This window comes from Cornus florida, unplaced genomic scaffold (genome assembly GCF_030987335.1).
Source record: "Cornus florida cultivar Cherokee Brave unplaced genomic scaffold, ASM3098733v1 CherokeeBrave_3.0.0_Hap2_Chr10, whole genome shotgun sequence".
Lineage (NCBI taxonomy): Eukaryota > Viridiplantae > Streptophyta > Magnoliopsida > Cornales > Cornaceae > Cornus > Cornus florida.
In genome coordinates, this window is record NW_026775580.1 from 109378804 (window position 1) to 109499991 (window position 121188).

A 121188-nucleotide genomic window follows, 5' to 3' on the forward strand; every position below is an offset into this window, starting at 1 on the left:
TATATTTTTATTTTATACCTTATTTTTTTAAAAATTTATGAAAATGCCCCTACTAAAATTACAATTTACCTTTTTTTTTTTTTTTTTTTTTTTTTTTTTGGCATTTTATACTTTAATTTTTTAAGAATTTATGAAAATCCCCCCCCCCCCCCCCCAAATTACAATTTGGCCCCACTATTTTTATTTTTATTTATTATTCTAATTTTTTTTTTGCATTTTATACTTTACATTTTTTAAAATTTATGAAAAGACCTAATTGAAATTATAAAAATGGACCAACTATATAAGTTTGTCCCCACAAATTAAAAGTCCATCCCCCCTCAAAAAAATTTCTAGGTCCATCACTGTATATATATGCGTGTGTGTGTGCGCGCGCGCCTCCCTAAGAAGTCAAACAACTATCTCATTATTATCATTATTTGCTACAATAAAGGGCATATCATTATTTGCTTCAATAAATGGCAATATAAACTTGGGATAATTACGTATTAGTCCTACTTTTGCATCATAAAGACAAATAAGTCCTAAAATATTTTCATAGGACAATGAATTCCTACTTTTCATAAAAATCTCCACCAAAGTCGTATAATAAATACAATCCCACTATTACCCTTTTCATTTCCCCTTTCTCTCTCACCCTTTCCCTTTAAGAGTGATTGAATGGGATGATTTGGAGGGATGGAGTTTAAGTGTGTTTGGGTGGTTTAAAATGAGAGAAAAGAAAGGATATGGAGGGATAAATATCCTTCCTTATCCCTCATTTCTTATATCTCAAAAAATGAGAAGATAGGGAGAGAAATGATAACGTTTAAGTAGTATTTTCATAATCGCGAAAGCGTCCTCAACAATTAAAAAGAGAAAATTATCATTCCACTCATATCCCTTCTATTTAAAGGGATATGATTGTAATTTGGTTGTTACCATTTCTCTTCTTTTCTCCCATCTATCATATCCAAACAAGAATATATATTATTTTTTCTTTTATTTTCTCTTATATCTATCCAAACATAAATAGAAAGTATTGCTATCATAAATTTTACTTTCTTTTATCTCATAACTAATACTATAATTTCTTTTATCTTCTATCTTGTATATCTAAACAAAGCCTAAACAATTGTTGGCGACGTCATTGCTCCGACAGTGGTCACCGATATCGCTGTTGTGGCAACGGTCGCCGGTGCCACTGCCAATCATGGTTAATTAGGTCCCTGGGATTTTGTTGCGGAGGCTTAGGTATGCCCATCGCCTGACACGAAGAAAAGGACATGGTGGATGATGATGAAATTGAAGGTTTTCTGCAAAACCCGGAAGGTTATGTTTCCGGCAATGCGACAAGGATATCTGCCCTAAAATTTGGCTGTGGTTGTTAGGATTAATGGTGGCAGAGAGAAAGTTGACCGAACGGTTCGGTTAAGTTGCTGGTCCAGAAGACTTCGTCCTTGCTAATCTTGTCATCGGCGATGGTTACAGTTGTGTTGCCGGCGCTAGATTTCGGTGGGAACACCATAAAAACTTGTATATGATAAACAATATTGTAAATAATTGGAAAAAAACATGAAAACTATTGTTGAAAATTTTAACAAAGAAACGTTTATGGTGCCAAGTTAGGAGTTATGATACTTATCTATTTAGCAAAAGGCTTGTTCAATTTATAGTGAGAGCACATCTCATTTATTGGAGCAGGTAATGCATGTTTAACTATTGTAAAATTGCCCAAATTTTTTAACATAAGAGCCAAGGGGCAGAGCCAGGATTGCAAAGTGGACTGGGTTAAGAGGAAGAATAGTATTGCATGTGGACCCGGCTGTGAACTGATGTACAATAGTACTTTTATTTATTTATTTATTTTTCCTAGGTTTTAGCACAGGTTAGCCTTTTTAGTAGCTCCGCCCCTAAGCGATGCTGGCGACTGCCAGCCGATGATTGCGCGAGGGGAAAAGGTGAAAGAGGGGAAATGAAAAGGGTAAAAGTGGGATTCTATTTATTATAGATTTTTGGTGGAAATATTTATAAAAAGCAGGACTTCATTGTCCTATAAAATTTTTTTAGAACTTATTTGTCTTTATGTTATAAAAGTAGGACTAATATGTAATTATTCTTATAAACTTTGTAAGATATCGACTTTTAAGAGCACAAACTTTGTAAGATATTCTTATTTCCAGATAAGTTATGTATAAAAAAAAAATTAGAGGGTAAAGTGCAAAAAAAAAAAAAAAAAAAAAAAAAAAACACATTCAATATACAAAATGTGCAAATACTCCTTGGTGTTGAAAAAACCCTTACATTTTTTAAATTGAGCAAATAATTAAGAACAATTCTTCAATTTTAAAACTGAAATACCTAAATGCCCTTATGACAAAATAGAAACAGAAAACACTTATTTCAATTTTTTTGCCATTTTTATATTTTTTGAGGTTTTTATAAAAAAAAATTGGTGTATTGGAGGTATTTTTGAGTTTTTATAATTTTTTGGGGATTTTTTAAAAAAAATTGGTCAAAATTGTTGACCACTATATACTAACGTGTAAGAAACAATATTGAGAACTCAATTCACCGGGTGTGCTTATTCGAGATTCTCCTCCTCTTACTTTGACTGGAAAAAAAAATTAAAAATTTCTCAATTATTAGTCAGTTAGAAAAAAAACCTTTATGAACATTTTTTTGCAAAAAATTTTCCTCGATTATTTTAAGAGGGTGTTTTTAACTAATATCTTTTAAATAACTTTCTAAAATGTTTTTTTGAACTAAGCCACCCCTTAATAAAATATTCTTTAAACAATTTATTTTTTATTTTTTGTATCTTCTCTCTCTCTTCTTCAAACACTATTTGGCGGGATATTAATTGGTTACCAAATGAAGTATTATTCAATCAACTTGACTCTTCTGCTCAAGAAAGATTTCAAACTTTACAATTGGATTTTAATGCTAAGGTGGATCAACTTATTGCAGACGATCAAATGGAATATTTTCCAGGTTCCTCAAATTTGGTTCTTGCATGGTCTAGATTTCTCTTCTCAAAATTAGGCAGCTTGCATTATTACATCAATGTTTTCACTTTCATTTTCCTTCATAAAATTCCAGATGATTAAATGGAATATTTTCCAGGTTCCTCAAACTTGGTTCTTACATAGTCCAGATTTCTCTTCTCAAAATTTGGCCGCTTGCATTATTACATCAATGTTTTCACTTTTATTTTCCATCATTAAATTCCAACTTTTGTTCATTATATATATATATATATATATATGGGTGTAGCTCAAAAAAATTCCTCAACTATGTTTGAATTTACAAATAACTCTCCTGAATTATATTTTGTGCATAAAACCCTCTAAAGTATCACATTTAATTTGTTGCAACATACTCCAATACCTATACTATATTTTATTAAATGACCATAATACCCCTTCTTATTTAATTACATTTAATATATTTCTCTTATCTAAATAAATTATATAAAAAAATTCATACTAATTTGATGATATATTCTCCATTCAATTTGGATAAATTTACCTTTAATTTTTAAAAATAATTTTTAAATTTTTAATGAATATATTACATGAAAAGAAGGTATTTATTTTTTTTAAAAAGTATTTTATTAATTTTTCATCGATATATTGTACGAAAAAGAAGATAATTTTTTACGATAAAAATGTTTAAATTGGTTATAATAAGTTTTATTATAAATAATAAAATTTTAATAATAAGTTAATCAATTTAGAAAATGACAGTTACAAATCTATTTATCTTTTTTTTTTTTCTTTCATTTTTATGATAAATTTATACTAATAATAAAATTTAGGTAAATAATATAATTAATATTTACATAAGACAAAAGATAATAAAAATAATTTAATAAGAAATGAAAATTTTAATGAGAAAGGGTAAAATAGTCTTTTGTGATGAATTTGTCCTTAATTACAACAAATCAATAGTTCATGAGACAATTTTTAGTTCAACGAAGTTATTTGAAAAAAATTGTGTTTTTGCACTTTACCATATATATATATATATTTATATTTGGCATGAAACTAAATACTTACCGCAACACTTGATGAACCATTGGTCTCTATCATCTTCAAATTGTCTTGCCTTCACCCTAAGTCCTAATCCTCATCAAGTGATTCTCTCTCTTATCAGCTACTTGGTAGAGAGACATATTATCGGAGAGCTTTGTAGGAAGAAGGGAGGAGTCAATCAATTAGAACCATGTCTAGCCAAATAGTGTTTGAAGAAGAGATAGAAAAAGTAAAAAATAAATTGTCTAAAGAATATTATGTTAAGGAGTAATTTAGTTCAAAAAAATACTTTAGACATATATTTAAATGGACATCAATTAAAAATACCCCCTTAGAATAATTGAGGGAGGTTTTATGCCAAAAATATTTATAAGAGAAATTTTTTACAATTGACTAATAATCAAGAGGTTTTTTTATATATAAATGTTGTTGGGGAATTTTTTACACTTTGCCCAAAATTAATAATAAATTATTTTTAAAAACTTTTCAAACACACCCTCCTAAAAGGAGTTTTAAAATGTTCAAAATTCGCAACGGTACCTTCCTTTTATTGTGTTCACCTGTTATACCATATTGGTCAACCAACTTGCCTATAACAAACACCTAAAAAGCTATTTAGTTTACCTACTACTTGGACCAGCGATTTTAATCCCTATAATTGTATCAAACTATAAAACTCCATTTGGATTGTCAAAAAGAATGGCAAAAGGAAAATGTTTAAAAGTGGATTTTTTCCGATATATATTTTCAATAAGATATCTGTAATGTATTAACTCAATAAAAAAAACATGTACAAGATACAACCAAAATATCTAATATAAAACACCCTTTATTCGGGGCCGAGGCCACTGTAGATCCAAATAAAGAGCCTGGGAATAACCAAAGAATTGCTTTAAAGAGGCCCGAGGATCCAATTACTGTCACTAATAATCCAAAACGCATGCATCACATACCTAAAACAATTAACCCTTCATCAAGAATAGAAGCACATAAGAATTATTATTATTATTATTTTTTTAATAAGTAAATACTCACACACTTTACTAGAACTCTAACTCCTTTACTCGTCTTTAAAGATGGAGAAGTTATACCATTAAATTAAGTCCTTTGGTAATGCTCATGCATATATCTATGTATGACTGTCTTTTTAAATTTTGAATATTATAACATACCTCGTAGAAAAGATTGACATAGCTTTCCATGTCTTCATCTATGTGCCAGGCTTTCCATGGAAGCAACATTTGACTTGAATGCTAGACTAATGTTTGAGACTTATAAATATAGCATTTGTATAATAAAAGACTTCGTGTATGATATTAATTTCCAAGCTAGATGTTTGAGACTTAACAAATCAACAACAATATTATATATACACATTTTAATATTAAAGTAGATGTTCTCAAACTTCTTTGTATTCAGTTTTATGTATACTACGTACATTGATTCTCTAGCAAGCTTTTTGAGTCTATGGCTGCTTGAATATATAATCAATTACACATAATTCTCTAGCAATCGTTTTCGAGTCTATGGCTACCTGAATATATAATTAATTACGTAATAATTTAAATGACAATATTAATCTTGGAATTCTGCCAACATAGGCATATGATGCCATGTTGGTGCCAGATATACAACGGAATGATATGATGAAACAAGAACCACGTGTCCAATCCCAAATAGTTATGAAAATTTTATGGTAATAATAGACTCATATGTATTTTTCTACGTTGTAGTATCATATATAAACTGATACAATGGGATGGCTCACACTGATTGGGAGATCGGACAGTAGTTTATCACATATAAATCACAACTGTAAATACACAAATATTTGTAAGATGTATCATATAGGTGGCAACTTGAAATTAGTATTAAATTCTTGAGGAAAAAAAAAAAATTGAAATTTGTATCAGGAATGAATGGTTCATATGGTACTGAATTGAATGGGTCGTATCCATGGATATGCGAAGAACGTTCGATATATAATTTGATTTTGACTTGAGGACGTTTGTGCGTGTCTTCTTCACAAACATTAATTGGACGTTTAACATCGATTGAAGTTTCTTTGAACAGCTGTGTATTGAAGGGAGGCCACTTAAACATCATCACAACCGCGTAGAAAAAATAAAACGATCCATCCCATGAAATTCAATAACTCCCTCACGTCATTGGCATTAGCTGTCTGGTCCGGCCACTTACCAAAGCCAAGTCAACACAAATATCTCACGCATGCCCTTCCTCCCCAACCACTCCACTCCAACCCGCCCATTCATTGGGTTATTTCTAAATATCTATATATATATATATATACTACTATATAAACACTCGATCTCACCATCTTCATGCACTTTCACAACACACATATATTACCTTTTAGCTAGATGAGTTCTCAAATTGTAGTTTCAACTAAAATGATTGCCAATTTGCTTGTGCCGCTCACCTTATTGGTGGCGGTGGTGGCATCAGCGAGCAACTTCTACCAGGATTTCGATATCACATGGGGCGATGGCCGAGCACAGATACACAACAACGGGCAGCTTCTGACGCTTTCCCTAGATAAGGCCTCTGGTTCCGGATTCAAATCCAAGAACCAGTACTTATTTGGGAAGATTGACATGCAATTAAAACTCGTGCCCGGTAACTCTGCTGGTACTGTCACAGCATATTATGTAAGTTTGACGTGTTTATTGGTCATGCACTTAATATATACGTAGTTGATTTCTATGTTGCTCTAATTAGTACTAATTAATAAGCTTTAAAATTAATTAATATTGTGGATGTTTTTGCAGCTGTCATCCCAGGGTAACACTCATGATGAAATCGATTTTGAGTTTCTTGGTAACCTAAGTGGAGACCCTTACATACTACATACCAATGTGTTTACACAAGGAAAGGGTAACAGAGAGCAGCAGTTTTATCTTTGGTTCGACCCAACTAAGGACTTCCACACCTACTCCATTCTATGGAATCCTCAAACCATCGTGTAAACCCCTCTCTCTCTCTCTCTCTTATGTCACGTTAATTGGATTGACCTAACAGTAATGCTTTAGGTCACCAAAATTTTCAACCTCTATGTCCATAGCTATTTGCGTGGCAAAATATGACTCTAGCTATGTATATGGTATATCTATATATAAAATTAATTTTTGGTACAAATATTTAAAACCACCTGAACCCACCCTATTTAATCACTGGATAAAACTTGAATCACAAAGTTGCCACTGGGTGGTGAAAATGGAAGTTTAGACTGATAAATAGATAATAAAAAGAAAAAAAAATGTTATTTATTTATGTATTTATTTGAACGTGTGTTTAATTATTTATTATTATTATTATTATTTTTCATTTGTATCAGCTTCTCTGTGGATGGGACTCCCATTAGGCAGTTCAAGAACTTGGAATCATATGGCATCTCTTTTCCGAAGGACCAACCTATGTGGATATACTCGAGTCTGTGGAACGCAGACGACTGGGCTACGCGAGGAGGACTTGTCAAGACGGATTGGAGCCAAGCACCATTCACAGCTTCATATCAGAACTTCAATGCCCAAGCTTGCATATGGTCCTCAGCTTCGTCTTCCTCCTCTTGTTCCAACGCATCTAGCAACAATTCTTGGCTAACCGAGTCGCTAGACAACACCGGCCAAGAAAGAATTAAGACGGTGCAAAAGAACTACATGATTTACAACTACTGCACCGATGCCAAACGCTTCCCTCAAGGACTTCCTCAAGAATGCTCACTAACATGAAGGAAACATATACACATAAAGTAGGTACTACTCCGAGATCACGTCACAACCACCTCATTTGTTGTTTGTTCTTTGATTTGTAATGCAATAAGTTTCATGTGTACAAATTAAGATTTTTTGGCACTAATAAATATCATATATATCAAAGTACTGCTTTAATGTTGAATAAAAATTAACCGGTAATATTGGCTTTGTCTACCGTAGTATGTTGTTTGAATTCTCAAGTGTATTACATTAATGTGTATATGATCACTTGGACCTTTTCCTTTCTTTGAAAATTGATTTCAGCACGAATAGCAACGTAGCTACATTCCCACCCGATAAAATTATAACATTGACTAAAACAATGCATCAAAAAATTAAATAAATTGAACTTCTTTTTAATATATATAATAACCTAAGTGGCGCGAAGCTGTCATAAGTCCCAACTTTCCTAACTCGATCGGTTTGGATTGAGACAATACTATAAGCATAGTCATCTATTAGGCATGAATATTCTATTAGGCATGAATATTCTATTTGTATATATACTAATACAACCACAGAGTCTAATCTAAGACTTGACCAAAAAAAAAAAGGGGTTGTAATCTAAGACCTCCTCAATACTATAAAGCATCCGAGTCATCTATTAGGCATGAATATTGAATTTGTATATACAACCACAGAGTCTAATTTAAGACTTGACCACTAAAATAAATACATAAATAAATAAGGGTTATAATTTAAGACCTCCTCCTAACCAGTATTGCTGTCCAGGTTAAAAGAACATTTATTTCGCTATGTTTATAAATTAAAAGACATTTGACCACCAAAGAGGTACAAGCCGCTCAAACACAACAATTTTTTAACCCCCACATAATGCATCTGGCCTCTTATTATCAAATTGCACCACACCTAGCTAATTAAGTCGTTATTTGTGTTCTACATATTTCGACTTAAAATATTTATCATCAAACATTGAACTTAAACTATATTTTTTCAATATTAAAGTAATGGGGTGAGCTCAACGGCTCAGTAGGAGGTGTCTAAGACGCACCTCTTAATGACCCTATGAATCTACACAAAACATAGGTAAAAACAAATGAGATAATGCCATAGGGAAAAACGCAGCAACAACAACTACGACAAGTATGTATATTAATGTCATCCAACTATAGATACATAATGTACGTCAATGGAGTGTAATGTCATACCAATGTCGCTCCCCGTTTTCTAAAACAATTCCATTTCGCCGTTCCCAACCGTTAATACAACCTGACCCATAGCACCTCTACGGCACCACAAGGGAAGGATTGGCTAGCTATCCCCAACCACATGGTACCTCCATGGCGTCGTTTCATGCCTAGGTAGCTCAACCACGCTAGAGTCTCTCCATAGTTCCTTTTAGATCACATTAACGCTACGGATCACTAGGCAACTCCTAGGCGCCCGGGTTTTCACAACCCATTTTCAAAACATTTCCTAAAATGATTTTCTTGTTTTTCAAAACATTTTTTCCTTTTTTTTTTGCCCAATGATATGCTTGAATGTACATGCCTTTCAAGCCATATCAAATATACAATTTTTATACATCTCATATATACATCATGCTTGCATTCTTAGGGAATAAATTACACACTAAATTTCACGTCATTAATCTCATAGTCATGGCACATAAGCAACACAAGCATACGACACTTAGAATTTAACAAGCTCTTTCATACAATTCGATTAAGCATGTATATGAACTCAATTTTACAGATAACATATAAATATCACATCTAGTACATGAACTCACATAACCATAAACAATTTTATACAATTTAAAGCATGCTAGAACCAAATTAGAGGAGGGTAATTCACAAAAATCAAAGATTGTGTGTATTAGAAACCCCAACCTCAACCAATTGAAGAAAACCTCAAATTTCGAAATTTCAAAAGTGCTCCAAATTAGAAATTGCTCCGATAAAAAAAAAGGTCTCTACGTGCTCGTCGACTTTACCTTAAGTGGCAAGATCAAATTCCCAAAGGTTTAGAAGAGATCAAAGTTTGAAGTTGTAAAAGAAAAAAAAAAAATGAAAATTCAGAAGGAAAGAAAGGAAAGGAACTAAGGGTCTGCTAATGACCCTCGGGTCATTTCAATAATAAAAGAATGACAGTCCCGCGGCATAATATAATAACTTTTAACATTAATATATACTCCCTCTGTCGCACAATACATGTCCTATATGTCGAGTTTTAATAGTTTTTATTGTATTGATAAGAGTGAAGTTTCAAATATGCCCTTATTAAAAGACAAAATAGTTTTTCGTAATTACTGCGGTTGTTTAGTTAAAAGGATGGTTTAGGAATATTATAAAAAATAGTACATTCAATTTTGGAATAGGACATGTTTTTTAGGACATTCCAAAATAGAAAGATGGACAACTATTTTGGGACGGAGGGAACATAAATATATATATGTACATATACTAAACGCCATACACCCATATAATTAAACATGTACTCGCATAATTGTATATTAAGTAATATTGCATGAAATGTAATGAATCCGAAACACAACCCCAGCACACAACGACCCTGGTAGCGGGTCCCATCTGGGATCTCCTAGTCTGAAAAATGAAAAAATGTCGAAATGACAACCAATGCATTTCTAAAAGTCCTGAACTCAAGGGAATACCCCAAATAACTCTCAAACACTCCCGACACACCCCACGGTGTTCGGTACACAAAACAAGACAAGATGGAAATAACCCCGAAAAATCCCAGAAAATGAAAAAATGATGAAAATCAGAAACATTACATTTTTTTTGGCCAAAACTACCATTTATTATTTCAGGTGCCACTTTTATGCACGCAAGTATCATTCTTATGCGTAAGTACCATTCTTTGTGCAAACCAAAAGTGGTACCTCTGTGCATAAGAGTGTTGCTCGTGTGCATAAGTGGTATTTGGAAATAATAATAGTAATTTGAGCAAATGGACAATGTTTTCCATATTCGCATTGGCATTTTGGTTAACTGTACATTTTCAAAATATCATTGCTTTGACCTCATAAAATGATAAATAAAGGTTCAAAACTCCAAGCATGCACAATTATTCATAAAAAGAAATTCGTATAGAAAGGGTTATTGCTATTTATTTATTTTCCCCTCGAAGATAAGTGCGTTCAAAATTGAAATACAGATTATTATTTTTTTTCTTTTCCGCTGCCTAAACTTTGAAAGGTTATAAATTTATAATCAAGATATGTGATATAATAACATCTCCTCTCCATAAAATTTTATTATTATTATTTAGTTGAATGTTTAACCTCCTTTGGAAAGTAGGGGTATGGTATTACTAGGTCATTGGGCTGTTGATAATTTCATTATTTTAAAAAATATAGTAAGTTTTATTTTGCAAATAAATGTGGCCATCACGCTTTGTTTTAACCCGAAACAAAACAAGTTGAAGAGTAAAGTGTTTTAAATAATAATCAGAAACATGTTTGATAACGTTCATTTATTGCAAGTTTTTTGTTAGCAAAAACAATAAAACATTTTCGGTGAAAGAGTGTTGCAAGTTTGAGAAATATAATTAATTTAAAAATGACATTTAAGAGTTTTTTAAAAAATAAAAATTACTATTTAACGCTACAGTCTCCATTTTTACGGTGCTAAAAAAATGTAATTTCCTTTTTTGAAGACTATTTTTTTTGTTTTTTTGACTCCATTATTTTTGATACTGTATAAAATAAAATATTTTTTTATCAAATATATATATTTTTACTGTTAACTCCTAACAAAAACAAGAATAATAACTCCTAAAAAAAAAAACAAAATGAATGCCAAATCGGCCCCGTTCATTTTTGTGTATCGATAATTTGCTAGTCAATAATGGAATACAGGGGAAAAGAGAAGGTCAAATAAAGACACGGAGGGAAAGGAAAATTCGAGAAGTTCGTGAAGAAAGATGGACACGTGCAGCCATTACTCATAACTGCAAGGGCAAAGAAAAGAGAAAGGAGAGAAGAAAAACGAAATGGGAGTGTCTTTGGCATTTTCACAGTCATTTACGCTGCACCCCCAATCTCAATTCCATGGGTCAACTCGAGCACGCCACTCTTTCCTTCGCTATCACACCTCTTCGTCTTCCGTTGACCGCTCATCTCTATGTTTCTTGAATATCAAATCAGAACCAAGCGTGTTGTTACCATCTATTAGCTCTCAACGACTCCAGAACAGCATTCACAACATCATCGGATCAGTTTCTGCTAGGGTTGTCTCCGACTCTACAACGCCCACATTTACCGGTGAGTTTGTGGCTAAAGAGATCGAGATCCAACCGAATACCAGCGGTGGTGACGGTTTTGGCGGTGCTAGCGGAGGCGGCGGCGGCGGCGGAGGCGGTGGCGGCGGCGATAATAACGAGGGAGAAGGGGGATCGGACGATCAGAACAGCGACGGCAAGAAGAAGATGGCTATGTCGATGTCTCAGAAGTTGACACTGGGTTATGCTGCTTTGGTTGGAGGTGAGTGAGTCAACGCTGTTGGAGTAAATGTTGATTATTATAGCTCATTTGTTTTTGTAATTCGTATGTTTGTTTGAAAGCATGAAACAAGGCCTTGGAATAGGGAGGAAAATTATGCTCCAAATGAGTTCCAACTCACCGATTCCATGTTACCAAACACGACTTTTAGTTTCTCCTTGGTTGGTTGTGTGAGGTTTGGGTGTTTGCTGATAGGAGTTGATGATCAAGAAGGGATTTCTATATTATGATTGTATAGTATTTTCTTCTTTAACGTCTGTTCAATTTCTGACATTTTGTTAGGAGTTTTGATTTTTAATTTGTCTTATTGAGTCAATAATACATTTGCCAATAGAGCAATTTTATTATTTATGTATTTGTATATGTTTACCAAAAGCATTTCAATTGTTAGACTGGTTCTGTTTCTATTTATTTCATTCCGAATCTAAAAGGCTGTTGCAGCCAAACTAATCTCATAACATCAAGCATAAACAATTACCCCTTCGGTTTTGAGCAGTCCACTTCATTTTGTTTTCTGCCGATGTGGATCTCTATGAATATTGCAAACCTGCAGGATCTCTTTCCATATAGCAATAGAATATGATGCCTTCTTGGTGCACCTCACGAAGAAGTGAGAACACAATTTGCATTCTAAATTAAACTACAACCTCTGAGTTTGTCTGCTGTAATCATTTTGGCCTTAAAATAGCAGCCACAGGGAAAGTTTATGAATGTCCCCTTTGCACTAACAATCTGGCGTGATTCTGCCTATGAATCGCCTCACAAGCAGTATGCATTATAGTCATCACTAGAATTCAGCACCCATGTGTTGGTATCCTAGCTTTGCCGTGTTGGAAGGAAATAGTCTGGATATTGATTTTTTATTACAATTGTTTCCCAGGTTGTATTTGCAGGCACCTTATGTTCTTAATTACCATTATTCCTTAGGTTATATTTCAGGCAACTTCACTGTTTTTTATTTTTTAAATTTAAATTTTATTTTTATGCATAATTGACAACCTTCTCATTGGTAACATAATCAACAAATAAGTTTGGAGCGATATTTGCTAACCAAGGAACCAACAGGATATCAGTTGGTTATACCACAAGAAAGGTGATGAATCCATCTCCAATATTCATTCTAGTGAAATTCCTTTCTATGTCCTTGAGCTTTAGAATCTTTCTCCAGGTCTACTTACAATTTGCAGGAATTAGTATATTCTAGAAACACCTATATTTAATCAGGTGAATATGATGCCACATGATACATAATGCATATTTTTTCTTGCAGATAGTCCACCAGTGTCCTAACATTCCCTCCTTACTTGTCACAAAAAAAAAAACATGGTAGCCTTCTTCAATTCCTCAACTCGTTTAACACTTAAACCACTTCACTCATAGGGTTGCATGCAACCTTGCACTTATATTCTGCTTAAGCGCTGAAGTGGACTATAGAAAAGTTGTTTAAATCTTTTCCACAACTTTCAGAACTTACTTCCGAAGGACAAAGTGCCAAACCAGTAGATCTTAAGACATTGCATACTGAGATGGTGTGTTAGAATTTTCCAACATAAGATAGGTATATAGCTCTCCAGCTTCTCATTCTAGCCACTACCAGTTCAACTAACTCATTACATTCTGCTGCTCTGAGCCTGGTGTGTATGAGGCCACTGCTAAATACTTGACAGAAAGAATCCTTTCAGGCATCGTCTCTCTTAGACCGATCATCTACACTAGAAATATATATATTGCAGTTTTATATCACCATTGATTAAATTATCTAGGTAGATGACTTCTATCTGAAGGAATTTCCACAATTCAGATAATTATCAATTTGCAAATACGGGCAATGAGCATAATCAAGCTCCTAAGATATCTTCAAAACTGTGGAAGCTATGAGTTAAAATTTCTCTCAAGGCTCCCTCAGTGACATAGATTGAGTTAATTTGAACACAAGGAGCAGAAATAGATCAGCAGCAAAAGAGTTATGGAAGTTATTCCATTAGCACTCCTTTTTATTTTTTTATTTTATATATGCATTGGAAAATTTAGAGGTTCCAGAACTTTTATGAGGAGTTGCCAATTGTCTGTCATAAACTTTTGTTTTTTTTTTTTTGTTAAATCTCTATGGTAGTTCTTAACCAATTCCAAACAAAAATTGTCATCCACAATAGATTTACCTTGCATGAAAGGTGACTGTTTATTGTTGATAACAACTGGCATGATGGTGTATTGGCAACTACATAATATTTTTAATTTGTGTTGCGACAAGATTATGGGTCTGAAATACTTCATAGTACTTGAAGTTTGCACTTTAGGAATTAAAGTAATTGCTATAGCATTTGATTTCTTTAAGTAGTCATGAAGAGTGAAAATAAGGCATCAAATGATATCAGAGCCTATTACTTACCAAAAAACAGAAAAGACATCAGGGGCAATAATAGACCAGTTCTTTTGGGAAATATACAGCACTATATCTATTTATTCTTGAGCTTTTTTCCTTCCTTGTCAAAGTGGCTGTCTTATCTCACCCGTGTTACCGGTTGAGCAAGTTCTTCCTGAAGGAAACTGGAGAGTTAAATTTCAATATTTTATGTCTTCCCTTGGTATTAAAACAAAACTGGTATTTCCCAAGAAAGTTTTTGAAGTACCTCATGCATCTGCTTTGATAGGACCTTGTTCCTTCAGCCATATAATCCTTGATTGTTGGTGCAGCTTTTTTGGTTTCCTTTGCTCTTTCTGACTAAATTTCATTCATTTTCTTCAGTGGGTGGACTTATGGGGTATTTGAAGAGTGGCAGCCAGAAGTCACTGATGTCAGGTGGACTATCAGCCCTGCTTCTGTATTATGTTTACACCGAGCTTCCCACTAAACCGGTGTTTGCATCATCTCTTGGACTTGGTAAGATTTCACGGTCTTTATATTAATGTTGAATTTACTACGTCAATGCTACTGTGGAAATCACTAGTTTAAGCTCCCATACCAGATTATGCCCTGTACTAAAGGGAAAAATCAACCATTTATGTTCTATTTGTATCTCGGAAAGAAGCAAAGAAAAGAAAAAGAAAGGAGATTGCTTAAAAAGGCTTCCTTTATGACATTTTTCCTGGTTCCCTTCCCGTAGCATAGGAGATTCAAATTAGACCTCGGTGTGTTCATGCATGAGCTCCTTAAAAGTGATTTAAGCATGCAGTTCATACTATTAAATTATTAATGGAGATTAAGGTGCTGGATGTTCTAAAACACTCTTCTAAAGGTGAAAATCAAAGTTCTTGCATTCGGTCGAAAGAGACTTGCTCTTTATAACAAAGAGAATCTTTCAACAAATTGCCTAGATCTGATAGGTGAGGAAGGAAATTTCATTTTGCACCAGTATGGTTAATCTCATAGTAAATCTTATCTCATCTTTGCTTTCTTTCAATTTCAGGGCTGTCTGCTGCTCTTCTGGCAGTTATGGGTTCTCGCTTTAAGAATTCAGGGAAGATATTTCCAGCTGGTGTTGTGTCCGTTGTGTCCCTTGTTATGAGTGGCGGGTACCTACATGGTATTTTTCGCAGTATGCACTGATGATGGTTAGAATGTATTTGAGATGTTAATGACTTTGAGGTCTCTGTCTTTGTTTTCTTTTGTAGAGTGTGATTTTAGTTTAATGCTTTGCTAGTTGCACTCTGATCTACACATACTCTGTGCTGTATGGTATGTACTATGTACTACGAGTAATTTGGTATGACTGACTGTGAGTGAATAAACCTGCCACCTACATACTCGAGTATTTTGGAAGCTTGAGGTTTGAACATTTCACGTACAACTGTGTTTAGATCCAATTGAGGTTTGAACTTTTCATGTACAACTATGTTTAGATTCGCATACTAATTGCAGTTCCCGCCCCAACTGGCCTCACTGCCCAATCTTGCTGACATCGTTATATTTTGTTTGAAATCTTAAAATCTGGTGGTGTGGCACGAATTGACATCTAGTTTCATAACCCTCTAATTTTTATAGTTCCAGGAAGATTATGCTTCTAAGTTTCTCACACTCGGGCAGTGGCTATCGCGACTAATGGAAATAAAATATCGAGCGTTTTTTAAATGAGCCTACTCTGAAATAGGAATTTAGGTAGGCCTTTAAGGCTCTTTTGTTTTGAGGTAAAAAAATATTTTTAGATTTTAATATTTTTTTTTTCTATGATAATCAAACACCAACAAAGAAAAAAATATTTTACATCTAAACAAAAAGAGCTTACACTCTTGAAGTTGCATGCTTCACTGTGTCTTGGAGGCACCTTCACTACAATTTAATTACCTTAGCAGCCAACGCACCTTTGGTCGTTGCTCTGCATCTTGACGAGGGTATGCGGTTTCATCCTAGTCTCGGCTTTGATGGTAAGTATTTGTCAGAAATCCTTCCTGTTTAATCTTCATATAATGTTTTTTTTTTTTTTTAAGTATCTTGAATAATGTTATTAACTTATTTTACACACTTTTTTTATATTCTATAATATCTCTGTCATCACACTGGAGGAGGTTATAATTATCATTATCGTGGTTTCAATCTATATATTTTTAAAATACAATAATACTTTGAATTATTTGATTGATTACACTAGAGACGATGGCGTGAACTTACCGAAGATACCCACATCGCTAACATTACACCATTTTTTTTTTTTTGAAATGGAAAAAAATAATTGGTGGGCAGTACAAATCAAAAGGATATTAATATCACTGAAATAAAAGCATATATGTCATAATCATTGTTGGAATTTCCGAACATTTAATTGTATTTAAATAGTTGAAATGTCAGCAATAAAGGTTTATAAACATTTTTTTTAGTAAGGAAAAGTGAAAGAAGTTTTATAATCTTGAAATGTGTAAAGCAATCATCTTATTTAATCAATCTTAAAAAAAATTATTGCATACTTCTGAACCATTTAATATGCCCTAATTGATTTATTCTCAATAAAAATAAAAATAAAGAATAAATAATAAGAAAAATGTAATTAGTTCACATGCGACGTAAGAATACACACGGTCCAGTTTGATAAGATTCTTGATGGTATTGGAATCGAATCGTTTCCAATAGTTCTTAAAAAATTAGAACTGAAACCGTTATACATGGAATAGAACCGAATCGTGAAAACTGGTTCAGTTTGATTCGGTTCCATTATAAAAATTATAAAAATATATTATCTACTTTCAAAATAAGTATATATATTTTTGATATATTATTTAAATTAATGCATAACTGCTTACTGAAAAACACATTCATTCCTTCAATGAGTATGTCTAACTCACTTTAATAAATATTCTTCTAAACTATGGTTACAATAACCAAACATTCTGAGCTAGTGAAGCAATGATCACTAGTAAATTTTTTATTTATTTATGTAAACATTGAAATAATAATGCATTAGAAAGAGTTGAGATTCATAATGCATCAAACCACACTATATTTGATCCAAGCAATTATAATATATATTATCAATGGTATAATTTAAAAATAATATAATATATAAACAATATATCTATTCAGTCTTAAATGATCTAAAATTAGAACCGAATCGAATCTCAACAGTTCCAAAACTTTGAAATCGGAATCGAACTGGATTCGATTTGGTTATCCGATCTACCCATTTTTTTTATGCAATCGGACGTGAGAAAAGAAAACCCAAACCAGTTTGATCCTACTTTTTGAAGCCCAACAATATTCAGCCCTTAATATAAAATTATATGGGCCGAGGGAAAGAATTACAACTTTGTAGTCGGAGACGAACTCCAGAATGAAATTTCAAAAGCACCATCCCCTTGTATTGGAATTGGACTTGGAAAAAAAACACCACAATATCAACTTATATGTATGGTATACACACACAAACACACAGTGACACAAATATATTGTCTAATTAATATATTAATTGTTTGTAGGGGATAATAAATCCGACTGGAAAAGTCGATCAAAACGCCAGCTAGAGAGAGAAAGAGAGTGGCACAGATATGTCAGTTGAGCCCCCTCCGTTCCAGGAATCCTCGCGCTGCGACGTCTGCAAATGCAGCTTCAACACCTTCCGGCGACGGGTACTCTCTTAACCACCCCTCCAAACACAGCGACGATTGTCGTCGTTGTTGTTGTATTCATCGATCCTTTATCTTTTTGCTGTAGGATGTAATTAACTCTGATCTGCAAATAAGCTAAGGTTTTATTCATTTTCAATTATTATATTGTTTATCCATTAAATTCAATTGGCAGTTGGATATCCAATACTTGAATCCTATATAGATAATCTGCATCTGAATTGTTGTGAATCCATGCTCATTTTGCCTTTTGTTTTATGGAATTCTTTCTTGTATATTGGCAGATAAAATATCATTGGCATTTGGTTCAGGAGCTAGATTTTGAAGTATTTGGTAATAGTGAATTAATACTTAGTTGCTTAATTTCTATTAAAGCTTTAAACAGACTAGTTACAACTTACAACTTCTTCCAGTTCTAGAGGCTCAGGAAGCATTTGAAATGTTTTAATAAGGCTGTAATCTGATTTGTTTTCTAATCTGATATGAACGCCATTAACAGTCGTATTAGGGTCCTTTTTTAATCTTATGCACCACTCTTAGTGAGCATTTTCACTTCCTTAACTATTTGACTGATTTTTTATTGCACATGTGACTATTGAGTGAGTCATTCCCATCCAACAGCGTTTTTGATCAGCCAGCCAATTCCTTATCTAAAATTTTATGCACACTTCAAACCAAATCGATTGGTTTGACAGCTCATTTATTGATTGCACTTCAAGCCAAACCACTCTCCAATTCTGGTAACTTTATATTTGCTTTAGATGGGCTCTAATAGTGGTTAGCGTCTTATATGATAAATCAAACTGTGGTGCTTCTTCATGTGTAAACTTTGTTAGGCTTATACGACTTTTCCTAGTAAATTTCTAAGTTGCCAGGTATAGCCACAGAGTATATTATATTAGTGTTACGGTGTAAGAGAAGTTTTTCAGCAGTTATGGTATTTGCATTGTCGCAATTTGAACTCGAAGTATGATGCCTTAGGAATCTAGCTGTGATGCGAAACTTATTCGTTTACCATTCTTCTTTATAGAGTTTCTTGCACTTCATTTAGTCCTTTAACCTCATGAGAAGACCCCGTCAACACCTTTTCTCTCCTAAAACTATTTGCTGAGCCCTAATTGTTCCTTTTTAAACTAATTAACCCTTGCCGCGTAGTGCACAAACTAGTCTACTATTCATCGATATTGCTTACAGCAGCAGAACAACAAATGATTTCATTTAATTTTCATTCTAAAAACTAGGAAAAAGAAAAAAAGCATACCTTTATAATCCTAAATAATGCCTTCTCCTTAACATTACTCTTTTCAGAAAGGTGGTTGTCAAGCATTTCCAGCAGAAGTTTTCCTGAACTCATCGAGATCGAACACTTTTAATTCAAGCAATTCCATCTATAAACCCTACTACCATTCTTCCTCTTATTTAGACCTTAAACTGCAAGTTTTCCATAGCCTAAGCCCAACAAATAAACAATTATACAGAGGTCACAATATTAGAACTTTCCAAGCACTGCCCTACATTAAGTTTCCATAACAGTAGGATAACATTTTTTCTCACTTGTCCTATACCTTCCCCTCCCTCCTTACAGTTTCCTTAAATTTAGGTTAGACACTTTGAACCTTTTTGGTTGCAGGCAACCAGAGAAAGTATGAAACAATTTGTCTAGTTGAATCTGATTCTTTATGCCTGGATGATTTTAAAAAGCTGATATAAGGTATAAACTGGACTCTAGATTTAGAACCAGCAAAAGATGAAATAAGTGGGATTTAAGCCATCAGTTGCATTCCACACGACAATAACAAAAGGAGAAATAGTGGGATCGGAACTTGTTGCTAATGTGTTTTAAGCAATCTGTTGCATCCACACAACAACTTGTGCTTTTCCTGTCTTTACATGTTGATTTTTCCAGTCTGTACGCGTTGATTTTGGTGTTGATATGCGGCATGTGCCCACTCATTGTTTTTTTATGTTTACTTAAACCATCATTCAATCAGTAATGAGCATTTGCCTTATTGTCTCCTATAATATCTTTTGATTCATTTGTCAGCTGATACACAAAGCAATATCCTAATGTTAAGGAACTCAATCAAAGAATGGCTTGGATGGAGATGCTAACCTGCCAGTTAGCGCATAATATGGCAGAGCCTCATAGTATAACTAATAACTGGTCATTGCCCATTTTGGATTCCTCCAGCCAATTGTGTTATTTGTGTATATTCATACATACATACAGATATATGTATATATCTTTGGAAATGTAAATCTAATGTATAGGTCAAGTGAAATCTAGAATACCTGTTTTTTCAATGGAAAATGAGGCTTAACCAATATGTACAACATCGCAAGAGGAATGATGATGGAATATTTTAAAACTTTTCAGATCTCATTATGCAATGAGTAGACAATTTTGGAGATTATAGTGAGCAACTAGTAATATTCATGGATCTTTAACCACTTTGGAAGGAGTAGGAATATTCTTTATTTGAGTTTTTTTATCAGAAAAAAGGAACGTCGTTCATTCATTGTCATACAGATGCCTAAGGAAATGCTTATGATGCTATTTTACTAACTAGGAAGAAAGAAGAATCTTTTGATGCGCTTAATATGGCTCTTCCTCTCTGATGATATGAACCAACCCTAACTGTGTCTATAAAAATTGATTTATCATGTGCAAATCTGCTATTCAGCAGAACCACTTGTGTCTTAATAAAATCAGTTCAAGATTTAGGTCTCACCTAACTCACACTCTCCTCTTATATTCACAGCATCATTGCCGATGTTGTGGCAAGACTCTATGTGCTGAACACTCGTCAAATCAAATGGTATGAGCTATATATACATACACTCAATTATTTCTTGTAACAATCATGGATGGATTTAATTAACCATTTCTCTTTTCTCATTCTATGTGCAACTTCAGGCCTTACCGCAATTTGGCATTTACTCAGGTGTTAGAGTTTGCTCTGATTGCTTCAACAATACTTCTCGGTAATTAACTCCTGATTTTGATTTTGTTGGATACATTGTAGATATATCTTACCTTCTTATTAAATGATTTATTTGTTTTTCCCTTGCGCGTTGGGGGGGTTGTGTTGGTGGTGGTGTTCTAATGTGGTATCTTTGCAGGACTGTTGAAAAATCTGGTCCTTTTAAATTAATGAGCTAGCATTTATCTTTAAGTGTTGTACTTTTGTATGCTTTTTCTTTGAGATGTCTTAAGATGATACATGAAATCTCATATGGTGTTTGTTATGACAAACGCAACGAATCCAAGTTGAATCAAGAATCACGATAGAAAAGTAAACACGCCACACAAAGAACACAAAGATTTATACGTGGTTCAGTAACAGCCTACGTCCACGGTTGGGATCCGGCGAAAGTTTTTACTATGTGTAAAATCAGAGATTACAAGTTTTCAGCCCCTTACTCTGTTTCTGTACGAATTTCAGAGTCTCTCTGATGAAGAACCGGGCTTGGCCCGAGAGCTTGAAGTCCATACGGCCCATGCCTATTATTAGAGACGTGGGAAAGAAAGATAGAATTAGGGATTTTTGTTTATTTATTATTATTATGGGATATTTCAGCAATTTAGGGTTTTATTTATGGTAATAGGTTGATTAGGGTTTTCTTTGATGTCTATTTATATGTTGGTTCAGACATTAGGAAAGTCAAGTCAGCTTTTTATGATTATTATTGATATTGAATTTGAGATTATCTGTTATTTCTTCTCCCTCTTAATTCTTCTTCTATTCTGATTTCTTTCCCTCTATTCTTATTCCCTTTCTCTCTCAATCTCTTTCTTATTTTACTTGAATTCTGATTTCGAATCGCCCCTACCCGCTGCTGCATCAATTGGTATCAGAGCAAAAGATTCGAAGTGTTCACAGCAATCAAACCAATCTACTATTCATCCATCTGAATCAATTAGCAATCCAATCCATTTATCACTTTTCGGCCATCTGAAGATCCTAAGCCCCAGCCGACACCAATACAAACCAACTGACACCCTAGCAAAATTTACAGCCACTGCCTCTGTTGCAAAATTTAGAACCAAAGCACCGCTGCTTCACCATCACCAAAACCACACAAACCCTAGTTGTCATCTTCCTCGATCTTCGTTCACACTAATTTGTGAACGTGTGCCTAGATCTTTGCAATTGTTCACCAAAATTTCAGCATCCTCTTCTCGATTCTGGAAAATCAACTTTGGATTATTGCAATCTGCGCGACTGATTTTGGAAAGTCAACTTTGGGTTATTGCAATCTTTGCATTCCTTATTGTCACCAAAATTTTAGCGCTACTGATTTTGGAGAGTCAACTTTGGATTATCCCGTCTGGTTTGGAAAGGATATATTTTGTTTCCTTATAAACCAGATTTAACCAAACTCAAATTTAAAATAGTCAGATCCATCCCATTTAAGGAAGTTGCAGATTGAGTTTTCAGGCCTAAGCTTAGCCCCGTTCAGAAGAGACCAAATTTCAGAGCCACAACAGAATAGTTTAGCCTGTTCAGTAGTAGACTGACAAAAAAAAAAAAAAAAAAAAAAAACAGAATTCCTACACCAGTTCCAGCAGCTATTTTGGGATAATCTTCAACACTTGGAGCATTCAATTGGGATCTACATTGGACTTCGGAAAAGGTACATATACTTCAATTAAAAATTGTTATTAGTACTTTTATCCATTTGATTAGTATAGAAATTTGCAAAAAGGTCCTAACTGAACCCATCTAAATTTTGAACCCCTTTGAATTGCCTCAGTCGCACATTTGAAAAAAAAAAAAAATTCTTTTCATTGTTTCCACCTTATTTTTGCACCCAAACACTTACAATCAGTGCATGAATTTTGGCATAATCGATTTTATTGCATTATGATATTCTTAGTTGTGCATTGTTCTAGTTTATAATTTAGTTTACTTAATTCAATTTGAGTTCTATGTTGGCATTATCCTCAATCATTCTTATATCATACCTTTCCACCATGACCATCAACAACCTTCTTTAAACTTTGTTCATTGACCTAGCTCATACATCTTCTTAACGATGTCAGAGGTGAACATCGTTTCATGTCCCCAATGGCTTTGTTCTAAGCCAAGCAAGGTTAAGATTGTTGAGTCCAAACCAAGCTTCCCGTCACACGGAAATAGAATTAACTAGTGTGAAAATGAAAGGGAAACAAAAACAACACTGAAAATAAATTTGGAACAACAACTTCTGAAAATTGGAAATAGGCTTTTTCAACCTACATCCTTAGTCAGTCAGCTCCTTTGGTTGCTTACCAAAATTGATCACTTTCTTTGCAAAGTAAACCAGGACCCATGTGCTTCAATGCAAGCTGCACTCTCTCCAATAATGAAGGCTTTAATTGTGAAAGAGTTTTTACAGCATTCAAATTGTGATGTTAAAGTTGCAGTAGCCTCATGCCTTAGTGAGTTAACAAGGATTACAGCACCAGATTTTCCCTACAATGATGATCAAATGGTAGAAGTATTTCATATGATTGTATCATCTTTTGAAAATTTATCTGATATATCTAGTCCATTTGATGGGGCACAGCGGAAGCAAAAGAAAGAATGAAAACAACAAATTAAACCACAACACAAGATATATACGTGGTTCATCCAAAATCAGGATTACATCTACGGATGAGAATAGATTCACTATATATGTAGAGATATTATAATAGTAGAGAATTTCAATAACGGACCATGCACACAAACTCTTGACTGAGTTCTCCGTGTACTCCACGAGACTCCCTCTCGCCATCAGTGTTCACTCTACCAAACTCGTAACTCCCCCCTTATCATCAACGTACTCCCTTACGAGGCTACATCTCTCTCAACTCATAACTCTCAACAATAGCCTAAGTGTCTATTTATAGAGTCACATACCCAATTCCTTTGTGGACAAGGATTACAATTTCTTAGAGCCCAATTCACGTCTCTATAAGAAATTACCATAAAAATACACTCTAAAATAAAAACTAATAATAATGGGAATTTGAGACATAGTTCCTAACAATCTCCACCTTGGCTCAAATTCCATTACGTCAATCATCGCTTCTTATGGCAATTGAATCTGGATAATTCTCTGGCACTTCAATCTTTTCGATCTTATTACAGAACTCGGATTATCCCCACTATACGTTGCTCAATCAGTCAAAACCCCAATGCTCCACCTTGACTACTCAAGCTCAATGCCATGTAACCAAGCCGATTGACTCCACCTACAACTGAAGCCCGTTGTAGCACATATTGAGACTTCTTGTGTTTTTTGGATCTCTTTCACCTTTGGCTTTGATACCAATTGATGGGGCAAAAGGTCATTTTGGAAGAGATAAAACCATTGCCATGGTGGAAGATCGTTTTTTTTGTCCAAGTTTAACGAGATGTGGCCAGAATTGTTGCTCGTTGCAGAACTTGTCAAATATCCAAGGGAAGAAAGAAAAATACAGGTTTATATACGCCACTCCAAGTCCCTCATGAGCCGTGGCAAGATTTAAGCATGGATTTTGTTCTTGGGTTGCCTAAAACAGTCAAAGTCATGATGCTATATTTGTTGTTGTGGATCGTTTTTAAAGAATGGCACACTTTATTCCTTGTTCCAAGACATCCGATGCTATCCACATTGCCAAGCTTTTCTTTCAAGAAGTTGTTTGGCTTCATGGATTGCCAAACACCATTGTTTCTGATTAAGATACCAAATTTATGAGTTATTTTTGGCGCACATTATGGAAGATGCTTCATACAAGGCTGAAGTTTTCCTCTTCTTTTCACCCCCAAACTGACGGCCAAACTGAGGTTATTAATCGCAACTTGGGTGATTTGCTTCATTGTCTTGTTGGTGACCATATTAGTAGCTGGGCCTAGATTCTTCCTATGGCTGAATTTGCCTACAACAGTTTTGTAAACAGATCCACAGGGGGCAGACCCTTTGAGATTGTGACAGGTTTATGTCCTCGGAAACCAATTGACTTAGTGCCTTTACCAATTGTGGCAAACCCTAGTGCTGAAGCTGATGCTTTTAGTAAGCATATCAGAGACATCCATGCGGAGGTTCGAAGGAAGATTGCAATGAGCAATGAAACTTACAAAACACAAGCTGATTTGCGGAGGAATTTTGCCGAATTTGAGGAAGGAGATATGGTTATGGTGCGAATAAAACCGGAACGATATCCTAAAGGTGCTTATAAGAAGCTTCACGCAAAGAGTGCTGGCCCATACAAAGTTCTCAAGAAAATTAGCTCCAATGCTTATGTTCTTGACCTACCAGAAGAGATGGGTATCTGTAAAGTCTTCAACATCGAAGATCTCACCTTGCATTCAGGCCATTTTGCTGATCCATTTCTTGTTGATCTTATCACTCGCCTTCCCCCAGCCCCACGTGTAAAGGAGGAAATAGAAGATGTTGTTGATCACCAACTTGTTTCAACAAGAGCTGGCGGTTATCAAAAATTCCCCGTTAAGTGGAAAGGACGGCCACTTTCTGATTGTACATGGATTAGTGACAGTGAGTTCCAACACCTAGCTCCAGACCTCTATGAAAAATTTCATGCATTTACCTCGCCGGGGTCAAGTTTTTCCAAGCCGGGGAGAATTGGTAGAGAACAGTGGCAGCAACCTTTTAAAGTATATAAAAGGCGTGGCAAGGAGGGTTCTAAGGCTCAAACCTTAATTTGGCACATGCTAGACGATGGGGGGTCCACTTAGAGTCTTGCATAATTAGGGCGTTTGGTCAAATTTCATTATTTTGGTAATTGCATCAATTAAGTTATTTGTTACTTTATTAAGTTAGAGTCAACTTTTGATTACCTTGTTTTAGTAAATTGCATAATTAGATTAAATTGCATCAATTAAGTTATTTGTTACTTCATTAAGTTAGAGTCAACTTTTGATTACCTCCATTGGAGGATAATCCAAGGGTCGTCTTTTATTATAAAAATGATACTATGTAACTCTGAATACTCAGCGAATGATTGAATAAGATTATCCTTTGAAATTTCTTTGTGAGTGATTCACAAATTCTGAGGGTGTGAGGCCTTCTCTAGTTGTGATACCTAGGTCCTATTGGAGTGATTCCAATAGGCTTTTCTTTGTCATTTTCCATCCTTCTTTTCTACTAACAATCCTGAATCTTAGCTTTGTTTTTGAATTTTCAGCCCATAACTCTTATTTACTTCCTTCTATTTGAGCCTGTCCTTTGTCTTATATCACCATCTTATGGTAAAAGGGTCAAAATTATCCACACATTAATTGTTGAGATGTTTGAACACTTTTTAAGGGAAATAGGTTATTATCACTCCGATAGTGTCTTTTCATCCATGGAGAAAATTTTGACTCTTGTCCTGGAAGAAAGCGACCATATATCAGTAGAGCTACTTCATCTTCTAACTAGTGTTAAGAGGGGAAATCAAACTATTTCACCTCAATCTTACAAGTTAGGAGAAAAAGTTTTGAACAATTGTGCCACAATTCTTAAGTCTTGTCTTTCAAAAGCTCTACCATCCATGGTCCTTTTGTCCATTGATTTTGCTGAAGTAGTCACTTCTATTGGTGAAGATGTGTCTGAAAAAGAGTCTATTGTGTCAAACAAGGATGTCAAGTACAATAGTAATTTCTGGAAGACACTTTGGACATTCTTAGAAACAAATTTGAAGTTTCATTTTGCATCTTGTCCTTTGAATGACAGAAAAATTGAGGTTGTGAAACAAGGTCTAGGAAAGTTGGTTAGTTTTCTTACTAATGTGCACCTAGACACTTGGAATTTGTTATTGCCCATAATGGAATATACCTATACAAGTTTAACAAATCAATTTACTGGCAATTATTTTTTTGAAATTGTCTATAATTCATTTCCATGCCAGTCCATTGATCATGTTCCTTCACCTCCATGTATGTATTCACTTGAGTTTGTTGATTCCTTTGTTCAGCTTGTGCATGATTTTTATGCCAATAAGCGACAAGAAATTGTCTTAAGTAAAAAGAATTATGAACTTATTGCACATGCTCATCATCAGAATCATGAATTTAATGAAGGAGATTATGTTATAATTTGTGCACTACCTCAACCTTGTCATAAAAACTCTTTCCAGATGAAACATGCCAAAATTGATAGACTTTGCCACATCATTCAAAAATCAGGACCTAATGCGTATTTCTTTGACTGGTCTTTTGATATGAGTACTATTTCAATTTTTGATGTGGGGTATTTGTTACCTAACCGAGGCACCTTTGAGCCTCCTATTTTATTGGCATGTGTTCCTATAAGTGGGTTTACATTTTCCTCAGCATCGGCATTAGTTCATCTATCTTTTCAGTCGCATTATATAGCTTGGACAAAGGATATTGTTGATTATCAGAGTGATGGCCCTCATCTTGGAGATATTGACTATTACCTTGTTCGATGGAAGGGTTTTCCAGTTTTAACTACCAGACGGAGTATTGACCCGTACTTTTTGGAGATATACTTATGCATTTACTCTCCGGAGGAGAGTTCTTCTCAACCGGGAGGGAATGATGAAAAACCGGGCCTGGCCCGAAAGCTTGAAGTCCGTACGACCCATGCCTATTGTTGGAGACGTGGGAAAGAAAGATAGAATTAGGGATTATTGTTTATTTATTATTATTATGGGATATTTCAGCAATTTAGGGTTTTATTTATGGTAATAGGTTGATTAGGGTTTTCTTTGATGTCTATTTATATGTTGGTTTAGACATTAGGAAAGTCAGCTTTTTATGATTATTATTGATATTGAATTTGAGATTATCTGTTATTTCTTCTCCCTCTGAATTCTTCTTCTATTCTGATTTCTTTCCCTCTATTCTTATTCCCTTTCTCTCTCAATCTCTTTCTTATTTTACTTGAATTTTGATTTTGAATTGCCCCTACCCCCTGCTGCATTACTCTCTCTTCCTCCACTCCAAACCCTAAGCGCCCTTATATATCGGGCTACAAGAGAATAATTAGGGCCCAGACAAAGCTCATCCAACTAGTCGTCGGTTTATAAGTGGGTCGCAACGCGACCCGGCACCAAAGTCGGGCCACAATATCACAGTGTTGACAGAGTTGTCCTTGTTCTCCTATAAAGGCCTAAGAAGCACAAACACTTCTAAGTAGTAGTCGTATCCATGTCAGACATTCCCGGAACAAGTTGCTTCCTCCCAGCATTATGCCAAATCAACTATGACATAGAGATAGCCTTGGGTCCAGATGGTTTCTCTAGGGAATTTAAATCGCGATGACGACTAAATTTTGGATGGTGCGGACACAGCGGAATCAACTAAAACAACAGTCTGACTCGGACTGCTAAAGAATGCTGGATTTCGAGGAAGATTTTTGATTTGGCAAAGAAAGTATCAGCAGGAACCATTTTTTTTTGGTTGGGGATTTTACTGACGTGTCCATAGTTCAAAAACAAAATTTTTAATTTCTGACGCATGGACGACATTTGTTGAACTTGCTAACTTTTGATTATTGAACCTTAAACATTGTTTAAAATATTCTTATATTCTTTTAACAAGGGAGCAAAGTATAATTGAAGAAAAATAAAGTAATTTGACCATATATATAAAATGAGTGTTTCATTGATGAGCGAGCATGAGAGTAGGAGAGCAGTCATCAACTTATTTGTGTGTGTGCATGTATAAATGCATACACAGACGAAAACATGCAGAAAATTATATAGTGTTATGTAATTATCTATGCAACATGGGTATTTATAAATGTATGATTAACAAGTTACATATTTCATGTTATAGTCATAGAACAATTCATGTCTAATATGTTTTTAATTAATCTGATTGTCTTGAGGGTGGGCCAATAGCCTCTCCATACGGAGGTAAGGTTGTGTACAGCTGACCCTCCCCAAACCCCAAAATGGCGGGAGTCTCGTGCATTGAGCGAGCCCTTATATATATATATATATATATATATATATATATATATTATTGTTTTGTGTATATATATATATACAAATATTATTGTTTTGTTTTTCCCGTGTTCATGTTTTAAAATTTTAAAGTTTGTTGTATCACCATGTCCATATCGTGTTGTATCCATGTTCCATTTCTGTATTCATGCTTTTTAGATAAGGGCAGATACAGAGTTAGTCGTTTTAGTGAAGTCAGGGATAGAGTCTTTACAGTTTTAGGTTTGCACCTTCATCTTCAGTTTATCTTTGGCTTCCGATGCTGTTTTATCTCCTTGGGGGTTGTGTTGATTTCATTCTTCTTCTTCTTCTTCATTATTTTTTTTTTTGTTCGCCTTGTGATATTTGCTTGTGTGCTTCACTTCCTTTTAATAAATTTGGATTCCCCTTCCGACAAATACAAGAAAGAAAAAGAAGCAGAATTGGAGGAGGGATTACTGGTGCGATCTGCTGACTTTGATTTCTACTAATAGTTGTTCTTGGAAAATACCTACTCTGTTTTGCTCTACTTGGAATGACTTTCTCAATTTAAGGTAGCCTCCATTGCACATGTGGTAGTTCACCTTCTAACATGCCTGATACTAATGTCTAATAACATGCTATTAGGAAGCTAAATGCTGGTGCAATCAATCTTCATCTATCTAATTTTGTGCCCTGTAACCTTCTATCACTTTTTATTTATTTTTTATTTTTTTATAGCTGGCCACTCCTGCAACTATCACCTATTTATTTTTTTTTTTGGGTTTTTGCTCCTTGCCACTAGATGATTGTAAGCGGAAGGATATGCACAGGTCAGAATGGTAGAGAGAGAGAGATTGAAGCAGATGGATGCCATTTTGAGAAAATGGAAATAAATCGATAATTACTCTAATTTATAAGTGGTAGACATAAAAAATTACTACTTGGAACTTTGAAGAACTTAAGTAATTGCTTGCCAATCTTTTGAGGTCCTTGGAGGTGCGACCATCATCTGGAAGAGCCTGCTAATCTCTATTACTCTTGGTACTTATTTTTCTTGGGTTCTATGCTTTGCTAATTCCTATGAGAAATTTCATGTATGAAAGAGGGTCTATGTTTTATGGAAGATTTAGGCCATATTCTTGAATGTTTTTGTTTCTTGATGGTCTTCCATTTTCTCACTTCTTGTTTGGATGTTTGCTCCCTTTTCTTGTGCGGGTTCATTTCTGACATTGAAGGGAACTCGTATAAAAAATAATGTTACTCTTTATTTGTGGCTTGCATTTTTGGTGTAGATCTTGGAAAGATGATGCACCAGCTTCTTTGGACGGAGTCAATCATGTAACAGATAAAGTTTCAAGATTAGACATTGGTGCAGTTGCAGAATCCAATCCCAAACCAGCTATTGAGCAATTCCCTGTTGTAGGCATGCCAGAGTGCAAATGTGGAATGCCTTTATGCATTTGTGAGGCTCCAGCTCCAGCTCCAGCTCCAGCTCGGGATGGAATAACTTTGCATGTAAGAATCCTTTAATAGCTTCCAATGTATTTTTTGGTGAACTACATGGATCTTGTAGACTTTATTTATGTTTTGTGGCAGAGCAAAACTACTTCTACTTTTCCAGCCCAGTCAAACCCAAAACCAAAGAAGATAGATACGACACCAAAGAGTAGAGGTTCTACATCAAATAGCAAGCATAGGTATGTTGCATTTAAGTTCTCTTGATTTTCGTTCTTCATTCCTCATATCATAAGACGGTGTATAATTTGAATTCTAGATACAATTTCTCTATAAGTACTTTAAGGTTAAGGTACCAGATGTTTCTTTGGGTTAAGTAGGTTTATTTTATTATTCTGTTATGTATTTTGGCATATTTTTTCTTTTAAATGCTATACTTCCATGCAGTAGGCATATTTGTCAGTTGGTTTAGATTTTGCTCTCCTGTTTTGTGGGTTCAGCATCAAATGCTGCTCCATTATACTGTTTGGAATTTTCAATTGGTGATTAACTTGCACAAAACTTGCAGCACTGTTTTCAGTCTTGGTCAATCGAGCAATGGGAGTTTGCAGAAATCTCAGATGGATTATGAAGTTAACGGAGAGGTATGCAACTCTGCATTATGCATGTAGAATAGCGTGGACGGGTTTTTTTTTTTCGTCAGTAAGATGCAAAACCTAGGAAACAAACGAACAATCACCTTTAATGGCTACAACAGCCAAGAAGGCCAAACACTCCACTCAAGATCAGTGGCCTTAACCTTCAAAGCCCATTTACTAAGAAGATGTGCCACATTGTTTCACTGTCTTCAACCTATGCTATTGAAGTTCCTTCAAAGGTTGAGAGTAAGCATCTGATATCATCCACAATCATATCAGCATTCTCCTCTACTGCCTTGAGCTTCATAACTGACCTGCAATCTCCCTCTACCTCAACATTCTGATAACCCCACAAATGAATAATATTCAATCATTTTCTCTGCACTGGAATAGCATGGAAGGTTTAAAAATATGAAAAAGGGGGAAAAGGAAATAAAAGAGAGCATATGTTATGGTGTTAATACTTAAAATAGTTGCTTTATTTGAACTGTTGCATAGGGTTTAAGAGAAGCAATAAAGAATGGTGATACTGCCGGTGTCAAGAAGCTTCTGAGTGAGGTACTTTTTATTTTCTTTATAAGGCTGTACAGTATCACTGTTTGGTGCTTTACTATTGTTGATATAAAAACTGAAGCATTATCAAAATTGTAGGGTGTGGATGCAAATTACTGTGACAAGCAAGGATTATCTCTGCTACATCTGGTAGACTCCCTCTCTCTCTCATGCATGTAAAAGTTGGAGGAATTTGCAATATTGGTTGCAAGGCTTTCTAGAAGTTACTGATCTTTTGACTGGACTGATTGAATGCAGGCAGCAGTTTTCAATCAGACTGATATAGCCTTTGCCCTTATGGAATATGGAGCAAAGGTGGACTTCAAGAATTCACAGGGTAATTATTTCCATGTTCGACTAAATTGTCCACCTTGATTAATTTGTTGGATAGTATATAATACAGACTGCTGGTGGTGTCTTCTAGAACAGTAGAATTATCTATTTTCCTCTTCAAGGTATGGGTAGGTATATCTAGAATGTTGACAACATGCCAGATCAAATACTGCAGGAGATTAAATTCAACCCGGTTGATCGTCAAACCCCTTTGGATTTGTTGAGGCAACTTAGGCATGCACCATGTCATCTTGGGCATGTGGCATGTTGGTTGAGGAACATTTTCATCACTTGAGAAAATAGTTGAAATACTAAAAATTGAGAGAAACTTTCGAATTGGATTTTACATTGGAGTGTCAATGTCATGTTGGCTGACTGATTATGTCTTGTTCAGGAGAAACACCACTGGATTGCGCTCCTGTTACGTTGCAATACAAGATGCGAAAGAAGATAGAAGAAGGTGAGCAATCTGGCCCACACATCATCTGCTGAGAGCAACATTTTGTTTCTATGTTAGCTCTATAAACTTGCTTGCTTCCTTTGAAAATAAAAAGAAATGGAAGTGATAGTGATCCAATTTTATGTAGAGGTGTGTAATAAACTAATTTCCAAGGTGTTAAAAATCTCTCGAGTCCAGTGCTCTAATTGAAGTTTGTAGTGAAATAATATTTCATCCATATAATATTGTTAAGGGTTGCCCATTGATGCATATTTAGAAGAATGTATAAGCAGAATTTAATATGGGTTGTCCTGTAATTTGCTTTGCTGTAAGCAGGAACAGGAACTTATATAGGCATGTGGTGATCCTCATTACATGCCTTTACTTTTTGTCATTATCCACTGTTAGATTCCTATATGGAGTATGTTGGGAGGGAAAGAATAGAAACAAGCAAAACATATGTTATTGTTTTACCTTGCCCAAAAATAAAAAAAATAAAAAAATTAAGGGTCATTGTTACTTATCTAAGTGTCTCATACAGTCATACTTGTCCTTCTAATTTTCTTACTACCGTACTATGTGATTTGTCTAAATGTCTTTTTCAAGTGTGGTCTATATTGGTGTCTTACTGTGGGGATTCTGGTCCAAGTGGCCGAGAAGTCATCAAAAGTTAAGTGGAATGCACATGTGTTAGTAGTATTGTGTGACGGATAAGATAAGATGGATGGTGGGTTGGTGGTGGCCCAACCTTGGTACGTACGCAGGATGGGGTAGTGGTCGGCTGGGTATGGCTATCTGGACCATCACTTTTTCAACATTGCGTTGTTTGTTAATATGCTAATGCTAAGCTTTTTATCGGTGGTGGTGGGGTTTGGTTCATACTCCGTATTCGATTCTGATATCCTCTTTTTTGGACTCAGTCAACTGGTCAGGGAATGGTCTCAATCTCAACTGACCACGCCTGACCAAAGATTTGGGAAAGTTAAGGGTCCAACAGCTAGGCCTCAACAAATTGTTACAATCTGGCTGGAATTGAAACCTATTGTCCAAGTTCATGTAGGATAAGCTTCCTTGCCCCTTTTTTTAACCTATTACCAACCCTTTTTTTTTAAACCTAAATCTTTGTCAGATGGTAGATAGTCTCACCTGATGATGTGGTACCATGTGTATCAACAGGAGAAGATCCAAATTTGTTCTTGTGAACGTGAGATGAAAAAATTATTAAAAGTATAAAAAGGTTTGTAATTAATAGCCGATTTGTTCTTTCTTTTTTCTCTCTTCCAGTCTTGAAACCTTGACCTAGCTAGAGCTTGGGATTTAAGATTCAAAGCCACAATGACAAATGTAGACTAATTTTAATCGTAGATCCTAGTAAGGGAGGAGTCATTTCAAAACAAAAATATACGCCACACTGTGTTTCTTTACAACCACTTGGTAATCTCTTTATGTTTACTTGCAACAACTGAATATAGGAATTAAGGAGACATTTATTTATAACATATGATAAAACTTGTTATTCTGAGACATCACGTGGTTGGTGAGGGCATTGTGTTGGATGGAAATGCTGACCAGCCATGACGGTATGGGTAGGTTGTGTGAAAGTATAGATATACACCCTGTGAAACGTGAATACATAAACACACCCATGTGTGTGTGTATATAAAAGTAGTATCCAGTGATGTATCTATCATTGATCCTCAGGCTGAGGTGTTAGAAAAAGAAGTTGAAGAGAGTGTAAACTACTCAGGCGCTTGAACCTTTGCTTACGTTTCGTAGTTGGAGGTACTATCATTGTAGTATAAAGCAGAAATTCATGTGTATTTTGCTCTGCTCCCAAGTTACTTATATACTAATTCCCTCCCTTTTAACTACTTTTAAAAGGTAGATGACATTAAACAATTACTCCAACAAAATAATTAAAGTTTGGTAAAAGTAGTTGATTCGGTCACAGCTGATGTGGAAATCGCTGTCTTTTTATCGGATGCCCACGCGGATGCCACTACCCTTTTTGCACCACCACCACCGCCACCATCACCACCCTCCTTTTCCCAACTTTAAATACACCTCTCAGCCTCTCTTCCAACCTCCCCCTCCCTCTCTCCTCATTCTCTCTCTAAACTTCTCACCTGATCAGGTCTTTGCTTATAGATTTGTATTACTGTTATCTGCTTTCATGGGTTTCTCTATGGAATACTCGGGTTTGGCAGTGGCAACAACCCATGTTCTATACAAGGCAGCTTTTGTTTTCGCCGTGACAAGATGGTTCTTGTCTTGGGTTCTCAGACTCATCAGAGACACAGATGTTGGTATCTTCCCTTTTTTCTCATCATCATCTTCCCCTGATTTTCTGCAACAAGCGCAGTTGGATTCATCTTCTTCTCCTTCTTCATGCTCAATTTCTTCCAAGCTGGTCCGAGATAGTCTGGCCTTGACCACATTCGGAGACATTGCAGCTCATAGAGTGCACCAGAGCTGCGACACTTGTGCAGTGTGCTTGGACCGGTTGAGAGAACGAGATGAGGTGAGAGAACTGGGCAATTGTTGTCACATATTCCACAGTGGATGTCTCGATAGATGGCTCGACCATGATACCCATAAAACTTGCCCACTCTGTAGATCCCCATTGCTCACAACCACCATTTTATCTTCTTCTTCGCAAGGCTTGTCCCAGCAACAACCCAGCTGGGTCGTCGAGCGATTACTCTATCTATTCGGCGATGATCTGCTTCATTGATTTTGTATACATATATAAACATGTTTATATATACTTGATGATGAAGTAGAAGGGACAGGATTAAAGTGAGTGAATTGAAAGTAAAGGGTTAATTTTGCAATTTAATGGGGAATAATAATATGAAACTCTGTTGGAGTTGTATGTATATATATATAGCTATGGCTATCTACAAGACTGAACCAAGATTGTTTTGAGGTTATTGTATGTTGAGTTGAGATGTGTCACAATATGTTTGTTGTAATTCCCATTTTGACTATAATTTAAACTGAATTCATTTGCAACAATATTTTGTGTGAATGTTGTCAACATTCAAGTCAGTGATGGAATTTATAAGCAAATGGCAACAATCTAACAAATTATCATGGAAAAAACCTATATCTCTATAGAAAAATGGATTAACTAATTGGAGATCTTCTAATCAAATAACATTAACTGCTTACTCAACTTAGATGCTCACTTTTTATTTTTCTTATTTTTTCTTGAAATTACTATAAAACACTAATTTTATTTTAAATAATTTCTTAGTAAAAACTTTTTATGTTGTAACATAGGATTTCAATCTTGAAAATTTCAGGGTTGTAACTTTCTTCTTGCAACTAGGGTTGTACAAGAAGCCGATGGAACCGGAGAACCGAACCGAATTGAATCGACGGTTCGATTACGATTCCACATTGATTTGGTACCGGTTCCGGTTCCAAAATTTTGGAATCGGTGAGTTTTGGTTCGGTTTTGGTTTCAGAGTCTTTGGGACTGAGCCGAACCGGTTAAATATTATTGTGTATATAATATATATTATTTTTAATTTATACAATATAATTATAACATATATTATAATTATTTGGATTAAATATAGAGTGGTTTGATGCATTGTGAATCTTCAACTATTTCTAATAACCAACATGCCAGTGACGTAGCGGTATCATACCCCTACTTCCTAAAGGGAAGTCAGGGATTCAAACCTCAGTGGAGGCATGCATGTATGAGTACCAACTAAGGATAAAAAATAAATAAAAAATAAAAAAAATATATTTTTAATATATTATTATTTTAATGTTTACATAAAAAATAAAAAATACTAGTGATCATTACTTTATTAGCGCAAAGAGTTTGGTTCTTGCAACAACAGTTTATATAATAAGCATTTATGCATTAATTTAAATAACATATCAAAAGTATAATTTTTTTTTGAAACAATGTATTTTTTCTAATTTTTATAATGGGAATCGTAGAACCGAATCGAATCGAACCAGTCTTCACGGTTCGGTCTCATTCGGTTCCATGTCCTAACAATTCTGGTTCCAATTTTTTTAGAACTATTGGGAACGGTTTCGTTCAGTTCCGATTCCACTAAGAACCGTATCAAATCGGACCGTGTGCATCCTACTTGCAACCACTGTTATATTTCCTTGTAATAAAATTACAAAAACTCTTGTGCCATGTTTGGCGGCATGGAATTAGAATTAATGAAATTGGACAAATTTTTTGTTCAATTTTCTAGTTACTTTTTCTCTAATTTCAACAATTTCAGTTTCAAAACTTTAATTTCGTGTCGCCAAACATAGCCTAGATCTCAAATCAAATTTGTGTTGAACTAATTTTTTAAATTGTTAATTGTAAAGCCAACATAGAGTAGCAGTGATAAAAAATAAAAAATTGACTATTGAAATTGATTAAAAACATAACTATTTCCCGAAAAATGGTTTATCTTTGTTGCTGTAACTTTGGATTTTAACCCTCGGTCAAGATTTCAAAATTGATAAAAGTCAAAAAAAAATGAAGAAAAAAAAAAAAAAAACAAGTTGATGAATATATATGTGTATGATGTCAAATTTTTTCCCCTCCATCATAACTTTGGCCCTCTAAAGTTTTGAAATTAATTATCATAGAAAAATGGATTAACTAATTGGAGATCTTCTAATCAAATAAACATTAATTGATTACTCAACGTAGATACTCTTTATTTTTCTTATTTCTTCTTGAAATTACTATAAAACACGAATTTTATTTTAAATAATTTCTTAGTAAACACTTTTTATGTAGAAACACCATATTTCAATACTCAGAGTTAAAACTTTGTTCATGCAACTAGGGCTGCAAAAAAAATAGGTGGAACCGGAGAATCGAACTGAACTGAATAGGCTGTTCGATTCCGGTTCGACATCGGATCGGTACCGGTACCGGTTCCAAAATTTTGGAATTGTTGAGTTTTGGTTCGATTCAAATTTCAAACCCTTTGGGACGGGATCGAACCGAACCGGTTTGGTTATATATTGTGTATATAATATATATTATTTTTAAATTATACAATATAATTATAATATATTATAATTGTTTGAATCAAATATAGATTGGTTTGATGCATAGTGAATCTTAACTCCGTCTAATATATTATTATCTCAATGTTTGCATTAAAAAAAAAATACTAATGATCATCATTACCGCGAGATGTTTGGTACTTGCAACAACGGTGTAGACATACTAATTAACGATCTTCAGTAAGCATTTATGCATTAATTAAAATAACATATCAAAAGTTTTTTTTTTTTTTTTTTTTGAAAAGGTAAATAATCTATTTTTTCTAATATTTATAATGGAACCGTGGAACCAAACTAGACCGATTTTCACAGTTTGGTTCCACGTCCCAATGGTTTCGGTTCCAATATTTTTTAGAAACGTTGGGAACGGTTTGGTTCAGTTCTGGTTCCAACAAGAATTGTACCAAACCGGACTGTGTGCACCCTTACTTACAATGCAGTTATATTTCCTTACAAACCGGACTGTGTGCACTCTTGTACTATGTTTGGCTGTATGTAATTTGAATTGGTGAAATTTGATAACATTTTGGTTCAATTTTATGAGTTATTTTTTTTCTAATTTCACCAATTTTAATTCCAAAACTTCAATTCCATACTGCCAAACATAGCCTAGATCTCAAATTAAATTTGTGTTGACTAATCTTTTTAAATTGTTAATTGTCAAGCCAACATAGAGGAGTGATAAAAAAATAAAATATAAAAAAAACCAACAACAAACTGACTACGAAATTGATTAAAAACATAACTATTTCACGAAAAATAGTCTATCTTTGTTGGTGTAATTTTGAATCTTAACTCTCAAGTCTCTCGGTCCAGACTTCAAAATTGATAAAAGTAAAGTTAAAAAAAAAGAAAAAAAAATTGAATAGAAAAAAACAATTTGACGAATATATGTGTTGTCGAATGATGTCAATTTTTTTCCTCTTCATCATAACTTTGGCCCTCTAAAGTTTCGAAATATATTTTTCTAAGAATATATCTTCACGCCTCAATTAGTGTATTTGCCAACTTGTGTGTATTCCCTAAGTTGACCTTAAAGTAAGAAAATGCTTTAAGACAAAGCAAAGACACGTCGCTAGCTAAGAAGATATACCGTCTAAATCAGCTTTGAGTAGGGAGGGTAGGTGGTTGCCCAACGTCTTTTAATAACTGCCGTATAGGGGTTGGATTAAATATAAATTATAAAATTGTTAGCATGAGACCAAAAGTTGGTTCCACTTCGAAAGTCTCAAATTTATATTCTCAGTATTTTGAAGCTCAAACAAAAAAGATATACAGGTCATTTTTGCTTTGGATTTTTCGAAAATATTTTTACTATTTAATAAAATTTATTATCGTATACTTGATTAAGATTTACATGATTTGATAAGGAAATAATTTTGGGTCATCACAAATCAGAAACAATTTATTTTAAATCTCGTATTCTGACATTTTGCTGTTTAATGTTTAATTTGGATTTAACTGATTATAAAAAAAAGAAAAAAGAAAAATGGAAAATGTTATCACAGGGTCTCAAACATGAGCTAGCACATCAATCCAATGCTACTGTATGACTAAAAAATAATAATACAAAATTGTAAAATAAATATAAGTCTTTAATATACATTCTCAAGTCGTGAGGAATCTCTCACTGGGTTGCATCTAGTGCATATAATTGTGCATTCTCATCCTAACCTTAATCTATAGAAACTAAATAATTGAAAAGAAAAAGAAAAAGAAAAAGGAATAGACATATGCTAAGGAAATAATTTTATTTTTGATGTATATAATAGAAAATATAAGTTCAAATATTGTTATTTAAAAAATTCAAGAAAAAATTATTATTCAAAAAAGAAAAGAAAAAAAAACAGACAGAATTTTTTAACTAAATTTATAGAATTGGTCAAATTGCAGTAAACCCCATAACATGACTTAGTGGAGATACTTTAGTAAAAGCCCAACGTTAAAAGAAAATTTACTGCACTACAAGGTAAGGGATTTAACATTTATATATTTGAATTTATCATATAAAATATAGAAATGATTACTATGATAATGGAATTATTTTTATTATTTTTTCTTCAGTAGATTTGAAAATTCGAAACATAAGCAATAACGAAAAGGTGTTGAATGAGAAGAAGTCTCAATTAGCAAGAAATTTTTACTCGGGCCGGATTCATTAGGGCCGTGGCCTATATAAGGTTCCCAGTCCATACTTACTTGAAACCCAAATTTGATTGGAAAATAAAAATCAATCCATAGGGAAGTCTTTGGCCCAAACAAAGATTGACGGTCCATCATCGACAGTCCCTCAAAGGGTCTCACGGAGTCACAGGCAGGGGTCAATCGCAATCAGGACAAATCGGCGTTTTCAACCCTCAAATTCCTGCAAAACAAACAACACTCTGTATAGTCGGATCTTGTAATGTAATGGCACCTTCACGAACCACTCAAATCATCAGTCTATGCGGGTCTTTTCCATAGTTCAACACAGGCATTACCCTTGTTGATTCCTCCTACTCTCTCTAGTCAACTGGTAAGCCCATTTCACCATTTACATTCTCTCTCTTTCTCTCTCTCTTTATATAATCATTTTTTTCAATGTGAGTGCGACCCCAGTTGAAAATTTCTCAAGAATTTGAGTTTTAGAGCCATCCCAGTCTTGATCTGTTTCTTCTTCTTCTTTTTGTTATTTTCTCTCTCTTGTACTGCTCACCTGCTTCATTAAAGTGGTAGATGGGTTTTTTGATTGTTCTCTGGAAGATCTAGAGAGAGAGAGGGGCTTTGCAGATCCATGTTTACGAGCTTTTGGTGGGGGAAGTAACCCCTTACACTACATTATTACTGTTTTGGTGATTATTGCCCTTTTGGGTTGTTTTATTTTTTTATTTTTTATTTTTGCATAGTAGATAGTGATAATTTTTTTTCTTTTTCTTGTCATGCTATTATTAATTCTTGAAGTGCATGCTACCTTTTATGAAGCATTTGTGTGTTTTTCTTCTCATGCGTCAGTTGGATTTGTACTGATCTGGGTTTGTTTCTCTCTCTCTTTCTGATTCTTTCCTTTCCTTTCCTTTTCCTTTTTAAAGAAACATACTTATTTCCGCACTCTGAGGGGACATTGTTTTTGTTGGACATTGATTGTTTTTGTTAATTCAATTCTAGTGGGCTTAAGAGGATTTTTAGTTACTATTTGTGAGTCCCTCAATATATATTGATCCCTTTTTCTCAACGTGTTCTTTTAAATTTCCTGCCCCTTTAGTGACTTGCCCTTCTCAAATGTATTTAACATAACTCGGAAAAAGTAAAAAATAAAAAAAGAAGAACAAGAATCGGGAAAAAAAGGTTACATAATCCCACAATTTTTTTTAATGAATTTGGCGTTGTGTATTTTATGGGATGAATATGTAAATATGTCGTCTGTGATTAAGAAATTACTTGTGATTTTTGATGCTAACGGGGCAATTTTATAGCTCATATTGATTTTCATATCATGTTTACTTCTTTTCTTTTCCCCCCTCAAACCTTGGCTTCAGGCTATGGAAAATTTGTCATCTAATGGGCATCGTTTTCGGAGAATACCACGGCATTCCTTGGCTGCTAATCTGAAGTTAGATCCATTGGTAAGTTTTTTTTTTTTTTTTTTTTTTTTTTTTTTTTCATATCGTGCCAATGTATTGAGTCTATTAAGATTGTAAGCACAATAATTGGTCTGGTTACATAAATCTCATTTTCTTTTTGATTTGTGGGTTTAGTTTCGAATGTTAAAATTTCAAATGATCTAATTTTGTCATTTATTATGTGGTTGGCCATTTTTTATTTATTTATTTATTTTTTTGAGGTCTTAACAAAATATGAGAACCTTATAAGCTGCTACTTTTGTTAGTTTTGGTTTTGTCAGACAATCCAATTAGTTAAGTATATATATCTATGGTTATTAATCTCAGTGATAAGAATTGGCTGCACATAATTTCTATCTTTTATCATCTGGTTTGCTTTACTTACATTTGTTAGGGCATGAAACAAACAATGAAACCCATGATTGCTCGACCTTATTAGATTATTTTTAAGTTTTAAATGATTGCAGACATTTGAAGGAAAATGGATATTTTGTAGATCACGTGCTGCTCTGCCTTGAATAATGGAAAATTTTCTTTCAAGCTAGCAAGGTTAGTAATACCTGAAAGGTTGGGGTGGGGGTTGTTAAATAAAGTGACTTACTAAGTTCAGCGGAAAGGAAGATGGGTTGAGTGACTGATATGCTAGTAGCCATTTTAAGGTTGACTTTGGTTTGGGCAAGGAGGTGAGGCAAGAGAGGCCAGCAAGGCAAATAGAAGGTAGCAGGGATTGAGATAAAAAGTATGCTCCCATGGGACCAAAGGGAAGCTCATGGTGCAGGTAGGTTGACAAAGCTGTATCTTGACAAGGGAAGGGGTTGAGATGTTGGTAAATTTGTTTTGTCCACTCCATCAGTACTTTGGGAATGATCAGTTCTCTAAGTATGGGGGGAGAGGGGGACAGGTGGTGTCACATTCTCATAACTTTAGTTGGGCTCCAACAAAGTGAGAATCTTGTAGGCCAGGGCGGTAGGAGGGAAACCATGGAAAGCAGGAAGTTTTGGAGGAGGGAAAGGAAAATGTTGATTGTAAGTCAATCCAGCACGTATGGTATTCAAAGGCAACGATCCGGATGCTTGGGTAACAGATAGACAGAATTGTCAATGTATGTTTCAAAGTTTTCTCTCAGGGCTTTTGTTTTCTGTGATATCGGCCTTTTGTGGGGATGTAAAGAGAATTCATTGTCAGGAGTATATTTGGTTGGGGGATTACCTTTTTGATCGTCTTTTCACGGCTTTTTATCTCTTTTCAAGCCCAAATAAAGGCCATTTCTTGTTTTATGGTAATAGTTACTTGAATGCCCACTGAGGGCTGGGTTCTCTGACTAATTACAGTTCTCTTTACAAATTTGTAATCATCAGATCGCATTTGGACTTTTGCCTAGATCTTGCCACCTACTTTTTGGGCGGGATAAGTAGCAGTTGCACCTTGCATTCGATGCCCTTTGAGAATCCGTGCAATTAATTACCTGTGTACATTGATATTCTCGTGTAGCAAATAGTTATAGACATAGCTACAATCATGGCATTATCCTCAACGTGAAATGTAAAAGTGCTCAAACAAAAAAGTGCAGGTCTTTAACAATTAAATCTTACTTATGGGTATCACAATCTTTATAATCAAAATTTTGCATTATAATAGCTACAATCATGGCATTATCCTCAATGTGAAATGTAAAAGTGCTCAAACAAAAAAGTGCAGGTCTTTAACAATTAAATCTTACTTATGGGTATCACAATCATTATAATAAAAATTTTGCACTATAATAGTGTGATAAGTATTTTTAAGTGTTAAGTTGTTGCCCGAATTTTTTTTCGGCCCGTTTTTTTGACCTGTTTCTCTTGTGGGTTGTGGACTCAATTCTAGAATTCTCTTGTAGCACGTATATAAGGGTTTGGGGTGTGTAATGAGACAACATTGAAAACCGTAGGGAAGAGAGAGAGAGAGAGAGAGAGAGAGAGAGCGCTAGGGTTTTGCGGGTTGAAAATGTCTTTATTTTCGCATAGTGAAATCTTTCGCCAGATCTTCACCGTGTACATAGGCTTACACCGAACCATGTAAATCTTTGTGTTCTTTGTGTGGTGTGTTTACTTTTCTAGTTGATTCTTGATTTGTTTTTGGTTCGCGTTTGTCGTAACATAAAGTAGTTGAACCACAAATGTATTAGGAGTAAATGTAATTTTTATTTGTTGCAGCTTGATGAAAATTTGGAGCAGTGGCCGCATCTGAATGAACTTGTTCAGTGCTACAGAACTGACTGGGTAAAAGATGAAAACAAGTATGGGCATTATGATAGCATTGGCCCCGTTTCGTACCAGAATCAGATATTTGAGGGGCCTGACACTGACATTGAAACAGGTAAGTTTGGCACAAATGCTAATTGGCCCCTTAAAGAAAATAATCATCTACCAGATATGCATAGGAATATCTTAAATGTGGTATCTGCCATATTCAGTTGAACAATTTCTTTATGTTTTTGGCAGGATTTATATTGTTGTTATATAGACTATAGTAGTAAGGGCACAAATGTCCTTGATATTGTACATAATCCCTATCATATACTCTCTTTGATCTGTCTGCAGAAATGCATCTTGCCAGTGCCAGGCAAACTAAGATTGGCGATAGCATTGAAGATGACGTCCCCAGTACTTCTGGGAGGCAATTTATAGAGGCTACTTTCTCTGACTCATCACGCTCTAAAAACTTAAAGGTAGCAATTCAATACGATGTTTATGAGAAATATGTGCAGCACAACGTCATTGCTTATTTATTATTTCTTTCCAAATTCCCCATGTTTCTGCAATTTTGGTCAACTCCAAAGGGGTGTGATACCACTTTGCTTCAGTGTCGACTATAATTTATTTATTTTCCAAAATCTAAGTAGTTTGTTTTCAGCATCTTGGTGAATCTCCCCTGCCTGCTTATGAACCTGTTTTTGACTGGGAGAATGAGAGGTCAATGATATTTGGGCAAAGGACTCCGGAAACTCATACAGCACAGTACGGCAGGTTTAGCAACTTTCTGTATTTCTCAAGCGTCTTTTTGTGTATATTATATATATATACTCATTTCTCTTCCCCACAGTGGATTGAAGATCTCTGTGAAAGTTCTCTCCCTATCTTTTCAAGCAGGACTAGTTGGTAAGATTTTACTGCTGGGTACTGGTGCTGTATCATCGTCGGAGTTTCTTCTTCACCAGATCCTGTCCTAATTTATTTTATTATTAGCTGCTTCAAAATCTGACACTTGGTCATTTTTTCTTGTAGAGCCATTTTATGGTACAATTTGTTTATACAACAGGGAAAGAAGAGATAAATTGTCCGAGGATTTCATCTTTCGTGTTTTACCAGCTGAGATGCAAGATGTAAGCTATAACAACTTTTCATTTTCTTTTGTTGAGGTGTGTTAATTGCTTGTGCTATCTACGCATCTCTGGCTTCTCTACCCCTCTCTCTATCTTTCTAAATGTTTTTTTGTTATGTGTGGGGTTCCCATCATCTTATGGGGACAACAATTTATTCTAAGCAATAAGGAATTTACTATTTTTTTTGGTCACCATTTCCAGGCTAGTAGTTCTTATGAACCTCGTGGTATTTTCTATTTAGATGCTCCATCAGCATCAGTTTGTCTGCTGATCCAGTTAGAGAAGCCTGCCACAGAAGAAGGCGGTGTTACTCCCTCCGCCTATTCACGGAAAGAACCAGTAAGTCCAAGTTTATAATTTCAGCATGTCATTTGTCTTGCTCAAAAAATGGTGTTAGTTATCTGTGAGATAAAAAATGCATGTTCTTACAATGCCATTAAAAAGTATATATGTATTTTTGTTATTGATGCATTTTAAGTACTTGAGACTTTTGATCGGCAAAAGACAAAGTCAATAAGGCATCCGCTTTTCAAGCATTGCTTTTTTGACAGAAGAACGGAGACCTATCGGATAAGTTGCTAAAATGCTTCTCTTGGACTGTACTCTTTTGAAAGTGACTATGTTGTCTATATCAGAATCACCTAGTTCCTTCGAATTAGGACTTCTGTTTTCCTCCGGTATGCTGCTCCATCATCGCAAGGACGACTCTCCTGTGTGCGGGTAATTCATCTGAATCCAATTAACTGAGTCATCTCAAACGAAAGAATCAGATTAGAAGTCGCGACGACCCGGCAGCATTCATGAGTCGCTCGTTCAGCTGTCCCTCGGAGACAAGGTCGAGCATTTGACAAAGGTTGAAGCCCCCATTTCTTAGATTTGACAGCTATACGCGGGAGAAAAAAATCCATAAAGCTTGGCAATTTTGGGAATGAATCCTATCTTTGTGAATTTGGGCAGACACGGGAGGCATAGCTAGCTTCTAGCTTTTGAACTTCCAATTGACCTCTTAAATATGATTCATTTTATAGAATATGTTGGTTCGAGTTTTTTTCATCATAATTACACATGCTGGTGTCTGCTGTGGATGTAAGGTGTCTAACATGGTTCTAACAGAATTTTTTACCATCAGTAAAAAGAAAAAAAAAAAAAAAATTTCCATCATAAGAAGAGGATGAATATTGATTACCTTTTTCAGGTTGTTGGCTGTACATGGATGAAAATGAAAAATAAATCAGTATACATGCAGAAACACCTACCTCTACCCTCATTCCCCAGTCTGTTCAATTTTTTTTTTTTAAAAAGGAGAACTAAGTTCTAAATAATCAATAACCCACATTGGTGTATTGCCACAGATTAGATATATTTGTTTCGGAAATGGTCCACCAATGATGTTTTCTCAAAAGAAGAACAAGCTTGCAATAATTCCAATGTTAAAGTTAATTGAAGATATGTAAAGACCCACTCCACCGCATGGTATGATTTTGTCCTGTTTGGGCCCGAGCCTACACGGTTTTGCTCGTGTTTTACCCCAAAAGGTCTCATACCAATTGGAGATAACACCACCACATATAAGCACTTTACGTTTTCCACATCCACCCCCCCCCCCCCCCCCCCCCCCCGGGGCCCAACGTCCTCGTTGGCCACACTTCTGGCTATGATACCATTTGTAACGACCCACTCCACCACATAGTATGATATTGTCCGCTTTGGGCCCGAGCCAGCACAATTTTGCTCTTGGGTTTTATCCCAAAAGGTCTCATACCAATTGGAGATAACATCACCATATATAAGCACTTTACCTTTTCCACACCCAGGCATTATGGGACTGTACACCTGTAGCTTGCCCAGCCAGTGCCACACGCCCGCCCACAAGGTTGCCACACGATAACATCCCACAAGTCATGTGGGCTATATATATATATGGGTGTGTATGTGTATTCCTTTTTCCTCTCTCATGGACGGGCTTCTTGGCGGGGGTGGATGGGAGGAGATGGGTGTTCGAATATTTTCGTTTTTCGTTCTATTGCCATTTAATAACAAATTACTGGATTATATTTCTGCTATTTGTTTATTGTATTCTTTTCGACTTAACAGGTTCACCTAACTGAGAGAGAAAAGCAGAAACTGCAAGTGTGGTCTCGTATCATGCCTTACAGAGAGTCCTTTGCTTGGGCCATGGTTCCACTATTTGATAACAGCATTAGTGCTGCTACTGGTGGGTCAGCTTCCCCTAGTAGCCCTCTTGCTCCTAGCATTTCTGGGTCAAGCTCCCAAGAAGGTGTTTCTGAGCCAATTGCAAAGATCACTTTAGACGGAAAGCTGAGTTATTCAAGTGGAAGTTCTGTTGTGGTTGAAATATCAAACTTAAATAAAGTAAAAGAAGGCTATACGGAGGACGCTCTCCAGGTGTGGCAGAAATCCAGTAATATATATGAAGTTCATTCTGTTGCTTTATTCTTTCTGTTTCCTATAGCTCATAAATAATGTGTAGGTATTCTAGATTGCTTCAGGTGCAACTTTATGATATTTATTTTTCTTTATTTACTCCTTTGGTTAAGTCTTGGTAGTGCTATAGTAGGTCATTGATTCAGTACAAATTAGTTGTCATTTGCCTGATTCTATAGTAAGGTATTTCTTTGGACGCATGGACATTTCTTTACTTCTTTTTTTTTTTTGGTTAGACACGGTTGGGGAATGATGGGGATTATGTTTAGGAGAATTTCAGGACACAACGGATAATTTGCAGTTATTTTTCCAAAAGGGCATTCCAATGCAATTTTAAAGCATATTATGGGTCAAAAGAAAAATAATATAAAGTTTTATAAAACAAAAATAACACTTTAAATCTAAACTAAAATTAGTGAATACATTCATGAAAAGATGAAAAAAATGAAAAAAATAATTTTTTTGTATATATAATAATATATTGTGTTCTTGTTTTATTGATGTATCCCTGCCGTGTCCTGTTTTTTCGAGATTTACCGTATTTTATTGTACCCATGTATGTATCTGTGCTTCACAGGGTCTGTCTATTTGAGGCTCAGTACTTGACTAAACAAAGCTGAGTATTTAACTCAAAAAAGCTTTGTATTGTTTTTGTGTTTCTTACTGATTTTGGATTATGATCCCTGTGGCAAACAAGTGATCAGGGTTAAGTATATGAGTAAAGGGCATGGGGTAATGTTGAAGCTAGACTTTTAGGAAGCTTATGGCCATGCTTATTGGGGATTTCTGGAGCATATAATGGAGAGGATAGATTCTGGCAGAATTGGAGGAAGTGGATAGAGTTCTGCATTGCCAGTCAAAATTTCTGTTCTCATAAATTTTACACACACGAGTTCCTTTGGGAGCTCAAGGGGACTAAAGCTCAGGCTCTTCCCTTTATTAATATTATTAAGGTTGTTGATTGCATGATTGGGAGGGAACAGGATGGTGGCTTGCTAAAGGGTTCTTAGATTGGGATTGCTAAGGAAAACCCCTTCACTGTATCTCATTTGTGAATGATACATTAATTTTTTAAGGTGCTGACTGAAACATTTTGAAGTAGCGAGCTGATATTAATTGGGAGGGTTAAGGGTTAGACAAGTTGCCAGCTATTATGGGGTGCTGGGTTGAGGCCCTTCGCGCTTCATCCTTTGTTCTTTTATTTAGGACTATCCTTAAGGCTTCCTTGGTTTAAGGTAAAGCGACTTGAGAGGAAATTGGCAGAACGGAAGGGGCAATGAAGGTTGAAACTAATAAAAAACACTTTGCCGAGCTTGTTTGCTTATTTGATCTCTGTTTACGATCCCAACCTTGTGGACAAGTGGTTGGGAAAGCTCTGAAGATACTCAAAGCTAGATGCAAGTAAATTTTTTTTTGCAATGCCTCTTATCTTCTTCAGATGGTGACCTAGTGTACTTGGTTTCCCATGGGTGAAGAGATTCAGAGATGAGACAGGCAACACAATAATATTCTCACACCTATACCCTAAAAATCTCCGTTTCAGCTTTGCATGGTCAAAGGTTGCCCCACTGAACCAAAAGATCTAACACCACTATTGAGTTTGATCAAGCTTTCCAGTGCTCTATCTCTGTTCTTAAGCTTGAACATCGTTCTCCGTGGACCCAATTGGGAGTTTGATGGTTTGGTTTGGATGAAGTGGGCGGTGTTTGTGAACATTCAGATTGTGCACCATACATTTAGAAATGATAGTGAGATCATGTTGTTACTGTTGTTAGGCATAGAAGAAGCCAAGTAATTGAACTTGGAAGAGAATATTTGTCTCTATTTATTTATTTTTTATTCTGGGCCTACATTTGTCCTGCCCAAAGCCAGGCCCAAAGTAAAGTCCATGTCTTTTCCGGCGGTGAACCACCTTTTTCAGTTTTTAAAAGATTCTGTTTGCATCAAATGTGATATCAACATTTATTTATTCATCTGTATATGTGTTCTAAGAGTGTTTATTCATCTGCATTGGAATTCAAAACCTTGATCATTATAAAGGGGGTTATTGATATAGACCCCTGGTAAGAACTAAGAAGAAACCAAAGCTAATTATTTTTGGCAACACTGCAATTATGATATACTCCACATTTATTGCAGAATGAGATGTCATATTTTGCTGCTCAGTTTTAATAAAACAAGCTTTTTGGAAAATACATTAGAGCCAGTCATAGAATGTCAATCAGTCAGTTACTTGCCAAATAGCAATAGCATAAGATTCAGGTTAAAGCAAAGAAGAGGAAATTAAGAGCAATATGCGAGTTGGAGCACATGGCTTTGTACAGTTGTACATATGATTCCTCATTTGGCTTATTATTATTTCGGTTAGTTATGTTCCATTACTTTACGAATGAACATCCCCTGTTTTCTTTGGCATGTACATTTTTCTGTTGGGGGGTGGGGTGGGCGTTGTAAACAGCTAATGAAGGTACCCTTTTGTCCTTTGGTAGAAGGTGTATGAATTCCCTTTTATTTATAACTTAATTTTTAGTGATGTTCCATGATTCTTATCCAAACTAACACAACATTACATTTTTTTCCCTTCAACTTGCGGACAAATTTTCAGGATCCTAAACGTAAGGTTCATAAACCGGTGAAAGGTGTGTTAAGATTGGAAATTGAAAAGCTTCAAGCTGGCCTTGTTGACTTTGAAAATATTTCTGAAAGTGGCAGTGTGACAAATGATTCTGTTGATCCTGGGGACCGATTTACTGATTCCACATTCACAAGATGCCCCAGTAATGGATCTGATGGGCCTCATAATGGCGATTCCAAGTGGAATTTCATTGATGGGAAAGAAATTAACCGAAATGGATCAGTTGCTCATGCAAATCCTGATTTCAGTGCTGATGATGTAAGTATTACACATTTCGTATGTTATTGGTACGAGAACAAGGATATATTGTTGGATTATTAGTTGTTGATTTGTTTTCTTTTATGATATATATATATTTTTAATTTTATTTATTTTCATTTAGGAATACGGGCTTTAATTGGTTGATTTTGTAATTTTAGCTGTCCTATGATCTGCTGGTGGAATTTATGTTTTAATAATGCAAATACCTATGACAATGAATAGTAAAAGAGATAGGTTCTGGTTTTGAATATCAAATAGTAAGATAGTTTTAGGAAGAAGTTTTATTAATTGATTTTTGATGATTTATTCTATCTACACAACTTATAATTATAGTTGGTCAGTTTTGTGATTTTGACATGTTGTCCAGTAAATGTTCACTCATTTATCACTCACCTATTCAGAAATTTGGTTGATAAACTTGCAGTTCCATGCTTTCGACTTCCGCACCATGATTAGAAATGAGCCTTTCTTGGAGCTTTTTCATTGTCTCTATGTCTATCCCTTGACTGTCAGTTTGAGTAGGAAAAGGAATTTGTTCATACGTGTTGAACTCAGAAAGGATGATTCAGATGTTCGTAGACAGCCTTTGGAGGTAAATTGATATTACACAATATTTCAGAAGCAGTTTGTTTTTTAGACCTTGTCTTAATTATATATACACCCACGCAAACATATGGTACTCTTTGATTAGGCAATGCATTCAAGGGAACCGGGTGTGTCAATTCAGAAATGGGCACACACACAAGTTGCTGTTGGCGCTAGGGTCGCTTGCTATCATGATGAAGTTAAAGTTTCACTCCCTGCTATTTGGACACCATTGCATCACCTTTTATTCACTATCTTTCACATCGACCTTCAAACAAAACTGGAAGCTCCAAAGCCAGTAAGTTCTCTTCTGTTATTAGTGTTAAAAAGATCCCAGTATGCCATACTGTTATCTTTCTTTTGTGTTCAAGTTAGCAAAACACTTCTGTTAGTATTGTGGGACTGCTTTGTTTATCTTAACTTTTTAATCTATTGAAGTGGCTGTTCTATCCATTCCCTTTTGCAGGTGGTAATTGGTTATGCAGTGCTTCCATTATCTACACACTCTCAGTATGTTTTAGTCAGAATTTCCCCCTAATATGTTTGAATAAGTTTTGGAAACTCAATTATTATTAGTTTATTATGTACACTAAATTGGCTGCTATTTCTTTTGTATATTTTTAATTGTGTATTGCCTTGGATAAATGTGTTGCCGCCTGACTAGCTGATTTATTAACTGATAGTACTCATGTTTGCATTGAGTTGGTGGCTCAGCCTTGCCAAGCAACAGTCTTGCCTTAGTAGTGGCTAAATTGTTTGCTTTGGACTTTATTACTTTACCAACCCTGTTTTAGTTAAGAATAGATGGAAAGCAGTAGTACTCTTGCAAGCCTGTTGTAGTTAGTTTATAGTTGCCGGAGAAGACTAATGATTTGGAAATTTATATTCAATCGCAATATCTGAAACATGATGCACTTTCATCCAAAAATGCAAATTGTACAACACGAATCTACTCAACTAATCTTTTTCCCAACTATTCAAGGTCAGCTACAGGGACTTTATTTTCTCATTCCAGTCTTTCCAAGGCGATAGCCTCAGTTAAATCAGATATTGTTACATCTCTCCTAACTATCTCTACCCATGTTAGTTTTTCATCTTCCCCTTCCCCTATGTACCCTACCCTCTATAAGGACCACACCATTTTCCTAAGTTCCTAACCGGTGCTGTTATTGACCATTGTTGGACATTGCCAAACCATCTTAATTAAATTTTCCTCATTTGATCTCTAATAGTGCTAAAATCGCAAAATTAAAAATTTTAAAAATTTCTTACTGTTCTTGCATTTGTTTGCCCTCAGAGACTTAATGTATCATGATTTGGTGGTTTTTGTATGGCACCAGTAGTTTTCATCTACGCCTTTCTTGGAAGGAAGACAGTGGTTGCAGTTCTGCAAATGGGATGAGGGGTTCTTTCAAAAGAAGGCCAAAATTGCCAAGCAAGGTAGATAGTTCACCTAGATGTCTACAGGGGAGGGAACCGTGATGGTTTTCTTATGCACCGCCGTAATCGTTTCTTGGTGTCAATCAAGCCTACTTTTAAATGACCTGAAATGTATGAAGTGCTCATAGAGAGTTTATGTAGTTTGCAAAGAATTATAAACCCCATGGACATTCTTAGAAAGATGATATGAAAATTCGTTTTTAATAGGCCTTAGCTCATAGCTGAGGGGCTGAGGTCCAATGAGCTGTTGCCTTGGGGGGTTTGGGCTTGAGACTTAATTTGATTAAAAGTGAGTTGATTCATGTTGGAGGTTAATAATGTGATGAATGTTTCAATCAGCACAAGTTGCATGGTTGGGAATCTTCCAGTTACCTTCTCAGCTCTTTCCTTTGGGTTTGGCATTTGAAACAAGAGCAGTTTGGGATTTGGTTATACTGATATTTCAAAGATAGGATTGGGCATATTGGAAGAAGGTGGGGATAACAATTTGTGTTAATGGGTCGTGTTCGTCTTCTCGAAAAAAGGATATTCTGTTACACAGGTCATCCCGAACACGGATCATTTACTAAAAAAGTTAAAACATCCTTGATACGAACACACCCGTTTATTAAATAGATAACACAATACTATCCGTGTAACCTGTTTCATTAACATGTCATATAACCTTTAACAGTACTGGACTTGTTTAACTATGAAATACTCCCTCCGTCCCATATTAGTTGTCAATTTTTTCATTTTAGGTGTCCAAAATTAGTTGTTAATTTTGAAAAGTCAAACTAATTAAATGCAATATTTTCATAATTACCCTTCAATCTTTCAACTTGTGTTTTATATATTTAAAGTTTAAAGGACAACTTAGTAATTTAAAAAGGGGACAATGCATTAATTGCATGTCCTCTTAAAAAGTTAGAAAACCAAAGATTGACAACTAAAATGGGACGGAGGGAGTATAAATATAGATAAAAAAACAAATTATGAAATATTAAATTAAGAATTATAAATTATTCATTTTCTCTAAATAAATTACACAACTAACCAAGAGTTGTGCTACAGTATCGTACTGATTAAACTATCTTATTGCCTTCTTATGAGAAGTGATTTGAGTCTCTAGAGTAGCCTTCATTCCAGAATATGGAGAAATTATTAGATAGTCTCGCACCATAGGCCACTTGCTGGTCTGGTCCAATTAAAACCCATGTTCAGGTTTCTTTGTAATATCTTATTGAACTCTCATGGGTCTACTTTTCTTAGTTGAAGAGTTTGATTGAACTGGACCACCAAGTGACCTATGGTCCTGGACTATCTAATCATTTCTCCTGAATATGGGCAAATAGCATATTTTGACGTATTTGAGTAAGTATATGATCCCAATGATATCAGACTGATATTTATTTATTCAATTGATATTTAGCGACTATATATATTATATATATTCTTACTTATCAGAAACATTTTGGGTTTTTATTTTGGGGTTATATTTATGAATGCTTTTGGGGGTAGAAAAATTTGTTATGTTGAAATGGGCTACAGGTTGATTCGGGTTGACTTGACACGATTACTTAAACGTGTAGAATTGGGTTAACGGATTGAGTCTCCAAAATCGAACACGACACAATTAGTTAAAGTGGTTACCTGGTTCGCACATTATAACACATCTGATTAAGGTCAATCGAAACCCACTAATGTTGTGATAGACTCATGTGGTTTGATAGGTCATGTCAAATTTTGCTTCCCCTGGAAGAATGCAATATTTTACCGGGGAACTGGGGGGAAAGGAAAACCTTTCATGTCTACTCTCTATTATTGTGGTATAAAGGTTAGAGATGTTTCAGAGAAATTTTCTCTGTTTGAGTTTGATAAACTGTATACTCCCTTAAAAGAGCACTTTGAGTATTAGGAAATTGAGTCATTTCAATCAAGCTTTTATTTAAATGGCTATGTGGCTCCAGTTTGAATAGGGTAGCCTATGGTGAAGGGTGGAAGTTTGGATGTATGAAATTGGAGGGTAATGAGGTGTCAAATAAAGTTTAGAGCTCTTTCCGAGAGGGGATGAGCAGGGGGTGCAGTTTAGGCTTGATTTTTGGTGTGTTGGTGATGCTTTGAAGATCCTCTCTCTTTAGAGAGCAGATATGGATTTGTTGCGGATTACATGAGTTTTTCTAATTGTGGAGTGATTTTGGATTCCTAATTCACCAGCATACTAATGTTGTCCTCTTTCAATATATCCTTATTAATCAAAGGTATTTTGTTGTTAGCAAGGTGTCTGCCAGTGTACTTTGCTTTGTTGATTTGCTTGTGATTTATAATATTTAGTTTTGTGCTTTTGCTTGGTATCATCATTTTATTCTTAATTTTTAATGAATGCACATCATTCTTTATGAATTTGTGTGTTTCCAAGTAAACCATTGCGGGGCTTAAGCTTAGTTGTTTTAGATATTCTTTTATTGTTATTGTATTAGCTTTCAGGACTATTATCTGTGAAATATCTAAAAGTTCTACTTATCAAAAAAGGAAAAAGAAAAAAAGAAAAGAAATATCGAAAAGTGGTAATGTGCTGCATTTTGCTGTTGCTATATCTCTATGACTTGCCCTGGGCTAGCCCTATAGTTCTCTATGACATCTATGTTGGATTCGCCTGATACCCTCGGCTAGTACCTATTATTGAAAATTACCGAGTGCGATCTATCACTAGAATTTAATTTTTTGCTGGGATTTGTATTTTATTTATTTATATTTTACTTAGTAGATATACCAACTCTTTTTGCTTCTCTGTTACTAAAAAAATTGTTTATAAAAGGCTTCGGGTAGTGATTTTACTTATCGTTTTTCTTTAACTGTTCAAACTTGTGTGATACTTGTGATTCATCCAGGTTGCGATCTGAAATCTCTTTACCAATCATGAGAGAGCTGGTTCCACATTATCTTCAAGATACTAGCAAGGTATATATGAACATCATCTTGACTGTATAATATCTATGTCAGGCCTTTCCATACTGCAATTTTCTGGTATAATTTTTGTCTCTTGATTTAATACCTATATTCTGTTTGCCTTTTTAACTTTTTGGATTCCTGGTACAAGTTTTGACAAAAGTCTTAACTAAATTATCATGGGGGAGATACCTCAGAGTTGGAACCAATTTTTTCTTCTCTCTTCTTCTTCTTCTTCTTTTTATTTTTTTTACTTAAAATGTATGTTTCAATACGGATTTGAGAATGAAAATAAGTGTCAATGCAACTATTAATGTGATTATTCCAACTATGTGGATTCATATCTCTTTTTATAATTTTTCTCTTGTTTGGGTTATTGAACTGTCTTTTTTCTCCTGTAATTTCTGTTACAGGGGAAATAGGTTGGCTGCTGAAGTTGGTTGGAAGCCCATAGATCTTAGTGTAGCATAGTTTTAATCTTTATTAATTTTAATCGATGATCGCATGCTAATATTGCAGTCATATGTTTGGTTTGTTTATTTATTTATTATTATCTGACATTGCCATTTTATCTTTTGGATTATTCAAAAGGAGCGGCTGGATTACTTGGAGGATGGAAAAAATGTCTTTAGATTGCGCTTGAGACTATGTTCTTCCTTACATCCCATCAGCGAGCGCATTAGAGATTTTTTTCTCGAGTATGATAGACACACTCTTCGCACAAGCCCTCCTTGGGGATCTGAACTTCTTGAGGTAATATTTTTATGCTATTTTAGCTTCTCCATTTTTCTTATAAATGCTCATCTTTTATAACACGGTTCATTTAGCAACTGTTTCCGTTTTGCGTTTCTGTTTTCATCCGAAACAGAACCAACGTTTTTGTTTTGGAGTGTGTTCATTTGTGATTGGAAGCATGTTTGGTAACTTCAAATTTGTTACAAACATTTTTGAATCAAAAACATGGAAGCATGTTTGGTAAAAAAGTGTTGCACGATTAACCAAATGGCTAGTTAAAAAAGTCCTGCTACAGTGTTTTTGCTATAGTGCGAAACCATTAAGAAACTTTAACTTGGTGTTTTCCTATTTGGGCCTCTTTTCAGCAACAAATGCTGTACTATTCAAATGGCAACAACCGGTTACCAAACGTGTTTCCGTGTTTTGCTTCACCACAATACACCACCCGCAACATGAAACACGCAACAAAAATGGTTGCCAAACAGGCCCTAAGCAATGCCCTACAGTTTCGTATTCTTTTCCATTTTCATCTGTTGTCTGGATCCTTCCAAATTGACCCTTATTCTGTAAAAGTTGTTGACATCATGCTTTCTGTGTATTAGAGGTTTGCATTTTCAATTTTATTATAGAATGATTTGAGGTGTGAAATTGTCTGATATTACCTCCATATATATTGCCTTAAAAAGCATGCTGTTTGATCATGAATTCTGATTTTGAGCTATTGTGGTAATCTGTAAGGGTTAATTGGCGAACCACTCTGAGTTCTCATTATTTCGAGGGAGAAATTATTATTTATACAAGTACCTTCTAGTTCTCTTCCTATTCGTTCCACAAATGTTGTGCCTTGAGACTCTTCAACATTATTTAGAATTCAATGAGGTCATCTCATGTTGTGCTTGTGTGCTTGATCAGTCCTATGAGTTCATTTCCCCCGTTCTGACTTCAGATGCATATTACTGGCTTTTTTGGGTTGAAATTTGTTTTAGTTTTGAAATTAGATTCTATTGCATGCATATTCCTTTGTTGTTGAAATGCCTTTTGTCTTCAGGTGCAGCCCCCTTCTAATTTTCTCACTTCTATGTATATATGTATTATCATCCTTAATATGATCTTCGGCATGTCATTTCGTAGCTCCATAAAATTTAACTCGGGTTTGTTATTCTCCTGGTTGTTGGTTATGCATATTGTACCATGATCTTTTGGAGTTTCGGGGATCCCCATACATTGTTCTTTCATTGGAAATTCGGTGTAATTATAGAACAATACATATGGCACTTCACTGCTGGTTGAAAAGTGGGGTGCACTTGTTCTGGCTTTTTTTCCCCCTATCAAAAAACAGAAATCTTGGATTACTTAAATATGATGAATGTTTTAGGGTAGGTGGGCTCATTAGATGGACTCAATGGAACAAATAATTATGAATTATATCTAATTTTGCTTGCAGGCCATCAACAGTTTAAAGAATGTTGATTCTACTGCACTGCTTCAGTTTCTTCAGCCAATCTTGAATATGCTTCTCCATCTTATAGGCAACGGTGGAGAAACTCTCCAGGTTCTATAAAATAATTCAGTTTCCTATATGATCTTGGGCATAATTTATTTTCATATTTGCTCTGCTTGTCTTTTACAGGGTGACTATTTTCCTTAATTTCTCGCAAAAATGTTTGGGAATTTAACTTGAGCTGTTCTCTGCCAAAGTTTTTATGTTTGGATTCAGGAAGTGTGTTCTTTGCAGTAAAATGGTGGTTTTATTTTCTTTTTCCTCTCCTTTTCAGGTTGCAGCCTTCAGAGCTATGGTAAATATTTTAACAAGGTATGCTTTTCGCTTATGGTTATGACTGTATGCAGTAAAAAATTATGTAGGATGGATGCTTTTCGCTTATGGCTACAACATGAATCATTATGTTAGAAGGATGCAGTAAAAAATGTTAGAGTTTTGATATACCAATGTCCAATGGTTTCAATCACTGATGGGGAAGTTTTTATATGTTTTTGGTGATTTTAACACTAGATCCTGATTCAGTTGAGTAACTGGTAAAAGGCTGAGATTTTGGAGGGATCAAAAATGTGGAATTTTTTATTTTATTTTATTTTATTTATTTTCCATTTGATTCCCTCTTATCTTTAGCTTTGAGTAAAGTAGCTCCAGACACCATTAGAAGGGCTTCGCTGCTTTGGTGTGCTTTGGCTTTTATCGAATGGTAGGGATATGGAGGAACTCCAAGACATGCTTTCTAATCGGAGTTAGAAGAGTGCAGATGGAGATGGGAGATGGTGCATTCCAAATTTCCAAATGAGAAGAATTTATTTGTTTTGATGCCTTTCTGAGAAACCTAATAATTCATACAAAAACAGCTAACCTGCAGAACTCATTTTGAATTTCGGCAGAACTTTTTAAGTTGTTTTTCTCTTGACGGACTGGAATTTTGAGCAGAATTGTTACAGCTGTTCAATGGTTTTGATGGGTACCATCTCAGGCTGCCGTTCCATTGTTTCTTCTTAAACTGGATGGTAGTGCAAGTGATATGCCTAATTGTAACCCATTGAGAGAAGAAAGGAGGAGGGGTGGTGGAGGAAAGGGTTGAGAGAGAAATTGGCATATCTGTGATATATGATTAGGAGCATTCCAACAATTTAACATGGGAAAGTCCAAATTGGGAAATGGGAAGTAATGCTGTTGCTTTTATATAATAGTTCGGGTAAATTTCTTTCTTTATCTCAGAAAAGTAGTTCTAAGACAAGAACCATCTTAATTGCACAAAAGTTCATATTTGAACTATATTAAAGTCACGGGATGCTAATGTGACCTGACAAATAAAAAATTTATGCAAAATAAGTTGATATGTAGCGGTTGCCTCTAGTTTTTAGTTTGTGACGATAAGAAATCTTGCTTTTTGTGCTAGTTTATGTATTTACGTATCCATATATGGGAATGGATTGGCCATTATTATTGTCCAACTCATTGGGCTTGATGAAAACCGTGTGCAATTGCTGTGGTTAATTTTATCAATCAGAACTCTTTTTCTATCATTTCATAGTATATGGAATTGTACTCTGTAGGGTGCAGCAAGAGTCGGTTGATGAAGCAGAAAGAAACCGTTTTCTAGTAAACTATGTTGATTTTGCTTTTGATGATTTTGGGGGTCGTCAACCACCTGTTTATCCTGGTTTGTCCACTGTTTGGGGAAGTTTGGCTCGCAGTAAGGTATTTATCTCTCACAGTTCATTATTTTGTCATGGTTCACACTGTATCGTCACCCTGATCTTTATGGTTACGGATGGATCTCATTTTTGTCATTTTGTAGTGGTGCTTTCCTCTTGTGGTTCTATGGGAGATGATTGTTTTTCTTGTGTTACTATATTCTTCAATAACAGTCATCTAATTCCATCGTTTTTTCACTCTAGTTTTTCTTTTCTTTCCTCCTTGTACCTCTACAAATGCTTTGTGGTGCTATCTTCAAGCATATTAAATATACTTCGTGTTCTCCATTTCCTGACTTGGTGGAATTTATTTATTTTTTTCGTTTAAATCAACAGCTTATGGCCAATTTATTGATGTCAAACCTATTTTGATGAACATGATAGCCATATTTGGTGGGTTAGGTCATGATAGTATCGAGAATGGATGCTGTTGTGATGTTTCGAGTGGAGGTGCAGGATGTGGTTGGTTGTTGGAGGTGTTTATCCACTGATGGTGCAGCTACAGTATGGTATGATGTGGTTTTTACAAAGATAGGTGTAACAATGCTAGTTCTATATTGGCAGCGTTTGCTGGTATAGGTGTGGAGGTTGTGGGTTGGTGGCGATGATTTTTCTTGAGACCCGAGCTGCGACATACTCTCTAATAGTCAGATGTACTGCATTTGGGGTTGACACAGTTTTGTTTTTTTAGTTTTCAAGGCTTCTTATGCAGTTCTATATTTCTATTTCTTTTTTTTTTTTTGCCTTTGTTTCATTTTTCAATTTTAATAATGTGCAAGCACTAGATACTTTTTGCATTTTTAATCTTTAAAACAACATGTTTTAAATACTTCATCCAGGCATGGTCTGATTGCCAAGGCCTATAATGGCCACTTTTCCTTCAATTTTATTTTTTTTATTTTCTTTTCCCCTTTGTTGATCGATTATTCAATCCTCAAGATCCATGAACTAAAGGCATTGACTAAGTTATGGTTTTTCTTTTCTTATTTTATTTTTGGATTCCTAATATGCTGCAAATAATTGGTTTTATGTATTTCAGTTGTGTATAGCATACTTAAATGTGTTGTATGTTTTGTGCTGTTGTGTGATAAAGATGTTTTGAAACTAGATACCCTATCATTGCATGTTGTGGTAATATATGTTTATTTTTATTTTACTCCATTTACTTTGTTTTCAACCTATGTTGTAGGCCAAAGGTTACCGTGTTGGGCCAGTATATGATGATGTCTTGGCAATGGCTTGGTTTTTCCTAGAATTAATTGTCAAGTCAATGGCATTGGAGCAAACTCGCTTGTTCTATCACAATCTTCCACTGGGTAAGTGTTTAATCCATGCATTTCTCTCATTATCTATAATGCAGAAAAGTTTTTTTTGGGTATAACAAATACAAGTATTTTTAAAATTTGCAGTTTTTTGCAGCAATTACTTGAAATAGTTGCGTTAATATTTACTGAAGTGCACATAATAAGTTTATTGTTGATTTGATTGAATGACATATTGGGATATGTTTGGGATGTTCAGGGATTATCAAATTCCTCTGCCCCCGGCCCCCCTTCTCAATGGATGTGTCACAAACCCCAGCATGATGAAAATTTACACAACCATTTCATGGAAAGGTTTCTTAGAAGAATCGAACACTCAGATCATCTATGCGTGATTACATTTTTTCCGGTTAAAAGATGGTACCATTTTCGTTATGCCCAAAAGAATTTTTGCAATCCATGTTTTCCAATCCTTCTGCCCCTTACACTGGAATATGGAATGTAGACTAAAGTCATCCATGTATATTGTATACAGAAAAGCGGTACTTTTAATCTAAGTGATCTTACCTCTATTAGGACAAAATTTACTGCCCCATGAACCAGGATGCTTTTCAGCCCTCTGAAGGACTTCATATTCCAGATATTTCTTGACTTAATCATGGAAGGAAGTTTCAAAGTGTAATCATTGGGCTTCTAGTACACCCTCCAAATTCTTGACAGTGGAAGATTAATGCACTCATTAGTACCTAAGACTGTTTTCTTGAGATTATTATTGAGCACAAAAATCTAGTGAGAAGCATCATTAAGCACTGTGCACTGAAGATGACTTTACATCCTGAGGGAAGTTTAATAAACTAGATTTGCTGGGTGGAATTTAGAATATTGATTTTTGTAAAAATTACAATCATTATTATTATTTTTTTTATAAGTAAGAATTTTATAAAAAACGCTCAAAAGGGGAGCGAATCCCATGGAAACAAAAGGCCACAAAAAGCCTCAAGCCTTCAAAGAGGCCAAAAAAATAACAATCTCCTCAACAGAACGATAATCTCTCCCTGAGACCCAACAAAAAAGAGTGGAAATAATAGAGAACTTAAGCGTAGAAATGGATTTCTCCTTGCCATCGAAATATCTCCGATTTCTCTCGAGCCAAATGCACCACCAAATACAGAGAGGGGTAGCCCTCCAAGCATCCCGGATGAGAGCCCCAACTGAGAAGCCTCTCCAAGCCTCAATCAACCCTCTAGAAGAATATGGCATAACCCAGGGGACCCCAAATAACCTAATCATCAAATCCCAACAATCTCTGGCCATACTGCAATGCAACAGAAGGTGATCCACAGTCTCCTCATCGCGTCGACACAAGTAACAGCGATTGATAACCACCTGATTTCTCCTTCTTAAATTATCTTGGGTTAAAATCCTACTCAAGACAGAAGTCCAAGCAAAGAAGGCCACCTTAAGGGGAGCTTTGGAGCGCCAAATGTTCGAAGGGAAAGGGCCACCCTCCCCAACAGAAAGGCACTTGAAAAAGGATCTCACCTCGAACCGACCCTTAGAGTGTGGACTCTAAAGCCAACAATCAGACTCCTCATGAGAGCTCACCTGACGATACAGTAACTCCAAAAAACGAGTGACCTCCTCAATTTCCCAATCCTGAAAATGCCTCCTAAACTGAACATCCCAAGTTACTCTTATGTTATCAAGATGATAACAATCAACCACCAAGGCCTGCCTGTCAGAAGCAATCCTGTAAAGCCGAGGAACAGAAAGAGCAAGGGGAAGCTCTCCACACCAAAGGTCTTCCCAAAATTTGATCCTCATACCATCCTTGATCCGAAAGCGAACATGATTACAAAAAACGTTCCAGCCCTTTTGAATGCAAGTCCAAACCTCCACACCCCTAGGACCACGCACCTTAGGAGAAACCACCCACCACTGATTTCCCCAAACTTGCTGGCAATAACTTTCTCCAAAGCCAATGCCTCTCAACCCCAAACCTCCAAAGCCATTTCCTAAGAAGTGCCCTATTAAAAGGCAACAACCTTTGAATCCCTAAACCTCCACTCCGAAGAGGATGGCACACTTGTTTCCATCGAACCAGATGATATTTGAACTCCTCTCCTCTCCCCCCCTAAAGAAAATTACGCTGCAAACATTCAATTCTCTCAGCCACCAAAGAAGGAATCTGAAAAAGGGAGATAAAATAGGTGGGAAGGCAAGAGAGAGTGCTCTTGATCAAAGTGACCTGCCCCCCTTTGGAGAGGTACTGCCTTTTCCAACCCGCTAGCCTCTTCTCAAATCTATCCATCACCGAATCCCTGCTCCCCACACATCTCGAAGGAGCACCCAGAGGCAAACCTAAGTAAGAAATAGGAAAAGAGCCAGTGCGACATCCAAGAATCTGAGCAAACATCTCGATATCAGGAACATCCCCAACCGGCACTAAAACACTCTTTCCGACATTCACTTTATGCCCAGAGACAACTTAAAACCAAATCAAAACGCATCTTAAATGTCTCAGTTGGGACGCATCCGTATCACAAAGAACCAAGGTATCATCCGCAAACATCAAGTGAGAAATCTCCACTTGACTAGCACCATCTCTACCCACTCGAAAGCCTCTCAACAATCCCAGCTTAACAGCCCTTTTCAACAACCTGCTAAGCGCCTCCATCACAAAAAGAAAAAGGAAAGGAGAAAGCAGATCCCCCTGTCTCGAGCCCCTGAACTAGAGAAAAACCCCTTCGGAACCCATTCACAAGAACAGAAAAGCGCGCACTAGAGATACAAAAAAGAACCCATCTCCTCCATCGCCCCCCGAACCCCATCCTCTCCATCAAGTAAATGAGGAAACTCCAACTCACATGGTCGTAAGCCTTCTTAATGTCTAGCTTGCACAAAACACTCGGCACCCCACTACTCAACCTGGAGTCCACACATTCACTGGCAATAAGAACATAATCCAAAATCTGACGGCCTCCCACAAAAGCATTATGAGAATCAGAGATGACGCCATCCAGAACCTTCCTCAGCTTAGAGGCTAAGACTTTAGAAATCAACTTGTAAAAACATCCCACCAAATTAATATGACGAAAATCCCTAGCATCCAGCGCACCTCCCTTTTTCGGAATGAGAGCAATGAAAGTGGCGTTCAAGCTCTTCTCAAAAGAGCCTCGAGCACGGTAAGCGTGAAAAGAGCCCATCACATCATCTTGGACCACCTCCCATCACTCCAAAAAGAACTCATGGAAAAACCATCTGGACCTGGGGCTTTATCCCCGTTACAGCTCTTCAAAGCAGACAAAACTTCCTTTTCAGAGAAAGGCACCTCCAGTAATGAACTCTCCTCGCCCGAAGTAGAGTCAAAATGGAACCCAGCCAGTAAAGGTCTCCACCCAACCGGTTCAGTGAACAAAACTGAAAAGAAATCAGCAAAACCTTTACAATTCTCCTCTTCCTTGAAAAACACCTCCCCATCCATCCAAATCCTCCCAATATGATTGCCTCTTTTGTGACCATTGGCAAGTTTATGAAAAAATTTCGTATTGTTGTCACCTTCCTTGAGCCACAAAACTCTAGACTTTTGCTTCCAAGATATTTCCTCCTTGACAGCAATCTCAGCAAACTCTGTCTGACACTCCACCCTCTTATGTTTCAAGGAATCTGTCAAAATACCCTGAACCTCCAATCTATGAATATCAACAATCTCAGAGAAAACCCTATTCTTCCTCCACGCAAGATTACCGAAAACCTCTTTGTTCCAGACTTTAAGATCATTCTTCAAAAAACGCAGCTTACCTGCAAGAGAGTGACTAGGGGTGCAAACAACTCCATACCCCACCCACCAAGAACGGACACGATCCAGAAAACCCTCAGTCCGAAGCCACATATTCTCAAACCTGAAAGGGGATCTTCTACTGCGCAGCCCACCATAATCCAACAACAATGGAACATGGTCAGACAAAGGACGAGCCAAAGTGGCCTCGACAACATCCGAAAAGTGCTCCTCCCAATCGCTCGACACAAGGAATCTATCAAGTCGAGAGAAGGTAGGAGGAGAACGACCACTAGACCAAGTGAAGGGCCCTCCCACCAAAGGCAGATCAATCAATCCAAAAACATCAATAAACTCCGAAAAAGACTCCATCTCGACCGTCCACCTACCACCCGACGACCTCTTAAACGGGGAACGAACAACATTGAAATCCCCGCTAATACACCAAGGCAAAGACCATCTCCTGCGAACCTCTCCCAACTTCTCCCAAAGCAAATGACGCACACTGTCCTCTGTAGGACCATAAATGCCAGAAAAAACCCAACGAAAATCATTCTCCAACACAGAGAAAATGCAAGAAGTAGAGAAAAGCGCAACCTGAGAGTCCATCATAGAGACCCACCGGTTATCCCACATCACAAGAACACCACCCGCAGAGCCAATAGCATCCAAAGCAAACCACTCCACAAATCTTCCTCCCCATAAGCTACGCACCAACAAATCCGTCATCGTCTCAATTTTTGTTTCTTGCAAACACACAACATGCCCACCCCCTTTATGAATCACCGCCTTCACCACTTTCCTTCTAGTCGGGTTATTGAGACCTCGGACATTCCATGAAAGAATTTGTTGCTTCGTAGGGAAACAACAGAGCAAACAGACTCACCCCTCCCTCCACAACCCTTCTCCCTAGAACCCTTGTTTCTTCTTTCATTAGTGACAAGTGCCGTTGAGCTCAACACTCCCCTCTCCTCCACCTCCACCGGAAGGCTCCCCCCACTCTCCCTACCACCCATTCTTTCCAAATGCTGAGAATTCAGAACCTCCAGAAATAGATTCGTCGCCGCCTCCATTCTACCTTCAAAAGAAACTCCCAACAATGAGCCATTCTCAAATCCTTTCTCCCTCACCCAACTCTCCTCTCTATCAGCCCTTCCTGAATCAAAACCAGCCCCATCCTCAAAAACCTCATCCGGATGAACAACAGCCAAAGGAGCAAAAAAATCAAAATTCGTCTCACTGCCATTCCACTGCCCCATCCCCAAATCCTAAAAAAAAGAACATGATCCACCATCCCCATCCTCAAAGACTGACAAGGGAGGGGAGAGACCAGCCAGCGGGGTCCCTTTTTCCTCAGCAGCCAAAGGCCCACTCATCCCACATTGAAAACCTTTTAAGGCTAAGTGAGTTCGCAACTCACTCAACAACACAGTCGCAGAAGCATCATCCAAACAAAATTTCAAATCACGCCCACCACACACTGTAACACTCTCACCCTTCTGAACCACAGACCGAGATGGACTCAATCCGTCAACCTGGAAATCCCCAAGAACATTCTTTCGCCCATTTTTCAAACCATCCTTTAAGTTCGAGGAAAGGTTGTTGGACAGAGAAGACACCGGCCTCAACAAACCCTCCGAGTAGGTCCTCGGAAAATCAGAAGAAAAAGAACGGGAAGAAGAAGAAGGACCCACAGGCGAAGAACAATTCAAAGAGACCAACTTACCCGGGAGAGAGTCTGAATTAGGAATCCATTTTTGTTTCTCCTTTCGGGTCCATTTTCTTCGCATGGCCAGGAGGAGGATCCTCTTCTTAAATCTCAGTCGGTGCCCCTGAGAATTAGACTTTGTACGCCGTCTGTCTTTGGAGAGTGATGAACCAGACAACTGAGATAGACCAACAACAGAAAGTGGTCCAAACCGGTTGGCCACATCCAGTCCAGAGCAAAAAGGCACGGGAACAATAGGCTTTGAACTTGGCCCACAGCCCAAAACAGTTGATGGACCATCCGAGCAAAAAGGGGCCGCCTCACCATTATCATTCCCACACATCATAGACCCATGAACCTTATTAAAGTTAGGCCCAGAAACTGGCCCAACAGGAAATGAGTCTTGACCCTGCACAACAATAGCCCCAACCGCTGGTCCAATCACTGGCCAGAAGCAAGCCCACCACCGCCTGAGCCCAAATCAACTTTCCTCGCCCCAATGCCAGAATTCAAATTGGGTACAGCTGTAACCCATTTGAAACGGTTGTCATTTTTGCGCCAACCACGTGGGTGGTCACCATCGCTTCCCCATCTATGCGCCCGTTGTGCGTGAAAGAACATCTGCTGCCTCTGCAAATCCCAGCGACCAAGATTCCAGCCACCAACCTTCGAGGAAGAATGGCTATCCCTCCTACGCTGAGTAAAGATCCTTCTAAAACAGGCAGTGTTGCGATCCCAATGCCTTTCTCTCCACTCCTTCCATCTCTGAAACTCCTCCATCCCTTTCTCACCCATGGAGACCCACCTCAACCACTCCACTTATTTCAGCAAGTGAGAACCATCACCCCTTCCAGACTGTCCGTCGTCGGGATGAGTTGTGGAAGAGTCTCCTCCCAAACGGCCACCTTATAGCAAAATTGGTCATCATGAATAAAAATGAAAGGCGGGCAAGCACAACCATCTGACACGGTAATCTGAACCCTCTCAGCATCAATGGATTCATCCGCATTTACCCAAATGAACCCTCCACACAAATCCCCAACCGTCACAAAAAGAGCATGGTTCCATAGGTGAAGAGGAAGGCCGTACAACGAAACTTTCTTCAGCCCTTTCATTTTTAACACCTCAGAGCTTCCCACCCTAAAATTCCACGAATCCACACAGAGAGTGGCCTTCCCCCAATCGCGGCGTCCCTCCTTGAGCACTCTCTCAGCCTCCACTTTAGATGGAAATTGAAAGAGAAGCAAAGAATCCGGCAAAGGCGAGACGACCACCACTGGCGAGACCTTCCAAGCGCGTGAAGCCCAAGTTGCAATCTGATCTCTATTCCCCACTTCTTTGTCAAATTTTCCTACCAAGCAAGTCTTTAAATCCTCCCTTCTCTTACCAACCGAGTCATCATCCAAGAAGATCGAGTTACCTCTGTAAGTGGAAGCAGACCTTGCGAAACCACCCTGAAACAAGCGAGGCAGTCGAGCGACTTCCAAGAAAGAACGCATGACGAGAGAAAAAAGAAACAAACAAGAAAAGTAGCAGAGGATTTCACCGGAGTAGATGACTCCGGTGACTGGTCGGAGCAGTAGGCTCAGGCCGCGTTAATTTAAGGGGAAAATCATTATTTCAACGTGTAATATCAAATCACCAACCATTTCCCTCTTTCAACTGAAAGAGGCAGTTCTATCCTCTATTAGTTTTTGTTAATTTAAGGGGAAAATCTTAATATTTACATTTTCCCCGTTTCTACTTAGCGGATCTATGTTTGTACCATCCAAATATCATCCTCAGAAAAGCAATTTTATAAAGCATAAGCATTGGCTTATCATGTAATATTTTTTACAAAGTTCTTTACCAGCAATCTGTCTTTTGGTTTTAACTATTGAACAATACTGATAAAAAAAATCTGTGAAGCATTGATTTTTTTTTTTTTTAAAAAGAAAAGAAAAATAAAATCTTTCCACTTGGTATTGAGTGTGTAAATTGGCTGGCCTGGTTGATGTCTCAGTTTGAATAGGCAATGCATATTGACTTTGTTCGTCCTCTCTATCACGGAAACTGCGAATTTTGAAGATGGTTGACAGTTCATCTTCCTTTTGCTTTTTTATTGTTCTACTTCCAGTCCTTATATCCTTAAACCCTTTGGGGAGTACAATGATTGACTTCTACGAGGTTTGGGGAACCAACTCATGATCTAAATTTTTCTGTCACTTTACAAACATAGAGAGCTTTAGATTGCAAAATATTGCAATTTTTTTCCATTTAAACAGTGAGATTCTTGTCATTTCTAAGCAGATCGTTTTTTTTTACCCCCTTTTAACATCTGTTATTGGAAAAGAAATATCCTTCTACTAGGTATCCAAATTAAAGACAAATCAAAATGATTGATGATGATTTATTTATTTATTTATTTTTATTTTTTTTTTGGTGTGATAATTTTAAACTTTATATGATTCATAATATTTGATTTTTTTCAGAAACGAATAATTAAATGAGGCAGACATACAGTGTTTTGTATAAATAGGGATATGGTTTTGTTGTTTGACTGATGTATTGTCATTAATCTTATATTTTACCATAATGTGCATAAATAATTATGATTTGGCATGATGATGCTTGTAGACTAAGTAGCATGTATACTTTAAATTTAAAATGGGTGCTGAGTCTGTTTCTGCCACAACATGGTTCTGACACAGTTCCCCACAACATGTTGCCATGGGTTGGAAGATCGCAGAGTTGCTGAGCCACACCTGCTTTTTATTCTTTTAATTGTGGACGAGGAGTATTTTTCTTCTGTTTTGATGAATGTTGAATTTTAATAGAATAAAAAACAGGAAAGGGGACGAGGACCCCAACTACCCATCGCTACCTAAGAGAAGAACCTGAAGAATGGAAAAAACCTAATTAATGGCTAATATAAAGGAATAACATAATAACTAACGTTGGTAATGATTCTTGTAACCTCTGAACTTGTTCAAACTGACCTGATAGTGTAGGCTTCACTACATCCACACAGATTTAGCAAACTTGCAGTCAAAGAACTTGAAACCCTACTAAAATCACATTCTTGGTTATTAACAGAATTGCATGCTTCTCTTTTTGTTGAAGTGTTGCACTGACAAAAGGGAAAATGTTGAGACTTTGAATTAGCTGTCAATCTGGTTTTGAAGTTCCTACTTTCTCCTGTATTGGAATGTCCCTTAATAGAATTGAAAACTGGGAAGAAGACAATGTTACCCAGCAATTCCGGAAGATGATTACCTACAAAAAGAAGAGAACCAACCCCAAAGCTAAGATTAGAGATTAACAACTCAACCATCAGGCATTGTCATATCACTAACATACTGCCACCTGTAAAAAATTTGTTCCTACTGAGAGGTTTGATTATTAGCAAAAAATTGCATTCTTTTCTTTGTTGAATTACTGATCTCATTCAATGCTATTTTATGACAAAAGAAAGCTGTTAAATCTGGTTGAGGTTTTACTTTTCATGTATTAAAGATGTTCTCTTGGCGGGCGATACTGTATTGATATATATATTATTTTATTTTTTATTTTATGCAATAGGTGAAGACGTTCCGCCAATGCAATTGAAAGAAGGTGTGTTCAGATGTATTATGCAATTATATGATTGCCTTATTACAGAAGTGCATGAGCGTTGCAAGAAAGGATTAAGCTTGGCGAAACGTTTAAACAGCAGTCTGGCCTTTTTTTGTTATGATCTCTTGTCCATCATTGAGCCTCGCCAAGTTTTTGAATTGGTATGCTTTCTATTTAATTTGAATTTCGTTTGCTTTTGTTTTTCCTTTTGGCATGAACTATAATGCATGTTACAGTAGTATGGAATTGACTCTGGATTAATATGGGTATGGTGCACAAAAATCAGCAAATTCATGGGATTTCAATTATAGATTCTGCGTTATCATAATATCGTTGTAGGATCTCTAAATTCACAAAGGATGGAAGTGTTGCATGTACTCAATTGCATAAGATATGCATGAACAAAAGCTTGCAAGCAATTATGTTGCTGCTGATACTCTTGTGAAAAGAAGATAGACTTTAGTTATGATGTCAATAACGAAGAGGGAATATTTTGAGTGTCATGGCAAAATCTATGGCGACGCGGAGTTATATGTGCTCAAGACTAATGTGTTGTTAGTAATGGTATAACTCCATATCTAAGCATCAATAAGAATTAGGGTTAATTACTATCAGATCCTTTAAGATTTTCTAAAATTATCCTCACATTAAAGTTTTGAAAAAATCACTCTGACACCCTTCTCAGAGGTTGAATCCGTTTGGTCAGTTTGCACCCATGGTAAAATTACAAAAATACCCGTACTATTATTATATTAACTGATTTAAGCAAAATATGTTGATCTTACTTATTTACCCTCTCACAATAGTTAATTACTAATCATTCATACTCTCTCTCATCTACCAAATCGAAACCCCCCCCCCCCCCCCCCCCCCCCCACCGGCACACCTTTATCTTTATCTCTATCTCTCCAGCATCACTGCTACTCTATGTCTCTCTCCACTTCCACTATAACCTAATAAGTATGACAAAAATTCTAACTAATTGCAGCGTTACCCACGAATTCCCTCCTCAGCAGAAATTGTTGGTGCAATTAGAATTCTGTATGCAACAAACTCAATTTCTCATTTCCCGTTTTGTCATCTCCACCCCTTATTTAATCAAGCCCCTAGATTTCTACCACAAAACGATCACTCCTTCCAAATACTATTATTCTATACTCTCTGTTTCTTGGATCATTATAGGCTTATTGTCATATTGCTCTAGTCCCACATCAGATATGTACGAGGAGGGTCATGGGCTTATAACGGCGGGTAGGCAGCACAACCTAATTAAGCTTTTGGGTTGGATGGAAAGTGATCAACCCGTTACACCTACTGTGGATCTCCATCGTTCGTTTCTTGGAAATTCCGATGATTGGTTTGGAGGTCCATTGGCTTGGCATAGAAACCCTAGTTTAGATAAAGACCAATATCAGCAAATCCATGGACAATGTCTGATTGAGGAATATGGTATGAACAAGGACTGTTTGCCCCTCCTATGTGTGAGTCGGGTAGTGTAGGGTATATGAGGATGATGGTTGATGAGATGGTATTAAGTTGTTTACTAATAGAAGTCACACGAATTCATCGAGATTCTAAGCGGAGAATAAGCAAAGTATTGAAGTTGATTCACGATCATGGTGGGGCTAATTCGGTGTTGGGAATGTTTTTCAAAGAGTGAAATGAATTAAATGCAAGTAAAATAATGTATCAATTTTTGTGTGTGTGTGTGTGTGTGTATTTAATTTTAAATATTGTAATTTAAATGTAAATTTAATATTTATATATATATATATTTAATTTTCAGTTATATATTAATTGTTAATTATTTATAATTAAATTATTAAACTTTTAAGGGTAATGTTGTTAGCAAGAGAGAAAGTGCTAATAATCTCTTTGTATATATGGGTTATCCGTAAGGATATTTTTGTCCAATGAAATTAAGTTAAAATGTTCATTTCATAAAGTTAATGGTTATTTACCTCATTTTGTTTTATACAAGGGCATTTTTGGGTTTAAGCAGTTATTCCTTTAACTGATCTAACAGTTGACTAACAACAGGGGTCGTCAAGGTGATTTTGGAAAACCTCAATGGAGGTTGTTTCAGAACTTTAGTCTGAGGGTAATTTCGCAAAACCTCAGGGGGGGGGTCTGAGAGTAATTTACTAAAAAAATCATATATCTTAATAGTGGTGCATGCGGCACCTAACTCGGGGGATAGATGGTAGGAACATATAACTAGAAGTACCACGTAAGGTTTTATTCATATACGGAGAGGCTCGTGTATTAGTATAACCATTTCCTAGTACGTTCTCTAAAGGAATCCAATGCTTTATGAGTTCGTTACCCCAAATAACTGAAGGTATATTTTCCGAAGTTGTGGTCTTTTTTGTGCATTCTTGGTACCCATGTCACTGAATATATATTTATCTGTATTTGGTGTGTCCAATTCACCACCCGACCACCGTTGATATTGTTGCACTGCCCTAGTGCAATGATGACAATGCATTAATGATTTGACTGCTGACGTGGTTATATCAAGGCACCTGATGATGAGAAGAAAATTAGAAATGAATGGAAGAGGGGTTTGTCCATATAGTCACTGTTTCCAAGTACTCTCTTTTTCTCTCTCTCTCTCTGTCTGTCTCTCCCTAAGGCCTTACTTGTGGAAACTAGCTAAAGCGCACAATCTTTATCTGACACCCTCATCTCTACCTACCACCAAGAATCAAGGCTGAGAATCCATCCCATCCATTTCAACCACTATAGCAGCAAACGCTCAAAGAAGATTTCCCGATTCTTGTTAGATATTTGAACATTTGACTATCTAGAATTTGGTGTAGGCAGCGGGAGGGGCATTGTGACGGATATGTTGTTGGGCAGAGTTTTGGGGAAGGATAAGGAGAAATAGGAAGAAGAGTAAACTGTCATCTGTGATAGAAGGGGAGAAAATTAAATTACTGTCAGTGCCTTGGTTTTCCAAGTGTAATTTTACATTTGCAATATACTTTTTATCATTTCATTTTTGGGGCACTTTTAATCATTTCATTTTTGGGGCACTTTTAATCATTTCATTTTTGGGGCACTTTTAAAACTTATCCATGAAGCAATGTTGTTAAAAGGACACTTTATATATGTACAGAAATAGAGTCATGTCTTTGTATTATTTGTCTCCTTTTTCCTATTATTTTTGGTTGGCATATATTTACAAAGTATTTTCCATTTCATGCAGGTATCATTGTACTTGGATAAATTTTCTGGGGTATGTCAATCAGTTCTGCATGACTGCAAGCTTACATTTCTGCAGATCATATGTGATCATGATCTATTTGTAGAAATGCCTGGGCGTGATCCTTCAGATAGGTACCTTACACCTACTGTCTTTCCTCTTATTTTTATTTAATTTTATTATATATATATATATATATATATTGAACTCTTCTAATCTTGTAGATGAGGCAAGAGCTCGGCTACAACCTAGCAGCTCTTGGCCTGGTAACTCCAAATATCTGAGAACAATCAACATCTGAGATCTTGTGGTGGCTAGCTGAGATAACTAGCCCATCTTGATTATTATGGTTTTAATGGCCAAGAAAATCCACCCAGCAATCATACTGTTAATGGGTGTGTTATATTTTAAGCTTTTGAATTCCTGAAGTGTCATGAAGCAGCACAAATTCTTTTTTTTTTTTTGATAAGTAAGATTTTATTAAAAACGCTCAAAAGGGGAGTAGAACCCAAAGAAACAAAAGGGCCAAAGGGCGCCTTAGACCTTCAGAGAGGCCAAAAAAACAATAATATCCTCCGTAGATCTATAATCTCTCCCTGAAACCCAACAAAAAAGAGTAAAAATAACAGAGAACGTAAGCATAGAAACAGGCTTCTTTTTTCCATCAAAATATCTCCTATTTCTCTCGAGCCAAATACACCACCAAATACAAAGCGGCGTAGCCCTCCAAGCATCACAAATGGAAGCCCACACTGAGACGCCTCTCCAAGCCTCAATCAACCCTTTAGAGGAAAAAGGCATAGCCCAATGGACCCCAAATAAACCAAGCATCAAATCCCAACAATCTCTGGCCATGCTGCAATGTAAAAGGAGGTGATCAACTGACTTCTCATTGCACAAGCACATATAACAATGATTGACCACCACCTGATTCCTCCTCCTCAAATTATCCTGGGTTAAAATCTTATCCAGAAAGCGAGAAACATCCTCGATCTCCCAATCCTGAAAATGGCTGCTGAACTGAATAGCCCAAGTCAGTCTCCCGTTATCAAGATGATAACAGTCAACAACCATGGCCTATCGGTGAGAAGCAATCCTATAGAGCCATGGGAAAGCAAGAGCAGGAGGGAGTTCCCCACACCAGAGATCCTTCCAAAAAATGATCCTCCTTCCATCTTTAATTCGAAAACAAACATGCTTGCAGAAATCATCCCAACCCCTCCGAATGAAATTCCAAACTCCCACCCCCCTTGGGCAACGCATTGCAAGAGAGCACCACCCACAGCTACTTTCCCCAAATTTGCTCGCAATAGCTCTCCTCCATAGCCAATGCCTTTCAATCCTAAACCGCCAGAGCCATTTACCAAGGAGAGCCTTATTAAAAGGCAACAACCTTCTTAACCCTAAGCCTCCAAACCGAATTGGACGGCAAACTTGATCCCACTGAACCAGTGGACGGCACACTTGATCCCACCGAACCAGGTGAAACTTGAACTCCTCTCCCTTCCCTCCCCCCCCCCAAAAAAAAAAAAGAAAAAGAAAGTTGCATTGCAATCTTTCAATTCTCTCAGCCACTGAAGAAGGAATTTGAAACAGAGAGATGAAGTAAGTAGGAAGGCTAGAAAGGGTGCTCTTAATCGGGGTAACCCGACCCCCCTTGGACAGGTACTGCTTTTTCCAACCTGCCAACCTCCTTTCGAATCTATCCATAACCGGATCCCAGCTCCCCACGCATCTCGAAGGAGCGCCCAAAGGCGATTCTAAGTAATAAATGGGAAAAGAGCTAGTACAACATTCAAGGATCTGAGCAAACAACTCAATCTCAGGAACATCCCCAACAGGCATAAGAAGACTCTTGTCAACATTAACCTTAAGGCTAGAAACAACTTGAAACCAAATCAAAACGCATCTCAAATACCTCAACTGGGACGCGTCTGCATCAAAAAACACAATAGTGTCATCCGCAAACATCAAATGGGAAACCTCTAGTTGACTAGCAACATCCCTGCCCACTCGAAAACCTCTCAAAAAACCAAAACTCCACAGCCCTCTTCAGCAATTGCTAAGAGCCTCCATCACAAAAAGGAACAAGAAAGGGGAAAGCGGATCCCCTTGTCTCAAGCCCCTCGAGCTAGAGAAAAAACCCGTTGGAGCTCCATTCACAAGGACAGAGAACCGAGCGCTAGAAATGCAAAAAAGAATCCATCTCCTCCACCGCCCACCAAAACCCATCCTCTCCAACAAGTAGAGAAGGAAACTCCAGCTCACATGGTCGTACGCCTTTTCAATATCCAGCTTGCAAAGAACACCCGGAACACCGTTGCTCAAACGAGATCTCAAACAACTTACGTAGGTCTGGAGAGGACGTGGTAGTCACTATGTACCATATCAAATAGATTATTAGTCCTAAAAATATTTCATGTTTTAAACTACATTACTTGAGAATTATCTTTTATCTTTATCAAAATGGTTTTCTATATGATCTTTTATCATTTAATTATCTACCTTTTGTTTTCACCATGTTTGTGAGGGGTTTTTCTTCTTGGTGGGACGGGGGTTACGGTTGGGGAGCGTACAAGTATTTAATCACCTTAGCTTGAAATGGACCCATTTGTTTTTGGGTCCAGTACTTCCAAGTACCAAGTATATTAAAGAGGTCATTCTTTAGATAATGCTTTTGGTGCCTTTATGTGTCTGCTGATATATATTTTTTAGTCTCTTATAAATCTGATTATCAGCTAATACACCCAACATATCTTAGTCCAATGGAATTGGATGGAATAGGTGATGTTTGTCTGTGAATCCCTTGTTTCTTGTCCTGTTTTCTTTTTCTTTAGATTGAAATGGTGACAGTCTTCGTTGGTGAATTGAAGTACATGCCAGGTAAATATTGAGAATTATAGTGGTGATGTGGATATGGATACTTTATCAACCAACAAAGAAACATAATGTGATGGAATAAAATAAAAGGAACACTTGACACATGTTGAAGTGTAAAGAGGACGGGCATCAATGAGAAACATGCCCATGATGTGGTATCCTCTAAACTTCGAAATGCAAGGACACTAAAGGGCCACCGGCATTCTTTTTTTTGATAAGTAAATTGTATTAAAAGTGTTCAAAAGGGGAACACGTTCCAAACTATACAAAGACAAAACGGAGCCTATGAACTCAAAGAGCTCATAAAATCAACAATATCCTCAAGAGAGGAGTAGTCTCTCCCCTGACCCCAACAAAACAAATTACAAATGATAGAAAATTTTAACACCCCAATGGAGGATTCCTTTCCCTCAAAAGATCTTCCATTACCCTCTCTCCAAAGGCTCCACCAAATAAAAAAAGGGGTCACCCTCCAAAAAACTCTGGCCTGAGCCCCCACCCATTGGCCCCTCCACATATCTAACAACTCCCGAGATGAGCGAGGCATGACCCAATGAATACCAAACAGGCCAAACATCAAACTCCAACAATCATGAGCCACAGGACAGTGCAACAAAAGATGATCCACCGACTCCCCATTAATCTTGCAAAGACAACACCTATTAACAATGATATGCCTTCGCTTTCTCAAATTGTCCAAAGTCAAAATCTTACTCCAAGCTGCAGTCCGCACAAAAAAGGCCACCCTAAGAGGCGCCTTAGACCTCCACACCGTCTTCCATGGGAATGAGGCACCATGAAAACCAGAAAGGCACACAAAAAAGGACCGGACCTGGAACATCCCCTGAGAAGAAGGCACCCAAATCAAAGAATCTGCCCCAGACCCCTCCACCTCCTGTCCGTAAAGGAGAGCCAAAAACCCAGTGACATCATCCAGCTCCCAATCCTGAAAAGCTCGCCGGAAACGCACATCCCACTATCAAGGCGATAGTAGTTAGCAACCATAGCATGTTTGTCAACAGCAATCCTGAAAAGCCTGGGAAACAAAAGGGCCAAAGGCCTATCATCACACCATGGATCCTCCCAAAACCGGACATTTCTTCCATCCCGAACTCTGAATCTAATATGTTTAGAAAAGGCATCCCACCCCTTACCAATGGCCTTCCACACACCCACTCCGCTAACAGACCTGACTGGTCTAACTGACCACCCTCCTCTCTCCTCCCCAAAGCGACATGAGATAACCCTTCTCCATTATTTGTGTCTTTCCTTACCAAATCTCCAAAGCCACTTACCAAGAAGAGCACAATTGAAAGGGGCCAATCTCCTAATTCCAAGCCCTCCCAACTGAATAGGCCTGCAAACCTGTTCCCATTTGACAAGATGATACTTGAACTCTTCTCCGCGACCCCCCCAAAGGAAATTACGTTGGAGCATTTCTAGTCTTCCAACAATAGAGGCTGGAATACGAAAAAGCGAAAGAAAGTACGTTGGAAGGCTTGACAAAGTGTTCTTCACTAACGTAACTTTACCGCCCTTTGACAGATATTGTTTTTTCCAACCCGTTAATCTTCTCTCGGCCCGCTCAATCACCGGGTTCCAACTTCCCACCCTCCTAGCCGAGTCCCCCAGCGGCAAACCCAAGTACGAGATGGGAAAGCGTTGCGTCCCACACCCTAGAACAGCAGCCAGAGTGTCCACCTCCTGAACCTCCCCCATAGGAACAATCACACTCTTTCCCACGTTAACTTTCAAACCAGAAACAGCCTGGAAACAAACCAAAACACGTCTCAGATACCTCAACTGGGATACATCAGCCTCACAAAAAACAATAGTGTCATCCGTAAAAAGTAAATGAGAGATCTCCAACTGTTGAACTGATTCAGGGCCAATCTTGAAACCCCTAAGAAAACCCAAATCCACCGCCCTTCTCATCAGCCTGCTAAGGGCCTCCATAACAATAATAAAAAGAAAAGGGGAGAGAGGATCCCCCTGTCTCAACCAACGAGAACTGCCAAAGAACCCCGAAGGAGAGCCATTCACCAACACCGAAAACCTGACAGTGGAAACACAAGAAACAATCAACTTCCTCCATCGCTCACCAAAACCCATCCTCTCCAACAGATAGAACAGGAAATTCCAACAAACATGATCATAGGCTTTCTCAATATCCAGCTTGCACAGAACACCAGGAGTCCCACTACAAAGTCTAGAATCCACACATTCACTAGCAATAAGAGCGGAATCCAGAATCTGTCTACCCCCAACGAAAGCATTCTGAGACTCAGAGATAACTCCATCTCCCTCAATCTAAAGGCAAGGACTTTTGCAATGATCTTGTAAATGCACCCGATCAGACTAATGGGTCTAAAATCCTTGATATTAGAAGCACCACCCTTTTTAGGAATAAGGGCAATAAAAGATGCGTTAAGCGATTTCTCAAATCACCCCGTGGAATGGAACTCATGAAAAGTGCCCATAATCTCGTACCGGACCACCTCCCAGCTTTCCAACAAATATCTCATCGTGAAACCATCAGGACTTGGAGCCTTATCACCATTGCAACTCTTTAAAGCCTTCAGCACTTCCTCCTCCGAAAAAGGATTTTCCAGCCCATCTCTCTCCAAGGCAGAAATAGAATCGAAGTGAAGACCATCTAGACGAGGTCTCCAACGAAGAAGCTCAGAATAAAGTCTTTGATATATATATGTATATGTATATATATACATGTGTATGCATGTATATATATACATATTTAAATCTGAATTAGGTGAAAACAGTAGATAATATGTGAAAAGGGTCATTCCCCAGTGGGATACGCATTAATCGAGGGTGCTGGTAACTATGGATCGGATGTAGACTTAATCTTGGGCATTATTTGCTCAAAGTGGTTACTCTCAGGATTTGAACCTGCATTCTCATGCTTGATATTCCAATTATTTTATGAATGTACCAAGCCATGGTTTTTTAATAGATATGATGTAATACACGATAGTTTGTGAATATCTTTGTAACGACCCTCACCGTACTTAGACACAGTATTGTCCGCTTTTGGCTCCCTCGGACAAGAGACTTCCCGGGGGGTCACCCATCCTGGTACTACTCCAGGTTAAACACGCTTAACTCCGAAGTTCTGATGGGTTCACGGCCATCACGGCTTTAAAACGTGTTATGTCATACAAGGGTGTTGAATCTACATATAAGCCCCATTCATACTCAAGCGATGTGGGATTGTACACCTGTAGCTCGCCCAGTGTAATAGCCTACTGGTGCCACCTGTACACTCACACACACCCGCCCACAAGGTCGCCACAACCAACCCCCCCCCCCCCCCCCCCCCCCCCCCCCCCGGTGGGGCCCTATGTCCTCGTTGGCCACACTTCCGGCTGGGTCAGGCTCTGATACCATTTCAAGTGTGATTATTTAAGACAAACTGACTATAGGTAATTTACCAAGTAAGTAAGTACACAATATATGTTTAAAAGCATATCATGTGTAAGGTTCAAAAAATAGAGATGTAACAATTTTTAAATAAAACTATATGCATATAAAAAATAAAAAAAATATGGTTCAAGGTTAAGGAAGTAAAATTTAAAATTTACTATTTTATTTCTCTTAGTCTACATAAGGTGAAAAACAAGTCAATATGGTTTATTACTATTATCATAGCTGTTGTTGTTATTGGTATTTCAAATCTGTTTTCTTTAATAGTTGTGATCACTCATTTTGGGTGTCGTGCAGACGTGTTCTTGACATTGTGCATTTTTACGTTACAGGAACTACCTTTCTTCTGTTTTAATACAAGAGCTTTTCCTTACTTGGGATCACGATGATTTATCTCAGCGGGCAAAAGTGAGTGAAGAATGGTGTTTTCATCAGATCATTATTTCAAATGATTGTCTTATTTTTTTTCTTTTTTTTTTTTTTGGTAAGTGATTGTCTTATTTCTTCACTGGGTGAAAATATCTTTCATTCCATCAGAATAATATAAATGCAACTCTTTCTCAATGTTTGCGACTAAAATTTTATTTTGTTGTAGCACTTGCGATTTGGTGTTTGAATGGAGCTAGAATGACACTTTCCTTTTTGTTGTTTGTAGGCGGCTAGGATCTTGGTCGTCCTTTTGTGCAAGCATGAATTTGATGCTCGGTACCAAAAACCTGAAGATAAATTATATATTTCCCAGCTATATTTTCCACTCGTTGGACAGGTGCACAGCATTCTTAAAGTTTAATAGTACTGTATATATGGTTTTCCTTTTTCATGGAATCTTTGCTTGTGGAAATCTGCTCTGTTACATGTCAAGTTCCTTAACTGTTTTGAACTTTCTTAATAGAAGTTCTAGAATGCTCTTCATCATAGGCCATAGAATTACGTTATTGGAAATGCATAAAACTATCACTTTAAGGTCATATATGTTTCATGAAATGATATTTGTCCATATTTATGTATGTATGTTACCGTATGACATGAGAATGTGGTTTATCTTCTCAGCTTTAGTCATGGAAGCAAGACATAAATTTTTTTATATTGTTTACTCGTGTACAATTTGTCCACACTGATGGCGGCTGAGTAATTTGGGTAAAGTATGACTTTTGGATTCTTCATTTTGTCATGTTTTATAATTTTCACTTTTAGTAGATATTGTAATGGGTTCTTTATAGGTCATATGAAGCCTATAGATTGGATGCAACATCTTAAAGCTTTCCACCTGATTATTGGTTGATCTAAATTTTATGAGATTTCTCTTACTTTAATGTAATGATTATTGTTTTTGAACAATAAAAAATATCGTTCATGAGATTTCAATTTAATATTGCCTTCAAAATCCTTATTATGCAAAAGGGTAAATTACACCAACCTCCATTGAGGCAAAGCAATATTACACTACTTTTACTTCTATGTTTATTCCACTAACACCTGTTAGAGTGTATTGAAAACATCATGTGGTTGGTGTCTTATTTGGGTTGTAAGATCAGTAACCTTCTCACAGCTAATTTGGGTGCACCATTAGGTTCTTCTGTCGAAATTAGGCATGGGATCTGTTGTTTAAAAGCATGTGACTGGCTATATGGGGGTTTAATTGTCCAAGAGGGTGGGATTAGCAGTACCAATGGCATGTTTATGAGCTTGAGGTCTTTGTCTCTTTTTTCCTTCCAAACCTTGGTAGGAAAATGCTGGAGAGGGTCTTTGAAGATGAGTATGTTTTATCTGGGGATTGGATTCACCTTGTTTGGGTATTTACCAAAGTTGACGAAAAATGATTTTTGAAGTATACAGAAGAAAAAAACAATATGTACAGAAGTGTGGTTGTAGGATGATATGATTGCGGGAAGGGTGAATGGTCATTGATTGAGGTTCAATCTTTCTACAGTGTGGACCTGTAACTATCATGAAAGGCTGGGATGAGTTCTCCAATTATATTGGATATTTGGGTACGTAAGGTGTTGGCTTGACTATTGAATGCCCAGATGGTTCATTATGTCTTCTTTGTCCAGATCAGTTCAAATTTGTTGCAAAAGAAGATCTTTTGATTAATTTTGTAAACTTCAATGTGTCAGATGGTTTGGAAACTCTGATTCAGCAACGCGTTACAGAACTCGGAGATGGATCAACTAGAGCCTCTTTCTTTTATTAAAATTTGTACATATGCTCTTTGTACTTGTTCTCTTGGAATGGATGACCCTTGTGCTTGCTGCCTTTGGGGGAAGCTCGAAGTGCTCGTTTGATATAGGGTTCAGAGGAGAGGCCCCTCTCTGTTTTCTTAGAAAGCTATTACGTGGACGATAGCTCCTTGTAAGGTGTATTCTTTTTGGTAGATTGAGGGTTTGGAGAGACTTTTGACTGTTGATATTCGAATGGGAAGGGGACAGTTTCTCCATGTGATGTTGTGGCCCGAATTTGGTGCCGGGTCGCTTTGTGATTTGTTTACGAGCCGACGACCTGTTGAATGAGCTTTGACCCAGGTTTTGTTTTCCTTGCGGGTCATGGACCCAGTTTTGTACTCTTTTGTAGCCTGATATATAAGGGTCCTTGCGGTTTGGAGTGGAATCAATTGAGACACTGAAAATCGCAGAGAAAGAGAGTGAGAGTGAGAGTGAGAGTGAGAGCTAGGGTTTGGGGCTGAAACTTGTAATCTCCTATTTTTCGCATACTGAAAACTTTCGCCGGATCTCCACCGTGGATGTAGGCTTTGCTGAACGACACTAAATCTTTGTGTTCTTTGTGTGTGGTGTGATTACTTTTTTGTCATGTTTCTTGATTTGTTCTTGGGTTTGCTGTGTTTGTCGTAACACTCCCTAAGGGGCCTGAAGAGAGTAAATAATCTTCTTTTTCACTGGCCAGTGGCTTTAGCTATTGTCTCTTTTCTATCGAGTACAACCATGGAAGTTTTGTGGAGTTGGTGTAGACAGAAAGTGGAAAAAATTTAGGCCAGGATGCCAGGTAATTCTGTTGTTCCTTTGGTGGTGTATGCTTGGTGTGGAGAAATAGACTAACTTTAGATGTTGTGGAGATTTTTATCATAAAATTATGTCAGATATATTTTTCACTGTATTCTTGTTTATGGGGAGTTGGGCCCCTAGTTTGTTTCTTTGTTTTTTTTTTTTTTTTGGTCCCTTTCTCGACTGGTCTCTCTATATGCTATACTGTACATGGATTGCTGCTTCTTTGGTGTCCCCTTGTGGATTTTTCTTCCAAAGAAAATGAAAAGAAAAAGAATTAGCAACATGATGGGTTGCCCTTACAGATGCCTAGATTTACCGTCGATCGACATCAACCTTAAGCTCACTCATGTGCATGTTGCACAATTATTGTTAGGACTTGGTGTCATGTGTTGGAAATTATGGTGCCAAAATCCTTTTTTGAGTTGCAATTTTTCATTTTGTTGGTTGTTGTTGGAGTTTGAAAATTATGAAAAATGATCAAAAACGATTGTTATTCACCGACTTAGGGACAAGTAACATGCATTTCAGTTTTCATGTTGCATCGCAAAGACGCTATGGAAAGCATCCTTACTTTGAAAGTTATTTAGGAAGAGTTAGGATGAGATCTGGACTTAAAAAGGCTAGTTTTGGGAAAAACCATGAGTTCTGTCAGTTTTAAGGACAGTTACTCAGCATAACAGAGTTGAACCCATTTCAAGTGTTGGTACTTGGCATTCTAGAAAGTTGAGCACTGGTACTTGAATTTAAGCACTGCTACTAAGTAACTTTTTGATATAATTGATATTGCATGCTTATACAACTTTATGCATATATATTGAGGGGCTGCATGTTTTAAGAGTTTTGAGTGTTTTCTATAGCTTCCAGAATTTCTTTTCTTTTCTTTTTTCTTCTTCTTCTTTTTTTTTTTTTTTTTCCCCCATACACACACTTGAGTGTTGAGAGCTTAGATTGTGTGTGATAGCGAGTGTTCTTCGAGTTTGGAAGGCATTTCTGAAGAGCAGATAGCAGCAACAGATGATATACTTGTTTTATGGTTTTGCGTTGTTGAATAGAGCTATTTATTGATCACTGGTATAAAGGAAGCATATCATGAGGAGCAATTGCTTTGACGTGGATAGCAGAGGACTGGTGATGGTAATTTTGAGGAATTTGCGCTAGCTGGGAACTCTATGTGTCGATAGTAAAGCAATGGGTTAGTGAGTTAGGGAGTAGCATCTAGACTGACTCGGTAATGTTGTTGACTTTCTTTCACATTGTTTAATATTTGGATCTGGATTAGGTTTCTTTGTTATATCTAGTGTCTTTGTGCTTGCTTCTTATTTTTATTTTGCTTGACGGCTAATTGATTAAAAAATTAAGTTGAGACATTGAACCAAGGTGATCTATTCTCCACCCTCCCCTCTACTTTGTTTTCATACCTGAAAACCAGTTGGTTCTGCTGCACAACTCTCAAGTACATTGATGCTTTGAGGTAATTGCTCTCAAGACGGAGATTTTGTTGGTCTGTTATCGTTTTGATGGAACAAACCCAGTCAGTAACTGATTCAATATTACTGTTCTAAATTTCTATTATGAATGAGGTGGTCTGGAAAATCTGTTCATAGTTGTAACTTGTTGACTTAATTGATATCAGTGATCAGGGTTGGGTTTTTGTCCTATTATTCGGTAATCTTTTTTTATATGATAGAATTTGGGAAGAAGAGAATTAGACACATCTTTGAGGAGGCAGACTGAAGAAATTGATGCACCCTATACCCTGAAGAGAATTAGTTCCTTACTGTTTTGAATATTGGGAAAATTCCCTGATTCTCTTTACACTTCCACAGATCTTACACGCGATTTAAACTTTCAGGAGGATCTTAGTTTTTATGTGGGCCTTTTGTGTACATAGGCTCCGCACCCAATACCCCAACACTTCCCCTTCCCCTTCCCCCACCAATGCTGCTTTTCTCAATGCTTTATTAAGAAATAAATTAAACGAAAGATGAATTTGATATTCAATTTTAAGTTTGAAGGTTACATCTGTTCTCATTATTTTGCTTGGACTGCTTGCTCTTAATTAATATCGTATAATGTCTTAATTTATAATGTTGTGTGCAGATTCTGGATGAAATGCCCGTCTTTTACAATCTGAATACAGTTGAAAAGCGTGAAGTCTTGATTGTTATTTTGCAAATTTTACGCAATCTGGATGATGCATCACTTGTCAAGGCTTGGCAGCATAGCGTTGCTCGAACCAGATTATTTTTCAAACTGTTGGAAGAATGCCTAATTCTTTTTGAGGTTCCTATATATGTCGAATTCTATTTCCTTTTTGTTTGCATTACTTGGTATTTTGCTAGACCTTAGATCCCATGTTGGCTATTTCATATCCTGGTCTATTATCCATGGATTTTTTTTTTTTTGAAGTTTTCTATGATTTTCTGTGGCTGTGCTGATGCAGCAATTAGACTTAAGTTTTGTTGATTTTTTGTGTGATTAAAAGCACAATGGTATGAGATGCAGATTCATTGTGGCAAAATGCACTACTTTAAAGCTTGCTAAAAGTTTATGTATCTGGAACATTGAACATCGAGTCATCGGTCCTTTATATTGTGCATTAACTTAGTATCTGATTTTGTTTTCCTGATGTTCCATGAATAGCCAGAGTACACATTCCATAGTAGGGTTGCTAGTTTAATTTAAGAGACATCTGAATCTGTCACAGCTACGCTTTTTATTTCCCTTTCCAATTTTTATCTCATTTTGTAAAGCATGTTTCTTGGTGTACCTTTTTGGATGTTTTTCTTCACAGTTGATATTAGCGTGTTTGTTGTTATTCAATCTGGATGTTTATTTGAATAGCTTCCCATGGTACATTATTGTTGGTCTTGATCAACTTATTATATATTCTTGATAACTTTGCACCGCATAATGTGCAGCACAGGAAACCTGCTGATAGCATGCTTGCAGGCAGTAGTTCCCGCAGCCCTGTTGGGGATGCACCTACGTCTCCAAAGTACTCTGACAGACTTTCTCCTTCAATTAATCACTATCTGACTGAGGCATCAAGGCAAGAAGTCAGAGTGAGTTTACTTTCTCTGTTGGTTTTTCCGTTTTTGTGATTCAAGTGTCTATGATTACTCTTTGATATTCCCCGCTGACATGGAAAATGTCTTTAGCTTGCTTTTTTCTTTCACTGTTTACTGTTATTGGTGCAAATGTTTTTTATTTAAGATATTGAGAAATGCACCTTTTTATATATCTTTAGTATCTTTTCTCTATCTCTAATGCAGCCTACTGGAACACCTGAAAATGGTTACTTGTGGCAGAGAGTGAATTCCCAGCTCAGTTCCCCTAGCCAGCCGTATTCCTTAAGGGAAGCTCTTGCTCAGGCTCAATCTTCCAGGACTGGAGCTTCAGCCCAAGCACTGAGAGAGTCTTTGCACCCAATATTGAGGCAAAAACTGGTATACTGTGGAAATTGCTATTATTACAATAGACAAGCTAGTGATGGCATATACTGATGATTTCTTGATCATTCTTTGTTAATCACCAGAACAACCTCATCTTTCCCATCAATCAGCAATATATATATATATATATATATATATATATAAACAGAAAGAAAGGAAAAAAGAAAAGGAAGTAGAAAACTTGTTTCCTTCTAAATTTTTTTAGACTGTTATCCCCATTTATTGGGGCACCTAATAACTGTGAAATCAACTTCAGGAACTTTGGGAAGAAAACTTGAGTGCTGCTGTCAGTCTTCAGGTTTTGGAAGTAACTGAAAAATTTTCAACGGCTGCGGCATCCCATGCCATTGCTTCTGATTATGTAAAACTTGATTGCATCACATCCGTATTTACAAGCTTCTTCTCACGGAATCAGCCGCTGGATTTTTGGAAAGCATTGTTTCCTGTGTTCAACAGTGTGTTCGATCTTCATGGTTCAACATTACTGGCAAGGGAAAATGATCGTTTCTTAAAGCAAATTGCTTTCCATCTTCTTCGTCTTGCAGTTTTCCGAAATGATAGCATCAGGAGAAGAGCTGTTATTGGGCTACAGTTACTCATCCGGGTAAGATTATTTGTGCTCATCAGAGTGCTACTCCTTTTTCATGTTATCTTCTGGCTTCATCTTCTCCATGTTGCTTCCTGACTTAAATTTTTTTACTTCCATTTTGCAGAGCTCTTGTTCTTATTTTATGCAGACAGCAAGGTTAAGGGTCATGCTGACTATCACATTGTCAGAGTTGATGTCCGACGTGCAAGTGACTCAGATGAAGTCTGATGGAACACTTGAAGAGAGCGGTGAAGCACGACGTCTTCGAAAATCCTTGGAGGAAATGGCAGATGAATCTAAGAGCCAAAACTTATTAAGGGAGTGTGGACTTCCTGAAAGTGCACTAAATGCAACTCCGGATAGATCAGCAGAGAACCAATGGTCATGGTCAGGGGTGAAATATCTCACTGACAGTCTTCTGCTGGCTCTTGATGCAAGCCTCGAACATGCACTTTTGGTAAAATCTTACGGGGTTTCTTGCAGCTAGGAAATCCAAATAAATATAATTTTTTTTTAAACCAATTATGATGTTGGATATATCTTCTCACAGGCATCGATGATGACCATGGATAGATATGCAGCAGCAGAGAGCTTCTATAAACTTGCAATGGCCTTTGCTCCTGTCCCAGATCTTCACATAATGTGGCTGTTGCACCTATGTGATGCACATCAGGAAATGCAGTCTTGGGCTGAAGCTGCACAGTGTGCTGTTGCTGTTGCTGGTGTTGTAATGCAGGTAACTCGCTGATTTTGGTGCTTGGAGTGACTGATTATTGCCATGCTTAAATAGAATGTTTAACCCTTGAAGGTGCCAACATACAATATGCTTAAAAGAAGTCTTAAACGTTATTCAGGAAAAAAATAAAAATCTTAGCATATCAACAAATTCCCACTGGTTAATACTGGCAAAATTATAGAAGGATTCCATAGTCCATCCTCTGCCTGTGATATGATTAAACTTGTAGTTAAAACAGGTATTATACAACTGATTGAGAAAGTTCAATTATTTTTTCCTTCTTTTTAGCTTTACGGAAGATAAAAGCATCTTGCATGGATACTTCTAACTTTTTTTGAATCAATTATATGACAAAGTTACATAATAGTAGAATTTTATGGAAAACAATATAGTTTATTAGAAATATTAGATATGGTTGGTGTTTGCATTTCCAACCAGACATGCCAGACAAGTATCCTATTTCTGTGTCGAGCACGGGTACTTCCTACATTTACAAGTGTCAGTGCAAAGTTGGTTTAATAATGTTTGGCTTTTCGTTTTTATTTTTTATTTTTGAAAAAAGGTATGTATAATTGATGGACAGATTTGTTTGAAAGAGAATTCATGTACGGGATAAAGTCAAGGATGATAATGATGAGATTTATCCTCCACTTACTGTTGCAACATTTATGTGCTAATAAATATTGGAAAAATATAATTATAATAAATATATATTCAAAATATTGTATACACATTTATGGAAGATATTTAGGGTTGTCTTACTGTTAACGTTGTATTTCAAAAGGAGTTGAGAGACCCAAGTTAGCATTTTGATCTGGGCATGTCACTATAATCACCAAACAGAAATGTGGTAAAATATTGATGTCCTGGGATGCCCTTTTCAACAAACCATTATCCTCTCTCTCCCCCACCCCCACCCCCTTTCCCCCTTTTCGGGGTAGTTAAGCGCAAATAATCCATTATTTGCTCGTATGTGTAATAAAATTCATTGTAGGCCCTTGTGAGCAGAAATGATGGTGTCTGGAGCAGTGATCATGTTACTGCTTTACGCAAAATATGCCCCATGGTCAGCAATGAGATAACTTCTGAGGCCTCAGCAGCTGAGGTAGAAGGATATGGCGCTTCTAAACTCACAGTCGACTCTGCTGTGAAATACTTGCAGCTTGCAAATAAGCTTTTCTCTCAAGCGGAGCTCTACCATTTCTGTGCAAGCATTCTGGAACTTGTAATTCCAGTTTATAAGAGCAGGAGGGCATATGGACAGCTAGCAAAAAGTCACACAATGCTAACAAATATCTATGAATCAATCCTTGAGCAGGAATCAAGCCCAATACCGTTCACTGATGCCACATACTATAGGGTGGGATTCTATGGTGAAAGATTTGGGAAGCTGGATAGAAAGGAATATGTATACCGAGAGCCTCGTGATGTACGGTTGGGTGACATAATGGAGAAACTTAGCCATATATATGATACAAGGATGGACGGTAATCATACCCACATAATTCCTGATTCTAGACAAGTCAAGGCAGATGAGTTGGAACCTCGAGCGTGCTACCTGCAAATAACTGCCGTTGATCCAGTAATGGAAGATGAAGATCTGGGAAGCAGAAGGGAGAGAATATTCTCTCTTTCCACTGGAAGTGTGCGTGCACGTGTCTTTGATCGCTTCTTGTTTGATACTCCTTTTACCAAAAATGGCAAGACGCAAGGTGGATTGGAAGACCAATGGAAGCGGCGGACAGTTCTTCAGACTGAGGGCTCTTTCCCTGCCCTAGTGAATCGGCTCTTGGTAATTAAATCAGAATCTCTTGAGTTCTCCCCTGTAGAGAATGCAATTGGAATGATAGAAACTCGAACAGCTGCACTACGAAATGAGCTTGAAGAGCCTCGCAGCTCTGAAGGCGATCAAATCCCACGTCTGCAGAGTCTACAGAGGATACTTCAAGGCTCTGTTGCAGTTCAAGTGAGTTTCATGAACTTAAATCTTTTAAATCATTTAATTTGTAATTCATCACTTTGTGTTCGACTATAATCACGATTTCGAGGGTGTTGTGTGATATTTGTTGATTTTATTGTTGCCTAGTCATATATAATCATTTTCTGGTGCTTGATCAGATTTTCATTTGTCTTGATCTTTCCAAACAACAATGCTTTCTGGTTCAATTCCTGGGTCCATACGTTGTATTTATTAATATTGAACGCACTATTTGCAGGTGAACAGTGGAGTGCTGAGTGTGTGCACAGCTTTCCTTTCAGGTGAGCCTGCGACTAGGCTACGTTCCCAGGAACTGCAGCAACTTATAGCTGCACTCCTTGAATTTATGGCTGTTTGCAAGCGTGCCATTCGGGTGCACTTCAGGTTGATTGGGGAAGAGGACCAGGATTTCCATACGCAGCTTGTCAATGGGTTTCAGTCACTTACTGCAGAGTTATCTCACTACATTCCAGCCATTCTCTCAGAGCTCTGACAATGTTGCAGCATTCTTGATGTATGTGTTCATGTGATTTTCTTTAGTCATGCACATTTTCTAGGTCCTAGTTCTAGTATATATATCCTGGTGTCTGTTTTCTTTTCTTTTTTTCTTTCTTTTTTCTGTTTAGGGTCGGGTAGAAGAGGGGTTTGAGGTTCTTGTTGATCCATTATCTGATCGTGTACTCTGTTTCTTTCAAATGCTGCCCTGCTTTTTATAAGTGCTGCTGCATGGCATCTTTCCAGCCAAAGTTCAATCTGATGCTGTGCAGTATAAGAGCATATATTGCATTGGGTTAGAGTAAATCTGTATAAACTTTGCTGCTGTACAAAAAATTCTTATTGAATGGTATGGTTCATTTGCATCTTTGCATATTTCGAAAGATGCCACCTACACTACTTCTTTCAAATGATTATTCTGTGCAACCTGTTTTTGTTGAATTTGTTTTCCAATTGTATATTCTCATCTCATTGTATGATGGGTGGAAAATGATATATGATGTTTGTTAACATTAAAGTCCCATCTACACTGTCGTTTACCCCCATCTATTTACAGGTTCATTTTTGGAACTCCCAGAATTTCTTCTTGGTTTTCGTTCTCTAGTTGTGATGTATGTTGGGTGGAAAATTATATAGGCCCGGTCCTATGGTTGCAATCATAAAAATGTCGGAAGAAAAACTAATATCGTAAAGCGATCGTGTGTGTTTATATATATATATATATATATATATTGTGGCAACTTGAATTTTAAAAAGCTAGTTTCTCGATTTCATTATCTAATCAACCATTTCACTGGTTGTCAGAGAGAATGTACTTTTCGGATTAGTGTGTATATAAACCAGTTCAAATCAAGTTATTCCATGTCTGGTAAGTTTACTTCATAGATTTTCAATCTCAAATTTAGGACCGAGTCAGTAGATGATAGCCATTTATCATAATCCATCATGCGTGCCAAATCTTCAAATAAGAGGACACGCGGACAAAGCTAAATATTCATTTTATCTACTTTCATTTTATCTTTTAAAGTAGAGTAATGTTTTTTTATCTAATTTAATATTCAATATAGACATTTAACTCATTTTAAAATAATAATATAATATAATTGAATGATTGAATTTGCTACTTAGCATTATTGTAATTTCAACCAAATAAGAAAAATTATCAAATGTGTTATTTGCTAGTTTTTGGACATGCAATATGTAAAAGTATTTTTCTTAAGTATACTCCATCCATGAATGCATTTCTTTTCCAAGAAGTATCAAATTTAAACTCCTTCAAATAGTTATAATTCCATTAAGTGAGGCTGGTACCTCTTGCTTCCACAGGGGTACGTGACTCTTGAGTTTCTTGGTCCGAAGAAAATATATATATATATATATATATAATTTAAAATCTTAAATATATTGGTGAACGGGAGCATAAAAATCTACTCTTCTTTTGCTAACGGGAATGCTGCATTTTGATTTAGTATGCATACTTAAATAGATACTTAATCTAATGTTTATCACAAATAATGTTTTTCCCTTAGTCTCGGCTTGTTTGAATGTAAAATAACGTTTGGTTGTCGTAAAATATTTACAAAGAAAAAAATAAAATAAAATTTAATAAAAATTTATTTAAAAATTTTCGACAAGTTATTTTATATGCCTCGCTCGATGGACTCAATCTCAATCTCGATATAGACCTTTGCCAAATACCAAATAAAAAAAATATTTTACATATATTCCGAAACTTTAATCTAATTTTTTACTGTGAAATAATGTTTTTCACAACAAAATGACACCAAAATGGTGAAATAAGAGGACCCTCGTGCATCAAAGGGCCATGAGACCAGGGCCGGCCCTGACCCAAGGCGACGAAGGCGGTCGCCTAGGGCCTCAGAATTTAAGGGGCCTTACAATTTATAAGCCCATGAATGATGGGCCATAAAAAAAAAAATTGTAACCAAATGCAGCAAATCAATTAAGAGGCCTCAAAATTAAGAGGCCCATGAATGATGGGCCACCAAAAAATAAATAAAAAATTGAAACCAAATGTTGCAAATCATTTAAGGGGCCTCAAAAAAGAAAAAAAAAATTAAAGCAAATGCAGCAAATCATTTGAACCTCAGCTCTTAAGTTAGAGAAAAACACTTAATTATAAATAAATAAATAATTTTTTTTTTTTATGTTACTTATAAAAAAAAAAATAAAGTTTAGTTTTATGTTGATTGTGTTTCCTATTATTTAGATTTATAAGATTTCAAGATTTTTTGACAATTATGCCTATAAGAAAATTTGAATCCGGGTATGAAAAAAGAAAAAAAATTAGCACTTTTAATGAAAATTTGCATTTTTATAATTTTTTTTTTTTTTTGCGCGTGTGAAACTTATGTATAGAGGGCTTTACATTTAAAGTTTAAGATTTTTTCAATCTCAGGACGGCCCTGCACGAGACTTTGATCCTTTGATTTCGTTGTGCCTTTTTTTTTATTATTTTTAATCTCATGAGATCTGACATGGAATTGATTTGGGTCAAGAGTGCAGACATTTCTAATTCGTGTTCAAAGCCCTAATACACCTTGGCATTCGATTGAATTTGTCTTAAAACTGTTTACTTAGTTGCATTCATTATAAACACCCGTTGGTAAAATTACAAATGAAATGTGTTAAAAAAATATAATAATAATAATTACAAATGTAATTAATGTTGATGAACCATGGTAAATAGAAATGGACTTCATTACAGTAGACAACATAATAACATAGAATAGAGAATAATAGGGAGATTGGCGTGGGTGGTCGAATAGTCTGTACACTCATTTTATTTCCCCCCAGATCTCTGATCCTCTCCGATGGAAGTCATCACCACTCCGTAATTCTTCTCACTCTGCAGGAGAAGGTAGGGTTACGTTTCCTCTCATCCTCTCTCTCTATACATACATGAGTATATATATATATGTATATCGAAATGATAGAAAATCTTGGACGCTTAAGGTTCATTCTTGAATGGTGAAGGTGATCTATACCACAATTATCAAATTACACGTTGATCTCATTGATCCCAATCTGTAGTCGCTATATTTATGCTTGCTGTCAATTGGATCTCTCGTTTTCTTTTATTTTATTTTATTTTTTTATCTTTTGAAAAATTTCAGGCAAGAGTGCCGAACGTGGTGTCCATTCGGTTCGATTTGAATTGAATTGAATTGAACTGATATTCAATTGAAAGAGAAAGGTTTTTTCAAAGGAAATGGCTGCGGGGGGTTTTGTCACTCGGGATTTTGAGTTGATGCTCAAAGAGTGTTCCGGCAAAAAGTTTACCTCTCTCCAGACGGCTATTCAGTCTTATTTAGGTTGGTACTTTTTTCTTTTGGTTCTGTCTCACTTATTTACGTCAGATCTTGATGTGAATCTGTAGCATGTCACAAATATTTTTCACACACTTGATATACAACTTGATTTGTTGTGATATAATTATTCTCATTTGATTTGTTAATGTAATATAATTGTGGATTTTTGTAATTGCAAAGATGAAAAAATCTGTTATGAAATGCTTCTGCACTTTCACAATGTTGTTCATAAATGGGTTTGCTATACATGCATCTTTGCTTACAAAAATTAGACTCACATTTTACCACACTAAACTCGCCTTTTCAAAGCATATGCAACAATAAAATTGCAGTCACCCGCCTATCTCGAATGCCTCGGATTTTGCTTCTGTTTACTTGTGAAACTTCTTCTGAGGTCCTTACTTGAGAATACTTTGCCCCGTCAACCAGATGATATTTGAATTATTCTCCCTTTATCACTCAGGCACTTTGTACATCCTCTTAGCACCCTTTTTACTACCGTCAAAATTGTTTCGTAAATATCTTCTTATAGACAATCTAAGTTTTTCAGAGACCCCCAATGGTAACATCTATGAATAACCTTGCATAGATGCATCTGTTTCCAATATTGTTGATATTTTAGTTTATTTGAAACGTTGGCTTCTATTTTGAATTTGTAATTGAACGGAATAGAGCTATTATATACTTTTTGGAACTTTGGATCCTATAACTTATAAACTGCATTGTACATAAAATGCATTGTACATTTAATGCTTGGCTCTTTGTTATTCTTATTTTTTTGGGTGTAACTTCTAGGTTGTCTTCTGTTGCTTGAGGCTTTCTTCATAAGAGAATTGCAAGTCTTACTTGATTTTTTGAGTAAAAGAACATGGAATGATGGTTACCTCATAATGAGGTTATATGCATCTAAAATTTGATCCATTACCATGATCATGTTGCTTTTTGTGTATTGGTCAAGTTCGTAACATCCAGGAAGTTGATATTATATACAAATATGTAGTACATACTAAATGCCCCTCATCAAGCAATCTCCTATAGCATATCACCTACCTCTAGTTTTGGTTCAAGTTTTTGGCTAAACTTTTTCCCACTCTGAGGGACTTAAGCAGATCTTGGTTCTTAGGTATTAATCTATGTTTGATCAAACGAGGGTGAATCAGGATGAACAAAACAAGAAACCTTAAAGAATCAGTAAAGAAATATGGAGAGAGCACTAGAGCTCTCTTGCTCTCTCTCTCTCTCTCTCTATATATATATATATATATATATATATATATATATATATTGTTATTGCTATTAACCTGACTAAACAAAAATTAAAATGCGCAATTACACATCACTCAATACTTCATCTCAACATGTTAATGAGGGGTTGTAACAATATATTTCAACTCTCCATTTCAGCTGTAGCTTTTAATGGGTGGCCAAGCACATGCATTTATTAATTTATTTTTTTATAACCAAATTTTTTTAGTTAAATGGTGCCTAAATGTGGGTGCAACTCATATGTACATGGAGTATACGAAAAGTACTAGAACAATCTAACATCCTGTTTCCCTGCTATCTACTAATTCCAAGAAAGTCTTTAAAGATAGACTAATTCTACCAATTATCCGTCCTTACTAAAGATCCCCAACAAAATAAATCTTCAATTTAGACATTAGGCTCTTCTATCTCCTTGAACCATCTCCCATTCTCTCCATATGCAGTTACGCACAGTTACAAGCCACATCGATCACGATAGAGCCACATGCCAAACATTTCCCCCCTCTTATCTCGACCTTTGGAACACTTAATCCCTCTCAAATAGCTTCAGTAAATCACATCTCCTGACTGAATGTTCCACCAATCTTGCCACCTTATTACACATACAACACTTGCTAGAGATGGTTATGCCCCTCTTCCTTTAAGATCTAATCATGCAATGTCCTACAAACAAATATTGTATTAAACAAAGCTCCAAGGGGGACAACTCCTGTATAAAGGAGCTATAAACTTCCGCTCTGTGTATGCTCAACTCCTATAAAACTTGAAATTCTTTGTTCTCTGAAGCCTATAGGGAGGTAGCCTCACATCATTGAAAGCACTTATGTTTTGCTATTCCGGCGTACAGTCTTCTGTGCCCAAAATGTAATGATTACCCTTTAATAGAGAAAGCAGATAAAAATGATTAGAATTTCATCATGTAAAAGGGTGAGAGATTCATTGTTCTTGCTAGTCTCACAAGTTTCTTAGTTTTATTTAGTCTTATAGTCTTTATCTTAGTTTTTATTCTATCTCAGACCCACTGATTTTGATATATCTAAGATTATGCCATCATCATTAGTTAATTTTGTCTTTTATTTTGGGTTTTAATGGTAGGCCCATGTTTTTATGGGCTTATCAGACCCCAAATAACTTGGTGGTGGAGTAGCTCCAGGCCTAATTTTTTTATTGGGTTGCAATTTTAGCCCATAGTTGCTTATAAATTTTGAATTTTTGTGGAATTTGAGTCTATTTATGTGTCTTCTTGGTTCTCTTACTTCTAATAAAGTTGAATAGTTTTTAATAAATGGTTTTGTCTAATTTATGAGTGTGCAAGTGTGGAATTGTTGATTTGTTTTGATTGTTTATCTCAAACCATACATCTTTCTCAGCTCATCTTATTTTCTAAATTATATATGTTTATATATATATATATATATAAATATATGAAATTATTGTTCACAGCTCTTTACTATTTGTGGCAGTTTTTCCAAAAATTGAACCGAAGACTTAAATTAAAATAAAAAATAAAAAATACTTAATTAAACGATGGCAACCCTGTTTCTGATTTTTAATCATTTGTAGTTAAGCCCCAGGATATAAGACTTGGCTGTTTTTATAAAAGCTTTTTGAATATTTGTGATTTTGCTTTACTTCTTGAATGGCTAAGATCCCAGTTAATATATTTTATGCTCATGCTAGTCTTAGTATTCCAAATTTATCAAACGAACAAGAATTCTACTGATGTCTTATTATGCTGTTGAGGTCATTTTTTATATTCTCTTTTGGGAATATAAGAAATCCTTCATTCAATTAGGAGTTTATGATGGATCTTGGTTGAATTGGGTTTTGTTTGATCCTACTATATCTCTCTATTTCCTTCTCTCTTTCTCTCCCTCCCTCCCTCTCTCCTTTCTTCCTTGGTCTTTCAAGGTTCTTTAATGTTAGGGATCTACGACATCTGTGCTATTGTGAAACATAAAGTAGGTGGAGGGGCCATTTGTGGGTGTCCACTCTCTTTTATCTTTTACTTTATTTCATATGATCCAGCTGCACTTAGTTTTTGGATATCTTTTATGTATTCACTTAATTTTTGTACTTTGTGTTTATTCTGTGATCTTAATGGCTTTTATTTTATTTTTTGGTTTTCTGGATCATGCCTTCAGACAGTACTAAAGAGACCAATCTGCATTCTGTTTCCAGTGAGACAAATCAATCAGCATCTTTGGCAGGAGATCAGAGGTGCATACCAATAGAAAGATAACATAATCTGCTAATTTAATTTTTTTTTTTTCTTTTTCTTGCAACCATTTAATTTTCTACTAAAATCTCTTCCTGTGGTTTTGATTAGTATGAATTGTGATAATTTTTTGATTTCAAGCACTCATGCCTCCATATGGACCCTTTTCTGATCTGTTAATCAGCAAGGTTCCCATTAATTTGGTTGCGGAGTCTTTATCTTCTGTGATCATGCATGTTTTTTTCTAGAATTGGATTGGTGTTAATGGAGTGGATTCTGATTTAGATTGATCCAAGATGCCCTCGAATAGCATACACAAGTTTGTTGATATGTTTGGTTTTTATACATTTTTTCCCTTTTTTGGACTTTAATCAATAATAGCATACACAAGTTTGTTGATATGTTGATTTGTCTGTTGATAGCTTGCCTGATACTGATACTGGAGCTGCAAATATTGGAAATGAGCAAGGTACTGCTGAGGCAGAACATACTAGCAGGCCAGTGGGCATAACAACAACCTTAGCAAATGCTGGGCATACTTTAGAAGGAGCTCAGGCTGAGATTGTTTTGAATCCACTCCGACTTGCATTTGAGACGAAGAACGTAAAAGTCATGGAGCTCGCACTGGATTGTCTTCATGTATGTGTTTCTTTTGGTTGTTGATAATTGGCTTAATTTTTTATTTTTTATTTTTTTTACTTAATAAATAGTGCTCTTACGATCCCTACATTTTTTCCTGAAAGTTGAAGTTTTTAAATCCATTACTCGTTTAGAACGAATGTTCATATTGTTTTATAGTTGAAACTTCTAATGTGTGCACTAAAAACATGATCAATGCTAATGCATCCTGATGAATCTACAAGCACAGAAACTCATAGCCTATGATCATTTAGAGGGAGATCCTGGTCTAGATGGTGGAAAAAATGTACCACTTTTTACTGACATTCTGAACATGGTCTGCAGTTGTGTAGATAATTCGTCATCTGACAAGTAAGTGCCTCTGTATGGTGAGACTTGTTTCTTAATGTTTATATCTTTCTCAAGACTAAAATTTCCAAGGAAATGACATGCAGTACGATTTTGCAAGTGTTGAAGGTGCTTCTTACTGCTGTAGCATCCACCAAGTTCAGAGGTATGTCACCGACTCACAGTGGGTAGAAATGATATTCCTTTGTATTTTCTTTCTTATTGTGAATTTAATCTGTATTTATTGTTTTCATTGTTGACTTAGCATTTATAGTAAAAAAGGGAAGAAAGAGTAGTCTGTTTAATTTTTGTTTGTTTTGTTTATGAACTGAGTCTGTTATATGTTTTACTGCTTCTATTGTGCACCACTGCCAGATTTCACCACTTCCTTTCTGTGAGGGTTCTTGTAGTTTGTCTTCAAATTAGTACTGCCATTTTCTTAAAGAATGTAGGAGAAGGCTTTCTTTATTATTTTTTTGGTTGTTTGCTATTTTATATTGAATTAAGAGATTTACAAAGGTGGTTTCCTATTCCTAGTCCTACTACATTTTATGGACTCTTTTTCTTTATATATACGGAGTACTATTTTGATTTAATTAATTCTTTTTATTTGTTTATTTATTTATTTTTTTACATATTTAAAATGCAGTTCATGGGGAACCATTGTTGGGCGTAATCAGAGTATGCTATAATATTGCTCTTAACAGGTATTATATATATGTGTGTGTGTATATATATATATATATATCTCTGCAAGGTTTAAATAGTATCAACTGCACATGGAACTGACAAAATCTGGTTTGGATGTTTAGCAAGAGCCCTATAAACCAAGCAACGTCAAAAGCCATGTTGACCCAAATGATCAGCATCGTATTCCGGCGAATGGAAACTGATCTGGTATGGAATCTGACCATTTAATAAAAATTTTGTTTCTTGTTTAATGCATACCGAGTTGGAAACAATATGGTTGCTTCCTGTATGTCTCCCAGGCAGTTCAGGTTTCTACTTCATCTGGTTCTGCTGCACAAAAGGAAGCGGCTTCAGAGAATGGTTCAAACTCAAAAGTTGAAGAGACTTCCTCAGTTGACCAAAATGGCAAAGAAATGACCCTGGGTGATGCACTTTCTATGAATAAAGTTAAAGACACATCTCTTGCGTCCGTGGAGGAACTTCAGAATCTTGCTGGAGGCGCTGATATAAAGGTGCTTTTCTTTTTTATTATTTTATATGCCATGCACATTTATTCAAGTGCTTTTCCTTGCTTCCAGATTGTATGTTGCCAAGCTTCCATATTTGTATTTTCTGGGTGTAATTTTATACCAAAGGTCATGAGATGATAATCTTTTATGCTGTATAGGGTTTAGAGGCAGTTCTTGATAAGGCTGTGCAACTTGAAGATGGTGAAAGGATAACACGGTATGGATATGGTGCTAAAGTTTAAGTGTTATACTTTAATTGTATTTTATTTGGGGATTAATAATTATTGTTTCGTTCTAATTACACAATTGGAACTGTATTTGTTTAATACTATAAGAGGGATGGACCTAGAGAGCATGAGCATTGGGCAACGTGATGCTTTATTGCTTTTCCGTACCCTCTGCAAGGTTTGTTTTCTCAGAACTCTCTCTGTATTTTAGTTTGAATTTCTAAGCTGCCTCTCATACCTTTTAATAAAATGTTACAGATGGGTATGAAGGAAGAGAGCGATGAAGTTACAACCAAGACACGAATTTTGTCACTTGAGCTTCTGCAGGTTAATTCCATCGATTAATTAGTGTATTTGTGTGCATGTTTTTGATCGGTAGATGAAAAACAATCTGCTTCAGTTAGTTTGGGTCAGTCCCATATTGCCACATATTTGTTGTTAAATAATAGGCAACCACCTTGTAATTTCTTCTTTAGTTAGTGTATATATATATAAGCAATGATCTTAGACCCCACGTGGGTTCTGATTTGAATAAATAAAGTGACAGAAGCAAGGAAACCCTTCATTGGTTTATTGCAATTAAATATAATATCTCAATAGTTTGTGGTACTGTCAATATTATTTAATGGAGTTGATAGAAGCAAAGGAACCATTCTTTGGTACAAGTTATTGAAAACTAATTTATAACAATTTTAGAGCAATATCTGTTAACCTCCATTATGTATAATTGCTCATTACAAGTTACAACTGAATTTCTTTATTCAAAAGCTTAAAAAGTTTTTTACTTCTGTCAGAAATTAGATAAAAGTGACACAGAAATTTACATCCTAAGATTTTGCTAAATTAGGAAAGCTAATGATTTTACACGAATTTGGCATCTTCATGGACTTGTTGCTTTGTAACGTTGTTTGGGTGCTTATTTTATCTTTATGCTAAAGAATCTTCCGTGGCATAATTTGAAATTTGACATTTGCAGGGATTATTGGAAGGTGTTGGTCATTCATTCACTAAGAACTTCCATTTTATTGACTCGGTTAAAGCTTACCTTTCTTATGTTTTATTGCGTGCATCGGTTTCTCAATCCTCTGTCATATTTCAGGTGTAGTAGTATGCTCATAGTTCTCCTTTTTTCTTGCACCTGATGCCATCAAAATCTGCCATGGGAACCTTGATAATGGTTCTGTGTTACTTTTTTGTGCAGTATGCAACAGGAATCTTTTCTGTGCTTCTGTTGCAATTTAGGGAAAGTCTCAAGGTAAGTGTAAATTTTTGAGTAATTGACAGCTGATCTCACTGCTGTTCCTCTCTAGGGTTTAATTATACTTAGATCTCTTTGTTTTTTTGTGTGCGGTATGCCTAATAAATTTTTATTCCCAGGGTGAAATTGGCATATTCTTTCCCTTGATTGTTGTACGATCATTGGATAGCTCAGAATTTCCCATTAGCCAAAAAATAAGTGTTCTTCGGTACGATATTTTTTTTCCTAATTCATTTTAATATACTAGTAACCACATTTTACTAATACTAAGTTACCTAATATGAGCATATTTCGCCAACTGTTTTTATTTTTTGAAGGATGCTAGAGAAAGTTTGCAAGGATTCTCAGATGCTTGTTGACCTATATGTGAACTACGACTGTGATCTTGAGGCACCTAACTTGTTTGAACGCATGGTATGAACGATTAATTATTTCACTATAGTGTTCATTTATGCATTTAGCTTCTATTTGTGGTTCTTTGACAATACATTGAAGACATCCAACGTCATATTTCTGTCTTCTCATTTAGGTTACCACTCTATCAAAAATAGCTCAAGGGACTCAAAACATGGATCCAAACTCTGTTAGCATGTCCCTGACCGGGTCAACAAAAGGTTCATCACTTCAGGTAAGTTTAGTTGTTCATCTCTTTTGCTCAACTTAGTATGACTAGTTATTAATGCCAGTCATTTTCTGCTAAGATTGTAAGAAATTGCTGGTTGATGTCGCTTCCTTGCTTTCCTAGTGTCTTGTGAACGTGCTGAAATCACTGGTTGATTGGGAGAAGTCACGGAGAGAACTAGCAAAGCGGAGTAAAGGCAAACAATCTTTTGAAGAAGACATTTCAGCTAGAGAATCTGATGAGATTAGAAGCAGGGAAGATTTTCCCAGTAATTTTGAGAAGGCGAAGGCTCATAAATCTATCATGGAAGCTGCTATATCTGAGGTAATTAGTCAAATTTTAGATGTCTCACTGCACCACATCTCCAAGTGACGATGAAAAGAAAATTCTAAAAGAAATGTTATTATATTACATTCATAGAGTGATACAATTCTGAAAGTGGTTTTTTTTCCAAGTGCTTGGGGTTTGTAAGTAGATTGAATTTTAGTTCCAAATATGTTACAGTTCAACCGGAATCCAGGAAAGGGCATAGAATATCTGATATCAAATAAATTGGTCGAAAAAGCACCTCCTTCAGTTGCCCAATTTCTGAGGAATACTCCCACTTTGAACAAGGTAGGACTTTTATTTTTGTATAACTGTAGTTTTACATTGAAAATTATTTTGCATAACCCTCTTGATTTTGCAGGCAATGATTGGTGATTACTTGGGCCAACATGAGGAGTTTCCCCTTGCAGTCATGCATGCTTATGTAGATTCTATGAAGTTCTCAGGAATGAAGTTTGGTACTGCAATCCGTGAATTCCTTCGAGGATTTCGACTTCCAGGAGAAGCACAAAAGATAGATCGCATCATGGAGAAGTTTGCTGAGCGGTAGGTGCATGTATACTCTCTTCCGTGTTATGTTGTGTGCGTGTTAACCATAAGTCATCATAAAATTCTAATTTCCTAGCAATTTCAGGTTTACAACATGTGTTCTAAAACATGGTACACTTGTTCCAGAATCCTAAATATAGCAATCTATTGGCTCTTATTTTTTCCCTATCTTTTTCTGTTGGAGGTAACACATAAAACAATTATTAAAAATTTAATTGACTGGAGGAGTTTCAGAGGAAATGAATTGATAACCCACAACATACCAAGAGCTCAACGAACATAATGAATAGTTTTAGTTCTTTGCTCTTAGATAATTCCAATAGAACGTACTTTGAATATTAATGGGGCAAGGTTGGCATTTTGATAATTCATTGTTCACTAATCATCTACTAGTAAAAAAAATTACTATCACACTTAGACTGGACCTATATGAATATATAAACTTACCCTTATCTTAATTCTTATTCTTGTTCTGCTTTATGTAAAAATAATCAGTGTTGACCTTTAAAAGAAAGAGTATTTTCCTTTTCTTGGCTAGAAGATGAGACTTCTTGCGGCGATCTGAAATCTATTGCATCTTAACTTTTAAAGAGCAAGAGAGGCCCCCAGCCTCACAAGGAAATGGCTGCAAGGCCAATGCTTCGGCTCCTTATCTGCAAATAACCTATTAATACCTAATTGTACTTTTAAATGGTTTTGCCTATAGTGGAAAGATAATTGTAGGCACATATCTGGAAATCCAACAGAGTGCTTGGGGTCTTAGAATGATCTGTATCTGATATAAGTGCATCGATCATATAGTTGTCACTAATTAATGTGTCGGATTTTCAAATAAAGCTCTAACTTAACCTTAGCTATCTAGCAGTACCAATCATTCAGATAATATGTCCTTCTTATTGCTTATCAACTTACGTAGTCTTAAATGTGTTGTATCTATGGCAGATACTGTGCAGATAATCCAGATCTGTTCAAGAATGCAGATACTGCATACATACTTGCATATGCAGTTATAATGTTGAATACCGATGCGCATAACCCACTGGTGTGGCCTAAAATGTCCAAGGCTGATTTTATACGCATGAATGCCATGAATGATGTTGAAGAGTGTGTTCCGCAGGAACTACTGGAGGAGATCTATGATTCTATCATTAAAGAAGAGATAAAAATGAAAGATGACACTGCTACACTTGGGAAGAGCAGCAGACAAAAGCCAGATGCAGAAGAGAGAGGCCGCATTGTCAGTATTCTTAATCTGGCTCTTCCCAAAAGAAAGTCAGCAACTGACACTAAGGCTGAGAGTGAAGCTATCATTAAGCAAACACAGGCTATTTTCCGTAACCAAGGAGCAAAAAGAGGAGTTTTTCATACCTCAAATCAGATTGAACTTGTAAGGCCCATGGTTGAAGCTGTGGGGTGGCCTTTGCTGGCTACCTTTTCTGTTACTATGGAGGAAGGAGAAAATAAGCCGAGGGTTGTTCTTTGTATGGAAGGATTTAGAGCAGGAATATGCATCACGCATGTTCTCGGAATGGATACCATGCGCTATGCGTTTTTAACATCTTTAATTAGGTAAAATTTCTGTTTGTTTTGTTTTTTCCTGTCATCTGCTTGTTGCTTATTCTTTTTTTGTTTTGTATTCATTTCTATACTTTTTGTGAAAAAAAAAGTGCTCAAATTTTCCCTTTTGTTAGGTTTAGCTACTACAACTAACTGTTGTGTGATATATTATTGATCACTAGGAAAAGGGTTATCTCACTATGGCAAATATTCTTGAAATTGTATCTCAGATTTACTTTCTTGCATGCGCCAAAGGAAATGCGTAGTAAAAATGTCGAAGCATTGCGGACCCTACTGACTTTATGTGATTCAGAGACTGACTCTCTTCAAGACACATGGAATGCAATTTTGGAATGCATTTCTCGGCTTGAATGCATCACTTCAACTCCTAGTATTGCTGCAACTGTCATGCATGGATCAAATCAGATTTCCAGGGATGCTATTCTTCAATCTTTGAGAGAGTTGGCTGGGAAACCAGCTGAACAAGTGTTTGTGAATAGTGTTAAACTGCCTAGTGAATCTGTAGTAGAGTTCTTTACTGCTCTTTGTAGCGTGTCAGCTGAAGAATTGAAACAGACTCCTGCTCGTGTTTTCAGCTTGCAAAAACTTGTTGAGATCAGCTATTACAATATGGCTCGTATACGATTGGTAATTCCTTTACTCATAAATTTCTATAGTTTTTTCTTGCGTTTTCACGTTTCTGATTAGAAATCTTGTTGGTGGTTGATGGTCATAAAATTTTCTCTTGTTTGATTTTTGCAATGTAATTATTAAATTGAATTAGACTCCCTATTGTTGACAGTAGCCCTAAAGTGACAACATCAACCTTATTTGTACAACAAGGTTGACTTGATAATGATCCAACAAAATTTTGGAAATACCTGCATGTTTAATTAAAGCCCTTGGAATGAAATGCGTGGATCACAAGTCCGGATACATGCAATCATACTTGATGGTTAAATGATGGGTGTGTTTCAAATTTTCTAATGGGGTGGCCAGTATCTAGGACTGGAGCAACATTTCTTTTAAATTGTTAAAGTCAAACTCCTGGTCCATCTTTTGTTACCATATTGAGAAAATGCCTGACTACATATCGAAATGTTGTCCGATTTGTTTATGACGTATTGGTGATTTTTTTTTTTTCTCTCTCCTAAGTCAAATATTATTAAACCAACAAGCAAAGACAGCAAACAAGAGGGAAACCCTCAAAGAACTGTACAAAGAATTACCCAAAGGCCTAACCGACTGAAACAGAAACAGAAACAGAAAAAGAACCACTTCCAAAAACCAGAAAGCAAAAACAAGTTCAACAAGGCATGGACGACCAACATCTCAGCAGAGTGATTGAAGGGCAACTTGCACAGAACACCACCAATGCCAACTCCCTGTTATGAAACTTCCATTTGTAATTCTACCCAACGAAGTTACTGAAGTCAATCTTCAAGCCCAAATAATGAATTTGATACCATTGCCCAGGCTTCAAGATAAACTGAACCTAAGAAAAAGAAAACATAACCCAAGGTTAGTCTTGCCAAAACTTCTGAAAATAACATATTGGTGATTTTTCATGTGTTTATTGATACAAACGACTTGTGTTTGATTTTGTAATTTTATTTCCTACAAGACATTCATTGCATGTGTTGTTCAAGAGAATTGCTTGATTGTTCTATGAATTCATGTAGCACTTTTAACTAATATTCATGGAAGTATATGTGTCATTTTTGGTTTCATTTAGTATCAGCTTGTTTCTTTCTTTTCAAAATTTTAAGTATTAAAAGGTCATTACTCGGTGCTTGTCCTGCTTGAGCGGGTTCTGGGAGGGGAAGACTGGAGACAAATCTAACATTCCATATTGTTTTTGCACGAAGTTGCCATTCTCTGACTTAATTAGTGACCTCAAGTTTGTCATCTCAAGCTTTTACCAATGCACAATGGCCCCCTTTAAATTTCAATTATTCTCTCAATATAGTTTTTGGTTTTCCTGACTTGTAACTTCTCTTGATTTTTGCTTTCTTTTTTCTTTCTTCTGTTAATTTGTCTTTCCTCATAAAAATTCGAAATAAATAATATTAACAGAACTGGTTATCGACTAAATGCTCTTTTCGTACTGGACATGTTTGTTGTGGTTGAGTTCTCTCTGTTGTGCTAATTTTTCTATTTCTACAATTTTACACTTCTTATTTTGGGTTGGGTTTTTTTGGGGGGTGGGTGGGTTTGGTTCTAGTTTGCTGTCAACATTAACATTGACATCAGTGTGGTATATACTTACTAGTTTCATTCTACTTTTTAGTGGGGTTGTTCTAGTTTGCTGTCAACATTAACATCGATATCAGTGTGGTATATGCTTACTAGTTTCATTCTACTTTTTAGAGAAAAAAAGTTTTATGTAATGTGTGACAAACAATTCTAAGCGATGCATATATCAGAATCAGTTTACGCATTTTTATGTGATTGCATTGTACGCTAGACAGGTTTCCGACAAGTGTCTTACATTTGTTGCTTGAGTTATTAAAAATAAAAGAAAGGAAAAAAAAAAATTGTTTTTTGTCAGGCTGTCTTTGTTGGAATGATGAAAACGTTGAAATAAGCTGTGAATAATTTAACTGATAAATTAGACAGCTGTCTCCCTCCAGTAAGCGATGCATATATCAGAATCAGTTTACGCATTTTTATGTGATTGCATTGTACGCTAGACAGGTTTCTGACAAGTGTCTGTTAATACATTTGTTGCTTGAGTTATTAAAAATAAAAGAAAGGAAAAAAAATTGTTTTTTGTCAGGCTGTCTTTTGTTGGAATGATGAAAAAATTGTTGGAATGATGAAAACGTTGAAATAAGCTGTGAATAATTTAACTGATAAATTGGACAGCTGTCTCCCTCCAGTAAAATTGCGTTTATTAATTTTTTTAATAGTTTTCTGATGCTGCATTTTTTGCATTAAAAGTTTCTTGATACTCTTTTCAGGTTTGGGCTAGAATATGGTCTGTGCTGGCTAATCATTTTATTTCTGCTGGGAGTCATCGTGATGAGAAAATCGCTATGTATGCCATAGATTCTCTTAGGCAACTCGGTATGAAATATTTGGAGCGTGCTGAACTAGCCAATTTTACATTCCAGAATGACATTTTAAAACCATTTGTGATTCTTATGCGGAATAGTCGAAGTGAATCTATACGGAGGCTAATTGTCGATTGCATTGTTCAAGTATGTCTGCTTGACTGGATACTTGACAGCTGGTTTTTAATTTTTATTAGTTGTGGTAGAAGTCCACTTATGCTTGTGTCAACTGCAGATGATAAAATCTAAAGTTGGAAGTATAAAGTCTGGCTGGCGAAGTGTCTTTATGATTTTTACAGCTGCTGCAGATGATGAATTGGAATCAATTGTTGAAAGTGCATTTGAAAATGTAGAACAGGGTGAGAACCAACCTCTTTTCTTCCTCCTTTTTTCCTCCTGTAGTATTGTTGCCATGATATATTGGTGTTTTTCTTCATTTTTTCATATCCGCCGCTTCTGATGCCAAAAAAATTGCAGTTATCTTGGAGCACTTTGATCAGGTTGTTGGAGACTGCTTTATGGATTGTGTCAACTGTCTTATTGGGTTTGCCAACAATAAAAGTTCCCACCGTATAAGTTTGAAGGCTATTGCACTCCTGCGCATATGCGAGGACCGTCTTGCAGAGGTTTGTTTTCCAGTTTTCAGTTTTAGTTTTCTGTAGAGAAGTCATTTCCTTGAAACTAGATTGCTTTTTTTTTTGTAATATTTCTTTCTCATATTCAGTATTCAGTGTCCCATATATTGATAACATGGTTCCTTCTTGGACTTGACTAATTGGATTAACTTCTAACTTAATAATTTATAGGTAGTTCAAAGAGTTGAATCCAGGACCATACCCAATCCAACAGATGCCATTACTCCTGTACTATGACAGCATTGGCAACTTCCAAGCTAATGTCGTCTAGAGATACTTAAAAATACTAACTTACTAAAACAGATGGGGCGAAGAATATATGGAATGTTGTTTTGATGACATAATAATGACACTAGGTGTTCAAGGAGCAGTGACATCGACTACTAACATGGTTCCTAAACGTAACTGATTTTCCTACATTGGTATTAGGGATTCTCTAGAGTAAAAGGTTTCCTAGAACCACCTTATGCTTAAAAGTACTGTTTTTAGGTGGTTGGAGATAACATGTACATAAAAATGATGAGTGATAATACAAGAAAGAACAGAAAAAGAAATTTAATATCTGTTATAAATTTATAGGTTATCACTCTCATGAACTCAGATGTCATTTCCAGTGAATTTGATTATTGTGGCTTGTTTACCTTTTTAATGTGAACTTTTATGAAGCTGTGTCTCAATTTCTTGGGGTTGGCTACATGAGTCCATTTTATTATAATTATTAGTAGCAGCAGCAGCAGTGTTTAATTCTGCTATCTGTAGTTATATTTTCTTATGAATCAAATGCCTTTGGGCATACTCCTGATCCATAGTTTTATGCCATCCTTACCTTTTAAGTTGTAATGCCTTCTACTCTAATCAAGTTTCTCCTTATTAGTCTGATTACTAGTAATCTATAAAAATGACCTGACCATTTAGCTGACTTCTATCATCCTGTTCTAATTTAGAACTACCTATCTTCTATTGGCTTCATCTTGCCATACGTGGGAATTTACATTCTGAACCCAAATTTGAATTGATTGAATCACATGCCTACAATATAAGAGCCTGTTAAGTAAGTAAAGTGGTTGGAAGTGAAGTTTTAAGAAGATTGGTGCATCATTATGTTTCTTCTATGGACTGTCTGTATTGTGTGATTAGTGGGTTGTGACAAAGATGTTGCTTTGTTTCCGTGCTTCGATATATTTCGTGTATGTATTTTGTAAAATACAATAAGATCCATGTATTTATTTATTTGCAATAATCTTAGATTAAATAACAAGAAGAATTTTTATTGGAGACATTCTATGGTGCATGTTATTTGCCGATGATATAATGCTAGTGGATGCTCTAAAGCGAATTTGGCAATTAAACTAGAAATGTGGAGAAATGCATTAGAATCAAAAGGATTGAAAATTAGTTGAACCAAAACTGAGAATATGGAATGTAAATTTAATAGACTCAAATTTTGATAATATAATGATCACAGCTCAAAAACCAATGGATTACGCAAAATAACCACTTTCGATACTTAAGATTGATAATAGTAAGGGATGGAAAAACAGATGATGATATAACTAATATAATTGGATTAGGATGGATAAAATGGAGACAAGCTAGTAGCATTCTATGCAACAAAAGAATCACAAATAGGTTAAAAAGAAAATTCTATAGGAGTTATTAGGTCTATTATTCTCTATGGGGTGGAATGCTAGGCTTGAGCAATGCCTTCATGTAGTGGAAATGAGAATGTTAAGATGGTTGGTTTGGAGAGATTAGAAGAGACAGGGTTACAAGTGAGAAAAAATTAGGCATGTCGCCCAGTAGTGAGAAAATAAGAGAAAATAGACTTTAGATGATATAGACAAATACAATGAAGACCTGTGATGCACTGGTAAGAAGAGTGAGATTAGTTAGCATATAAGGTAAGAGATAAAGAGGACGACCATATACTATGGTGAGGAACACTTTCTACTGATGTGTCTGTTGTGGTAAAATATTAACTTATATTTACACGAATACATAGGCACTTGCATATATATGCGCATGAGCACAGAAAGACACATTTCCTGGTTTTTAATCAACAAACACTATTTTGTTATATTTACATTATTGTCATGATTCAAGGATGCTAAAGATTAAAAGAATCACGATGAGGGCATAATTGGCAATATTTTCTTTTGCTTTTTTACCTTTTTCCCTTTTCCTAGCATGGTTGTCCATTAAGTTTCTAATTCTGGCTGATTCGATATGCTCATGTTTTGCATGGAAGATATAAAATTCTGAATGAAGTTCTGAAGATAAGTTTCCGTGGCACAGCATTAATAACTGATGTCCACATTTCTATTAATGCTCCATTTGTTTTCATGGAAAATAGTTATTGGGTGATTTGGTTGGGTAATGTTTTTTCAGGAAATTTGAATTGTGGAATTTTCTTTAATACGCAATTATATTCACACACATGCCCCCATTGGGGCTTGAACCCTCAACCTTCCCTTTGGGGAGCTGAAGGACATACCACTGAAGCCTAGGCTTTTGTGGTGAATCATGGATATTTTTCTTTGATGGTTGGCTAGAAATTACTGTCTATTTGGATTGCATTAGGGAAAATCTCTTTGCACCTGAAAATTCCTTTGTATTGAGAAATTTTTCTTTAAAACATTTTATATTGAAACAAATGGAACTCTAATGCTGTGTTTGGTTGGAGGGAAGGATTGAAGGGGGATGGATGAGAGGAGGGATGGATAAACATTTTCATGTTTGATTCGAGGGAAGGGACGAGAGGGAGGAAACAAGGAGGGATGCTTTATCCGTCCTTCCTTTATTGTTTTCTATCTGCCCACTTTTGGGGGGAAGAGAGGAGAGAAAGAAGGCATAACTACCTATAAATTTGTAATTTACAATTTTGACCTTCTCAAAAATTTTGAAATAAATATCTACCTTTTATAATTTTATATAATGAGGGTGTATTGGTAAAAAGAATATGAAAACTCTCCTTCCCTTCCTTCCAATCAAACAAGAATAAAGTATCACTCCATTCATCCTTTCTACTATCCATTCCATTCAACCAAACAAAAAATGGGAAAGACACCTTCCCTTCCTTGGGAATACCTCATCCATCCCTCCCCCTATCTCTTCCATCCTTTTTTCTATCCCTCCAACCAAACGAAGTATAAGTGCTTTTTTGTATTTTTCATTTTCAGGGCCTCATACCAGGTGGTGCTTTGAAGCCCATTGATGTCAGTGCAGATACAACTTATGATGTGACTGAGCATTACTGGTTCCCAATGCTGGCTGGTTTATCAGACCTCACCTCTGATTCAAGGCTAGAGGTTAGAAACTGCGCACTTGAGGTCTTGTTTGATTTGTTGAATGAGAGAGGGAGCAAGTTCTCAACGGCATTTTGGGAGAACATTTTCTATCGCGTCCTGTTTCCCATATTTGATCACGTGAGGCACGCTGGAAAAGAGAGTTTGATATCCTCTGGAGATGAGTGGCTTCGTGAAACTAGCATTCATTCACTTCAGTTGTTGTGTAACCTTTTCAACACTTTTTACAAGGTATCGTCAATGCTTGATCAAGTATCCATATCATGAACATTATTGTGTATCTTTATTTTTCCATATCTGGTGGTAGAGCATCCTTGTTTCATGTTCATACGTTTATTTTGTGTATTTTTGTACTGAATATTTATACTGATTGGCATTCCATTCTATATATATATATATATTTGTATATGATTAATGTGTCCTGTGGCAGAAAAAAATTCTGTCATTTCATTCATTGGCTTTTCAACATGAATTCTTCAGGTCTTAATATTTGGCTCAATCTTCACTCTTTGATATTAACAGCTATGTGTATGATTAGGTTGCAACCAAATGATACCATGTTATTAACAGAAATACAAATTCTCATATATTCGTTTGTAATAGCATTTATAATTTTATGAAATCAATCAATGGTAATTAGTTACTTTTAAAATATATTTTTTTGACAAAATATATTTCTTGCTTCATTTAGGAGGTTTGTTTTATGCTGCCTCCACTACTGAGTTTGTTGTTAGATTGCGCCAAAAAGACAGATCAGGCGGTGGTTTCAATTTCTTTGGGAGCATTGGTGCATCTCATTGAAGTTGGAGGACACCAATTCAGTGATAGTGACTGGGATACCTTGTTGAAAAGCATAAGGTGTGTATCTCTTCTTATCTGATTATGACATGTAACAGTGATGTTATTGATTCTTACTGTTGTGGATCAGAGATGCTTCATACACAACACAACCTCTTGAGCTGCTCAATGCTTTGGGCTTTGAAAGCCCTGCAAATCGTACAGTGTTGACCAGAGATCTAGAGTTCAGTACAGGTGACAGTCCTAAGATAAAGCCTGTTGACAATGAGTCACTCGATAATTATCAGCATAGGCTCAGTGACAATGGGAACACTTACGCTTTGGCCCCTAACACTGGTGATCACAATCAATTAATGGGGCTGGCAGTGGATTTAGAGGGTTCTGAAGGTAAGATCTTTTAGATAAGTACTGTATGGAGTAATCCTAATAACTTAGAAACTGCACAAGTTGCAATTCATTTAATAGCAAACCTAAAATGTCTTTTATCTGTAGGCCTACCATCACCTTCTGGAAGATCTCAGAAACCTGTTGAAGCTGGAGGTCTTCAACGGAATCAAACAATAGGTCAAAGAATTATGGGAAATATGATGGACAACCTCTTTGTTAGAAGTTTTACCTCTAAACCTAAAAACAATGCTTCGGAGGTTTTGGTGCCATCTTCTCCATCCAAGGTATTATGGTGTTGCAGTTCTACATTATCTGATTAATTTCAGTTTGATACCTTGTAATCTTACTAGCTAATATTGTTTTTGTTTACTCAACGTGCAAGTAACTTTCTTGTAGTTACTAATAGTAGTACATATATTGATCTCCATGCTACATTTCTGTAATTTTTCATGGCTTTTCAGTGAGAAAAGCATGCTAGAGCAGATTTCCGGCTTTCTCAAAGTTCCTCTAGAATTATTTTTTTCCCTGTTAAATGCCTAGCAATTTTTTAATACACACACACATATCTATATTCATATTGTACTTGGTTTTATCAAATTTAGCAAACCTAGGCCAGAGAGATTGTTTTCTTATTGCAGGACATCGGATAGATACTTTATTTTAGCATAGGTGTACTAAAAGAGAATTGAATTAAACTAACTACGTACCTTTGTTCTTTATGTCTAAATTTTAGAGACCTAGTATATGAAGTAAGCAAGGATGCCCGATATGTTTTCCCAAATCAATTTTCGTTTTCTGTATCAGGGACGCGTTCCCCTTTTGAATGCTCTTCTAATCGACTTTTACTTATCAAAAAAAAAAAAAAATGTTTTCCCAAATCCATGCAACTTAGGTTGTAAGTTGACAGCCTTAGACTTCTGGAAACCAATGGGTAGCAAGAAGATGGCTGGGTTGAATGAGCACTTCTGTCATGATGGGAATTGTTTTTCTTTGATATATATATATATATATATATTTGGCTTTTACCTATTGTACCTCCTTTTCTTTATAGAAATATCATTAGCATGGCTAGTAGGCTAGAAAGGCTATAAAGGGATTTTTGTTGGATCTGATTCGGAAATGCGAGGGAAAAATATTTTTGTTAATTGAAGCATTTTTTGTCATTGTCTTAAGAATGTCTGGGCAATATGAGTGGAGGTCTCTTTGACAGAACGAATCCCTTCCGCATCCACTCATCCTAAGAAAGTATCAACAAGGTAGAAAATCCAGTTATGTAACCAAGGAAAACATACGAGTTTCACGATTTTCTGCACATCATGTCATTTGCACGAGCTAAAATGCACCATTGCAGATACTTGTACTCCTTTCCTCTCTGATCTCACTCGGAATTTTTTTTGTTTTGTTTTTTTGTTTTTTTTTTGGCTAAGTTCATTGATTGAGAATGTTATAATTTTTCTCTTCTATCTCCTCGAGGAAATCTGCTTGTCTCTTATCATCATGATACTAGATGTGTATTTTAATGGTGGGTTTTCTTGTGAATCATGCAACCACTGAAATTCTTTTTGCCTTCTCTGCTAATCTTGTTTCTATCTAACAAAGAAAAGTAATTTTTCAAGGTGCATTCTCTATTGCTTTTGTGTGCGTGAGTGGTTCTACTTCTAAAAATGTGGTACAGCTGTACCTTGTGAGATTTTGTGTCATATTGGCTGACTGATAACTGCAATTCCTCATTACTTAATTTTAGAAATATCCTTGCTCATGCCTTTAGTGTAAAACATATTATCTACATATTCCTCTTTCTGGAATGAAGTTTGAAGTTACATGGTGTTTCTCTTTTCTTGTTGTCTTGATTTAATGCCACCTCAGTCTCCTGATGCTGTGGAGCCTGTTGCCCAAGATGAAGAGGAAAGTCCCTTGCTGGGAACCATTAGGAGCAAATGCATCACTCAATTACTACTCCTCGGTGCCATTGATAGTATTCAGGTGTGACTCTAATTCATGTTATATATTTAGTTAATCTCTTATCGCTGTTTATCAAACAGTCCTTCAAATTATTATTACATTTATTAATGTTTTGTGTAATTTTAAGGCCAATCTATTCCGACAATAAAGCTGCATCATGCTATGGCATCTATCTGTTTTTCTAAATGATTTTGTTTATGTTAATGATGTCCTCCTCTTCTTCATGTTGCTTTCCTGATTTCAGCTGGCAACCAGAAGGGAGGGTTGGTAGGCTGAGGGTGGCAAACTAATTCTCCCCAACCCCCCTTCCACCAAGAGAAAATAAATAAATGAAACAATAAACATATCTTATTCACCGCCAAACTCTCCCAGGGAAAAAAAAGAAAAGAAAAGAAAAAAAATATTATTAGAGAAAAAAAAATATGAGAGAGAAAGAGAGGGAGTTTAATAGAAAAATCATTTGGATGGTGTAGAAATCGTATGAGTAGTGCCTTCTTTTAATTGTGAACGAAATAAGGTGGTTTGGGGATCTTCTAGGAGGTTTTAGAAGGATCTCTAAGCCTTAAAAAGTGTTTCTCGAACAAATGTGAGTGTTTCTATAAGGATTAGTTTTCAGATCAGTTTCTCGGTATGCTAGATGATACGCTTACTTGATGAATTTTATATCACAGTAGTGCTCCTATAATTTACTATAAGTTATGCAATTTTTTTTTTTTTTTAATAACTACAAACCCTAACCATGCCATGTTGCAGAGGAGTTAAAGAGGAGATGCAGGATGTTTCTCCTTATCTTCTTCTTCTTCCATTATCTTTTTGTTTCTTCCACTTCTGGTTGAACTTCAACCTTCAGTCTCTCACGTTTTCTTCCTTTTCCTTCCGTTCTCTCTGTTTCAGTTTCTCCTAGAATACCTTCTTGCTCATCACTTTCTAGTCCTCACTCAAAACTATATTATTTGCTTTGAATCCATTAGACCTCCTCCTTTCATCCATTTCCATTCTATTTCTACGTTACAAACATTCTCAGAAACAAAAAGCACTAATTTTTTTTTTTTTTTTTTAATTTTTTAATTCAGGGTTTGCATATGTAGGATTTTTTGAAATAAATTAAATAAGTTCTGATTTCTCCAAAATTAATTATGGTTGTCTTGATCCACCCCAAAAAAAATAAATAATAAATAAATAATTAAATTAAATTCCATAATTTTGTTCTCTTATCCTATGCTTTTGCTTTTATTTCCCTCTTCTTCAAGAATGATTGCCTTGTCTCATTGATTATGCTTGTAACACGACAAGTAGATATCTAAGCCACTCGGTTTTTAGGGCATGCTGTTTTGGGTGACCAGACAAAGTTGTACTGCAGGACTAGGCTTGTGAGAGCTTTTGTGCTGTGGGTGTATCATGCTTTCTCTTTCTGCAGCTCTCTCTCTTTCTCCATGTGTAGGGGTGCCACTCCAAAGTTCAGTTTATGCATATGTTGGTGTGGTTTTGCGTAAAAACCTGATAGTGTGAGGATCTGGATGCATCTAACCATATACTATTATGCATAATTTATAGAGTTTTCTCATTCGATGTATTGGATGATGTGGACTGTTGATTACAGTCTCACTTAGCAAAGAAAAGAATAAAGACATTAAGAATTAATGGATCTTTTCTGCATTCAGCAGCTTTTGTTCTTTGTTCTTTAGGCATCTTTACACCCCTTCTTTCTTTTCTGTTGGGTCTTTAGAGGGGGACAGTTGTAGCAGAACACAGAGAAGGATGGAGTGTCAAGTTGTATTGTTTCAGAAAGGATGATAGATTATTCCATTTTTGGGGGGTGAATCCTACACCCTTATGTAATAATATAGCTAACTCATCTATTATCCTCATTTATATTTATTTTATGAGTGGATTATCAAAAAATATATCAGCAAGCTTGTATTTAGATTTATTTGTATCAAATGTAATGTATCTAAATATTGTGGATCAAGCGTAATTCTGTTGACTGAAAGCTATTCTTATGCTTTAAGAACTTTTAAATGAATACATTTACCAAACATCTCTGGCCTTCTTAAGTTTTTTTTAATGAAGTTCTTCCTGTAAAAGCATGCCCACTGAAGAAAGCTCATCCGAATGCTACCTAAAGTATGGCTCAAAAAAGAGTGAGAAATTCTTTACTTTTTTATGAGAAAGGAAGAGCATTCTAATTGATGTCTATTAAATATGCAGAAGAAATACTGGAACAAGTTGAAGGTACCACAAAAGATCACTGTAATGGATATTTTGTTCTCTGTTTTGGAGTTTGCTGCATCATATAATTCGTATACCAACCTCAGATTGCGTATGCACCACATTCCTGCTGAGAGGTAGCTTTCATACTTGTTTATAACCTTCATCGTCTTTTCCACTGCTTGCCATTAAATTTGTTATCCTTGAGGCTTGAACTGTGAGAATCTTGTGCTGTTACTTATTTTTATTGTCTAGCAGGCCGCCTTTGAATCTTCTTCGCCAGGAATTAGCTGGAACTTGCATTTATTTGGATATTTTACAGAAGACGACATCAGGAATTAATTATGACAGAGGACAAATTGAAAACAATGTTTCTCAGAACGTGGATGATACTTCTGTTAAAAATGATTCTAGTTTCACAGAACATTCTAGTGCAGAAGATAAACTTGAAGGAATAGCAGAAGAGAAACTAGTGTCTTTTTGTGGACAAGTTCTGAAGGAGGCATCTGACTTTCAGTGCAGTGTTGGAGAGACTACGAATATGGATACTCATCGAGTTCTAGAGTTGCGTTCACCAATCATCGTTAAGGTATATTACTTGGTAGCTTTTTGCTTGTTTGTAATTTTCATTCATTAGCTGCTTGTTACATTATTAAATATTTTCTACTGACCATTTGAATCATATATAAACTTAAAATATGTAGCCACCTAATTTCTTTGTCCCTCTCCAGAAACCAGAATCTATAAGATAAAAGGAAAAGAAGGATGAAAAATCTTCTAAAGCACATAATTTTCTTTACATCAGAGCATAAGTGTTAGCCGAGATATGTTAGCCTAGAATCGTGGGATTTGAGGGTGTAATTAGTGGGATTTGACCACGTAATTATTTTAAATTATATTTTTGACTAATATAAATGCATGGGTGTAGAGATGTCAGAATATAACCCTTTCTTACATTCTCATTCAAGCCTTTACATATTTCTCTTGTATTCCTTCTATCTTGCATTTCTTCTTGATATCAAAGCTAGGGTGATCCGACTGCAACGAGGGCATTGCGAGTTCGGCACCACCCATTTGGGAATGGTCTGAGGAGACATTGTTGATCATTTATGGTCTGAGGAGATTAGTGATTCTTCCATATACATCTTTTTGACCATGTGTAAGAAGGGGAATGGTTTGAGAAGACATTGTTGATTGTTTATAGTCTGAGGAGACATTGTCGATTCTTTCATCTACATTTTTTAAATGTATATGAAGTAGAATGGTCCAAGGAGACATTGTTGATTCTTCCATCTGCATATTTTAAACATATGTATGAAGGAAAATGGTATGAGGAGACTTTGATTAGTTGATCGGCACAGTGCACTTCATTTGAAAGAAAATCATCTTCGGTCAGATTTGCACTCCACAGAGACATTCTAACAATGGGTGGTAGCAAGACTGTGCTTAAAGATGCATTGTCCGAGTTGGGCGTCTCAGATATCCACGCACCAACTTGAGGGGGAGTGTTAGCCGAGATATGTTAGCCTAGAATCGTGGGATTTGGGTGTAATTAGTGGGATTTGACCACATAATTATTGTAAATTATATTTCTGAGTAATATAAATAATGGGTGCAAAGATGCCAGAATATAACCCTTTCTTACATTCTCATTCAAGCCTTTACATATTTCTCTTGTATTCCTTCTATCTTGTATTTCTTCTATAAGGAAAAAAAGTCCAAATAGAAAGATAAAACACCTAAATTTTTCTCAAAGAGGAAATCTTGCTTCCTAATTTGAGTAAACTTGAACTGTTATCCATTTGTGTTTACGCTGGTTTTATAAACTTGGATAAGAATGGTTACACCGTTCAATGAGATATAGGTCTTTCTATCCAACCCTTTTTTTAAGAAATGAGGAGAATGGCATTAAGAAGGAGAAAGAAAAGTAACATAGAGGAAGGCTAAGGAATACTTCAAATGAAAAAAGAGAAGAGGAAAGACAATAAATAACCACCAGAAACAAACAGCGCAAGAAAGCCATACAAAAAGGAAAACAGTTTTCCTCGACCCATTTGAACTTGTCATCGGCTTTATAGAGACCAAGTACTTGGGTTACCGCCTAAAGGAATACTTGATTGCTTAAAAAGGCTGCATTCTTATCTCACACTTTAATGGATTGGCAAATCTCTGGAACTGACTTTGAAAATTAATGCCTTCATATAATGCTTCTATTTTTGTATTTTAAGCTCCAAATTCCTTCAGAACTCAGAAGGAGGCCTGACATTCAAAGAAGAGACATCGTAACCTACAACTCAAGGGTGGGAGGCCATCACTCTTTTTGGACCAAAGCCAATCCTTCTATGATCTAGGGTTTCAATTATAGATATAAATGAAGACCATTTACTACCAAAGTAAAGGAGGTTCTATTTTCTCTTCCATTAATATTCGTCTACATTTGACATTTGGATCATAAAAAATTTAGGGACTGTTGCTTGGTGAAGTTGTAAAAGCTCAGCTTATCAAGCCTGGTTATAAAGCGTAAGAATGTGGTTTTTGAGAAGGGTAGTCACCTTGTGTAAATAATGCCAAAGAACTTATGCCAACTGTCAAGTCTATACCCCAGTCCTCCCATCATTCTCGATTGATGAGGACCTTTGTTATTTGTCAACTTGGTGTTTTTTAAACTTTTCTGGTGAAGTGAATCTCTGCGAAATAATATTCCTTTGCTTTCAGTGGGTCAAACTCTTTTTGGCTAGATTCTTTGTTTCTTCAATATTTATGTGAATTTGCATATCTTCCTTTACAATTATATATATATATATATATATATATATATATATATTCATAGTCGGTACTCACACACACATGCCTCCACTGAGGCCTGATACTGCTATGCCACAGACCCATTGGTTTTTGCAATTATATATTTACTGACTGCAGTTTAGCAAAGCCATATTGCAATTTATAACTGCTTACCCTGTTATTGTAATGAACTATGGGAACTATAAATATACCTTTTCTTTTTCTTTTTTGTCTTTCAGGTGCTTAAAGGCATGTGCTTGATGAATAACCGGATATTCAGAAAACACCTGAGAGAGTTCTATCCTTTGATTACTAAACTTGTATGCAGTGACCAGGTATTCTCACACTCCCAAAAAGGATATTTTTTGTTAAATATTTGCCCTTTTTTTCTTCAAAATCTCTCCTCTGTTACTTTATTTTCTGTGCTGATGTATGGAGAATACCTGGAGTTGTAGGGACCAAGTTCTTTGGTCATTCCATCAGTAATATCCGATGATTTGTTTGCTCTTAATACCCACCTTATAGTGTTAGAAAAGTCTTGCCATAAATTTAGGGCATATGGAACAGTTGCTATTACTGTGATATCTTTTTCATACTTGAAAGCTTACACTGATATCCAGTTTAAGCCGAAATCCAACCAGCTTAGGAGATATATAAAGTTACAGCAAGTTTGTGGCTTGAATCATTCAGCAAATATATTGGAGCTAAAGCATCAAATTAAGCAAGCCTGGAAATCTTGACTTTGTGTACTTCATCTAGGCTGTCATGTGGGAACCGCCTTCAACTTTGAGGTGTAGCCACTTTGTTCAAATAATAGAAACTCTTGAGTATCTATCCATTCCTTCAACTTTTAGGGTATATGGAACAGTTGCTATTACTGAGATATCTCTTTCATACTTGAAAGCTTATACGGATATCCAGTTTAAGCCGAAATCCAACCAGCTTAGGAGATATATAAAGTTACAGCAAGTTTGTGGCTTGAATCATTTAGCAAATATATTGGAGCTAAAGCATCAAATTTAGCAAGCCTGGAAATCTTGACTCTCTGTACTTCATCTAGGCTGTCGTGGGAACCGCCTTCAACTTTGAGGTGTAGCCACTTTGTTCAAATAATAGAAACTCTTGAGTATCTATCCATTCCTTCAACTTTTAGGGTATATGGAACAGTTGCTATTACTGAGATATCTCTTTCATACTTGAAAGCTTATACTGATATCCAGTTTAAGCTGAAATCCAACCAGCTTAGGAGATATATAAAGTTACAGCAAGTTTGTGGCTTGAATCATTTAGCAAATATATTGGAGCTAAAGCATCAAATTTAGCAAGCCTGGAAATCTTGACTCTGTGTACTTCATCTAGGCTGTCATGTGGGAACCGCCTTCAACTTTGAGGTGTAGCCACTTTGTTCAGATAATAGAAACTCATGAGTATCTATCCATTCCTTCCTTCCTGTGCACACTTGATTAATAGGGCCAAAACTGGGGTAGTGGCTTTTGAATTCATTGCATCGGATTTGCCTATTGGAGAGCCAATCCCGACCTTCCTCTTTAGAATCAGTTCAGTCATCTAAAAGTTCACGTAGGTCCATGAAATTCGTGCAAAAAGACTTGGATAGATTGTGCAGACGGGATATCTTAACTGGGACCCGATTGAAAATAATTCCTCAACTTGTATTTATTAATTAGGGCACTCCTATGCGCCAGTTTCAGCATTCCATCTGTATAAGCGCTTTATCTACTAATCTGATTGGCTCTCCATTTGTTCAGATGAATGTTCGTGGAGCTCTTGGTGATCTTTTCAGCATGCAATTGAATGGTTTGTTGCCATAGAAAAAATTTATTGCCACTTCATCAACTTCGATGGGATTGCAGTGCTTCTGGAAGCCGACATGTCATATTTAGCTGATCCATTATTGCACTCTGGTGGACATTCAATTTTGCTTTTAAGGCGTATTGGCTGCATTTCTCTTTTAATGATTTCTCCTTTCAAGGTTTTCAGAGAATTATGCAGTGGAAAAGATTAAAACGACGTATTTTCTTGTAATTTCAGACTTGGATGCCTTAGCTATTATGGCATCACTTTGTAATAGAAGAAAAATGTATACCTTGTCGAAACCAAATTTTACGAGGACAAGACTAGATGCAGTTCAGTTCAGTGTGGTAGTTGAACATCAGATGTAGTGTCCTTTTGACCCGAGATCAAATTGAGGAACAACCCAATGTGGATAAGAGTTATTCTTACTGATTGTTGAAAGATAAACTGAAGCTATGTTGTACATTACTTGGAATGATTCTTACTGATCTAAATCAGCCTATTACTTCAATGATTGTTTCAAATGCAACCTTAGTCTCTACCAGTATTAATGGTGCAATACCAAGTTTAATCCAAGGTATAAGATGGTTGAGCACTAGAGCTTCGGCTAAATAAATTGGATTGATCTTAGGTTGATTACTCATACGTTTAAAAAAAATAAAAATAAAAATAAAAAAACTTTAAAACTAAAATGTATAAAATTTCATATAAACAAATTCTCAAAATTTTATTATTAAAAAAAATTATAATTTGTTCAGATTATAAAAATTATAAAAAGTCTGTAAAAATTCAGATTTGGGTTTCTAACGTGGGAACACTTCATGGCAACCCGGATACTTTTCGGTTGGGCCATTGTTGTGTATGTGAACTAATAGTTATAGAAGGTTGAAAAAAAAGGCCCATTTATGCATTTTGGGTTGTTTCCATTTGTTACATTCTCTGTAATTATTTTAAGGCTATTAATTGGTGGCATGAAATTGGAGCTTTAGAAATGAAATTGATGGAATTAGAGCATACCACCAAACATAACCTAAAACTATTGAATTACAAAAGTCAAGAACAATCTAGACCTATAAGTTTTTAGGGAAATTTGCTCTCGCCTATGTGAAATTTGTACTACTTTTAAATTGAAATGACGCTATTATCCCTAATGCATAAATAAGAGTGAAGAGATCTAATAGCATTTTTGTCATTTAAATTTTAAAAGACAAAAAACAAGAACGTTTTTGTAAGAAGTGTGAAAGGCTATGATCTTGCATTTATGAAGTTTGATGGACAAAAGATTAAATAGTGCATTTCTTATTTTTTATTATCCACTTTGTCTTGTATTATACATTTGCTTTGCACTATGTACCTAGGCTTATGAGTTAGTTATTAGTATTAACTTCATATCACGCAAAAGTTCAGGATCCGTTTGGCATGCGTTATGATATTGTTTTTTTGATATTGGTATTCAAATTTGGGCCCATATTTTAGTTTGGAATAGTTTATAACATATGAGAATTTTTTTGCCCAAACTTATGTCACTAAATTGGTAATATTGTGTGTTTTGGTATTATAGCGAAGGAACTAAAATAAAATTTTGAATTTCCCGAAATAAATTTTTGTTACCAAACAGGGTTGCCATTCTTACCCAAAGCACTTCTACAACAAAACATTATTTTAGTATTGACCAAAAACATAATGCCTAAAACACAGCGCATGCCAAACAAAAACTTAGAATA

The 121188-nt window shown here is 36.2% G+C and overlaps 6 protein-coding genes across 10 annotated transcripts; all 6 read left to right on the forward strand.

Moving 5' to 3' along the window:
* Window positions 1-6333: 6333 nt before the first annotated feature.
* LOC132276980 (probable xyloglucan endotransglucosylase/hydrolase protein 23) lies at window positions 6334-7963 on the forward strand. The gene is made up of 3 exons (XM_059778657.1): window positions 6334-6685; window positions 6806-6999; window positions 7372-7963. The coding sequence occupies exons 1-3, from the start codon at window positions 6398-6400 to the stop codon at window positions 7763-7765; spliced, it is 876 nt and encodes a 291-aa protein (XP_059634640.1). The 5' UTR covers window positions 6334-6397; the 3' UTR covers window positions 7766-7963.
* A 3710-nt stretch (window positions 7964-11673) lies between these two features.
* LOC132276981 (protein FATTY ACID EXPORT 2, chloroplastic-like) lies at window positions 11674-16063 on the forward strand. The gene is made up of 3 exons (XM_059778658.1): window positions 11674-12257; window positions 15022-15156; window positions 15683-16063. The coding sequence occupies exons 1-3, from the start codon at window positions 11768-11770 to the stop codon at window positions 15820-15822; spliced, it is 765 nt and encodes a 254-aa protein (XP_059634641.1). The 5' UTR covers window positions 11674-11767; the 3' UTR covers window positions 15823-16063.
* A 2026-nt stretch (window positions 16064-18089) lies between these two features.
* Window positions 18090-33022, forward strand: LOC132276982 (uncharacterized). Its single transcript, XM_059778659.1, has 10 exons — window positions 18090-18329; window positions 21089-21145; window positions 21244-21311; window positions 30504-30726; window positions 30808-30908; window positions 31235-31310; window positions 31803-31862; window positions 31956-32006; window positions 32115-32193; window positions 32584-33022. The coding sequence occupies exons 1-10, from the start codon at window positions 18249-18251 to the stop codon at window positions 32679-32681; spliced, it is 894 nt and encodes a 297-aa protein (XP_059634642.1). The 5' UTR covers window positions 18090-18248; the 3' UTR covers window positions 32682-33022.
* Window positions 33023-34490: 1468 nt separating this feature from the next.
* On the forward strand, window positions 34491-35646 carry LOC132276983 (brassinosteroid-responsive RING protein 1-like). Its single transcript, XM_059778660.1, has one exon. The coding sequence runs from the start codon at window positions 34583-34585 to the stop codon at window positions 35360-35362; it is 780 nt and encodes a 259-aa protein (XP_059634643.1). The 5' UTR covers window positions 34491-34582; the 3' UTR covers window positions 35363-35646.
* A 4292-nt stretch (window positions 35647-39938) lies between these two features.
* LOC132276984 (guanine nucleotide exchange factor SPIKE 1) lies at window positions 39939-89392 on the forward strand. Of its 4 annotated transcripts, none has more exons than XM_059778661.1 (31): window positions 39939-40192; window positions 41193-41279; window positions 43469-43631; window positions 43856-43983; window positions 44169-44281; window positions 44358-44413; window positions 44540-44637; window positions 44839-44976; window positions 46732-47043; window positions 49688-49975; window positions 50403-50570; window positions 50670-50861; window positions 51030-51073; window positions 54874-54943; window positions 55523-55684; window positions 57111-57218; window positions 57442-57479; window positions 58727-58871; window positions 60057-60183; window positions 69177-69370; window positions 72421-72551; window positions 79074-79149; window positions 79397-79507; window positions 83844-84026; window positions 84665-84808; window positions 85019-85192; window positions 85455-85802; window positions 85912-86244; window positions 86338-86523; window positions 87518-88489; window positions 88740-89392. In XM_059778661.1, exons 2-31 carry the CDS (start codon window positions 41196-41198, stop codon window positions 88992-88994), a joined length of 5541 nt encoding a protein of 1846 aa, XP_059634644.1. In that variant the 5' UTR covers window positions 39939-40192; window positions 41193-41195; the 3' UTR covers window positions 88995-89392. The 4 variants fall into 4 exon arrangements, with proteins under 4 accessions (XP_059634644.1, XP_059634647.1, XP_059634645.1 ...); XM_059778664.1 differs by having other exon boundaries at window positions 44169-44272; XM_059778662.1 differs by lacking the exon at window positions 39939-40192 and adding an exon at window positions 40250-40467.
* A 2360-nt stretch (window positions 89393-91752) lies between these two features.
* Window positions 91753-119993, forward strand: LOC132276989 (brefeldin A-inhibited guanine nucleotide-exchange protein 5). 2 transcript variants are annotated; one of them, XM_059778672.1, is made up of 34 exons: window positions 91753-91877; window positions 92134-92331; window positions 95739-95814; window positions 96235-96451; window positions 96681-96802; window positions 96886-96944; window positions 97428-97485; window positions 97591-97675; window positions 97768-97980; window positions 98136-98194; window positions 98313-98382; window positions 98463-98531; window positions 99181-99303; window positions 99406-99459; window positions 99582-99670; window positions 99780-99876; window positions 99992-100090; window positions 100208-100408; window positions 100589-100699; window positions 100773-100957; window positions 101903-102529; window positions 102748-103165; window positions 105481-105720; window positions 105809-105932; window positions 106051-106199; window positions 109388-109744; window positions 110205-110371; window positions 110442-110698; window positions 110804-110982; window positions 112565-112681; window positions 114869-115005; window positions 115124-115457; window positions 117892-117987; window positions 119419-119993. In XM_059778672.1, exons 2-34 carry the CDS (start codon window positions 92229-92231, stop codon window positions 119479-119481), a joined length of 5355 nt encoding a protein of 1784 aa, XP_059634655.1. In that variant the 5' UTR covers window positions 91753-91877; window positions 92134-92228; the 3' UTR covers window positions 119482-119993. The 2 variants fall into 2 exon arrangements, with proteins under 2 accessions (XP_059634655.1, XP_059634656.1); XM_059778673.1 differs by having other exon boundaries at window positions 115127-115457.
* Window positions 119994-121188: the final 1195 nt, after the last annotated feature.

What these genes read in the sequence shown, in the direction of transcription:
- LOC132276982 (XM_059778659.1), top strand. Translation starts at nt 18,249, where the DNA reads ATGTCAGTTGAGCCCCCTCCGTTCCAGGAATCCTCGCGCTGCGACGTC. An exon ending in TCAACACCTTCCGGCGACGG is followed by an intron (nt 18,330 to 21,088) that starts GTACTCTCTTAA and finishes TTATATTCACAG; the next exon opens with CATCATTGCCGATGTTGTGG. An exon ending in TGCTTCAACAATACTTCTCG is followed by an intron (nt 21,312 to 30,503) that starts GTAATTAACTCC and finishes TTTTTGGTGTAG; the next exon opens with ATCTTGGAAAGATGATGCAC.
- LOC132276989 (XM_059778672.1), top strand. Translation starts at nt 92,229, where the DNA reads ATGGCTGCGGGGGGTTTTGTCACTCGGGATTTTGAGTTGATGCTCAAA. An exon ending in CTGGAGGCGCTGATATAAAG is followed by an intron (nt 97,981 to 98,135) that starts GTGCTTTTCTTT and finishes TATGCTGTATAG; the next exon opens with GGTTTAGAGGCAGTTCTTGA. An exon ending in ATTTGAAAATGTAGAACAGG is followed by an intron (nt 105,933 to 106,050) that starts GTGAGAACCAAC and finishes AAAAAATTGCAG; the next exon opens with TTATCTTGGAGCACTTTGAT.
- LOC132276984 (XM_059778661.1), top strand. Translation starts at nt 41,196, where the DNA reads ATGGAAAATTTGTCATCTAATGGGCATCGTTTTCGGAGAATACCACGG. An exon ending in CTCGCCAAGTTTTTGAATTG is followed by an intron (nt 69,371 to 72,420) that starts GTATGCTTTCTA and finishes CATTTCATGCAG; the next exon opens with GTATCATTGTACTTGGATAA. An exon ending in TTGCTGGTGTTGTAATGCAG is followed by an intron (nt 86,524 to 87,517) that starts GTAACTCGCTGA and finishes AATTCATTGTAG; the next exon opens with GCCCTTGTGAGCAGAAATGA.
- LOC132276983 (XM_059778660.1), top strand. Translation starts at nt 34,583, where the DNA reads ATGTGGAAATCGCTGTCTTTTTATCGGATGCCCACGCGGATGCCACTA.
- LOC132276980 (XM_059778657.1), top strand. Translation starts at nt 6,398, where the DNA reads ATGAGTTCTCAAATTGTAGTTTCAACTAAAATGATTGCCAATTTGCTT. An exon ending in GTACTGTCACAGCATATTAT is followed by an intron (nt 6,686 to 6,805) that starts GTAAGTTTGACG and finishes ATGTTTTTGCAG; the next exon opens with CTGTCATCCCAGGGTAACAC. An exon ending in TGGAATCCTCAAACCATCGT is followed by an intron (nt 7,000 to 7,371) that starts GTAAACCCCTCT and finishes CATTTGTATCAG; the next exon opens with CTTCTCTGTGGATGGGACTC.
- LOC132276981 (XM_059778658.1), top strand. Translation starts at nt 11,768, where the DNA reads ATGGGAGTGTCTTTGGCATTTTCACAGTCATTTACGCTGCACCCCCAA. An exon ending in TTATGCTGCTTTGGTTGGAG is followed by an intron (nt 12,258 to 15,021) that starts GTGAGTGAGTCA and finishes CATTTTCTTCAG; the next exon opens with TGGGTGGACTTATGGGGTAT. An exon ending in TGCATCATCTCTTGGACTTG is followed by an intron (nt 15,157 to 15,682) that starts GTAAGATTTCAC and finishes TTTCAATTTCAG; the next exon opens with GGCTGTCTGCTGCTCTTCTG.